The 123,059-nt window shown below is 32.3% G+C and overlaps 10 protein-coding genes and 1 long non-coding RNA gene across 17 annotated transcripts; 3 read left to right on the forward strand and 8 right to left on the reverse strand.

The window, feature by feature from the left end:
* Positions 1–1,160: 1,160 nt before the first annotated feature.
* Positions 1,161–1,977, reverse strand: LOC109788769 (transmembrane protein, putative (DUF1279)). The gene has a single exon (XM_083073009.1). The coding sequence runs from the start codon at positions 1,676–1,678 to the stop codon at positions 1,292–1,294; it is 387 nt and encodes a 128-aa protein (XP_082929135.1). The 5' UTR covers positions 1,679–1,977; the 3' UTR covers positions 1,161–1,291.
* A 16,365-nt stretch (positions 1,978–18,342) lies between these two features.
* Positions 18,343–20,261, reverse strand: LOC109788770 (cyclin-U4-1). The gene is made up of 2 exons (XM_020347589.3): positions 19,596–20,261; positions 18,343–18,716 (listed from the first exon to the last, which is right to left on the reverse strand). Exons 1-2 carry the CDS (start codon positions 19,931–19,933, stop codon positions 18,434–18,436), a joined length of 621 nt encoding a protein of 206 aa, XP_020203178.1. The 5' UTR covers positions 19,934–20,261; the 3' UTR covers positions 18,343–18,433.
* A 9,340-nt stretch (positions 20,262–29,601) lies between these two features.
* LOC109788773 (uncharacterized) lies at positions 29,602–31,056 on the reverse strand. Its single transcript, XM_020347596.3, has 3 exons — positions 30,890–31,056; positions 30,432–30,740; positions 29,602–30,321 (listed from the first exon to the last, which is right to left on the reverse strand). Exons 1-3 carry the CDS (start codon positions 31,054–31,056, stop codon positions 29,844–29,846), a joined length of 954 nt encoding a protein of 317 aa, XP_020203185.2. The 3' UTR covers positions 29,602–29,843.
* Positions 31,057–31,574: 518 nt separating this feature from the next.
* LOC145957510 (uncharacterized) lies at positions 31,575–32,324 on the forward strand. Its single transcript, XM_083073781.1, has one exon. The coding sequence runs from the start codon at positions 31,575–31,577 to the stop codon at positions 32,322–32,324; it is 750 nt and encodes a 249-aa protein (XP_082929907.1).
* Positions 32,325–34,671: 2,347 nt separating this feature from the next.
* On the forward strand, positions 34,672–37,732 carry LOC114915121 (uncharacterized). Its single transcript, XR_014433381.1, has 2 exons — positions 34,672–36,872; positions 36,948–37,732. It is a non-coding gene; the product is annotated as an uncharacterized LOC114915121 (long non-coding RNA).
* Positions 37,733–57,574: 19,842 nt separating this feature from the next.
* On the reverse strand, positions 57,575–59,318 carry LOC109788766 (uncharacterized). The gene has a single exon (XM_020347585.3). It carries the CDS (start codon positions 58,803–58,805, stop codon positions 57,798–57,800), a length of 1,008 nt encoding a protein of 335 aa, XP_020203174.2. The 5' UTR covers positions 58,806–59,318; the 3' UTR covers positions 57,575–57,797.
* A 1,451-nt stretch (positions 59,319–60,769) lies between these two features.
* On the reverse strand, positions 60,770–66,495 carry LOC109788774 (uncharacterized). Of its 4 annotated transcripts, XM_020347597.3 has the most exons (6): positions 65,865–66,491; positions 65,627–65,668; positions 64,752–64,850; positions 63,752–63,796; positions 62,599–62,736; positions 60,770–61,597 (listed from the first exon to the last, which is right to left on the reverse strand). In XM_020347597.3, the coding sequence occupies exons 1-6, from the start codon at positions 66,234–66,236 to the stop codon at positions 61,265–61,267; spliced, it is 1,029 nt and encodes a 342-aa protein (XP_020203186.1). In that variant the 5' UTR covers positions 66,237–66,491; the 3' UTR covers positions 60,770–61,264. The 4 variants fall into 4 exon arrangements, with proteins under 4 accessions (XP_020203186.1, XP_082929136.1, XP_020203187.1 ...); XM_083073010.1 differs by lacking the exon at positions 63,752–63,796 and having other exon boundaries at positions 65,865–66,495; XM_020347598.3 differs by lacking the exon at positions 65,627–65,668 and having other exon boundaries at positions 65,865–66,487.
* Positions 66,496–70,820: 4,325 nt separating this feature from the next.
* On the forward strand, positions 70,821–74,184 carry LOC109788762 (early nodulin-93). Its single transcript, XM_020347579.3, has 4 exons — positions 70,821–71,177; positions 71,747–71,808; positions 73,429–73,504; positions 73,857–74,184. Exons 1-4 carry the CDS (start codon positions 71,063–71,065, stop codon positions 73,952–73,954), a joined length of 351 nt encoding a protein of 116 aa, XP_020203168.1. The 5' UTR covers positions 70,821–71,062; the 3' UTR covers positions 73,955–74,184.
* Positions 74,185–75,969: 1,785 nt separating this feature from the next.
* Positions 75,970–82,443, reverse strand: LOC109788764 (uncharacterized). 2 transcript variants are annotated; one of them, XM_020347581.3, is made up of 13 exons: positions 82,287–82,443; positions 81,920–82,176; positions 80,547–81,109; positions 80,374–80,463; positions 80,004–80,243; positions 79,392–79,613; positions 79,008–79,314; positions 78,589–78,917; positions 78,339–78,445; positions 78,149–78,252; positions 77,983–78,056; positions 77,792–77,888; positions 75,970–77,612 (listed from the first exon to the last, which is right to left on the reverse strand). In XM_020347581.3, exons 2-12 carry the CDS (start codon positions 82,143–82,145, stop codon positions 77,793–77,795), a joined length of 2,358 nt encoding a protein of 785 aa, XP_020203170.2. In that variant the 5' UTR covers positions 82,146–82,176; positions 82,287–82,443; the 3' UTR covers positions 75,970–77,612; position 77,792. The 2 variants fall into 2 exon arrangements, with proteins under 2 accessions (XP_020203170.2, XP_020203172.2); XM_020347583.3 differs by having other exon boundaries at positions 75,970–77,668.
* Positions 82,444–85,353: 2,910 nt separating this feature from the next.
* Positions 85,354–92,510, reverse strand: LOC109788767 (2-dehydro-3-deoxyphosphooctonate aldolase). The gene is made up of 15 exons (XM_020347586.3): positions 92,359–92,510; positions 92,199–92,250; positions 91,974–92,071; positions 91,211–91,307; positions 90,433–90,498; positions 89,796–89,855; positions 89,634–89,708; positions 89,437–89,521; positions 88,905–88,963; positions 88,080–88,124; positions 87,150–87,248; positions 86,919–86,966; positions 86,723–86,770; positions 86,134–86,199; positions 85,354–85,540 (listed from the first exon to the last, which is right to left on the reverse strand). The coding sequence occupies exons 2-14, from the start codon at positions 92,232–92,234 to the stop codon at positions 86,143–86,145; spliced, it is 873 nt and encodes a 290-aa protein (XP_020203175.1). The 5' UTR covers positions 92,235–92,250; positions 92,359–92,510; the 3' UTR covers positions 85,354–85,540; positions 86,134–86,142.
* Positions 92,511–105,057: 12,547 nt separating this feature from the next.
* LOC109789710 (cysteine protease ATG4) lies at positions 105,058–110,337 on the reverse strand. 3 transcript variants are annotated; one of them, XM_020348739.3, is made up of 10 exons: positions 110,163–110,335; positions 109,152–109,330; positions 108,801–109,052; positions 108,630–108,715; positions 108,435–108,485; positions 107,905–108,284; positions 106,804–106,942; positions 105,875–105,933; positions 105,713–105,783; positions 105,058–105,612 (listed from the first exon to the last, which is right to left on the reverse strand). In XM_020348739.3, exons 2-10 carry the CDS (start codon positions 109,267–109,269, stop codon positions 105,398–105,400), a joined length of 1,371 nt encoding a protein of 456 aa, XP_020204328.1. In that variant the 5' UTR covers positions 109,270–109,330; positions 110,163–110,335; the 3' UTR covers positions 105,058–105,397. The 3 variants fall into 3 exon arrangements, with proteins under 3 accessions (XP_020204328.1, XP_020204327.1, XP_020204329.1); XM_020348738.3 differs by having other exon boundaries at positions 108,801–109,330; positions 110,163–110,337; XM_020348740.2 differs by lacking the exon at positions 110,163–110,335 and having other exon boundaries at positions 108,801–109,059.
* Between the last annotated feature and the right edge of the window lie 12,722 nt (positions 110,338–123,059).

Here is a 123,059-nt window from a genome sequence, read left to right on the forward strand (position 1 = left end):
GACAGGGTTTCCAAGAAACCAGGATCATCTCAAGGGATTGAGGAAGTAGGTTATTTGTTAGCTAAAAATAAGCTAAACCTCATGTAGAATCTTACTACTCTATTCAGGACAGGAAGAACATTCTTACTGTACACCCGCTCAATTTAAGGTAGTCCAATTTCAATCATCCGAAGGCTATACTGATAAACTCTGCATTCACTCAAGGGTTGGATAGATCTGTTAGGCAGTTTATGGCCGAATAATTCTTGTCAGGCACAGATAATTATACATCCTTTCAAATTTCATTACTTCAATAGAAAGGGCATAAGTTGAGTTAGTCAGCCATTCCTTGATCTCTCCAACTCCAATATACTAAGAGTGCAAGAACCACTCGATTCTAATTCTACTGTATCAATTGCCAGAAGAATTAGGATGTGCTCATTCCAAATCAAAGCAGGGCAAAAAATGACCTGATGATAGCTTGGAGCAAAAATAACCAACATAGAATGCCACGAATTAACTCAAATAACATTACTTTGGGGATTAACCAAGTAGGAATGAAATCATCAATCGTATCTACCTGTCCTCTAATCATGTCCAGTAAACTACCAAGTATCAACTAAGACCCTACTTAGATAAACTTCTCAGTAAATATTTAAAACAAAAGAAAATAAGATAAAATGAATTAAACTCCTCTCATAAGTTAAATTAGCTTATGCAGAAGCTAATTTATAGAACTTTTCTCATTTGGTCCCCTCCAAAAGCTGATATTAACTTATGCATGAACTTCTTTTAACATTCGGACGAAGTTTAATTCATTTTATCTTCTAATTTTCTTTTTCTATAAGTACTTAACAAGAAGTTTATCCAAAACTGACTACACATTTTTTGGGATCAATATTCAAGTATATCATTCTACCAAATATCCAACTCTCCTCACAAATAAATTTAGAATGCCTATACACTAAAACTTGTGAAGTCAAAGCAAATTCATTAATAGAAGCTTTTGTTCCTATTCCAAATTTATGTCTAAAGTAAACCATGACCTTAAAAACGAACAAGACACAAGTTACATGCCCCATCCTAGTAATTGTCACAAAATTTTATTTTATAAAACCCAACATTCCATTGAAATTCTAATTCTCACCCAATAATAACTCCAACCAGCAACAAAACGAAACTAAGCATATACCAGGACCTTTATTAAGCAGAAAAACTAGTTCTTGACAAATTAAAAAAACTCTCATTATTCCACTTTCAGGTCTAATCCACGAAGAAACAAGAACACAATACACACCCCGAAGCGAAGTAATCATACACCGGTCTTGATGATGTTCCTCCGCGCCAGGAACCTCGCGATGGGAGGGGTGAGGGCGAGGGTGATGGGAACACGGACGGGGAACAGCGCCTTGTTGCAGAGGATCGCGAGCGTGAAGGCGCCGCCGGCGGAGGCGGCGAGCTGAGCCGTCCGGTTCTTGGGCGGCGCGGCGGCATCTTGGACGGCGTCGGAAATAGGGTTAGGGTTTTGCTCGTCGGAGACGGTGCCCATGTGGAACTTCTCGAGGATGGCTTCGACGTCGACGTTGTTTCTGATGGCGACGTAGAGGCCCGTGATGGAGGCCGTGGAGACGCCGAGGTGAACGCCGAGTGCGACTTTTCCGTACTTCTTCATCAGCTCGCGGAATCGACCACCGGCCATTGTGCGTCTTTGTGTTTCTTTGAAGTTGAGAAACTGCGGTTAGTGCCGTGTTGGGGATTACTTTGCTTTGGTGAGAGAGAAGAAGGGTTTTGCTGAAAATGGATTGCGACGGTAGAGGAGGTGGCGGCGGCGGCGCTTCTCTTGTATCGGTGAGTGGCTTAGGGTTCTGATCGAGAAAGGAAGAGGAAAAGCAAGAGCATGGTGTTTTGTAGAAAAATAAATAAATTGGAATTATGTACTGTACTGAAGAATAAATCGAAGATCTTGGACAATACTAAATAAAACGGGTTATCTCTGTCCGGTCTAGTAATAAACTTGGATTAATCACACGAGATATCATGTTTAAATTTTAGAGAAATTCTACCGTCCCTTATATATTTAAAAGGATTTTGGAATTGTTTTTGGGTTTTAGAACTCTTTTTATTTTTGTTTTAATACATGAACATTAGAATTGTTTGGTTTTTAATAGGGGCGGGCAACGGGCACGTTCGATCAGGATTTGGGTGAAAAATGTTTAATCCGTTGTAAATCGATTTTGAAAAAATGTGACCCATATCTGATTGACTAAGTTTTCGGTTTGAGGTGGTTCGGGTTGAAACGAATTAGGATTTGAGCAGGTAGGTACAATTGGGTTTAAGATTTTCTATAGACCAAGTTATCTTAACGAATGTGAAGCTTAAAACAATAAAAAAAAATTAAAACAGTATACAAAAATAAAATGAAGGTGACAATAGATGGTATAAGTAGATTTGTAGATGAAACATTCACAAACTAAAGAAGCAAAAACAAAAGATAACAAAATTCATAGTAGTTACATGCAAAAGAAATCTAAAGTTAGATTACAAAACCCATAAGAAATCACAGTCGCATAAGTTGTACTCAAAATGAAGATAGGAAAATGGAAAAAAAAAAAAAAAAAAAAAAAAAGACAAAGAAAGAAACAAAAAGAAAACTCTAAGAATGAACCAGTGTGTTGAGAAGTTGAACGAGAAAGGAGAAGACAAATGAAACATTTAGGTTGTAAGAAAAAGGAAAAAAAATAAGTTACAAATTGATAACTATATTATACTTGAAATAAAGACTTTTGAGTTTGGACCATTATTATTTAGTTATACAAAAGTAATAAAAATCTAAGGGGATGTATTGGTTTAGGATTTCATAGGATTTTAAAAGACTTTTTTTGAGTAAAAAAGTCCATTGGTATTCAATCAGATTTTATGTCACTTAAAAACAATCCAGTGGTATTCAATCTGGATTTTCAAGATTTTTTAAAGAGTCCATTAAAATTCACTGGTATTCATTTGAGATTTTTTACAATTTAAAAACAATCTATTGGTATTCAAAAATATAAGGATTTTAAAGGATTGTTGTATGAGAGAGATTTTGAAGGACTTTCTAGTATTATCTATAAATATCAGATTCATAAAACAATCTCATCCAAACCCATCGGATTTTGAAGGATTGTTTGAAGTGATTTTTCAAGTGTTTCAAGAATTTTCAAGTGAGTTTTCATCTTTTTTTTTCTATGCTCCTGTCTTCTCCATTTTTTCTCTACTAATAATACTACACTATTGTTCATTGCTCATATATAATATTGTAGTATTGTTCTCATCTCATTCCCCTATTTTGTGAAACTCTGATATGTAAATGATAGTGTCATTGACTTGCTCTATTTTTCTGTTCGTTTTCTTTAATTGACTTGCTTTATTTTATTTTATGTTGTTGAATTTGTTCCTTTATATAACACAAAAAAATGCTTGAACTTTTAATTTTTAAATGGTAATTTTTTTTATAACTCACGTCAAGAAAAGAAAAAGGTGAAAGATGAAATTGATATCATAATCTCTACAATATATATATATATATATATATATATATATATATATAAGATGAATTTGTTAGGGTTTCTGTGAATAGAATAATATGAAAATGGATATTAGTTGGGGGGAAGAACCTTCTCAGCATAAAAACTACGAACTCTCTCCTTCCCTTGAATTTGTTACTCTTATCCCTTCTCCTTTTATGACTCAATAATTATTATTTTTTTACTATGAATTTTTCTTTTTATTTTTATATTGTGAAATTAAGATTTTTTTATATTTTAAAAAAAGAAAATTAACATAAGACATTGCAAAATCTTAAAAGTCATGAAAATCCTGCAAAGTCTTTTAAAATCCGCAGGATTTTTTTTAACTAAAAAAATTCTTTAAAATCCTAATCCAATACACTCCCATAAACTTATCTCATTTTCGGTTGGGTTCGGTTTTTAGCAGGTTTAAAAATTCAAAACCGAACCCAGCTAATATGACCTGTATAAAATCAAAATTTTAACCCGATTTATCCATAAAACCCGCCCGAACATACCCACCCAAAAATAATATTTTTAAACAGGTTTTTGGAATTCGGTTCGGGTCTCAATTTTATGTTCACCCTTAATTTTTAAGGTGTTGACCTTTTTCATTTCAATATATTTTCTTATAATTTTTAATATATATCAAAATATTTTGATTTAATAAATTATATATATATATATATAGTATAAACTATCATGAATTACTTTTATGTATATTACAAGGAGCAAGCTAAATAACAAATTTGTAAATTTCTTTACTTTAGTAAATAGAATCTTATTGTTTTTTCTCAAAGTCATTTTGATTTCTACAAAATGATTTAAAATATTTGGACTAATATTTAGTGAGAAGGAGAAAATTAATTCCTTGGATCATTTATCAAGAACACAACACTTAGTATAGAAGAAAACAAATTGAAAGTGAAAAAAAATCTATAATTTGTCATTTTTGTTAGTTTAAAAAATTGGTAGAATTAAAACATCCCAATAATACGGTGTATTTGGATGAAGAATATAAATAGAGTAATTTATTTTTTTAAAAGAATTTTAAATGCCTTATAATGAAATGCTTTGTTTAAATGAAGAATTCATAAAGAATTTAAAATTCAAATATTTGTACAAATTCATTAAAATAACATAATTTTATTTTTTTTTCAAAAAAGTAAAAGTTGGAATTCTTCATTTTCTCTCTCTCCTATTTTACCTATATATCTTTTATCTCTGTCATATCTCAATTTTATTCATGATGAAAATCAAATTATCATATTCAAAATAAAAAAAATTTAAAATTTAAGAAATTTAAATTAACTTATCCAAACAAAATATTTAAAGAATGATGTCATAGAACTTTACATAAGATTTTTGTTCATTTCACTCGTGTATATACAAAAGCTATCAAGGTGGTTGATGCCACTCTTACGAAGGATGTAAAATCATAGTTTTAAAAATCAGATTGATCATCAAACTAGTTAAGGTATTGAATCAGTGCGTCAAAGGTTAAACTGATGGATCACTAATTAAATCGCATGATCCGATTTCTATTAATTTTAAAAAAATATTCATGTTAAATATATTTTATACTTATAAATTTCAATAAATTCATATCATATCTTAAAATTTAATTTTCATCCTATTTAAAATTGTCTTTATTTTTATTTTGTATAAAGAAATACATGAACAAGTTGCATGTTAAACTGTATGTTAATACAAATTAAAAATATAAATAATATATATAATATACTTGTAATTGATATCACAAAATAATATATGTAATATATATATATATATATTATATTATTAAATATATAATTTAAAATTAATAATATACAATAAAAGTTATTTAATTGCATATATTACAAACAAATATATTAGAATAAGTGATCATTGTAATGTTTGATAAGGATCTTTAGTCTTCTATAAACAGGGTTGATTCTTATGTTGTGTTTTTCTTTGAATTTTTTTTAAGTGATGAAAAACATCTTTGTGGTTGAATTAGTTTGACCCTCCATATCATTGGCCGAATCGAAAAATTAATCGGTTCATTTCAGTTTGAAACGGTGGGGTGCCTAGCTCCTTTCAACCTTATTTGTCAATTTTAATTAATGAAACAAAATATTAAATAATTTTTAAATTTTTTTAAAAATTGTAAACTTGATTTATGTATTAAAAAATTTAAATTCAATGGTTACATTGTTGAAATTTGTTATAAAACATAATTTATTGAATAGAGTAAGTTTAGATAGACTTGCTCTTAAAATAAATGGATTCCTTTATATATATATATATATATATATATATATATATATATATATATATATATATATATATATAGGGGGTTATAATTACACTGGTGTAACTTTTATCAAGTGTTACACCACTCAATAACTTTATATTAAATATGAATTTTGTAAATCCAACCGTTAGATTGAAAGTTCATATCATTTTATATGTGTATATCAAATTTTGTTAAAATTGAACAACAATTTGAAGGTGATCAAAGTGTTCATATTTTAATATATTTTGAAATGAATATATTACGTCAATTTTGTTTTATAAAAATGAAGTATCAAATCATCTTGGATTGATATAAAATTTTGTATATATGATCTAAGAGATATGAACTTTTAATTTAACGGCTGGATTTACAAAATTCACATGTAATATAAAGTTATTAAGCGGTATAGTACTTAGTAAAAGTTATACAGATATTATTATAACTTCCCTCACTATATATATATATATATATATATATATATATATATTAATGAAACTAGGATAGGAACTTAACTATATACACTCATTAATTTGTGAATCTCCGAAAAATAATTTCAATTGAGTTACTTCTCTTTCAAGTTTGAATAAAACAATTTAATCAGTTATATATATACTGATGTTGCAGGTGATCTTATCCGAAGGAAACAAATATGTATATAAATATATAATAAAACTATTCGTACTAAGCGGAAGTCATTCGAAGTCTATAAATAGAGAAGGGTACAACACACACTCTTTCAGCACATTGCCTTTGCCTTTCTTAATTCACTTAAGTTCATTTTACTTGCTCAAAGAAAGATATAGAGTATATATAAAAGTATTGTATTAGTTAATAACGAAGATTTGATTTTAAATAAGTGATGATAGGAGAAGGAGAAATCTATCATGATTTAAAAGAATATATAACGTTATTTGATTTTAAATAAGTGATAGGAGAAGGAGAATCTATCATGATTTAAAAAAATATATAATTAAAAATTGATTGGTAGGATGGTTCTAACCTCATTTTATTTATTTGTTTTATGTTACTTAACTAATGTTAATATATTATTTAACCATTTTATTTCTTTTAATACTTTATATGTGTTATTTGTGTGTCACTTAATTCATTTTAACATGTTGATTTTTGTTTACAAATACTTTATTCAAAATCTTGTTTCTAATTATCTAAAATGATGTCAAGTTCTTTTAGATTATTATTTTTAAATAATATTATATTATAATTGGTTTCTTTTTGTTGTATTTTTTTTCTGTAACTTATACTGAAGTATAGGTTTTGATTAACAACAACAGTAATAATTAATATAGTAATAAATATTATTAATTTTTTAAAATTTATTATGATTAGTAAATTATTATAACGATATTTGATATTAATTAATATGATCATTAATAAAATTTAAATTTCTTTATAATCAAAGGTTTAATGTTGAAAATTTAAATAAATATATATATGATTAAGATGAGATATCATTATATTAGTAAAACTATGATATAACTTATTTATCTCGATTAATCACTATAAATTTATAATTAAAATGTTTCCATAAAATATAATTAAAATCCGTAATATATATATATATTTTTGTGTATTATTTTTATTTACTTGATTGATATGATGCATGTTCTCATTCCTTTTGTATTTCTTATTTTCTTTATTTTTTTTTTTTGAAAAAATATAATTATTAATCAATTAAATAGGTAAATTCATCCTATATATAATGACCCTTTCACCGCATTGATACATGAGGATTGTAGTGGACATGATAGATATATAAAACAACACCCCATCACTTGTAAAGGACAAGGTTTTTCAATAATAATACTTTCAAAAAATTCAACATTAATTATCTTCGGTCAAAAATTGAGTCACGCTAGATGAGAAATTAAATTATTCTGAGTCATTTTTTGAGTCACGCATCATTTTTTAACCGGTCTCAGTCAGTCAGTCAGAAATTGAGCCTCGCTCACAAAGATGCGGGATATTACAAAAGCGTATTTGGAAACATCTGTAAGAATGCAGTGGTCACTGTGCTCAGATATTTCAATGACTCCCAGCGCAAAGTCACAATAGACGCTGGTGCCATTGCTGGCCTTAATGTTATGCAGATAATCATTGAGCCCATTGCTGCAGCTATTGCATATGGCCTTGATAAGAGGACCGAACATTTTCATCTTTAACCTTGGCGGTGGTACTTTTGATGTGCCACTCCTCACAATTAAGGGGGTAAGGTCTTACAAGTTAAGGTCACTGCTGGAAACACTCACCTCGGAGGATAAGGTCATTTGCTTGTGACGGATTGTCCTTACTAGAAGACTTTTGGTAAATCATACCCATTAGTATTCTATTAGAATCTGTCTTTATTAGTGGATAGCTCCGGTTAAAGGTACGTAACGTCACCTAATTCTTCTTTTCTTATTATGCTTTTTATCCGATAAACAATAGCAAAGCAAGTGACATGTTGTTCTTAAACATCCTTGATAAGAGGACCGAACATTTTCATCTTTAACCTTGGCGGTGGTACTTTTGATGTGCCACTCCTCACAATTAAGGGGGTAAGGTCTTACAAGTTAAGGTCACTGCTGGAAACACTCACCTCGGAGGATAAGGTCATTTGCTTGTGACGGATTGTCCTTACTAGAAGACTTTTGGTAAATCATACCCATTAGTATTCTATTAGAATCTGTCTTTATTAGTGGATAGCTCCGGTTAAAGGTACGTAACGTCACCTAATTCTTCTTTTCTTATTATGCTTTTTATCCGATAAACAATAGCAAAGCAAGTGACATGTTGTTCTTAAACATCCTTGATAAGAGGACCGAACATTTTCATCTTTAACCTTGGCGGTGGTACTTTTGATGTGCCACTCCTCACAATTAAGGGGGTAAGGTCTTACAAGTTAAGGTCACTGCTGGAAACACTCACCTCGGAGGATAAGGTCATTTGCTTGTGACGGATTGTCCTTACTAGAAGACTTTTGGTAAATCATACCCATTAGTATTCTATTAGAATCTGTCTTTATTAGTGGATAGCTCCGGTTAAAGGTACGTAACGTCACCTAATTCTTCTTTTCTTATTATGCTTTTTATCCGATAAACAATAGCAAAGCAAGTGACATGTTGTTCTTAAACATCCTTGATAAGAGGACCGAACATTTTCATCTTTAACCTTGGCGGTGGTACTTTTGATGTGCCACTCCTCACAATTAAGGGGGTAAGGTCTTACAAGTTAAGGTCACTGCTGGAAACACTCACCTCGGAGGATAAGGTCATTTGCTTGTGACGGATTGTCCTTACTAGAAGACTTTTGGTAAATCATACCCATTAGTATTCTATTAGAATCTGTCTTTATTAGTGGATAGCTCCGGTTAAAGGTACGTAACGTCACCTAATTCTTCTTTTCTTATTATGCTTTTTATCCGATAAACAATAGCAAAGCAAGTGACATGTTGTTCTTAAACATCCTTCAAAAGCCGGCCCAAGAGGTTGGAGAACCTCCCGCCTTATAAGGCCTCCCTGGTAAGGAGACCTCCCCGATGTGGGACTTGTTACATTAACACCCCCTTCGAAAGCCAGCGTCCTCGATGGCTGCACTCCACGGTACTTCACTCATCGGCACTTCACTCGGCCCTTGCTGGTCAGAACCCTCCGTGGGTACCTCCCCGATGTGGGACTTGTTACATTAACACCCCCTTCGAAAGCCAGCGTCCTCGATGGCTGCACTCCACGGTACTTCACTCATCGGCACTTCACTCGGCCCTTGCTGGTCAGAACCCTCCGTGGGTAGCCCTTCTCGATTTGGCTGGCTCTCAATAAAAGCACCATTGTAACGAGCATAAGACTAAAGAGGGGAACCATCCCTCAAAAGCCGGCCCAAGAGGTTGGAGAACCTCCCGCCTTATAAGGCCTCCCTGGTAAGGAGACCTCCCCGATGTGGGACTTGTTACACTCTCCCAAGAAATCTATCAGTTTTCGATATGTTCTTATCACTGCTGCGGGGCCATTTGTTGTGAGGATTCTTGTTCTTATCTTCAACGTGTTCTTGAGGCAATATTTCGTTAAGAAACCCACCAATAACTCAACCTGAGCAGTTCGTGTTTAATTTGATCTTATGCAACTCTAGCCAGAACTTAGTTTTGGACAAATATGTCCTAAACTTACTAGCTCGTTCTAGGAAATTTATTTTGAAAATTATTACATTTGGAATTACTTTAGAGAGATATATTGATTCTAATTTGTAGCAAATTGCATTCGACTTGAATGAATTACTCTGGTCTTTGTTACTAGTACTTTTATATTTTGAGCTTACGCCATACTGCTAGTATAGTACTTATAAGAACCTGTGCAAATTGCAATTAGTTCACAATCTAAAACAGTTACTACGTAGCATAACAACCTTAATTGAAAAGTTATACATAAGAGTTGACTTGAAAAATTATACATCAAAATTTATGTCTCTCTCTTCTTATATATTAAATAACTGAGGCATATGTAACTTTTAATTATGAAAAGAAAGATAAAAATAAAATATAATTTTGTGATGTTAATTAAACTTAGAAAATTCATTCTTACTTGAGATTGAAATTTTGTTTTATCTATATATCTGAGGTTAAAAGAAAATTACTTTTACGAATTTTACGAATAATGACATTTTTCCGTTTTAAATAAAAATAGAATATATATATATATATAGGCATGACAATTTAACCCGCCTCCGTGGGTGTCCGTCCGAACCCGCCCCGATTTGGACGGAGAATTTATCGAGTTTGAATTCAGGTTTTTCCTGATTGATAAAATCGGGGACGGGGGCGGGGACGAGAATGTTAATACTCGCTCCACCCTTGCCCCCATACCTGACCCCGCCCCGTCCCGCTTAATAATATAAAAAAATTATTTATATATATATATATAAACTAAAATTAAAAATATTTATATGTAAAAAATTGTATTGTTTTATTTCTTTTATTTTTTTTTAAATTTGTTCATATATATATATATATATATATATATATATTTTTTAAAAAGGTAGAAGCGGGGCCGGGAGCGGGGACGAGGCGGGAAAACCCGAACCCCAGGAACAGGGATGAATACCCAGATTTTACCTCCGATGGGTATTGAGGGCGGGGGTGGGGGTGGAGACGGTTTAAATTTGTGGGGACGGGGACAGGGAATGTAAAACTTGCCCCGCCCAGCCCCGTTGCCATACCTATATATATATATATATATATATATATATATATATATATATATATATATATATATATATGCATATTTAAGTTTATATATATATAAACTTAAATATACTTTTAGTTTTTATAATTTTTTTTTATAAAACTTGTTATTTTGAAAACGTCTTTGAAGTTGAATATATATATTTTTTCATTAATTCTCATGTCGTTAAAAATTGATGATGATCGACATCAAGAAGTTTTTTGCGCTAAATTCTGATTTTATAATGTGTTACGTGATACGTATTTGGTAAGTATATTAATTGATATAATAATAAAGGAGAAAAATGTTTAAATTATCGAATCCACATAAATTTAAATTTATAGTTGTTTAATATAATAGTAGTACTAAACAAGTAAATTAAAGAATAATTGACTTTAATCACGTAAAGAAATACTTAAGCATAGAAATTAAAAGAAAGCAATAATTTGGATGAATTTAATATATAATTGAAGTACTCAGAAATTGATTCATTAACTTTTCCTATAAAATTTAATTAATTTCTTATTCAATTTTGTATTTAAACAGTTAATTTAATAGTTTGTATATGTATTTAAACCCAAATTCTTTAGGCAAGAAATTCTATATTATTTAAGAAAAATTTCAATTCCTTAGTAATTTTTGTTAGACAATCTTGTATTAAGGTTAGAGACTAAAAATCAATCAATGAGATTTATTCTAATTCCTTGATAATAAATGTCACCGGTGTTTATTTTGAATCATAATTTCAAAAGGATTTTTCAACCTCAATTAATTCTATTATATCATACATTATGTGGTCAAACCAAAACAAGCATTAACAATATGAGAAAATAATTAACTAAATAATAAATTTTGTTGAACGAAGAATAAGAAAAAATTACATAATTTTAATAGTTATCTCAATTTCTAACAACAAAGAACTGAGTCGTACATGATTAAAGATTACACAATAATCTTGCAGTGCTCCATGATTACAATGTTGCTTTCAGCGAACTATCTAATCTCTCTAAAATTATGTATCTAAAATTTTGATCCTCCCATGCATCTACAATTCCTAATTTTATAAAATTAATTCAATTGGGCTTGGGTATGATTAGCTTGCTCAAAGTGCTTGCTAGGCTCGCTTTGAGCCATCATGTGCATGCTCAAGAAGTCCTCTTTGCCTTCACTTGCTAAGAGTGAATAGTGAAAGTTCTAAGTGAATTTTACTTGCTTAGAGTGTCTAATAAACTCACTTTGAGTGACCACTTACATCCTTTTAGGGGTATCTTCCAACTTCAGTCTCTCATATCAAATTATGAATGCTTCCGGTTAATTCTTCTTATTCAAAGTACCATGTATCTCGTTCTGAGCAATCATGTTTGAGACTTCTAATTTCTAAATTATTTTCCTTTTCTTATTTTAATAACATAAAAAATCCATAAAAATACTTAATATTTAACGAATAATATTCTGATTTAAAATTGATTTTTGGCTAAATATTTTATAGTTAAAAACAAGATTTAAAAATATAATATATAATAATTACCTAAATTGAATTAAGTATGTATACATATTTAAAGTTATAATTACGTACGTCAATCATTTCATGTAAACATAAACAGAAACGAAAGAGCATTTAATTTACGGAACTAAAACGAATGATATATAGTTTAATTACAAGACTTAAAAGAAAAACATGACTTGTTGTTTACAAAGCCCAAATGAAAATACTTATTGTACCTGTCTGATGGTACACTCGTAATCTTCAAGTGGGTAGAGGGCCGAACGGGAGCTCTAGGTGGATGCTTCAGAGGGGGGAGGTACCTACAAAAGGCACTCCGACGCTCAAGTCAGGACAAACACGAATCTCTAGGGTAAATAATTGAACAGTGACATACCTCGTTACGTGTGACCTATTTATAATACCTGACATGGGCCTGAACATGATGGACCTTCTCTGACACTTACCAAATTAGGTAATGCGATGTTAATCGGCGGGTTATGCCTTAATTGTGCTTTGTCCTTTGTTAATCACGATCGTCATTCTAATTATTCTCTCTGTTGACCTTCAGCCGAGCCGATACGGACGGCCGAGACGTCATCTCTGGCCGAGCCGATAGGGGATGGATGCAGTTCTCAGTCCCTTACCGAGTCGGAGTGATATCTGAGCTGTGTCGATATATGATAGGATATGACGTGCCGATCCACGTGGCCGATCCTTGTAGCCGATTGCTGAGCCGAAGTGATCTGAGTTGCGTCAATATATGATAGGATATGACGTGCCGGTCCACGTGGCCGGTCCACGTGGCCGATAGGATCCTTCTGGTACACTTATAATCTTAAATTAAATACTAATATGAAATAAATGATTACATATTAAATAAAATTAATAAAATATTTAATATGAAACAAACATTTAAGGGGATGAAATTAACTACATTTTGATAAAGTTAAGCCTGCATGCAAAATTTGAACTTGATTTGTATAATAGTTACATGTTAATTTTTAACATCATGCAAAATCTCATTATTTATGTTTTGTGTGATAAAAATAAAAAAATAAAAAGAAGAGAAAGGAAGGGAAATAGATAAAAAAAACTTGAAATTAAAATTATTTGGTAGAAGAGAAATAAAAAAATAAAAAAAATAATTTCTATATTTAAAATTATTTATTTTAAAATATAAATATAAATTATATATAATCGATTGTGTATGTTAAAATTTAAAAGAAACAACATATTTTAAACAAACATAATCGATTATGATAAAAATATTCTATATATATATAAAGAGAGAAGAATTTTATAATAACACCGATGTAACTTTTATTAAGTATTATATTGCTCAATAACTTTATATTAAATGTGAATTTTGTAAATCTAACTGTTAGATTAAAAGTTCATATCACTTCATATGTTTATATTAAATTTTATTAAAATTGAACAATAACTTGAAAACAATTAAAATGTTCATATTTTAATATATTTTAAAATGAATATATTACGTTAATTTTATTTATAAAAAATATTAAATTATCTTAAATTAATATAAAATTATATATATATAATTTAAAAGTAAATAATTTTAAATTTAAAGATTAAATTTATAAAATTTATATTTAATATAAAATTATTAAATAGTATAATATTTAATAACCCTCTTCATGCTTGTATTCTATCAATTGTGGCAAACATTTAATACGACCCATGGCACTTATCAAGAGACATTATTTAGTCATCCTCATGCCTTGTACACACTTCTATGCAAGACAGCATGGTTGCAATTATATCAATTTATTGTTATAGTGAAATTTGACAGATATATTATCAATAACTAATATCAATATTAAACATACATTTTAACCTCTTTTTAATTTATTAAATCGTTGTACTTATTTTGTGCTGTATATGTAATAATTACTCACCATGATTATATTCTTTAATAACTTGCAGATCCAGCAAGTACCAACTATTCTGGAAGGAGGTAAGAAACTGATAAGTGATAATGTGCACTTTAATTTGGATCAGAGTGGTAGGCAGAAGCATAACCACTGTATAGGATTAGATTAGAAGGAAGGGGATAGAATTCATAACTTATATGTTAATTATCTCAAATAAAATACTATTTTAACACAAAAGCAAAGATTACAAAAGATTCTGTTACCCACTGGAGTTAGTACTAAGTGAAGTTGTAAGATTCTTTTGGAGTGATAATTTGGATAATTTTGTCCCTACTTATTTCAAAATTAAAAATAATCATTTTTTATACTTAAAAAAAAAAATCAAACATAGGAATGTGATTCAAATTAATTTAGATGCTCCTTTCAATCACTTTCATAGTTGTTTAGACACTTGCAAAACGAGAAATTTCATCATTTTTGCTAAAAATAAAATGAAATAAGTTATAATTATTAACTTCTCACTAAACATAAAATAAAAAAAAATGTTGCATACATGATACATGTGACCAAATACGCTAATCAACTTAAAACACATTGGTTTGTCTTGTCTGGCCCCTTTTTTAAACTTGGTAAACCCCACCGAGAGATCCATTTGACAAGTTTACTAAACGTAGTTTTTTTTAAGATATATTTTTATAAAAAAGAGTATTATATAGTATTGTTAATTATCGATTATTTACACTTATTTTTATATTAATATTGATATTATCCATTTTATCCAACTACTAAAATTTAAAAGAAATATATTTTTATCTAGAAAAATATTATATATTATTATTAATTATTACATCTCCACATTTATATTAATATTGTCCATTTTAAGTCTCGACATATCTCTATCCATGTCAATTAACTTTATACCATCTGTTACATATACGTTATTGTACCAAACGATTCTTCTTAGTTTTAGAATAAAAATATAATGAATAAATTATAAGACATGTCTCTCATTACTAGTGTTATTTAGGAAAAATATATCTATAAGTCTCTATACTTTTTGAGAAGTTTCTAAACTATACATTTTTTAATTAAATCCTTAATTTTTCCAAATTTTGTAATTAGGCCCCTGAAATTAAAAAAATCAAGACTTGACTCAGTTAAGAAATTTTATAGTATAGGGAATTATTTAAAAAAACTTTTTTTCTTCTTTCAAGTAACTACACATATATATACACCATTGTAAATAGAATTACTTCATTTAGTGTACACATTATTTTTCAACAATTTTAACTTTAGAATTATCTCTCAAATTATTCTTTCTTATTTTATCATTTTTCAAAAATCACTTTTACAATTACAACTATCCAAAAAACTATTCAAACTGTTTTATTATTAATAGTTCACTTTCATTTTATTTTTATTTTTTAAAAATACATGGAATGATATATATATATATATATATATATATATATATATATATATATATATATATATATATATATATATATATGAGGAAAGATAAAATAATTCTAAGAATAATTCTTGATAAATTTATTTTACTCAATAACTCATTGTGTATATTGATTTTTAACGATCTAATTCTTAAATTAAAAGTTTTTAATGTATAGATCAAGTCTATAAATTTTTTAAAAATTTAAAATTTATTTGATGCTTTATTTCATTAATTCAAATTGATCAATAATAATAAAATATTTTATACATTGATTTGAATTTACATAACAAAATATTATATGAATTTTAGTTTCTTAAAAAATTTATAAATTTGATCTATACATTAAAAATTTTTAATTTGACGGTTTGGTTGTTGAAATTCAACAGATACAATAAATTATAGAGTGGAGTAACTTTATCAAGAATTATTCTTTGAGTCATTTGATATTTCCTCTATATATACATATATACATACAGACATACATACATACTACATACTACATACATACACACATACATATATAAGAGAGATCCGTTTACTTCAAGAGTAAGTCTACCTAGACTTATTCCATTCAATAACTCATGTTCTATATCAAATTTCAATGCTTCAATCATTAAATTTAAAGTTCTTAATGTATATATTAAGTCTACAAATTTTTTAAAATTTGAAAAATATTTGAGATTTTTTTTTTATTAATTCATATTTAAAATATTTTTATAATTATTTATCAATTTGAATTAACAAAATAAAGTATTAAATAACATTCAATTATTTTAAATATTTACAAACTTAATCTATATATTAAGGATTCTTAATTTAATAATTAAATCGTTAAAATTTGATGTAAAATATAAATTATTAGATGAAATAAATTTAGGTAAACTTCTTTTTTATATATATATATATATATATATATATATATAATATATATATAATTCTTATACCAAGCAGTCAAGTTTTCTGTTTCGTGGGGGCACTACTTTATCATTCTATATAGATTTTTTTTTTTGGTGTACCTCTCTTTCTCTGTACATGCAATCAACTAATTCTGGTTGTCCATTATTGCACATGTTTCTTCACTTCCGAAGAATTAGCACAACCGTCAATTAGCACGCTCTGTAGTCCCTAGGAAAAATTAAAATTAAAAATAAGTAATAAAAGAAGTTTGATCTAGTCAAGTCTTCTTGGTCCAAAACTCACTAGATCTCTCTCTTTCAAGTTGAATGAAGGAATGTCGGTGATTAATCATGCTACTCTGTTTCAAGTTGAATGGAATGAATGCCTCCACATACATGATTAGAATTTAGACCCAAGTCAGTGTGTCTATTTGTATACCCCTATACCAGTAAATTACATAAATTACTCTAACTAATGATACATAGACCCTCTATTTAAGACACTGTAACAATCATGTTATCCGAGTATAATCATGAGGTGATCTTAAATAATAGAAAATAAATTCCTTATACTGTCTAGTGTATGTTTTGAGTGGGAAGTTAAATCTTAAATTGATCCCTGAACCCTAGAAGGGATGGGCCTATTCCCTGTAAACTTGTATTAGAATAGTACCTCCCTATTGAACTGTGCACATCATTCTCTTGTCTCCTTGTGACCAAAATGGTCATGTACCCACTACACAAATTTTGTTTAAAATGTTGTTAAAGTTTTTCTTAAAAGAAAATTAGTTCCAATCCTAATTCTTTATAAATCCAATTTATAAAGTGAAATTTTTTCAATAGTCGTAAGTTTTTTACTCATTTTCTTATATTTAAAATTGAACATTTTTAACATAAAATTTACAAGCATCTCAGAATTGACATCTACATGTGATTTAATATCCATTAGATAATTGACGAACTAATAAATCTAATAACACTTTTTATAATAACAAGAATTGATATTATTTTAAAAAAATAAATTTAAATTCGATTCAATCTTATAAAATTCAAATTAAAAAATAAAAAGTATTTTTTACTTATATATATATAGAGTTAATTATTCTTATACTGTCAGTGTAAAATTTTTTACACTGATAATCAATCATATCTTTTAAAATTACTTATTTTATTATTATTTTATTAAATAAGCAACTGATATGTCACTATTAAAAGATATAATTTGTTGTTAGTGTTAAAATTTTTTATATTGGCGGTGTATATGTGATTAACTTTTATATATATATATATATATATAATTTTTTATTTTTTATTTTCATACCGTGGATGTGAGATGTAAAACGGTTTTCTCATCATTTAAAGTGATATAATACAATTGCAAATCGCCGAGAGAATCCAAAGGTGGACAACACAAGAATCGGCCTCAACCATATAAGGGAAAACAATAAATTATTATATTAGTAGAACTAAAATACCATACTTATCTAGCCAGACTGTAAAGAAGAGACAATTATCTGTAGTTCTGTGCAATGCCAGATAATTTAACCAGATTCATAAACAGAAAAAAAAAATACTAATTAGAGACAGAAAGAAAAAAGAGTGCATATGTAAAATAATTTAATTTGCAAATCTATAATAGGTTCACTACATCTACAGCTAGATTACATGCATTGAGAAAATGCAAGAAACAATCAAACAGCTAATTGTTGTTGCTTTTGATGGGATGAAGAAGATTCATCCTCATTGTAGCATAAATGTGCCTTTAGTGATTTTCCCAAACTTAGGGAAGAATCTGCAGAATTCAGTGGTTGCATCAGCAACATTTCTCTTTGGAGATGGGAACAGTAGGCTTGGAATGTGCCAGGGGTTACATTCAAATGGAAACCCAAGCCAAATAGGAAGTCCACTTCAAGAAAGTTCATCTCTATTGTGGTGATTCCTCCAACTTTTGCATAGTAAGCATTGTTGTAGTACCTAAGGATTTCAAGAGAGACACAAAAGTGAAAGACTGAGGAATTTCTGAATAGCATGCAAAATAAATAAAATTTTCAGGTTGAAACAAGCAAGTCAATAATCATCAAGAGTTTTGGCATTTCCTTTTATGTCTCGTGCTAAATTCGATGTCAAATTTATGTGCACACAATGTTTCAGGAACTACATGATTGTGTTTAAAAGTTAGCTGCTGAGTACATGCAATAAAGTGGTGGGGTCACATGGGTGGGTTGTCTCTTTCCAATGTAAAGCCAGCCTGGACATGTAATATTCACAAGCAAAACTATATTCTTTTAAGAAGCATGGTCGTTTTCAATTTACAACTAAATACCAGATAATTATTATTATTATGGTTGGAAATAAAAACCAATAAATTTAACATGCAAGATCTGAGTTTATCAGAGACTTTAATGAAATACTTCACAATGAACAAGGAGAGAGAAACATCGATCTTCATACACAAGAATGGCAGAGCATTTTTCTTTGTATTTCTCTTATTTGATCTGCATTTATCTAATCACAGCAATTTCTCACTAAGAAATTCAAGAACCCCCCGAATGTCTTAATTAAATTTGCTCATCCAAGCCTATTAACTTCACATCGTCAAAGGAACATTTCAATTCACTAAGATCGGTCTGGTAGCACCGAAAATTGAGTAGCGCGATCAAATAAGATGTTAGATTCAAACATCATTCTCGTGGTTGTATAAAAAAAAAATCACAGTAATATTTTCACAGAAATTCTATAGAGGACTAAACTTAAAAATTTACGGTTCATCACCGATTATTATAGACTAAAGGGTATTAGATTTAAAAAAGAAAAGAAAACTTAGCAGTATCTTGATCACATTAAGATACTTACAAGTCATCCATGAATTTTGCAGCTACCATGACACTTGTAATGAGTAACCGGTGGACATTGAAGGAGTTGATAGGCAAGGTGGGTTGCCTTTGAGTGAAGCGATCAAGATAGACATATGCAACAATGAAGCATGATGGACTGCAGTTAGCATATTTGAAAATTCTCTCAAGGTAGCTTTGAATTGAGATTGTGGGGCGAGTCAAGCCATGAAAAACTGAGATCTTTTGGTGTAGGAGTTGTTGCTGGTTAAGATCATTAGATTCAGCTACCCTTTTGAGCATAGATGAGAGAAAAGATATAAGCTGAGGCATAACATTAGGACTCTCAAGCTCTGCCATGGGTGCTAAGTGGTAACCAATTCTAGGTGGTAGCAAAAGTGCTTGGAATTGATGTCATATAGTGTGGTATATATAATAAGGTTTATGTTGAAGTACTAGTGGAAGGGGTTGAAACTTGTTTGTTATTGGTAGGTACTTTTCTTTGCCAAAATGCCCCTTTGTGATTTAAATTATCTCGTGTTAAGTTGGCATTTGTGGTGTGGCTTGTGTCCTTTTCGGCTTAAAAAGTTCTGGGGTTTTGAGTCGGATAATAATGATTTTCGTTTTTCCTCTACTCAGTTTCAAAACTTGACTTGCAAAAGAGGGAAAGAGGGTCGTGTGTGTTGCGGATTCGTGTCTCTTTGTTGCAAGGGAACTGTGGTTTTATGGTGATTTGTTTGTGACAATATTCTGCATTCCATACCCATCATGTGATTACATGTGGGAAATTTGCGATGGTAATTTAAGGGTCCCACGTTTTAGGCGACCTCTGCATGTGTTTTGATTCTGAACAAGTGGGTGACATAACATGGATTTGCTATGTTGGTCCATGGCATCGGTATATGCTGTTTTTGTTTCTACTCCTTTGCTTATACCCATAAAACGAATGCAGAGAAAGGTGGTGCTTGGATTCAAGATTGCTTCATGTGACCCAAATCAATTTCAGATTTTTAACAATATAATAGGAAACAGTCACTAATTTGTAAGGATTTTAAAGGGATCCAACTTTAAGTAAATTTGGCATCTTAAAGGGTTAGGTCTATTAATTTTAAGTATAATTAGGATAGAATATGAAATTTAAGTATAATTAAACTTCATATTTTATTAATGTGGAGTGCCTAATTTAATTGTTAGAACTTAAATACATGGTAAAAGTTTAATTCAAAAGATTAACTCATTACGTGAAAAAATTTTAAGGTTTATTTATCACATTAAATTTTATATTTTATCCAATAAAAAACTCTTAATAAATATAAAAACTTATTTCCTTCAAAAGTTTGATAAATATTAAATAAATAAACATCTTTTTTAACTTAAGTTATTTTCTTACTTGATAGTTAGAATTTGAACCCAAATTAATATTTGTAAATGAATATATGTATTTGTTTTGGACACTCTATGAAGGATCATTACATTTTTAAATTTAAGGGTTTAATTGCGTTTTTGATCCCTCAAGTATTGTAATTGTGTAATTTTGATTCTCAAAGTTTTAATTGAGTAATTTTAGTTCCTAAAAGATTGCAATTGTGTGATTTTAGTCCTTTAATTTTTAATGAATAATTTTAATCCCTTAAATATCATAATTGTACGATTTTAGTCTCTCCCATTAAAAATTTAATAATTTTAATATATATATATATATATATATACAATGTTTTAAAATTATACAATTATTTATCTATTCAAGTTAACATATATTATAATTTTTGTTAATATATCAAATGATATTATTACTAAATAAATAAAATATATATTATTAGTATTTTAATATTATTGATAAATTAATATCAATAATATTTTTAGTATATTTATAGATAAACTAATAATTTGATAAATATGACTTAGTATATATTAATATATTCTTACAAAAATATAAATATATAAGAAAAGATATGTATATTTCTAATTAATATACTTATATTTTTGTAAAAGTATATTAATATATAATAAATTATATTTATCAAATTATTAGTTTATCTATAAATATACTAATAATATTATTGATATTAATTTATCAGTAATATTATAAAATTAATAATATATAAATTTTATTTATTTATTAAAAATAAATATATATCATTTGATACATTGAAGAAAATTATAATATGCGTTAACTTGGTTAGACAAATAATTGTATAATTTTAAAACATTATATATATATGTATATTAAAATTATTAAATTTTTAATGAGAAAGACTAAAATCGTAAAATTATGATATTTGAGAGACTAAAATTGCTCAATTAAAAATTAAAGGACCAAAATCACACAATTACAACCCTTTAAGGACTAAAATTATCCAATTAAAACTTTAAGGATTAAAATCGCATAATTACAAATAGATAAAAATGTAATTAGGCCTAAATTTAATGATTACACGCCATTAGTATAAAAATTTTTATACAACCAACTAATTAGAAACTATAATTAATATGATTTTAAAGTATTTATTATAAAACATAGCGAGTTATAACATACATTATAATTTATACGATCGGATGATTATAAGTAAATAACCTATTTCTTAAAAAAATTTGTTGAATGACTAGAATTTGATTGTTGAATTATCACACTCCAAGGTTACTAAAAAAATTGATCCAATATTGAATGTAAGCAGTTTAATTTGAATCCGTGTTTGTTACTTAAGGAATGAGTCACCTTACATTCCATGAGTTGAAGATGCAATTACATAGCAACAACTGGGTATCTTAAAATTACAGCTAGCATGAGGTGGATTTTGCCTACTAAGCTTGAACAATTGGCTGTAATTGGAAATAGAAAATGGAGACATGAACTTTTATGGGTATCTATCGTGCTAGAAAACACTAAACAGAGAGATAGTATAATATATTCTGACCCATATCCTTATATGCTTGTTGTCCAGTTCAGTACAACTATTTCTATCTTGCTACTGTTCTCAGCCTGCTCAGGAAACTATTGTTTCGGACATTTGCTATTAAAGAAATTAAATAATCCAAAGTCCAAACATAACGACAAAGCTTGACTTTGTATAATAGCTACCATGTATAATCTTTTTGTAAATTACAACTATTAAATATGATTATTGTGGGATCTTCTGCATATATCTTTAACTTAGCAACTGTTGAGTTGCATAGAGACATTAATCTGAACAGCTACATAATTCATAATTTATGTCTAACTAAAAAAAACATGCTTAAACCTAACAAACACATGTTATTAATTATTATATTTATCACATAATTTATTTATTAAATTTAATTAAATGAAATAAATATCTACAAAATTTGAATGAAAATCACTTACTATTAGGATTAACACTTTAATCCGTTATATCAATCCCTTCTGTTAATATTTTTATCTAATCAATTTAGTATAATATTTTTTGGTTATCTTCTTAATCGTTTTCTGTTTTTAAGCTTATACTAGCTTTTGTATTTAAACAATAAAGATTGTAAATTGAAAGTGGATTGATGAATAATAAGATGAAAATTTTCTCTTCATGATTTCTGTGAATTCAAAATGTTGATATTAAAATTTTCCTCTTCATGATTTCTGTTGATATGCTGATACTTACTAATATATGTCTACAATACTTATGAATGAAAATCGCTTATTGATGTGTGTTATTGAGTTACTAAGAATTATTTTTGAAGTAAGTGATTCTCTTCTTATATACATTAAAATTAAAAATAAATGTGCTCTTTAAAATCACTAGTGTAACATTTATATAAATATACCGATAAAAATAGTTTTTCCTTAGATTGTATTAACTAATAAATGTGGCCACGCTATACATGGATTTGTATGTGATAATAATAATATAATTAAAGTCTAAATATGCTTTTAGTTTTTATAAAATGAATGAATTTTAATTTTAGTTTATGAATCTTTTTTTCCAAGTTCTTAATGAATATATCAAATTTTTAAATTTTTAAAAAATTAAAAAACCAATCAATGTATAAAATAGTTTTATGATTATTCGTCAATTTGAATTAATCACTACAAGAAAAACTCAAATCCGTCGGAAAAAAAAATTTCGACGGAAAATTTTCGACAGATAAAAATCCGTCGGAAAATGTATATTTCCGACGGAAAATTTCTGACGGATATAAATTTATAGATTAAAAACTTTAAATTCAACGGTTGAATTATTAAAATTTAATGTAAAACATGAATTATTGAACGGAGTAAGTCGTCTAAGTAGACTTACTCCGGAATAAACGAATCCCTAGGGATGGCAATGGGGCCCCATGGGGGCGGGTAGTAGTAAACCAGCCCCGCCCCCGCCCCGCTGGATGAAAATTGGCTCCATATCCACCCCATATTCGCGCGGGTATTCATTAAGCGGGTATCCATGAATTTCTTAAATACCCACGGATATCCATGAATATTTATAATTTTTTTAAGAAATTAAAAAAATCATATTATAAATATTTATAATTTTTTTAAGTTTATATTTAATATCATTGAAATATTAAAAATAAAAATTTAGTGTTAATTTTGAATGTGTATTTAACATTAATTTTGTTGAAATAATAATAAAAATGCAAGATAATCAATAACTTAAAATACATTAATCTCACAAGTAAGTTAAAGTTTCATCATAAAACTACAATAATTTAATCTCATAATTCCAAACAAAATTAAACGACTTAAAATACATAAATCTTATTGGTCCAATTAAAGCTAGAAAATTAGTCAAATTACATCTAACATAATTCTATAACATGCTTAACACATGTTGGTAACTTCATCAACCTCACTTTTGTAGGAAAATAAGATGAGAAAGTGTAGTTTTAGGGTTATGTGGTACAAGGATAATTAGGATATTTAAGAAATATTATTAAACAGGTATCCGCAGGTATGGATATCATCATACCCGCCCCCGCCCCATTTATAAACGGGTAAAAAATTATCTGTTCTCATTATCCGCGGGTACCTAATTAGGCTATTCATTTATTATTCGTAACGAATTTTACCCGCAGATACCCGCGAGTGCGGATATTTTTGCCATCTCATTCCCTCCTCATATATATATATATATATATATAGAAAATGCTTGCATATAATTCTAATATGTTTTTGTTGTTATTTTAGTTACTTAGCTGTAAAGTATTCAGATCTATTAGATCATTATAAAAATTTATTTTTCAAAAATTAAATATTAAATATATTTTTTAAAAAACATTTCATGCTGGCATAAAAATAAATCATAATTTAATTTCATAATATTATAATAAATAAAAGAGTTTTCAGATGGCCTAAATTTTTAAATATAAATCACGTTGAATTAATTAATTAATTTCATTAAACTATAGTTAATTTTTTCCCCATAGAATGAAGAAATTAAAATTTATAGATGATAAAAAATACACGTTTGGATTTTTATTTATTCTTAAAATTCTGATTTTGAACAAAATATTATACGTCAATTATTGCTATTATATTTTTTTAGATAATAGTGTTTAATTGTAATAGAAGTGAAATCACGACTTCATTACTTGATTGTTATCTCTACATCAAAAGTTAATATCGATTCACATGAGTAATAATAATTTATATTTTTTAATTAAATTATTTGAAATTGAACTTAAATATGAAATAAATTATGTTGATATAAAAAAAATATTTAATTTATCATTATTTTTTAAAAATATTTTATACCAATATCATTATGAAAAAACAAAAATCTGAATTGATATATATATATATATATATATATATATATATATATATATATATATATATATATATATTGTAGAGATATATTTTGTTCAATGAATGAAGAATTTACGAGTATTTTATATGATGTTTTTAAATAAATAATTGAAAAACATTTTACATCAATAACATATCTAACAAAATAATTTTTAAAATATTAATAAATAGAATTTTTGGAAAGATATTTTTAAATATAAAATCAAAATATTATATATTCAGAACTTCTAATTTAACTGATGGATATATTTCTTACTTCACAAGTGGATAAAGAATCGTGTAATTTTTGAAGATATCATCCATAAGGATTTGTCGATATTTATATTTTTTTTCTTCTAGTTCAACTTGTAATAATAACTATACACATATTTATATACTTCAAGGATCATGTAATTAAAATAAATGGTTAATGATAAAATTGATTTAAGAGAATATGTTGTAGATTCAAGTTAACAAGCTCAATACAAGATAGTTTGGGATTAAAATGTACTTGCACACAACTTATGCTTTTCAATGATTTTTACATATAAATTTAGTTCCTCATAGTCCCACATCCATTATAATTACTCAAGTTGATTCCTCAAACTTGATTGTCTAAGAATTTAACTTTGATCTATGATTCCTTAATGATCAAGGTCAGATTCTTGCATTAAGCATGAGAATGTAAATAGCTAACAACTCCAAATTTATTCGTAACACTTGGAGTTGCTAGGTGAGTTGATTCAAACAAGGTTTAGAAAATGTTTTCCAGTTAGATTCATGGTCATAAATCATAAGACGAGTGATCAAATTGACTTAAGCATTAAGGTAGAACCAAAACACAATATGAAAAATTGAATTACATGGATGAGATTTGGTAGAAAAAACTTGTAGGAGTGATTGTAGTGCTCTTCCAAGTTCCATCTTCATGTCCACATATTTCTTGAGGTTGAAGGTTGATTAGTAAACACGGTTCCAAGCTTCAAAAGCTTAGAGAAGAAATAATGGAGGTGCGGTCTTTTTCTTGAAGGAAAAGAAGAAATAGTGAACCAAGGCACAAATGAAGAATTCCTTTATGAAGGTTCTTAAGGAGAGAACTTTCTCCATGGTTTTGGACTCTTGATTAGAGAGAATTTTCTGAAAAATTTTGATCTCATTAATGCTAAAAGTGAGTATAATGGTAAGAGAAAGGTTTATATAGAGTAGAGAAAACTTGTGGAGCAAGCTAGGCTAACCATGGTTCAAAGGAACCCTGATTGGCTTAACTTGACCGTCCACCATGATTTGGGAGGCTTGTGTAGCAAGCTTCTAACTTAGTAGCTTGGAAAGCAAGCTAAGTTAGAAGCTTGTAGCACAAGTTTCCCAAGTGTACAAGGTAAGCTAAGGAATCCGACCAAAGAATGGGATGGGCGGCCAAGGTGCCTTGTTCCATATTTAATCTGAACCAAGAAAATTGGAATTGGTTTAGTTAGGTTCACCAAATGGTGGTGAGACCTAGTTAAATCAATTCCTTGGAAAATATGGAGCAAAACAAGCCTAATATGTAAAATTTGACCTAGGCCTAACTATGGCTCAATTACTAGTTGCACCTACACACTTTGCTAATTGTCACCCCACTTCTACTACTGAAAATACAAAAATGAATGACCCTTAATACAAGGTCAAATAGAGCAAAAGTCTTCAAGTAACATACCCTAAATACACAAAGGATTATCTATAAAGAAAGAAATAAAGTGCCTCACAAATACAAAGGCAAAAATGACCCCATACAAGAACTACTATGTACAAGTGAGCTAGACTATCTCTTCAAGATATGATGGCCCATATGAAGAGTAGCTTGGACTTAGAAATCCCAATAACCTTCAAGCTAGCCAATCCTTCCTGTATGCTCTTGGCCATAGCTTTGGTGATTGGGCCCTTGGCCCATGGTCTATCAAGATCCAAAGGATTACATAAGTGTTTGACAATTACATTTAATCCCAACCCAATAGAAATCATCTATGCATGATGAGAGCTTTAGTTGATCTAATAAGAACTTACAAGATGGGGAAAAAAGGAATGAATAAGGTGAAGACCCTTGTTCCCAAAGGATCTTTGTCTCCCAAAGCCTCCTTGGATGCTCTATTTTTCTCCCAGGTATCTCTCTCTCCTTCATTCTAAAGTCCTCATTGCTTTCTTTACAATCCCTTATTTATATGTTCTGTGTGGAATAAGAGAAAAAAATCATAATTTTTAACTTCACCGTTGCAGCTCCAAATCACTGCCATAATGTTGGGGGGTTCTTCAAGTTGAAGAAACCTTTTACTATTCGGGTGGTAGGCTGCTGCTAGGGCACTAGTTTATCCTTTGCTCCTCTATCTTATAGAGATTTGGTGCTACAACTCCAACATCACTACTACAACACTAGATCTCTAAAATTCTCTTCCAGCTACCAAATCTTAGTGCTAAAGCACCAGGATAAGCGTTGAAGCGCTAGGTCTTGAACACTTTATGCTCCCATTAATCCTTCACTACTGGAGTGTTGAACAAGCGTTTGAGTGTTGAGTCTTAATTTTTTTTTCTTTTCTTCCTCTAACTATTTCAAAACTCAACCTAGGTTCTCTTGGGTTCTTTTTGCCAAAATTGAGAGAATTTACTTCCTAATTCACCTAACATCTTTTAACATTACTCCTTTGAATTTCTAAGAAAATTTGAAGAGAATTCCACATTAAATATGCTAATTATAAGATGAAATCACATACTCCATGCACTCATCATTAATGGAGTACTAAATAGTTTTCAAAATGTTAAAAAATTTGCATACTTGACTATACATTAAGAACTTTTAATTTAATGGTTGAATCGTTAAAACTTGATATAAAACATGAATTATTAAATGAAAAAATTAAGTAAATTTACTCTTAAAATAAGTGGATATCTTTATATATATATATATATATGTGTGTGTGTGTGTGTGTGTGTATGTATATATTCATAAAAAAAGGTACAAGTAAAATCTTCGTCAATAAAGAGGACAAATCAACAACTAATTAGCCCTTCCATCCCAAGTAAAAGTTTTATAACTCATCATGATATCATAAATATCTAATTAGGAGTGAGCATGATCCAACTTGTGATCACGAATCCAAAGCAATATTTTGTTTCATTGGATATGTTCAAATCTTAAAATTAGACTTAATATATTTTTTTACGATGAATTTATATTATATTTTGACTCGTCCTAACTCATCTTTCATTATTTTTAAACATATAAATTCTTAGAAGAATTATATTTTAATAATAACACTTTTTGTAATAGATATAATATTATATTTATAATGATGTTATTTATTTTTAAATGTATATGGTAAAATATAAATTTATTTAAGTTTTGCATATTTTTTACTTCATAATATATATATATATATTAATATCAATATATTGAATTAAAAGTGACGATTTCAGATTTTAGTTAGGATGGATTCAAATTTAACTAAATAATCTAGTTAATTTTTGAAGCTGAATAAAGACAAAAATAAGGTCATCTCAGCCGTGTTTCTAATAACTAAACTAAAAGACCCCTCCAAGGTCTTTTATACACAAAAGACTCCCTCCAAAAAGATTTATACACAAAAGAGCATCCAAAAAGACTCCCTCCAAGTTAGTGCCCCTAGGCCCTAAATGCTTTGATCCGATTAAAACATAAAAAGCATGTTTATCTGCCACCATATCATGTACATATATGGTGCGGGACTGTGGGAGTGTCATATCCTAAAGTCTCATACTGTTCTTGACTGACGCTCAACTGCATCAAATTGGATAAGTCTCATAGCCCAACGCCTTCACGCATGTGGCCCAGCTCTTCAAGGCCCAACTCTTCAACGCCTGGATTCGATTTTTTTTATTTAAATATTGATAAAATAAAAAACAAAGGAATTATTCTCCCCTCTTCTTACTTAAACATGCTAATTTATCACTCGATAAATTAGACTTAGAAATTATATTTTTCAATGATGATTAATAATAAATATTTCTCATAGTTTTTTTTTTCTCTTTATTATAATATTTTTTGTTGTGAATTATGATACCTTTTAATAATTTATTTTTGAAGTTTAACAAATTATTGTTATATCAGCATATAATTTTTTTGTTATGTTATTTCATATATATATATATATATATATTAATTTTATCGTATCCATACCATATTTGTCTCCGAATCCGTGATATAGCTGCCACCTAAACCATATTGTATAACTCGAACCACATACTTCACAACCTCCAGGCTCACTATAGTGTTTTAATCATTCACTTATTATAAATAAAAATGATTTTATTCAATATTATGGATGCCAATTTAGTAAATATTACCCAATGGCCAATACAATACTGGTTGAAGCAGCACTACCACTACACCGAACGTATTGTGTGGCATAGGAGAAATTACAAACACAAACTAGAAAAGAAAACTCAGGGATTCTAATTTCATATTAATGTTGTAGATAACACAGTGGTTTAAGAAGCCTGTAAAGCTTCTTCTTTGTGCATTAGTCATTACCCTTCATGTGATGGTTCCTTTTTCACCAGCATATAGCACATGGTGAAAAGGATTCCGAATATTGGAACGTAGACTTGAGTGATTGATTTAGCAGATCTGAGAAGCATCAGAATGGCCCAAAACATAAACATAGCACACTGCACGCGAGAGAATGGTGCACCAACAGCGATCATTGCAGCAATACCCCAAACGAACATCATAAAACCCAACATCTCGACTAAAGAGAACCAAATGAAAACATGGCCTTGTTGTTTGTGGAATGGCTGAAGCTGCATGATTGATGAGTGGGTGTATATGTCGAAGATAATCAAAAGAAACACAATTTTTGTAGTCATAAAAGATGAAACACGTTCCACAGTTTTCTTATTTTTTTCCGGACTGAAGGGTTCCCCTACTTCCTCATACTTGTTTAGATTACAACCAGTGGACTTGTCTTGCAGTTGTGAAGTCATTTTGCCTTCATAGGGTTTCAACCTGTGAAGAAGAAGAAGAAGAAAAAGTGAACAACAGATGAACATAAGATAAGAATAATTAGTTAAAGGGGGAAATTAACTGTTAGAATGGATGTGAATAACGTAACATACCTTCCTCCCAAGTCGAGGATCATACCACCAGGATCAAGTAAGAATTTCTTAGATGAACTAACTAAAAGCTTTTTGAATGAAGCCATCAAATTAAAATGTAAGAAATGGAAGTGCTCATTGGGGGCACCACACTTGAAGCAGCTTGAGATCAACAAAACACAAGGTATGTTGTGAGCGAACACAACACGAGCATAGTTTAGTTCTAGTCTTTCCACACGAATAGAAATGTGAAACCGAGAGTTTAGCAAAATGACAGTACCTTCCTGTGGCCCCGGCAATGATGAATGCAGAGTAAGAAAACTCGTTAACCTGCACTTTAGGGAAACTTCAAGGAAAGATGAGCATTGGCAAACAAAGAATTTTACTAAAGAAAAGACAAGACACTCGTTAAATTCTCGAGATTGAAAGTGACACTCTGCGAGTGAACAATAATAGACAATAATCTTACTACTTTTTACATTTCAATATCTATGGTTTTGCTAGGAATTTGCTGAAAAGTGTGTAACTTTATTGCAGAAGATTTTAAGTATTGACTAAAACTAAGAGAAACACTAGCGTGATCAATGGGTGAAGATTCCGTGACACTGACCCCAGACACACAAACGCGTTTGTATTTTGAATTCATGTTGTCCTTTGTAACTTATTTAGTATCAGTGTTTAATTAATTTTGTTAGGGCTTTCACTTTCCATCATTAGTATAGTATAACGTGAACATCCAAATGGAGATTTCTCCTGAATATCAGAACAACACAAGTGAAATAAGCAATGTAACAAGTCATGTTCTCCTGTTGGTTAATTGTTTGTACTTTCCTTGCTGATGTTTGTTATGAAACTTAAATTAGGAGTTATGTTTTTGCTTTAATAATATTAATGGTGTTAATTATGAGAGGCATTTAAAATTGTAAACGTTATTTTATCTTTCTGCTATAAATAAGTGTAATATTTCTTTTGGAATATGAATGAGAACATAGAGAGTTTGTTTTGCTCCCAAATTTATGCCTTTTATCATTAACAAATTGGCATCAGAGCTTGTGTGCGTGAGGTGAGAGTGAGCCGACCTGAGCCGACCTGGTGTACCCAGCCCGAGAGAAGAGAAAAAAATTCTTGTGAGGTGTGTGAGTGGAGCGTATACACTCAAGAGAGATGGCAGGTTTAACTAATGGCATTCCATTACCCAAATTGACTAAAGATGTCAATTACGACAACTGGAAGCTGCAGATGAAGGCCCTTCTCGGCTCCCAAGACAACTGGGATGTGGTTGAGAATGGGTACGAGGAACCGGTGACCACTGAGGGGTATACAAATGTCCAGATGAATGCATTGAAGGTTGTTCGAGCAAAGGACAAGGCAGCACTGTATTTACTGTACCGAGCTGTTGACGAGTCGGGCTTTGAGAAGATAGCTAATGCTAAATCTTCAAAAGAAGCATGGGACATACTCGAGAAAGCAAAAAAGGGAGATGAACGCGTGAAGCAAGTTCGGCTTCAAACCCTTAGGGGCGAACTGGAGAACATGAGGATGAAGGAGTCAGAAGGTGTATCCGAGTTCATTACTCGGGTGGAGACTGTGGCGAACAAACTAAACAGGAATGGAGAGAATCTTCCCTCAAGCCGAGTTGTGGAGAAGATCTTAAGGTCATTGACAGATGACTTTGAGAATATAGTGTGTGCAATAGAAGAGTCCAAGGATTTGTCAACGCTCACTGTTGAAGAGCTTACTGGGTCCCTGGAGGCGTACCAGCAGAGGAAAAAGAATAAGAAGGAGAAGGGGGAGTCCCTTGAACAAGCTCTCCAGGAAAAGGCGACAATAAAGGAGGAGAAGGTGCTCTATGCTCAGAATAATAGAGGACGAGGAAGAGGTAGAGGCCTAGGTGGTCGAGGAAGAGGAGGATGAGGTAATGAGTATGCCGGCCAACAGAACTGGCGTGGCCGAGGTCAAACTCAGGGTGGCCGAGGTCAAGCGCGGGGAGGCCGAGGTCAGACCTGGGGTGGCCGATCAAACACAAATAACATTATTGAATGTTATAACTGTGGGAAGTATGGACATGTGGCCAAGGAGTGTTACTCGATAAAATGCTACAATTGTGGAAATCTGGGTCATATTTCCAAAGATTGTAGGTCCGAGAAGAAAAAGGAGGAACCAACCAACTTCCTTGCCGAGGAAGAAGATGAAGGATTGTTGCTGGTGACAACTATTCCAGAAACCGAGATCAAACCGAGCTGTTCTTCCGAGATCAAACCGAGTTGTACTGATAACTCTGTTTGGTACTTGGACACCGGCGCAAGCAATCACATGTGTGGTGACGAGCACTTGTTCAAAATGCTTTCAAAGGAGGAGTTCGGATCTGTTTCTTTCGAAGATGCTTCAAAAGTAGCCGTCAAAGGCCGAGGAACGATCCGATATCAACAGAGAAATGGGAAAATCGGAGAGATCAGAGATGTATACTACGTACATGATCTCAAAAGCAACATATTGAGCATGGGACAGTTAATGGAGAAAGGGTACTCGATTCTGATGAAGGACCGAGAACTACAACTGAAGGATAAACTCGGGAGACTAGTTGCCCAAGTAGAAATGAAGAAAAATCGCATGTACAAACTTGAGCTGAAAATAGTTCGAGATGAATGCATGCAACTTGATTTGAAGGATGAGGCCATGAAGTGGCATCTGAGGTTTGGTCATCTTCACTTTAGGGGTTTGACCGAGCTGGTGAAAAAGGAGATGGTATTTGGACTTCCTAAAATGGAATTTGAAAAGAAATTTTGTGAAGAATGTGTGATCGGGAAGCACGCGAGGACTTCTTTCCCAAGGAGTTCTGAGTACCGAGCAAAGGAGCAACTCGGACTGATCCATACCGATCTATGTGGGCCGATAACTCCAGAATCATTCAGTGGTAAGAAATATTTCGTCTCTTTCATTGATGATTTCTCAAGAAAGACATGGGTTTATTTTTTGAAGGAAAAGTTAGAAGTATTTGAAACCTTCAAGAAATTCAAAGTGATGGTGGAGAAAGAGATGAGTACATTTGTCAAAGCAGTCCAATCTGACCGGGGAGGCGAGTTCACTTCTGTTGAGTTCAACAAATACTGCGAGGAACATGGGATTAAGCGTTTCTTGACTGCCCCATATTCTCCGCAGCAAAATGGTGTAGCGGAACGGAAGAACCGAACTATTCTTGATATGGTTCGATCTATGTTGAAAGGGAAGAATATGCCGAAGAAGTTTTGGGCAGAGGCAGTGCAGTGTGCAGTCTATGTGCAAAATAGATGTCCACATGCAAAGCTAGGAGAGAAGACGCCTCAGGAGATCTGGAGTGGCATGAAGCCAAGTGTTTCTCATCTTAGGGTGTTCGGTAGCTTGGCCTATGGGCAAGTACCAAGACAGCAGAGGACAAAGTTAGAAGATCGAAGCAAGAAGTATATATTTATTGGATATGATGAAAAATCCAAAGCATACAAGTTATTTGATCCTGATAACAAAAAGGTGGTGGTGAGCCGAGATGTTCACGTGGAGGAAACAAAGCAATGGTGTTGGAGTAACTCGGCCGAAGAAGAAACCAGCTCGAACATTGTTGTACCTTCAACAATAACTACGACCGAGCTCTCAGATGAAGAATCCGAGCTACAAAAGCTAAGGATGAGAAGCCTGAGGGAAATTTACGACACTACAAGTGAAGTCCATGCTGTATGTCTTCTTGCCGACTCTGAAGACTTGAGTTTTGAGAAAGTTGTCCAAGATGAGAAGTGGAGAACAGCTATGGATGAGGAGTTTGAAGCGATTGAATGTAATAAAACTTGAGAATTGACCAACCTTCCTGAAGGAGCTCGGCCCATTGGAGTAAAATGGGTGTACAAAAAGAAGTTGAATGTTGAGGGAGAGGTTGAGCGTTATAAAGCTCGGCTTGTTGTGAAGGGCTATAAACAAAAGGAAGGAGTTGACTATGATGAGGTTTTTGCTCCTGTCACGAGAATGGAGTCAATCCGACTTCTGATCTTGTTAGCTGCTCAGAGACAATGGAACATTCTACAGATGGATGTGAAGTCAGCCTTTCTAAATGGAGTGCTGAAGGAGGAGGTGTATGTTGAGCAACCACTCGGGTACATGAAGAGAGGAGAAGAAAAGAAGGTGCTGAGATTGAGAAAAGCCCTCTACGGGTTGAAGCAACGTGCTTGGAATGAAAGAATTGATGGGTATTTCAAGAAAAACGGGTATGAGCAATGTCCGTACGAGCATGCCTTATACATAAAGAACTCAGGAAAAGATATGATGGTAGTTGCTCTCTATGTCGACGACCTCATATTCACTGGAAGTAATGCTAAACTGATTAAGGAGTTCAAGGAGATAATGGAAAAGGAGTTCGAGATGACAGACTTAGGCCTGATGAAATATTTCTTGGCCTAGAAGTGAAGCAATCGGATGAAGGGATTTTTATATCCCAAGAAAGGTATGCACTTGAAATCCTAAAGAAGTTTAAAATGGAGGATTGCAATCCGGTTTCTACTCCAATGGAACCAGGCACAAAACTTTCAAAGTTTGATGGAGGAGATCGAGCTGATTCTGGGAGATATCGGAGCTTAGTCGGAAGTCTGAGGTACCTTACAAGCACGAGACCCGACTTAATGTTGAGTGTTGGGATAACGAGCAGATTCATGGAGGATCCGAGCTACACACATTGGAAGGCCTTGAAGAGAATTTTGAGATATGTACGAGGAAGCCTATCACTTGGTCTTTTCTATTCAAAATCGGACGACTACCGATTAGTGGGTTACTCGGACAGTGATTGGTGTGGAGATGTTGATGATCGGAAAAGTACCTCGGGTTATGTATTTCTACTCGGGAATACAACTTTTACTTGGCTGTCAAAGAAGCAGCCTATTGTAACTCTGTCGACCTGCGAGGCCGAGTACGTGGCGGCATCTTGGAGTGTATGTCATGCAGTTTGGCTTTCAAATTTACGGAGGCATATGGGAGTGATCCGAGATGAAGCGATTGTAATCCGAGTTGATAACAAGTCGGCAATCGAGTTGGCAAAGAACCCGGTTAATCATGGAAGGAGCAAGCACATTGACGTCCGATTTCATTTCATCCGAGAGCAGATCAGACAATAGGAAAAGTCGAGTTGGAGCATGTCGGAAGCCGAGTTCAAGCAGCAGATATATTTACCAAGCCACTGCCAACTACATTGCTGGAGAATTGCAAAAAGCTGATTGGAATGAGAGATGGGAAAAGCATTTAAGTTTAAGGGGGAGATTTGTTATGAAACTTAAATTAGGAGTTATGTTTTTGCTTTAATAATATTAATGGTGTTAATTATGAGAGACATTTAAAATTGTAAACGTTGTTTTATCTTTCTGCTATAAATAAGTGTAATATTTCTTTTGGAATATGAATGAGAACATAGAGAGTTTGTTTTGCTCCCAAATTTATGCCTTTTATCATTAACAATGTTGATGTTAGATAACTAACACATACTATATTTGTTAATGCTTGCAGATACAGCACGACCACGCATCCAATCAGGTAAGTAAATAAAAACCAATTTCTTGATATGTGCACTTTACTTGTTTGATCATGATGTCTATGTTATTTAATATTAACTGTCGTAATTGTTTTTCTAAAATCAGATTGTCCATCATTGTGCTGTCATACGAATTCAGAAAAATGTTAAATCAAACCTCATATGAATTGAATGCGGTGCACTGCATGTGAATATTAGACTCCAAAGCCATATTCCTCTACCTTCATGGTAGACCCCAAAACAATTTATGATATTGAATATACGAGAAGCATAAGTAGACAACTGTCAATTAGGGTAGTATCTATAAAATTGCATCCTTCTTTTCTTATGAGCATGCATATCTTAACCTTGCGTAAATGCACTTCCAGGTTTCCATCTTCATCTATGCATTCTTGTCTTCGGATGAAATGACTTATTTGAAGACTTTGAAACCTGATCTCTTCAAAATATTTTTTCTTTAAATTTAGAGAACAATCTATAAACCATTTGAGCATAAATTCCAAAATCAGGTGCATAGGCAATCGATCAGCCAGATCTCTCAGCTTAATTAAGTTTTTTTCTCTTCAAAGCTAATGAAAAGCGATCAATTTTGCTTTGACTTGCTTCTGTGTATGTATCTGATAATTAATAACATTAACTGTTGCAAGAAACTATAATAGATTAATAATAGTTGTTTGATTCAAAGTAGAAGAAATTTTTTAAGTTCGGGTGGTGCTCCACTCTTCTGGAGCTTAATTACACATTTGGGTTTTCAAACAGCTATTTGGATACAGTCAGACGAATTGCCTCGAGATGATATATAAGTAGAAGATATTGATGCTGAATCACCCGAGGAAGAAATCCTTACATGTAAGGGGGACTTGTGGCTTATGCTTTCTAACATACAACATCAAGAAATACTTCGACGAAGGAATAGAGCAAGGGTGAGTCATTTTCATTTTATGTATTTATAATAGGATAAATATACTAACTGATTGTATTTTTTTTGCTTTTGTCAGGTAAACCCCAAATGTCTACCCACTTCTTCTAAGGATTTGATCATAACCAAGAGAGCTTTGGGATTTATGGAATATTTACGTTCCATGTTCTACAGTGTATTTCTCATTTCTCCCAGATTTCTCGTGGCATTGCACATATTGTGTTCAAGTATCCTAAGAAATCGAGGAGAAAAATTGATACTCCAATTTGATTCAAAATTTGTAAACTCTCATGAGGCAGCAACACAGTTAATACAACTGGGCTTTGGGGAAGCCTTTAGGGAATTCTTCCCACTAATAGTAGATACAATGATGATAATATTGTGTTATCTGCTGATTTTGTGGCTTGTTTGTCCACTTCATCCAGTATTGCAGATTTTTATCGTCCTAACATTAATAGTGGCACCATGCTATTATGTTCCGGATCTTGTGGGCATGGCATCAAGAGTTGGTGTGACTTGCGGTTTCTTCAAGCTGCCTCTCATATGGTTTACAGTCCCAGGAGCTCTTGCTTTGACTCTGGTATGTGTTTTGAGGTCACTGCTAGAGATTTACCTTATTCGGAGATATATGCATCCAAGGGGACAAGTAAGAGAAGTTAGTTTGGATGGCTTCTACTCATTTTGAATGAGGTGAACTAATGTTTTTGCATGTTGTCACTGCTTTGGACAAGTTCCTAGGACGTTGTATTGAACTTATAATAACTGATTCTTTACATGATGTTAATATCATTGTATATATGTTCATGAATTGTGTCGACTCCCTTAGATAGTCAATGAATACTTGTTGAATTGTATGGTTTCAAATTGTACACCACAACACCTTTTACCGCCGCTACAATATTTGTTGCCATGCAAATTAATTTCACTGACACTTAAATTTTTTTTATATAATAACATATTTTATACTAACAAAATAATTATTATTAAAATTATTTTTATTTACACTATATATATAATATAGTTCATATATTATTAAAAAAATATAGATATAAATTATAATAATACATAATATATATTATTAAATTTTATTTAAAATCAATAATAAAATTATGTGTAGTTAATTATATATTAAATGAATTTATCCATATATATTTTGTACTTATATATAAAAACATTTTTGTATTTCACTATATGTAATATTTTTTGCAATGAAAAAAATTTACAACACATTATTTTACCTGTTTAAATTGAATTATCATAAGATTTTTTAATGAAAAAAAAAGAAGATAAAATAATGGTTTATACTTTATATTGTTCGTGTCTATAAGAGAAGTTAATTCAAATATTGAAACAATCAAGAATTAAAGATGTAAGATTATCTGATATTATAAATTGTTAAAATTGTTGTCTTTAAGTCAATTCAGGATATTTGTAGACATTATTCAAATTAAAGAACTCATTCAAAACTGATATATAGTAATTTGCCAAGCAAGACGAAACAAGTATTATTTTATACTGACATCAGTGACATGAGTCTATAATTAGATTCAAAAGGGCATAGACTTTGGACAATTTCGACGAGAAAAATATACTTAAATAATAGATAGAGTTAATATAAATATAGACCATACTCGTGATATATTAAACGAAACAAATATTTAATTTGTTTTTCAAAAAAAGATTATTTATATTTAAATAGATTTTTCATTTGTATTTTTGTATTATATATGAATATGTATATACGTGTATTAATATAAACTATAAATAAATAAATTTGATAATATTAATTAATGAGTAAAACTAAAATAAAAAAGTAATAAAATAAGGTCAAATGTCAAAATCATTATTTATTTGAACTTATCCAATTCAAAACCTTTAAAATAAAAGGAAAATGAATATTTTTTTCCATACAATATCTTAATTGAATTTTCTATGCAATCATATTAATAATAATTAGTAAATTTAGTTTTATTTAACATCAACATATATAAAAAAATCCTAACTACAATTTATTTTGTATATATTTATTCTGTTAAAAACATAATTGGAATTGGAGAACCAATATCAGTAATACTGCTTATTAATGTCTATCAAATTGAAAATAGGGCACGACCAAGTGCTATAAGGCAACACAATTTGGTCTTAATATCTTATGTTTGAATCCTTTTTGTTCATTATAAAGAGAATCAGGTATGATAAACTTGCTTTGATTAACATTTGCTCGATACATACAGTGTCATGTTTTGATTGGATTGAATTGAATTTAATCTCAACACTAGAAAAATTTGGCCCAAATTTATTGGATTGGTTTGGGTTCACTAGTACAAAAATGACTTTTAAAATCGGGATTTTAAAATTGGTTATAAGGTAACCGATTTTAAAAGTGACGCGGTGGTAATTTCGTAAATAATGACATTACTTTTAAAATCGGTTACGTTATAACCGATTTTAAAAGTTTCTGACGTTACTTTTAAAATCGGTTCTTGAAGACCGATTTTAAAAGTTTCACTTTTAAAATCAGCTATTGAAGACCGATTTTATAAGTCCACTTTTAAAATCGGTTTCCAGTAGCCGATTTTAAAAGTATCACTTTTTAAAATCGGTTATTGAACAACCGATTTTAAAAGTATTATCACAGAGTTAAATTTCTATCTGGCTCCCATTCTCCCCCAAACTCCATATTCTCTACTCTTTGCCTTCAATAAGTTCATATATTCCTCTCTTTACTCTATCGGAATCTCATCTAAAGTGTGCAGCTTCTCATTTCCTCAGAATAATACAAGATTAAGGTAACATTTTCTTCTATTGTCTCTTATTTCGTTGTTGTTGGGCGAAATTTGTGTCTGGAACGGCCCCAGAACATCCCGTTCTGCTTGCAGTACGGGCCGTTCTACAAGCAGTACGGGCCGTTATGGGGCCGTTCCAGACTAAACATGTAGGCATTTTTTGAATTCCGGAACAGGCTGTTCCTGTTTAGGTACCTAACTTAGAAAATTAGACCCCTTGTATGTATGAGTTATATATTTGTAGTTTATTAATAATTTGTGATATAATTAATGTCTACCTAGTAATTTAGTGTTTAGAAAAAATAGTTGCTTTATTTGATTTTTATAAATTATTATGATGATGTTATATTTATGCACATATTGAGTGAACTTTAGTTTCCCATTTGAAATTTAATACAAATGATTAAAATAGTGAGATTAACATTCATGGTCTATGTTTATTTTTTTTTATATGAAGAATAGAAGTTATGGATAAAAGTTGGTTATTGAATCGAAGTTGGATACATGCATCACGTATAAGTGATGAGTATGAGACTGGAGTAGAATATGGATAGTGCTCCTACTGCATTAACTGGTGAAATCTAACTCCGATGAAAAAGCTATGGAGATTGGTTGCAGATATGGAAGATAACAATCGACCCAAACAGGTCCCTTGGGCTCCTAAAGTGTTTGGCTTCTGTAGTAATGTCCCCTTGTATATAAGCCAGAGCGACATATCAGAGATTACAAACGGGCACTGCATGCTGAACATATCAATTTTGCAATTGTGGTTATTGTAAGTATTTGAAATAATTTTAATTATGTTTTGTTGTTTTTTTCTAACTTTATTTCTAACCTTGTAGATTTATCCATAAATTGAGTGTGGATAAAGGGAATGATCACATTTATGGATTTTTGGAACCCGAGTTAATTCAAAAAATTGGGAACAAGACAGAAGAAATTCAAGTTTACATCCAAAATTGGATGTCTGAATCAAATAAAAAAGTTTACTTAGTTCCTTACTTTTCTAAGTAAGTATATTTGTATATAATTGATTATAAATTTTTTAAAAATGTATTGTCTATTACTGATAGTTTCTCAATGCAGTGCTCATTGGCAACTTCTGATTATTTGTCCAATGGACAATATATCTGTATGCATTTGTTCGATGCACAAACCTCCTCCTGCAGATTTTAAACAATTATTAGATAAGTAAGTTGTTTTAAAAAAACTACTTTATTTTGTTTATCATTACATTTTATTTTAAAATATAATAATGATGTCCTTTTATCATTATAGGGCTATGGAAGGATACCATATGCTTAAAGGTTCAAAGTTGAAGAAAAAAATGCTTTGGGTCTCTCTTAAAGTAAGTTATTTTAGTAATGGTATTTTTTCTAAGGTATTTTCTTTTGAATTATCATTACTACTAAAATTGGTTTTTATATTCTTTTTGTAGTCTCATAAGCAAAAAGGAAACTATGAGTGCAGATACTATGTAATGAAGGCAATGCATACTATTGTTGATTCACAAATAATATCTGGGTGGACTGAAGTACGTTTTAGAATTTTAGAATTTTTTATTTTAAGTTTGCATTTTATCATGTTTTAAGAGTTACTTCTAATTGTTCTAAATTTTCTTAACAGATATTTATAAATCGATCACCATTGTCGCTAGAAGATATAAACACCATTAGGGAGCAATGGGCTACATTTTTCATTGAAACATTGGCTAGCTACGAGTCATGTTTATAGTTTTACTCATTTTGTAATTTAGGATGCATCATAATTTGTAAGTTACTTTGATTAAATATATGGTTGACATTTATCAACTCTTATCATTTGTATGTAATTTGGTTTATTAAAAACATATGAATTGTCTGGTATTTTATTAATTTGCAGGTTTTGTTCAGGGATCCTCCTAAAATAAGTCAAATATTTAAAAAAAAATTAACCACTTTTAACATCGGTCATGCATTGACTGATTTTAAAAGTCTCACTTTTAACATCGGTCACTGTTGACCGATTTTAAAAGTGAGACTTTTAAAATCGGTCATTGTTAACCGATTTTAAAAGTCTCGCTTTTAAAATCGGTCAGCACCGATGTTAAAAGTTCCACTTTTTAAAATTGGCTCTTTTAAAATCGGTTCGAGAACCGATTTTAAAAGTAAAAAATGACCGATTTTAAAAGTGTTTTTTCCACTAATGGTTAGTTTAGATTCACAGGTTATCCGTATCCATTTACATCCTTAGGTTTGACCCATTTTAAAACTTCTACACCTCATCAATTCATGTTAGCCATCACTTTATCATTAAAGTGACACATAATAGTCTAGGTTAACATTGACATCACATCATCTTTCATAAACTAAAATTGGATTAAAAGAAGGACGAAAATTAGGTATTAAAGATTATAAGAAGACCAAAAGTACAATTTAGCTTGTAGTTTTAATTCTATTGTTCTCATATCTCGTTGTACTAAACTTTGACATGTCTTATGCGAAATTTGATAATTTAGTTAAATATTTTGATTTAATTAATTTATTGAAAACAGATAAAAAAATTTAAGAACATACAATACAATTTACCCTAAATATTATTAAATATTAATTATCATCATGTTATCTATTTATGTTAAATCACAATCAATATAAATTGTGTCGTGATATAAATTTTTTGTCTTAAATTTAAAAAATATTTTATATATTTAAAAATATGTATTTATACACATTTTGTGTTTGATATAAACTAGTATTTTATCTTGTGCAATGTAAATATTAAATATATATTATATATAACTAAAATTTAATAAATATTATGTTTAATATATGAATTATATTTAAAATTTATATAAATATATAACTTTAAAAATATATAAATTATATTTTAATTTATGATAACTAATTTATATGGTAGTATAATATTATTATTTATTAATAATTTATTTAAAAATATAATTCATAAATAATTATGATAAATAAAAATCAAATTAAATAAGAAATTAAAATTTTCTATAAATTCTCTTATCGAGAAAAAGTCCTTAAAAATGTTTTAATGCAAGATAGAAGTTCGTATTTAATATATAAAAATTATTTATTTATCTTAAGTTTAAAATATATTTGATATGATTAAAAATATCTATATATATATAATTTTCTTTTGTAAATTTTAACTATACATAATAAATATTGAACATGTGAGATGCACATACTAAAATAGTTTAAACTTAAAAATCATATACAATTAATATTTTCATATTAATAATTATGAGTACAATATTATTAATAAATAATATAAAATATAATAATATAAAAGTGTCTTGTATTTTAAAAGTTTTAAAATTTACGTTTAAAAATTATTATATATAGTTGCATAATTACGGTATATTTTTATCAAAATTTATTTGTTATTTTATAGTTTTTAAATGAAGTTAAAATTAACTTATTAAAAAATATTTACTTCACATTATTGTACGTCTGATTTATGAATGTGTACTTTTTTTTTTACAAAACAAATACTGCTACAACCATAAAAGTACAATTTTAAAAGTTCATTAACTTAAAAATTAATGAATCCAGAAGAGCGTGGTCCTTGTACTCACATTATTGTACGTCTGATTTATGAATATTTGCTCTCCTGCAGAGTGTGACAAAGATGGTAGTGATGAATCCAGAAGAGCGTGGTCCTTGTACTTCTACAGCTTATTTCAATGTCCTTTATTTTGATAAATGTGTTAGTTGGCACTTGGCAACCAAATCTAACGCCGACTGCAGAAGCCAACATACATTTTCAAAAAATGAAGCCAGGCCCAGGAAAAGAATGAAGATTCATCTTTGGACATTCATGGCTTCTTCTTTCTTTTCTTTCTTATTCATCCACTCTCAGGATTTAGGTTAGGATGAACCTTAGTTTGAATATTTTTAATCCCATGTCTTTTCATGTGAATTAAGTTTCTCATGCTCGTTTTCCCATCCTCCCTGAGCCATTGAATCTTCTAGTACCATCATCTACAATTTCTATTTTATTTTGAAATTGTTCATAAATAAATGTTATATCATTATCTGTTTTTTCATTTTTTTAAACTTTTTTTTTACTTACTAGTTACAATTAGTTGGAAAGTTCATGCCTCCATGCATTTACTTGAAAAAAATTAGACATCTATAGTCTTTACAAGAAGAAAGAGAAGAAATAACCGTCTTTTCTGATACAAGTAGTGCAATTAAATTAAAGAATGGCAGTAATTAGTGATTGATTTAAAAGAAGATAAGAGTTAAAAAGTAAATATATATAGAGAAAAGGAAGTCAGTAACAACATGTGTTGTATTTATAATAGATAATAGATATGCATGACAAGAAGTGTAGGAGAAATTGTTAACCCGTTACTAATCTTGAATTTCTCCCGTACCTTCTGATCTTCTTGATTACTAATACAACAGTATAAATGGTGATCCCAACAGCAACACATGATAACAACGCACTGAAAACCCAACTAGAAAAGGAAACATGACATGATTCAAACAACAAACTACCCTGCTTTTTTTACCATGGAAAGCTGACAGCAAGTGCTACCCTTGTGTGGACTGCTTTTCCATGACCACATACCACCCCATGAAAAGGATGCCCAATATTGGAATGCACACTTGGGTTATGGATTCAGCACATACCACCGCATTATATTTTATTGTTATAGTCGTTTTGTTTTGGTAGGAATCTGATTTAGAGGTGATAAAATATTTACCTTGTAGTTTCAAAGAATTTAACTAAACAAAAAATAGGCGTAAATTCCTTGTCACTGGCAATGTCACCAAACACGCATACGCGTTGGTGTTTTGAATTCGTATTTGATCAAAGAAAAACGGGAAAGCCGTGTTTAGTGATGTCACGGATAAGAAGAAAAATGAGCTTGGAAAGGACACAGAAAAAATAGTGAATATATGTTAAAAATATTGTACGTATGCTTCTTTCAAATCTGCAACTGTTAGTTGCTTTTTTCTGCAGTTTGTCTGTGCTTCCCATCTCTATCCACTATCCAGTGTTTAAGTGTATCAGTGAGAATCTTTGCATGGCGGAAATGAAGAAGACTCTCCCTGTAGAACAAAACAACACAAGTGTAGTAAACAGTGTAACGAGCCCTATTCTCCTATTCATTAATTGTTCTTTCATATTTCTGCTCAATAACTACCACATGTTCACTTGTTTTTCATCATGATGTCGCTGCCATATAATATTAACTGTCATCGATCTTCTTTAAACATATTGTCTACCGAATGAATTCATAAAATTTCTCAATCAAATCCATATGAATTGAATGTGGTGCACTGCCTGTGAATATTTGATTCCAAAACTATATGTTCCTCTAAAATCATGGTAAACACCGAATCAAAACCAATAAACCATAAGCATACATAGACAATATAAAGTCAATACTTCTTTGTGTAATATATTGCATATTCTATAGATTATTTCCTCATTATGTCCACCTTTCCATCTTTATGTGTGTTCTTATATTTGGATGAGATGACTTATTTTAAGATTTTGTAGCCCGAGTGTTTCAAAATATTTATTCCCTAATATTAAAGATGAATCTATAAATCATCTGAGCATAAATTCCAAATTCAGTTTGACGAAGACTTAACGAAACAACTTTTTTCTGGGCTATTGAAAATTGATAAATTTTGTTTTGGCTTGCTTCTACTTTCTGTATCTGATAATTAATAATCAATAACAATAACTGAAACTATGATAATAGTTCAAACTAGAAGAAAATTTTTAAGATCAGGGTTGTTGCTGCTAACTGTTAAAGCAGTAAAACTTTTTCTTTATTTTTTTACTGCTATAATTAATTATGGTTGCTTGTATTAGTGAGTAAAGTTTTGTTGTAATTATGTTTGCTTAGTTCAGTAGATAATATCTTGTTAGGTTTCTGATTTTAGACAAATCTACACACTTAATGATGGTGGGAACATATGTTTTACTGACAGCATTTATGGGCTCTATGTATGATTGTCATTTTTCATGTATTTGCCTTATATATGAATGAAAAACAAGCAGAATGGTATGGTTTTTCAGCAAATACGAAATTGCTCTGTTCCCTAACCTTTCCTCTTCTCTGTTTTATGATTTGTATGGTTTTTTATGTTTTATGCTTCCGCTGCCCATTGCTTGTCTTAACACTAGTATCGAGAGCATTGTTCTTATAGGTTGTGGGTCTGAAAAAAATTGAGAGGAGAGATTAAACACTTGTGAGTGAGTGATAAAATGGCTTCGGGGAATAATGGTGTATTTGTTGTTCCTCAATTTTCTGGGGAAAACTATCACATATAGATTGTCAAAATGAGATCATGTTTGAAGTCTTTTGGCTTATGGGAGTATGTAGATCAAGATAAGGAAGTTCCACCATTGAGGGCTAATCCTACCATAGCTCAAATGAAGCAACATGAGGAGGAGACTTTGAAGAGGGAAAAAGTTGTCTCATGTTTACATTCAGATTTGACAGATGATGTTTTTACAAGAATTATGCATTTGGAAACAGCAAAACAAATATGGGACGAGTTGAACGAAAGGTATGCCGGTGATGAACGGGTGAGATCCATCAAACTATTGACTATTAAAAGAGAGTTTGAAATGCTGAAAATGAAGGAAAGTGAATCAGTCAAGGAGTACACTTCAAAGTTGTCTCACCTGGTGAACCAAATGAGATTGTATGGAGAGGTGGTCCATGACCACAAGGTAGTCGAAAAAATGCTGATCAGTCTACCCGTAAAATTTGAAGCTAAAGTTGCTGCCATTGAAGAGTCATGTAATCTTAAGAAACTAACCATTTTCGAAATGGTCAGTAAATTGCAAGCCCATGAGCAAAGATTCTCCATGAGAATAGATGATGTAACTGAAGGTGCATTTCAAACAAGACACAAGGGAAAGCAAGCTGGTCAGAAAAATCAAAAGAAGCAAAATTATAAAACAGCTGGTGACCAAAAGGGGAAAACCAAGATGGATGGGAGTAGTGAATCTGCAGAAAATAATCATTTTCCTCCTTGTTCTACATGCAAAAGAACAAATCACTTGTCGAAAGATTGTTGGTATAAGGGGAAGCCTCAAATCCAATGTAACATTTGCAAGAAGTGGGGACATAGTACGTACTGCAGATCCAGGCAGAACGAATCTCAACCACAACATGCACATCAAGTTAACTTCACCGATCAACAATTCCGAAATGAAGAACACTTGTTTATGGCTACTCAAACAAGTAGTTCAGGTTCAAATGATGTATGGTATGTTGATAGTGGGTGCAAAAACCACATGGCGAGGAACTCAAGTCTCTTTACTTCTTTGGATAAGGCTGTCCAAACCAAAGTTAAGCTTGGAAATGGAGATATCGTACAGGCTGAAGGAAGAGGTACTATTTCTATTCACACTAGCAAAGGTCCTAAATTTATTCATGATGTTTTATTTATTCCTGATTTGGATCAGAATTTGCTAAGTGTTGCCCAACTAATGAAGAGAGGATATTCTCTTTCATTTAAAAACAATGGCTATATCATATTGGATTCAAATGATTATGAAGTTATTAAGGTTGAAATGTGTGATAATAACTTTCCAATCAGTTTGAATCAAGTGAATGAATCAGCTCTTGTTTCCAAACATGATGATTCTGTTTTATGGCACAAAAGATATGGTCACTTTAATATGGGTGCATTGAAATTTTTGCAAACTCATGATATGGTGAGAGACATGCCTATGATGGGTAATATTGATGATTTATGTGATGCTTGTCAATTGGGAAAAATGCATAGAAAGTTTTTTTCATCAACAAATGTCACACGAGCAAAGGAAAAATTGGAGCTTATTCACACTAATTTGTGTGGTCCAATGAGTGTTCCTTCTCTTAGCCAAAGCAAATATTTTCTTCTGTTTATTGATGATTTGACAAGAATGACATGGGTGTATTTTTTATCAAGCAAAGCTCAAACTTTTGATGTCTTTAAAAAGTTTAGAGCCATGGTGGAGTCTCAAAGTGGCTGCAAAATTAAAATGTTGAGATTCGACAATGGGAAGGAGTATACATCTAATGAGTTTAATGCATTTTGTGAAGATATGGGCATTGTTCATCAATTGACAGTAAGTTATACTCCTGAACAAAATGGAGTTTCTGAGAGAAAAAATAGAACAGTTATGGAGATGACAAGATGTTTAATTACTGAAAAGAAATTGCCAAAATATTTTTGGGCTGAAGCTGTTTATACAGCCATGTATCTTTTGAATAGGCTGCCAACAAGAGTTGTTCAAGAGAAAACATCAATTGAAGCTTGGAATGGAGTGAAGCCCACTGCCAAACACCTGAAGATTTTTGGATCTATTTGTTATACTCATGTTGCAGCAGCAAAAAGATCCAAAGATGACAAAGCTGAAAAGAGGATTTTCTTAGGCTATGCTGCAAACTCCAAAGGTTACCGGGTGTACAATATGAAGTCAAAACAGATTCTGATCAGCAGGGATATTCAAATTGATGAGAATGCATACTGGAATTGGGAAAATAATGAAGTTCAAAGGAGCACAAAAACAGAACAGTTGACAACCAATTTCGACCAGGAGCAAGCTGCAAATGAGAATAAAAATCAGATTGCTGAATCTGATTCTCCTGTGCTAAAATCCAAGTCTTTGGCTGAAATTTATGAAAAATTCAATTTTGTTGTAAGTGAGCCTTCTTGTTTTGAAGAGGCTTCAATGCATGAAGAATGGAAAGATGCAATGAAGGAGGAGCTGGCCATGATTAACAAAAATGACACTTGGGAACTTACTTCAAAGCCCAAGGACAAACATGTGATTGGCGTCAAATGGGTTTATAGAACAAAATTAAATCCAGATGGTTCCATCCACAAGCACAAAGCAAGGCTTGTTGTGAAGGGGTATTCTCAAATGGCTGGAGTTGATTATGGTGATACATTTGCGCCGGTTGCTAGGCATGAAACAATTAGATTAATTATTGCATTAGGGACTCAATATGGATGGAAAATCTTTCGCTTGGATGTTAAATCTGCTTTTTTAAATGGAGTATTGCAAGAAGAAATATATGTTGAACAGCCTGATGGTTTTATTATTGCAGGTCATGAAGAAAAAGTTTATAGGCTTCATAAAGCCTTGTATGGGCTGAAACAAGCTCCAAGAGCTTGGTACAACATAATTGATTCTCATTTTCTGCAAAATAATTTCAGGAGGAACCAAAATGAGCCTACTCTTTATGTGAAAGATTGTGGCAATGGAAAGAAAATTGTGGTTTCTCTTTATGTTGATGATTTGTTGATTACAGGTGATGATGTTGATGAAATTGAAGAGTTTAAAAATAACATGTTGCAGGTTTTTGAAATGACAGATCTTGGACTGATGAGGCATTTTTTGGGGATGGAAGTGTATCAGATTAATGATGGAATTTTTCTCTCATAGAAAAAGTATGCAAATGACTTGTTGAAAAAATTCAAATTAGAAAATTGTAATCCTGTTTCAACTCCACTTGCTGTCAACGAAAAGCTCTCCAAGGCTGATGGTGATGCAAAGGCAGATGTGACTCAATATAGAAGTTTGGTTGGTAGTCTTCTTTATTTGACTGCAACCAGACCAGATTTGATGTTCTGCAGTAGTTTACTTTCAAGGTTCATGCATTCACCAAGTTTAACACACTTTGGTGTAGGCAAAAAAGTGTTGAGATACTTGAAAGGTACTGCTGACTTTGGCATTTGGTATAGCAAAAGTGATGGAAAGGTTGAAGGTTTTGTTGATAGTGATTAGGCTAGATCTATTGATGACTCTAAGAGCACAACAGGATATGTTTTTTCACTTGGTAGTGGAGTATTTTCATGAAACTCTAAGAAGCAAGATGTGGTTGCTCAATCCTCTGTCGAGGCTGAATATGTAGCTGCAACAGCAGCCTCAAATCAAGCTATATGGGTCAGGAAAGTCTTGACAGATTTGAGTCATGTGCAAATAGAACCTACTGTGCTATGGTGTGATAACAAGTCAGCCATTTCAATTGCTAAAAATCCAATTCAACATGGGAGAACCAAGCATATCAATGTCAAATTTCATGCTATAAGGGAAGCTGAGAAGAATGGAGATGTTCAGTTGATGTATTGCAGGTCCGAGGAGCAATTGGTAGACATACTCACTAAGGCCCTTCCAAGTGCTAAGTTTAATGAGCTAAGAAGCAAGTTGGGAGTCCTTAAGAAAAGTTTTAGTGTTAAAGCAATAAAACTTTTCCTTTATTTTTTTACTGCTATAATTAATTATGGTTGCTTGCATTAGTGAGTAAAGTTCTGTTGTAATTATGTTTGCTTAGTTCAGTAGATAATATCTTGTTAGGTTTCTAATTTTAGACAAATCTACACACTTAATGATGATGAGAATATGTGTTTTACTGACAGCATTTATGGGCTCTATGTATGGCTGTCATTTTTCATGTATTTGCCTTATATATGAATGAAAAACAAGCAGAATGGTATGGTTGTTCAGCAAATACGAAATTGCTCTGTTCTCTAACCTTTCATCTTCTCTGTTTTATGATTTGTATAGTTTTTTATGTTTTATACTTCCGCTACCCATTACTTGTCTTATCACTAACATTGAGGTTTTCATAAAGGTGTTTTGACGAACAGAAGTGCCTCGTAATGATACAGTGATAGAGTTCGTATCTCAAATTCATTTTACAGCTAGCGTTGAGGTATCACTCATTTTATTATTAGTTTAAAATTATAAATTTTATAGGTCTTATGATTATCTCTCTTGATTTAATGATAATACCTACCAAAATTTATAATTCTTAATCAATAATAAAGAAATATTAAAAAGAAAGTGTTACATTCTCAACTTGCTTCTTGCTTATCATCACTTTCCAACCTGGGTTGTCTTTTATTTTATAGACGTTGATGTATGTTAAACCTTTTTATTTTAATTTTTGGATGAACAATTGAACCAATAAGGTTGTTTAAACTCAGTACCTCCTTTATATTACCTCAATATCCCACCATTTGAACTTATTTTAGTTGCTGCTTGTTACATGATGTTATATATGAATTGTTTCTTCTTGTTTATCGTCACCTGCCAACCTAGCTGTCTCTTCACTCCATCTATTGAAATCGGTATTACTTTTTCGTAAAATATATCATTTAATTTTGAATAGATTTTTTTTTTCTTTTATGAGTGTTTCATGAATGAATTAATGTATGATTATATATATAAAAATATATATTTTGCTAAAACATGTTGACAACATTTCTAATTATGGATGTATTGTTTCTGAAATATCATTGACAGAAGTTGCGCCTACACTATTGTTTCTTATAAATGGATTATCATCTCCTGCAATTACTTTTCAAACTGCATGCATCATAGACCTTGAAATAATTTTGGGATTGAAATAATATTTTTGTTTCATAAAAGTATTAAAAATAAATATAGATTGCTAGCAAGAGAGCGATTGAACCTAAACTGCACAGGCTTCACTACTAGATTTTAATCCTTTAGCAACATTTTCTTGTTTATATTTGTTAAAATGTTGCTATATATTATATGAATATGTTATTTTGTAACATTTTTTTGAAAAATGTCATTATAGATAGAGTAATATTTTGTATTTTAATATTATTTTTTCAATTGTTTTCAAAATCAGTTTCATATCGAGTAAAAAAAAATTACATAAGTTATTTTGCAACATTTTTTTTTGAAAAATATTATTATAATTGCTTCTAAAATCAAAGTCTCACATCGAGTAAAAAAAATATTTCTCTTATATCTAATTGTAACCCATAATTAAAGTTCCACATCGAATAGATTAATGACTCATAAAGAGTATATATACTCATATAGTTATATTTAAGATAAATAAAATTTGATATTCTATATACAATTAGTGGTGATTAACTAAAAATGTTGTTCCCTAAAAACTTAAGGAATTCCTAGAAATTTAGGAGACATAGAAATATAATAATTGATAATAATATTTAAATTAAAATTAATTATTATTTTATAAGATTAAAAAAATCTTGGCAACATCATTAAAATGTTACAAAAAATTATTAAAATATTACAAAAATACTACTTTGATAACATTTAAAAAATGTTACCTAATTATGCAAAAATGTTACTAAAAGTCTTTAGCAACATGGACTATATACAACATTTGATAATATGTTACTAAAATAAATTAGTAACATTTATACATAATTAAGTAATATTTTTTAAATGTTACTAAATACCAGTTGTGTTGTATTGCTTGTGCAGTTCATTTTTCAACTTCATATTAACGTGCACATGATCTTATCATTAGTTGTTGTATTCATATTACTATTAATTTGTTAAAAAAATTTGAAGTTATTATATTCTGTGTTATATTAGTATTCATATTACTATTAATTTGTTAAAAAAATTTGAAGTTATTATATTCTGTGTTATATTAGTTTGTTAAGATAAGATTCTATTATTATGTAGTTGTTTCACTTTATAGGCTCCTCATGCATGTATCTGTTTATATAGTCACTGTATGTATACATAATCAATGCTTATACATATTTTTTTATGAATAAAAATCATCAATCTCACTTTTCTTATGCATAGTATCATATTAAAAATAGATTTTTATTTGAAATTAGTCCATTCTTATATTAAGATTACCTGTCAAATAATAGACTGAATGATATTTGTGATTTTATACATTAAATTAAGATTTAATAATTTTTTTAATCCTCCAAATATAAAAAAAAAAATTAGTATTTTGATCTTTCAAAATTAAAATTTATCTTTCGAGTCTCCGTGATTTCAAAATATATATATATATATGGTGTTACTAATATTATAATTGAAAGTAACAAAATGAAAGGAACTAAAATAGTAATTTTTTTTATATTTTGGGAATTAAAAGCACAAATCTTAAATTTGAGGAAAAAATTAATATTTTTGAAATTATAATAGCTAAAAATACAAGTTTTAAATTTAAGAGACTAAATATATATATTTCAAATTTAATAAATTAAAAACATATTTAAACCTTGAATTAAAAGGTAAAATGTTAGAAATATTTTATTATCAATCTTTGATAAATAACTTTGTAGTCAATAAAAAAATAAAAATAACAACGGGTGAATTATATTAAAATAAAATAAATTTTGAAATATATATATATATATAAAGAGGTTCAAACAATATCGATATAATTTTTACTAACTATTACACTATTTAATAGTTTTATATTAAAGGTAAATTTAATATAAAATATTTATAGGAGCATTAAAAGGACAATAATATTATAACAATACAAAAATATGTGTGTAAACCCTAATTAAGTACCCAACATAATATATGTTAAACAAATTCATACCTACTTGACTATGCAATGAAAATATTGTGGACTTGTCTCACTAGCTTAACATTTTAAATTGGGTATAGAACACAAATCGATAGAATCTTGAACATTATCAATCACCATCTTACTTTAAATTTGTAAAAAAATAATTTATATTGTGATGTAAAATTATTTTTAATTATTATTTTTTATATTCGATAATTGTAACTCTGGGGAATTATGCTTGGAATTAATTATATTTGTTTAGATCATAAATGTTTTGAAAAATCTTTATAAATGTTAATTGACAATCAAAATATTTTTTTGCATTAACTATACAAATTAAGATAACATAATATTTTAATTATAATAAAACATTCTTTTTAACTCAAGAATGTTAATTTACCTATTCATGGAAAAAAATTTGGTGGAAAACATATATAAAAAAAATCATATGAAGCCAAGTTTCCTAAATGTTATCTTTAAAAGATAAATCAAATGTAAAAAATTAACATATTCAACTTCAAATTTTTTAGAAAGTAAAAGTTTTTTTTTTTTTGATAAGCAAAAGAAATTTAAATTAAAGGGAGTACAAGGGGTACTCCAACCCGTTACAAGAGACACATAGACATAATTAAAATCAAAGCTAGAAAGAAACTATGAGAAATACAAACTCGGGTTATAATACCAACTTGTGTAACTAAAAGAACAACCAGGGACAGAACTATTAATCCATTTCCATGAACGCAATTTAATATTATCCAACACTTCCTTGCAATCTGTAGTACCTTGCTGAAAGATAATGACATTTCGATGAAACCATAGTGACCAGATAATAGAAACCCAAACCACCCGCAAAAAGTGAGAATGTTTTTTATATATACCAAGATTCGTCCAATATAAATAAAGAGAAATTAAAGAATTGGGAAAGACCACCGCAACCTCCAACCAATTAGCAACAGCTAACCAAGTATTAAATGCCATCGGGCACTTTAGAAAAAGATGAAGCGGGTCTTCAACAAACAAAGAGCAAAAAGAACAAAAATTGTTATCCAACTCCACACCCACGTACTTGTAACAATGATTTGCACGGGAACGCATTCAATAACACCTGCCAACAAAACACCAAGCACTTGATCAGAGCCTTACATTTCCAAAGACTTTTTATAACTAGTTGAAAATCCGAAGAATATCTGAGTTCTCCACCTACCGAGCGTTGTAGCCAAATGTACGCACTTTTCACCGAGAATACACCGTCCTTATCATAAATCCATCTCCAATAGTCTTTCCTTGAAGAGATAACTTGCAAGCCCTGAAGCATATCCAACAAGGTATTCACACTCCTACCTTCATGAACAAAAGGTTCTCTTCTCCAATTAACATGTCACACCCACGTAGATCCCTCCCAAATTCCATTATCTACCACCACTGACAACGGGTCCAAGGCAAAGGAGTACAAACGAGGAAAGACATCCAACAAGCGCACACCACCTATCCACTTATCCTCCCAAAATCGGGTCATAGTGTCATCACCAATACAACGTTCAGTCTTTTCGTCCAACCAAAAATTCCCTTGTTGTAGCACCCCCACTATATCCTTCCACCACCAAGAGGCCCTCCTATCCACATTTGAGCAATTTGAAAAGGACTCAATACGATCATACCTATCATGAAGAACTTTAGCCCACAACATACCCGGAGAGAGCATGCACCTCCACACCCATTTCCCTAGTAGTGCCCAATTGAACAATTTGACATCTTTGATTCCCAGTCCACCCTCAACCTTTGACTTACACACCGTTTCCCATTTTACCCAAGGAATTTGCGAGCCATCCTTGACACCTCTCCACAAGAAATCACGTTGGATGGCCACAATTTCCTTAATCACCGAGTTTGGAGCTTTAAAAAATGAAAGGAAATGGATGGGCATAGCATTCAAAACCGAATTAATTAAGGTCACTGATAAATACTTATGCTTCCAAGAGGATAGACGCTTTCGTAAGCCATCAAGCATTGGTTTCCAAGTAGACAACTTCCTAGGATTAGCACCAAGAGGTAAGCCCAAATGCTTAAACGGTAGTTGACCCACCTTGCAATGTACAAAAGCAGCCGCCAAGTTAGTGAAATCTTCCCCAGAATGAATACTGACCACGCAACTCTTGTGGAAATTAATTTTCATGCCTGAAATTAACTCGAAACAGCGCAAGATGGCCTTTAAGCACCACAGATTCTGCATAGTAGCTTTTCCAATAATTAGAGTATCATCCGCGAACTGTAAAAGAGAAATCGGTGGACCTTCACCGCCTAAGTGTAATCCCTTAAACAGATTCATCTCTAAAGCCCTACTCATCAACAGTCTAAGGCCTTCCGCAGCAATTAAGAACATAGATGGTGCCAACGGATCACCTTGCTTTAATCCCCTACCCATAGATACTTCTGCCATAAGACTCCCATTCACAAGGGTTGATAGGCTTCCCCCACATACACAAGCTTCCATCCATCGGACCCATCTCTCATGAAAACCACACCCTCGGAGCATGAACAACAGGTAGTCCCATCCCACAGAGTCATATGCCTTCTCATAATCAATCTTCATAACAAAAATTGGCTTCTTATATTTCTGAGCGTAATCAATAGCCTGAGAAGCAACTAGAACATTGTCCAACATATGTCTACCAGGAATAAAAGCAGACTGATTCTCTGAGATGATTGATGGAAGAATATCATGCAATCTATTCGCCAATACCTTAGAGATAATTTTATACAAGCACCCCAGCAACGAGATAGGACGAAAGTCAATCATACCTTGAGGGCAAGAAACCTTGGGGACCAAAGCCACAAAATAAGATAGAAGAGCCTTTGGAATCTTCAAGTTAGTATGAAACTCAACAAGTAAATTCATCACATCCACCTTCATAAGAGGCCAAAATCTCTTCAAAAAAGCAAAGGGATTTTAAATTAAAAATGGTAAAAAAGAGTTTCAAATAAATTAATGATGATAGAAAAAGGAAAAAAAAAAAAAAAGAAAGAGAAAAAACTACGAAAACTACTTTAATTAACTTATGAAAATATTTAAAAATTCTTAAAATAAAATCGCATTTCAAATAAGCTTATCATAATTTAAATGAGTATATCAACAAATCAAAAGAGCTTACAAGTTAATAAAAGTTTGTCTCGATAAACTTCTATAAGAACATTTCTAATAAAGAAAAATAAAATTAAAATAAATTTTTATATAAATTAAAATTAGTTTATACATAAAATAATTTGTAGAAACTCTCTTATTTTAATTTATCCAAAAATTTGTATTTAACTTGAACTAATTTTAGTTTATAAAATTTTATTTATTTTTTGAAGTGTTTCTATAAACATTTATCTAAACATACTCTAAAGTGTATTCAATTGCATATCCAGTTAAATTGTACTAGCGTTCATTTTTATTAATATCTAGTGTTTAGGTAGGAATATACAAAAAAAATTAATCTATTTTGAAGAAAAAAAATTAAACTAATCAAAACTAGTTTGATTAGATTGTTTTTTAAAGAAAAAAAGAGACTCATATTAGGTATAATTAAAAGGAATAACCACATCACTCCGTTCCAAACTAATTTCAAATAAATTGACCCATATTTTTAAAAAATTGAAACAATTTACTTTTTTAAAATAAATTAATTCTATTTAAATTTTTAAAAATTCAATCCATAAACATCTTAGTCCCTACATTTAGGAAGCAAGTTTGAGCCTCTCTTTTAAGTGTTAACAAAAAAAAAACCTAAACATCTATCACTATTATAAAGAAAAACAAACTTTAGTAAACATGAATATTTAATCAAATGATATTTTGAGTGAAAAAAAAAATATAAGATTGTTTTTTTCTAGGTGAAAAAATATATAGAAATGTTATTGGTAATAAATAATTATAATTCATTTATTCAAAATTAATATTTATATTAATTTAGGAGAAAAAAAAACACAAATGTTTAATTTAGAAAAAGAACGAAAATTAAAAATAAAAGTTAGGCAGCTTTTATGTTTGATGCTTCATATAAAATAAAAGTTTAGCAAAATTCCAAAGTATTTTCGCGAGCTTCATATAAAAGTTTTCTATTATAAAAATAATCTAAAAATATGTTATAAACTTATGACTTAAATATTATAATGTAAGATAAATGTAATTAAAGAAAAAGATGAGCAAAGAAAGTTGAATTTAAGAGAGGTGGAGGCGGAGTGAAAACATGGACATTTTCAAGAGCAATAGCCATTAGCCAGTGAATTTAACATGGAACACAGCAAACATCAGTAGAGATTAAGAAAAATTCACTTGAGCATGAGCAGATACTCATTTTTCATGAACAAATCCTCACCACACAACAACGATCTCAGTAAAACACAACTTTTGGTCAGCGTTGAATGGAGTAAAACAAAAAACCAAAATATGATAAAGAAACACGGTGAATAATTTTGTAAAAATACAAGGCAAGAACATAATTGATACTTGCAGAAAAATGAAGAAGCTGAAATGCACTTGTGGTTACTAAATTCAGTCTTATTCTAACATTTCATCCTATAATTAAGAATAATATAATAATGGATTAGTAAATGTGAATAAAAAGCTATAAAAAGGAAATGAGATGAATTAAAAGTGAGTAAGAAACAATGGAGGAAAATTACAAGTCTACAATGCTACAGAGAAGAAGTTCGAGTATGGAACACAAGGAAAGAGTTGGGAAAAAGAAAAGAAGAGTATAGCAATAGGCAATAGGCAATAGGCAATAGGCAATAGGCAATAGGAAGGAAGGTAAATGGGTAAATGGGTAAATGGGTAAATGGGTAAATGCTAGTGGTGGGAAGGGGAAGGCGTGGATTTGGGCTTACTCCTCTTGTGGGAAACGGCTCTAGCGAAAGCCTCCACGATCCTCTGCTGCGAGTCCAGGATCATCTCGGTGCGCTTCATCTCCATCTCCATCCGCATGCTTTCGATCTCCCTAGCCATCTCCATCTTCATCTGCTCCATCCGAACGAACCCGTCGCGGAGGACCCTGATCGCGCCCACCATCTCCGCCACCACGTCCTCCCTCTCCCTCTTCGCCACCCTGGGGCCGTTTCCGTTTCCGTTTCCGTTTCCGCTCCCGCCACGCGCCGCGTTGAAGAATTTGGAGGACGCGCCGCCGCTCACCCCGGCGGGGATCCGGATCCGGAAGCCGGGGCCCGAAACGGGGCCGTTTTTGTAGAGCTTGTTGAGGCTCCGCGTGTTGGTGTTGGATCCCGCCGCGTTCTTGAATTCCTCGTACAGATCGTCGTCGTCGTCGTCATTGCCGCCATCGTTGTCGTTGTCGAGGAAGACGAGGTTGTTGTTGTTGCTGTTGTTGGTGTTGGTGTTGGTGTTGGTGTTGGTGTCGGGTTTGGAGGGGCCTTTCTCCATGGAGTCCATGGATTTGAAGTGGACCCAGGAGGAGGGGGAGGCGGTGGCGGCGTTGAAGCGGGGGAGGGGGAGGTTGCGGAGGCGCTGGACCTCGGTGCGGTAGCGTTTGCGGAGTTTCTCCATCTTGTGGCGGCACTGGACGGCGGTTTTGGCGGCGGGGGAGGCGTTGGGGCAGTGGGCGGTGACGGCGTCGGCGACCTCCTGCCAGTGGGTGGCTTTGAGGTTGGTGCGGCCGAGGGAGTACCATTTGTCGCGGTAGGCGTCGATGAGGGCGGCGGTTTCCTCCGGGGTCCAGCAGGGGGGAGGGAGGCGGCGGGAGGAGGAGGAGGAGGCGGGAGGGGCTGGGAGGGGGAGGGGGAGGGGGAGAGGGAGGGGGAGGGCGGAGGGGGGGTTGGAGTCGGTGGGGGAAGAGGGGGAGGCCATGGTGGAAAAAGAGAATAGAATTTTAGGTATAGGGTGAAGGATAAGGAGGAGGGCGCAGGATAGGAGAGAGAGAATGGTGGTGAAGGGTTGTTAAAGTGGGGAGGGATGTGCGGCTGAAAATGTGACGTGGGTGGATGGGGAGGGGAGCACCGCTTGGGAGAGGGGCTAACGTGCGCCGCGGGGGAGAGAGGTCCACCTCTGACTTTGCCCATGACCATTTCATCTAAATTACCTCTTTGTGGGGTGTAATTAAACTTACTCTTACCCTTACCCTTACCCTTACCCTTACCCTTACCCTTACCCTTACCCACCGCCAAGGCTCTCTTTGCTTTTCCTTGGCCTTTGAGGCCGTGGTGCTATTATTAGTGGTGGGGTGGGGGGAGAGAGAGAGTGAGAGAGTGAGAGAGAGTGAGAGAGATACACCCAATGAAAGCTGCCCACTGCTCATCACGTGCCCTCCCTTCACAAATACTCCTCACTTTCATATCAACTCACCCCCCACTCAACTTCCAACGCTTCTACCTAAATATGGGACTAATCATTACTTTTTTACTTTTCTTTTTTTTTTTCTTTCACTCAAGATAGATTTTTAACTTTGAATTCATCCACACCACACAATTCAGAGGAATACTTTCAGCCCAAAATAAATTTTTTAATATCAAACATTTCATGTTTCAAACAAAACTAAAAGTCAAGACATACTTTAAAAAATACAACATATAATTATTTATTAATCAAAAATTAAAGTTATATAGTATATTTAACAAGTTGTGAAGTTACTTTTCAAATTTTAATTAATAATATAATTCTAAATTTTACTTTTCTAAAATATGTCTCATATTTATATTATTAATAAAAAGGATTGTTTCATCATTTGTGTTTATATATTTTTGAACAATTTTAATCTTTATCATAACTATCTTTTATAAATTACAAACCTTTTATTTTTATTTTTTTTGTAAATTTCACTCTATAATTGTTTGTACTTTTAATATTTACTCACTATTATATAATTTTTATTATATTATTTTTTAAAATAATTTACAAAAATACGGAGTGTTGTTTTTTACACTAATCTTAAATAAATGTGTTAGAATGAACTGTTTGGAAACTTAATATGTGCGTCTAGGAAAGCAAATAATAGTGTTTTCTCTTTCACTTTTACGTCACAAGTGATGTGAGTTTAAAAAAAATGCAGTTCCAAACGTTCTATAAGTAGAACTATTAGAATCGGTCTTTTGAAAATAACACGTCCTAAATTCAAATTTTGTTAGGGAGATCCAAACTTATAAGAGAAAAATCGAGTTCTCAATAATCACATGTACTTTTAGTGACAATTGCGTCTTATTGTTACAGTAAAATTCCAACTTGGGTGGGTTAAACCTAAAATCTTGTTAAATATCAAGTTTCATTATTACTCTGACAATAAGTATAGGTGAAAGAGAGTTTATCTATAATCCTACTAACTGCCAAGAAGAAAAGCACCAAAATTCACTGTAGTTTAAAGTTACTACAAGACCTTATAGTCATGATCTAATGATTAAGTTTTTTGAATTGTATTTTCTTTAATTACTTTACGAATAATACTTGAATTTTGTGATCAGAAATTCATGCAGTAACTTGCCACGATACCATGTTAATTGCAAAGTTTTGGGCTAGATTAGAAGCTACCATGTAGGATAAATGTTTCATAATTTAAGCCCATATTTTCTTACGTAACTTTGCCACGGTACACGTCGAAAATTGAAGTTCCTTCCAGAAACACAAAACATTACCACTGTTAAAAACTACTAAAAGCTTCTCCACGAAATTATATTTACGACGTGAATTTTAAGACTAAAGGTGTATTTGTATTACCGTTATGTTGCGCAACACCATACTTACTTTAGCTTTTTTGTATTGAAATGTGAAAAAAGTTCTGTTTAACAAATATTAAACGGTTTTCTAAACAAACACCAGAAGGCTGAAGAAACACACCACACAACTTCCATAGAATCGGTCAATCAATTCTATTCTATACCTCCACCTTACGTACACCTCAACAGGTGAATCAAGAAATGTCCACTAATTTCGTATCACATAATGCTTGCAAATGGGAGTCATCAGCTTGCATCTCGGGGTCTAATCCCATCACTGATCACTCTATGATGATGAGATTGGTGCTGTTCTTTCTTTTAACACTAATATAAGTTTCCGTACAAGGAAAAAGAGAAATAACAAAATCATGAAATATCCACAGTCACATACCTATCAAACTTCTTGTAGTATACTCAACTGTATTTGATTTGCAATCAGCTATAATTTGGTGCCGAAATACCTAAAATTATTTAAACCACCTCAAGCATTAAAGAAGTAACTTGAGCCCTAGATCCATTCCTGTATTGCCTTGATAGATTGAAACCTTGATTACTTAACAAAGGTGGAAAAAATTGAGAGAACAAACGAATGAAACTGAGGATTCAAGACTTTTTGTCCATTCTCCGAAACCTCAATGAAACTGGGTTCTCCAAGATAGAGACTTTAATATTATTCCAAATTTCTGATTTAGTTGGAAGCTGAGTAATTTTCTCTAAAATTTCCATATCTTCAGATAGAACAGAGCCAAACACGGTGTATGAATTTCTCCATTCCTTGTGGTCCGCGAGACTAATGAAGAATTCTGGACCAGAACCAACCCATGCAACAGATCCTCTACTTATGGTAGGACAGTATTCTTTTGGAATATTCTTGAACATAGACCCATAGGATTCCAATGTTCCTTGAACAAGTGCAAAAGGAGGGCCATATTTAGTCTACATCAACATTCAAATTCAAAAACACACCACAAGGGGATCAATAAAACAACAATCTGGAGGAAAGATGTACAAAAATGAAAGTTAAGAACAAGGCAGCTAGCACTGGACATGTTTCCACCATCCATAAACAGACTTCAAAGAAAGATTATAACAGTGACAATGAGGATTAAACTTAAATCCTCGTGCATCTACTTCAAGAAGAGACTTCAACTATTTTAAAACAAGAAAGCTAGAATAGAAATGAAGCAGAAGTAGGTATATAAAACAGTACCAAGCAACCACTAGTTGATTTTCTCTTTTCCCTCCTTTTTCTCATTTTAATGGCCGGTACAGGAAAAGGGCCACAAAAGGTTGATAGTTAAAACCATCAAATGCAGTAAAACAGATAGTGACAAGAAATATTGGTAAGAGAGGCAGGAAAACAAAGGAAATTATTTAAATTGAAAATATGCTAGCAGGAATTCAGCATGGAGAGTACAACTTTGAAACCTTTGATTCAAAAGACTTAATTATTCTTATTCTTTTGGTAATTGGTAGTAAGTATTAAATTAAAACGATAGGGATATTTGAACTGAACAAACTCTAATAATCTCTTAAACAAACTCATTAGAAGTCTAAAGGGGAGCAGAAAATAAGTATGAACACTTCCAAACATTTTCATGTTCTTTACAATGGCTAGTCCAGTCATAAAGAAAACATGGTGAAGTAATATTGGCAGTCAGTATAGAAGTACAACAGTCAGGCATGTGCTGAGCACGTGTCTGTCTCGGTATGTTATACACACAAGACAGGAACTGTTAGTCAAAGTTAATTCATTTACAAAGAAATTGAAAGAGAGACGTTCCTATGGAAAAAAAAATGAAATTCAAATTAATTCATTACATAGAAATTGATGGGAAAAATAATAAGAAAAAAAAATAATTAAAGAAGAAAATCAACACAGTATCAGCAATATTACACGCACAAATTTGTATGCTTATTTACATAATGAACCTTACCCTTTTAATGTGGTTTCCTTCTGAATCCCAAAAGCTTCCTCGGCTTTCGGCACGATGAATCTGGCAACCAACACAATGAGGCATCGCCAACAGCTCAAGAATGTAGGCAACAGAATGTGGAGCACATTCAGGCAAAAGCTGTAGTAATGAAGGATTAAAACACATTTTCAGTTTTCTCCTATCAATCTATCTAATGAACAACTAGAAGAACATTACGACCTACATATCTAGATATTGTCCATGATATAACATTAAGACTTACAAGGCTTTGTATCTAGATATTATTCATGATATGACATTGCAAGTTACAATAACAGCATGACTAATGCAATAAGGATACATACAGTATCTTTAATGATTATCGTGTGAAAAACATGTAATCTGACATTGCATTAGATAAAAAATAAAATAAAATGGGTGCAATTAAGGGAAATTTCAAACAAAGTTTAAAAATCTTTCTTCTCTTTATCTCCAGGCAAATAACTAGCTTTTCAACAAGCTTCTGCTACAGATACTCAAAATTCCCAGTCCGTTTGTAAAATGACTGAACAATATCACCTATTGAAAACAAAACCAATCAACCAAACTGTTAAGAGTTGCTAGTTTGTTAGAATAATTGGTTAATTGTTATTAGTTTGTTAAGAGTTAATTTTTAGTTCTAATTAGCTTTATATATGGAGCATATACACACTCTATTGTATTTTTTATCAATCAATTATATAATGATTTTCTATGGTATGTATGCTTACAGTATGTGTATGTTACTTGTATTTTCCCTCAAGCCTCTTCATCTCATATTTCTGCTACAAACATACATATTGTCCAAAGTTCGGCAAAGCCCATTATTATCAAGGCATGTATGGAATATATTGGTCCTCCTTTAAAGTTTCCACACATAAATACAGAAAATATATGTAGAAGCAAATTAGCAATCTACTTTTACAAACAGTTATAAATAATATGCTTTTTAATGAGTTTTTCAAACACATTGGACATGCCTCATTTGCTAGATTAAACAATTAGGAATACATGATAGAAATAGGATAAAGTAAAAAACATGTCCAGCATAATACTGCATATAAAATAACCAAGGTAAAAAGTCCAATGAATGTAAATGATATATAGTAAATTGAGCATGCAGGGAAATACTAACTTTTATGCGCAGAATTCCATGGTCTGTTTCCATGCCAACAATTCCCTAAAAATACGTGTATTAGGGAAAGTTAATCTATAGCTCAAAGATATAGAGAAAAAAAAATATGTACAACAATCACATAGCTTAAGGATGAGCAAAAAAAAAACATAAATATATTTTGAGCAAATTATAATATTGCTTACACAAATACATTTATGGACAGAAAGATGTGATAAATGATAAATCTTAATAATATAAAGACTTTAACTATAGGAAAATGAAAGAATAAAAAATTAATTAATACATTAGAATGAAGCGATTCTAACATAAAGTAGCATTCTCAAAATACGTACAGAAAGTAATGTGGCTTAGTGTCAGAAAATCCACCAAAAGTATTTAGAATATGCAAAAACATGAATGCCAAAACATTAACAATTAACTGGTAGGGAATATAAAACTTGGGCGTTATTATTTGTACAGCAAAAGTTTCTGCCCCTTTTTACAATTCAAAGGGGGAAAACCTTCTGCAGTTCTTTCTACTTTTTTCTCATCAATAATATAAATTTTAGTATAGAGAACTTTATATTTTATAATATAAAACTTTTACAATTTGGTGCATTTGGTTGGAGCGCAACTCTAGTATACTTGAGGAGGTTTCAATGAAACAGCACTAGTTTTAGGATAAATTACGCATTTGATTTCCATTTGGTGTTTAGCACATGGCACATATAACGGAATTTTCCTAGTCAATATTTTGAGAGACTGGACGGCTTTGTCTCATAGATGTTCTCTTTTTTCTTTGTTGATTTTTGCTTGTAGTTTTGCTGAAGAGGATTCCTTATCCTCCCTTTTCATTCTAGTTTTTTTCCCCTTTTTCATAATGAATTTATTTTTTATATTAAAAAATAAAATACTTTTAGAACACAGAAAATAATTTGATACAGATAGTACATATCTCAAAATTGTATATGAAGTATATGCCAATGCGAGAACTAAATACAATAAATAATATTCCTACCTCTTCCTTATCGAAGACAAATCCAGAAGTCCACATAACTAGATCTCCAGAGTCTCGTCGATCAGGATTTAAAGCATCCTTTTGTCTTTTCAACCAACACTGAAACGAAAGCAGGAAACAATATTAGGATCATCTACTACGCATAAAAAACGGGGATATTCCATTATTATATAATTGTATGTTTGAAGCAAAAGCAATAATAAACTATAAACTATACCAACCAAAAAAGAATATCTTTACAATGACGGTACTATTATGCCCAACCAAATTTACGAATCAAGATTTAGATCATAGCCCATTCATGATAGTCATTAAGCCAACTAGATTCACATATGTATGTATATGTATATATATATATATATATATATATATATATATATATATATATATATAAATAGAGATTTATGAAAATCTCTACACAGAATGTCATGAGACTGATCTAATTCACTTACACAGAATGCAGCTTTTGGAAATAAACAAATCTATAGGCAAACTTTGAGTACTAGGTGTGTCTATTTATGTTTCCAAACCTAAGTGAACATTAAAAAAATTGTTGATCCAACTGGGCTAGAATTGACAAGAGAATGGCAAGTGGCAAACATAATTTAATAAAGTGATAGAACATGTTTAGCTACAAGTTTAAAAAGAACTTTTGAAAGTTTCTCTACTTAAAATAAGGAGTTTTTTTTTCCACAAAAAATTCTCAAAAACACTTTGAGCTTGTATCCAAACAAACTCGTAACAAGACAGACAAGGACACGATGGGAGTAAAAAAAATAGCATACACCTCATTCTAGTTAACTGGAGCCTACAGAACACTGGCTAGCCCCCCCTTCTTAAAATCTCACCCATCAAATGGGATTTGAAAATCGGACCTTCGAGATGGAGTGTCCAATGCACAACCATTGGGGTCTCCCCTGTAGAACAAATAGCATAAAAATTGAACCTTAAGCTAGATCTCACAATGGGGAGTTGCATAACCAATAAAAACTGCCTAATAGTGACAAATAAACATTGAATGAGCCAATCAACACTGCTTAAAGTCCTAAATCACAAGTCACATATGACAAAATCAAATCTAGCAATGGCAAAATATAAGAAATGCAGCAATACCTCACCAAATCTAGGTCCACAAGCTTCCCTATCACCACAATACACCCACGAATTACACAAACAAGCCCCTCCCTCGCCGCTACACGTTCTCTTACAAGCCATGCAACATTCCTCAGAGGAATTCAACCTAAATTCAGAACCCCATTTCACAGCATCGCCCCAAAGCTCCAAATGCTCGACCCCTCTGCAACATTGCTCCTCTTGTGCACCCCTCAAACCCAAATCATGATCCGTTGAAGGCAAAGACTCGGTGCTGGGCTTGAAGACCACGGTAAGGAAAAGGTAGACCGCGGAGCAGGAGATCGCGCCTATCAAGAAGAGAAGGAGAAGCGCGAATCTGCCGAAATCTGAGCCGTTTTGGCGACGACCCATTTTTCAGATTGCGGAAATGAGGTGCCTTTCTTCTTGGTTCTTGGTTCTTCTTTCTTCTTTTCTACGTTTGAGGTATGGAGAAGAGAGGGAAATGGAACGACAACGACAACGACAAGAACAACAACTTAGGCGGATTTTCATTATGAAGTTGCAACAAACGCAAAGGTGATGCTTCCACCGCAAAAAATAACGACACGTTATTTCCCATCTTTGCTTCTTTCCTTCTTTTAAGTCTTTTTTCCTTTGCCTTTGTGTTTTTATGTTTTGTAGACTCAGCTTTGTCTGCTCACTATTTTCATCTCACATTGTGCGCGCATACTAGTTAGTCTGTGCATGCATAATTATTACTTCATTATCTCATAATACGTGTTGCAATAAACTATTCTATACAAAATAAATAAAACATAATTGTAATTTTATAAAATTAATAATTAATTTTCTTTATTAAAAATTATGTAACATAAACATTATTTATTACATAATATTATTATAGATACAAATAAAAAATAATAATTAATACGATTTTGAAAGATTAATATTATACTTATTTTAAAACTTTTTTTTAATATAACACTTATTATGCAATAAAAATGACTTTTTTCAATGATAAAATGATGATATTCGATAGTTGTAATTTTTAAATAATATATGATGGAATCATGACTATGAGAGTAAGAGGTGACACATTGAAAGATCTAAGAGGAATGAGTTAAACATAAAGATTTGGGCTAACTTAAAGCTTAATGGGTTCGGTGGGCTTGGTGGGCCCAAATTGCTCCTCACATGGGGCCCTACCCTGAGATTTCCATTGTCTTGTATTTATATATAATATTAATATAGGTTTCATATATTTTTGTCTTGTATTTTGGATTATTTAGACAAGGTTTTTAGGCCTTAGGCTTAGTGGGCCTATTTTTGGGTTTTATGGGTCTTTGGTATTTTGGTACCCAATATTGGATTCATTTTATTCCTTTTATTATTTCCTATTGTTTGCATTTGATTGGTCATTATATTTAAGTCTTTAGAGTAGGAAATGGGAAGGAATGCTAAAATAGGTAAGTGATGCCAAAACTAAGTTTCATTTGGAAGCCATTTGAGTTGAATTTGGGTCACATGTTTTGAGCCATGGGTGGCTGAACATGTATACGCTCAAATCAAGCTCAAATGCTTGATAAATGAAACTTAGATGCATCTTGGAGCCTTAATTCACGGCCATGCACATGAGGCTGAAAATTTGAATTCAAATTTTGGGCGCCAATTGCATGTTATTTGAATTGGCGCCAAGAGCCTTGGTTCCGGTCATATTTAAGTAACTCTCCTTCACTCTTGTATTCACTTTGAACCATTTTGAGAAATCTGACCATTTGCTTCAGCAAAGTTTCTATCCTTCAAAGTCATTCACGCCTAGTTTCTAGGTTCCTAGAAAGCTTATAGGATTAGGCACCTTGTGAGCAATCCATTGTTCCTTTGGCTTTGATGCTTCCCTCTAGTTCTAATTCCGCAAATCTCATCTTCATCTCTAGAATTTGAAGTCTAGAATTGCCTTAAGGAAAAGATCAAGTGACCGGAGCAAAATCAAGAGAAGATCATCCATCTTCTTCACCTAGTTTTGCCATCAATATATAAATATAATATTTAGTGTTATTGGCATTTTTTACTATAATCTTGATAAAATAATTTATTTATTACTTTTTTAACTAGGGTTTTAAAAAACAATTGTTATTTTGTTTATACTTAATTTTAAATACAATACTTCATTAGCTACTTGATGAAGTAGTTGATTAGTGTAATTTAATTGATTATGAACATTCTAAATATTTTTAGTTACTATTTGATCATTTGGATCTGTTCTTTCACCTATCATTTTGAAAGGAGAAGCCACTGCTACTTCTTTATTTTGTATATTAGGAAACTTAACCTCTTCTAGAGGAGGTATTATTCCTATTTTTTCTCCACTAAAAGTTTTTCAAATTTTTTTTGTTGATTCTAAAATATTTATTTGTAAATTTTTTATACAATTTTCTTCAAACCATGTAAATATATGAAATGTTTTCTTGTATTCTTTCTAATTTTGAATAATACTCTTCTCTATAATTTTTTAAGTTCTTCTCGACTAAAAGTTTTTTAAAAAAAATATCTTTTTCTTTATTTTTAGTATCTAAAAATTCTTGCCTTAGTAATCCTTTATTTGTTTCAAACTTTTTTTATAACATTTATTACACTTTCATCTTGATGTAAATCAAATTGTGTGGGTGAATTATGGGGTATTAGCAAATTTATATTCATATTCAAGTATTGGGATTGTAAGGTCTTTTTAATACCTTTTAAATGAATATTTCGAGGTATTATAATACTAGATTAACCTTAAGACCTTCTAGCCATACTAAAAGTTGATAAAGATAAGGCAAGAGTTCTAAAAGACATAGATCTCCTTAGTGGAGTACATGGTACTTCCATTGTTCCTTATTTATATTCAATTATGCCACCTATTATGACAAATTCAACTATTAAAAGATTTTCAAGTATCAATTTTAAACCTCTGATTATTTCATTGTATCTTAAAATTTTAAGTGTCGCTGCATTTACTTTTTCTGGATTTACCAAAAGTAAAGTAGTTTCATCTTTTGGAGACATTAACAATGCTCCAGGGGTTAATTGAGTTTTCATTACCTTATAATATATTCCATATGCTATAGTAATTGGAAATGAATTTTGATTCCATTCATCTTCCAATATTTTTATGTCTAACATAATATTGTTAGAAAAAGTGTTATAGAAACTTTTAAAGGCTATTGAATAATTCGAGTAATTATTTATGTAAACTAAACCTTGATGTAAATTAGATTCAAACATAGCCAAGATTTGATTTTCAAGTTTTATAGGTCAATTATTTCATAAGGCTACAAGATTTGATTTCCTAGTATGAACAAAGATTTTATGGCTACTTAGATAAATCTTATATGGAGCTATCTATAAGTTTTAGTATGTTTTGCAATTAGTTTAGAAATTAAGAGTATAGTTTCATGACTAAATTTTAATTCAACTTCCTTTTCTATGATTTTAATCACATTCAATTTTAAACATATCATTCCATGAAGTGTTATACATGGATGACATTTCTAATTTAGGAAGAGTTAATTTAGAGATTTGATGTTCTATTTCTGGAATTATTAGCTCATGTTGAATTATACTTGAATTAGTTTCTTCTTCTTGTTCAAACATTAAGTTTTCACTTAACTTTTCTTTTTCTTTAGACAATATTTTTTTATTAATCTTGACATCTTAAGGCCAAGGACTTAGATCTAATGAGATCATCACAAGGTTTACTACCACTTCTCAGGACCTACAACCTATACTAACTGACCAAATGCTAAACTAACCTTTCCTTTAGGACGAGTTTGATTAACAAAAAACATTTTCTTAAAAAAAGATTAATTTTTAAAAAACTTAATTAATTTACAAGTAGAAAAACTCAATTTAATTTTATGCAAATTAAAAGTTTTTAAAATAACTTTTTCACTTTCAAATTTCTTTTGTGATGTTATAAATATTTAAATTAAGTTGAATATCATTATAGTTTTGATTATTAAAATTATAACGATTTTGTTCTATATTTTATTAAGTTGGCGATAATCCTTGATAAACTTTTACAATAATTAGTTAACCTCTTAATATATTTGTTTATCTTTCTAAAATCTTGTCTAAACTCTTCAAAATAAGTAGAAAAATACATGCATATTACAAGTAAAATAAAAATTCAAGTTTGGATCTTATACCAAATGACATTATATGTGCAATAATTAAAGTTGAAGTAAAAGTAATTAAAATAAAAATAAAAAAATATGCTTTTATTTTAATTACTTAAAATTATCGATTGTTCTAAACTTAAAAGTATGAAAGTGTTGACATCCACAAATTGGAATCAACATTCTTTCACAAAAAAAGGTTTGTTGAGACCTTTCATTCCCTAAACCCTCCTCCTATAATTACTTTGATTACCAAGAAACTTGGTATAAGATTCTTCAAGGAAAGAACCCTGGACGTTTATGGTATATCAATTTTAAAAATAAATTACCAGCTGATTTATTAAAGCGGAAGTAAAAATAATTAAAATAAAATATTATATATTTAAGAGATGATTGATGTAACAAATTGCAATAAATGGGTCATGTAAAAATGAATAATCCAAGTAATAATATTTATTCCAAAACAATCATTCCATAATTGAATAAGTGTTTCGAAACAATGATTAAAAAATGGTACATAATATGATGAATTCATAGTAATATATGTGCCTCAGAACAATTATTTTAGAATGATTATTTTCTAAAACAATCATTCTAGATTGATACATTATATTTTAGAACATTCATTTTAAACCAACATTGATTGATATAAATAGTACTGACTTATGTTTCAGACATTATTAGAAGAGGAATACTCATCTTGTATATGCTTAAATATTCTATTAAGACATTGTTTTTGATTGTATAAAAAAATCATTTCAAAATATGCAAAAATAAATAAATGATCCAAAACAGCCATTTTAAGTGTGGTTTGGAGAATAAAAAAGAATTGAGTGCAGATGGTGAAATGAGAGGTGCAAGAAGCAAAAGGCCTTAATAGAGAGGTGGCGGTCCAATGCCAAGAAAAAGTCGCCATGACCAGGAACAATGAATGAATCCTGAAATCAAATAGGGAATAAAGAAAGAGCGTTAGTTCAATTTTGTTTTGTCCATCGAGGCACCTACTTATACATATGATAGTAAGGCATATATTCAGATTTCAGAAGCATTTGTTGAATTGAAGTGAACCACAATAGCACAATGGGTATTCCGTCGGAACTGGGGGACAAAATGTTGGTGTCCAACAAAAGGGGTTTCCTCATTGCTTCTCCCGCAGAGGATAGGAAGATTTTGAGGACCAAGCAATGTACCAGTGGTATTCCTTGTTTTCCTTTTTGCTATTCATTTCTCAAAATTTTGTTTTTTATTTTTAAAACATCATTAAATGGAACATGCATGATGTTGATTATCGTTTTTGGTTGCCCCCCTCCCATGTTAGGACTATCTGATTTAAAGTTAGGATTGTTGATTTGATCCTTGTTTTATTCGGTAAAATCTATTTACCCAGGAGGGTTAAGAATCAGTTCAGCTTGTTAATTTTGTTTGTGGATCTTCTCTGTCTCAAAAACTAAAGATTTGGAATAAATAAATAAATAAGGGGGTATTGAGGAGGGGTGCTAATAATTTATTAGTTGTTAAAAGGAAAATAGGCATTGAGTGGTGATATAGAATTATTACATGCTTCAATATTTCTGCTGATTGGGAGAATTCAAGTAATTTTGGTTTTCTGCTGATTAATAATGCATGTACATGAGATTTTCTTCAACAAAGCATGGTGTGTATATGCTACATATTTTCTAATATTATTATGATATCTTGTTAAAGAGTACCATAGATGTAGAGAAATATGAATTATATACCTTTTGGCTTTTTCTTAATATGTAGAAGGAGTGCGTGCTGGATTCAAGGCAGCTTCCATTGCTTTTGTCGCTAGTGCTGTGCCTACAGTATGTAACTTTTTTCATTTTGAGATACAGTGCTACATTTTTTTTTTTCATTTGTAGTTATAAACAATTTCAGTGAAACAATGGTTATGTTGCCTTTTGGGTGCATGTGCACCTTTCGCTTGTACTAATGTGATGTATTTTGCTGAAGATTGTAATGATGATGTGTGATGTTGGGCGAGACTTAGTTTTTTGTTTGATGATGTGCTATTATTGCTATGGTTTTGCACTGATGATGTCCTCAGAGCTGTTTTGTTTAGTGAGGTGCTCACAAGGTGTTTGTGAAAAATCCTCATTGACAACATATTCGGATTGCTGTGGTTATGCAGTTTTACTTTGATAAAGGCTTCTATCCATAGTTGTTAAGCATTGTTTTAGCTTCTTCCATTGATGCTTAAGCTTTAAAACAATTTTTTGCTTCTATCTTGAGTGGTTAAGTCTTATGTGTAGCTTCAGCTTTGATGGTTAAGTGTTGATTTAGCTTCTGCCTTATGATGGTTAAGCATTCTCATTGATTTGTGTATCTGCTAAGTGGTTAAACTTTGAGGTATAGTTTTTGCTTGGTGATCAAGTTTTTGCCTTGTGGCTTAGATGATTTCAGCTTCTGCCTTGAATGGTGTTAAGCTTTGTACATATCACTTTTAGCCGTTGTATTTCCATCATATTCATTGTATTCACTTTGATTAGATGTGCACTTTTAGTGTTCATCCCAAGTTGGAAGTGTTGTGAACACCTTCCAGCTTGTGAGAGCTATTAGAAATGTAATTTGTATTTAGAACATGACCTATATAAAGGCTCACACAATCATGTCGTAAGCACACTTGCTGATTCAATCAAATAGCATTTTCATTTTGTTTCAATTTCTCTCATTTTTTCACTTATCTGAACCATGGATTCTAACACACCTTTCTCTTTTACTAGTGCCCTATATTTTATCGGCTTGTTGGTATTTATGTCTGCATGAATTGGTGAAAATGAAGAAAGTAAAATATTGTCAAAGGATAAGACTCCACCATCATTTCATACAGGAAACAATCTTACCCCACCAGTTGGCATTAAGTAGCAATCTACCACTTGATTTTAAGGTTTTCCATGACTCAAGTTTAATATAGCTGTAAGCCCTTGTGTTCTGTGCACTTGAGTTATGACATCATCAACTCAAAGATGCTCTTTGTCCATAAAAAATCTTTGTAACTTAAGGCTGTAAATGAAGTATTGAACAGTTTGGATTTAAGGGCCTTTCTCTAATATATATTCCTCTGGCTGCTAGTATAATGTAAGAATGAAGAATGTTATTGTCCCTCACCCTAATACTAGCTGTAATGTATAAAATAATGTTGATTGCTTGAACTTCTATACAACTGATTTGAGTTGAAGACCAAGCTACCTTTTGAAAACTTTTTCTTTTTTAGTTATCAAATAATTGAAAGTTTGATTAAGAAATCTAGCAAACAAACTGTATTTGTTGATGATAATAAATATTGTTGGAAGAAAACACTAAATATTGTTTGATTTCACTATTATATATATATATATATATATATATATATATATATATATATATATATATATATCAATCATTTTATGCCTCTTTATTTAATGTTGCATTTTTCTAATTTGCAGTTAGCCGCAGTTCGCATGGTTCCATGGGCAAAGGCAAACCTCAATTATACTGCTCAAGCACTTATCATATCTGCTGGTATGTTCTCAACTTATAAGAACGAAATAATTAATTTGAGATGATGCTATTAGGTTTTGTATATACAAAAACAAATCTTCTCAGTAAGTTCTGCACGGTTATCTGAAATTGGCTTCAAAGCAAGAAGCAATTGATCTTGGTGACATCGTATTAGCAAATCCACACATTCATGATGTATGCACTTAATAAAAAAGGCTTGCCTCATTTTCAAAATTCAATGAAACTGGAACTTGGCTCATCTTTTTTCTGCTGATCCACTTGTATACGAAATTCTTTTTCCTTTAGTTTAACTATATATGTGGAGTGTTTGAACACATATCAAGTTTAACATTGGACTGTGGTTGGTGAACAGCGTCCATTGCTTCATATTTCATCACTGCTGATAAAACTATCTTGGAGTGTGCAAGGAAAAATGCTCAGCTTGAAGATGCTTTGAGACACAATCAATAATGCAGTTATGCCTTAGAAATGCAATATAAGTGTCCATTGTTTGTCTTGGTGCACGATGGTGCTACTTGTTGTAATACAATCAGCTGGCCTGTTGCAAAGTTTTTCTTTTTGGGTCTGTATCAGATGGATTTCAAGGTGTATATTTTTAAATAAAATGTTTATCTTGTGGAGTTGTCACTCCCTGCGGCTTCAGAAGTTGTAAATCTAAGCTATGCAATTGTTGACTTTAATGGTTCTGTTAGCTTGAGTTTCCTCTATATTTGTCATCAACTCATCATAAAAATACAAAATTCTAAGAGTACTTTCACAATTAAGTCTGACTCTAGTTGCATTTTATTTCACTCTCAGTCTCCTATGACCCGATTTTAACTGGCTACCCAAGGATGTTATGAAATGCGTTATTGATAAATTATTTCAGTTCTATTTGTTAAGTTTTCAAATCATTGCATATCTAAACAAGTTTTAAGCTTGAATTTAATCTCAATTATATTAATATGTTGGAAACGATTATCTTTGGACATAATTACTCCTCTCCCTGCAAAAATGGTTTCTCTTACGGAATTAATAAAAATAATTTATTAATTTTAAAAATAAATTTGCAAATTGCGTGCATTTGCTTTTGTTTGCACAAATTGTCTGTATGCACGCGCGACTGTACGGGGGACAAAGAATAAATTAGGTGAGTTTTTGTGATATGATTGATAGATAATTGCCATTTAAATATGTAGTGACTAGTGAAGGATTGGATCTCGTGTGTATGAAAAAAATGTTCGACAAGGTCAACCTTTTAAATTAATGTAACTTTTAACTTTTTGGTTTGGAAATATCTTGGGTTCAATTTTTTTTTTAAAAAAAAAAAAGAAAGAGAGAGAGAGAGAGAATAAATTAGGTCAGTATTATTTTAATAGGATGATAAAAAAAAAGTTTTTTACCATTCTATATCACATAAATAAAGATTTACATAACTTTAGCTAGGCCTTTACATTTAAAATTGAACTATTTATATTGAAGGTTAAATTGAACTTTAATGTTGATTACTATTATTGATTTAATAAATGATTTAAAGAATTTGAAATACAAGGAATTTGAATTTATTCAATCCAATTCATTTAATTTACAAAGAACAGTTTATAAAAATTTGAGAAGTTGAGAATTGCCCAATAACTGTACTAAACGAGGAAAATGAGACAAAGACAAGGGAATGGAAGGAAATAGCAACGGCATGCCTTTAGAAAGATACAAAATTACTTTATAAAAATAATTTTACGTAGTAGTTATATTTTAATTCATTGGAGGAACTACTTTCCGTAATATAAACATAAAACATTACAAAACTTACTTTCCATGATGTACTAAAATTATATTATGGAATAGCATGAGCCTTTGCACGATATGACAAATAGTTTTAACGAATTTAATTCTTTCCAGAGACCTAATTTTTTTTATATTATTATACCATTTTCTTCTTACCCTTGCCAACGACAAATTTATATACCAACCTTATTTTGGGGAGTGAAAATAGTACATCATATATTTTTTCATTCACATAGATGTTTAACTTGTATTTAACTTTTTTCAGTTCCGACAACTTGTTCACCTGTATTTTTTTTCTTCCTATTATGTACGTAAACTCCAATTCTAACCTCAAAACAATAACTGTAAAAGTGTTGTCCTCAGTTTCCAATGCACTTATCATCCCACTGTTAAGAGTAATCATACTCGGCGAAAGACATTAGACATAATTCATCTTTCTAGATTTCTATTAGATAAATTAAAATGATGTGTATAATTCACCCATTAAAGAATTGCTGTCTAAGTAACATCAACTACAAAATGTCAAGTTAATCAATTGCCCACCACGAGTTTTATGTCATCAAAGCAAATTGATCCAAATTAAGTCTTGTAAACGCATGTGACAGGAAATCAGTTCGAAAAACGTCATCCCCTAATGGCAGAATCCATTCGGAAGAAAAAGAAGCTCGATGAGTGCATTAGCATGCAACCACACTACAAGATTAGTAAATTGGAAGCTTAACATTATTTGGCACTTTACCCAGAATTACAATGTCATGAATGGAACAATTTACAAAATTTTTAGAACTAAATCATTGTCAAAAATGCAACTAAAATCTAGAGCAATGCATTGCAGAAACCAATTTAACCAAAGAACTTGATGAGGGGCAACACCCTGCAGTGTACAAAAAGAACACAGTGGAAACTAAGACTTCAACAAGTCAGAAAGGATCCCTCATACCATGAAGGGTAATGAAATGGAATCCTATCCCAAAAAACTAAGAGCCATGAAAATCCTGATTGCCACCAATTATTCACAAGCAGCACAATGATGTGAAAAACAAAGCATGTAGAGAACTCGGATATGCATGAACTAAAAGAAAAAGAAAATATCATCTATGTAGCAAACCTCTGATATTGGTCAGAACCACTTTTGAAATGCAGATATATGACTAAAAAAACCCTAACAAGCTTTGAATAAAAAGTCATGAATCTAATATTCTTATTTCTCAGGCATCAGCTTCCAGTGCTTTTCTAGACTCCAAAAATCAGTACTTTCTGCTTAAGGCTGATAATATGGGGTGAGAGTTGGAAAGCAACTACCCAACTGGAGATTAAAAAGATCATGAGAAGACCAAGTCCATTAACGCATAGACTTCCTAGTGTAATATTTTGGTTAGTTCATGTTTGCCATTGGGGCATGAATTCTCCTAAATCAAGCTGAGTTCTCAACCTGGTGCATAAAGTGCCGAGTCCCATGATTTCTTGAAATTCAAAATCTGTCGGTAACAGATGATATTGAATCCATTTCAGCTACTTTACAATCTCGTAAAGTTGCATGTTCCAATGATATAGCACAGACACAGAGCAAATGGTCTTCCAATATTATGCAATTTGGAGGGTAACAAAGTGCGCAAAAAAATAATTGCATCACAAAAGGAAAAATTCTGAAGGGAGCAAGTAAACAATCTTAAGGAAAATATGCGAAGCGATGCTCCATTTGCACCTCGTACTCCCCCTCAGTACAAAATATCATGTTACAAACACTCCAGCAACACATTATCAGTGCATCATGCTTTCTAGGATGTTACTATATCATAATCTTTCCTTTATATTTATTGCCCACGTAGCGCTCATATTACTACTACCAATGGTAGTTCCACAAAATGCTCGGTAGTTTACTCTTGTTCATGATCATAGCACTGGCAAAAATATAATTAATCCAAAGAGCAATAATATATCTCTGTTGTGAGGAAAAAAACCAACTTTTTGACAGCAGGAAAAAAATCCAATAATCCTTAACCAAAAAGTAATATCCAGGGCCTTGTTTCCCAAATGAACAGGATATGGGGTGATCTTTCACATTACCCACCCATATGGAAGCCTTATAATACGAAGTTTAATTTTACATCACATGCTCAGCACTTCTCTTTCCGTTTTAATCAACTTCAGTACTTACAGCATAAATTCAAGAACTCAAAATATGTCCATTGAGAGAAGACTTGAATTGACATAACCCCTGATTTGTGACAAACTCCCAAACCAGGCAATTACTTGGTAATGTTCAGCTCCATACGGTAGGCATCATAATGACCATAAGCTTCAAATTCCACATCCTACAGCAGCCTCTTTATTGTATTTGGATCTGTTCATAGACAAATTCACTAGTGACCAGGTGTTCCACCTTTGCCAGTCATCCCCCTTACGAAATATAATATGGAGATGCCATTCAGGGGTACAGCTCTTGGAGAAAATGAGATTTACATATTCTGGTTCTTCCCATGTACTTCACAAAAGGCAATGGCAAAGAGTTAGAAGACTTACCTCAATAATAAGACCCAGATCCACCTCCACCCATATAACTGCTGCTACCACCCACACCTCTACCAGAATACATGGATGAATATGAACGGCCACCAACCTACAGCATTAACAATGCCATGAAATATAAGAATGTTATAGATAGATAGCCATAAATCACACTACTTCCATTTGAGAAAGACCAAAAACATTACATCACTTCCACGAGATACGTAATCACCACCATAACTTGATGAGTACATACCACTATCACTACCACCAAAAGAACCTGACATGCAATACAATAAATATGTAAGCAGTAAGCAAATAACATTTGATGTTTAAGATAACATTTCAGATTATATGTAAAACAATATCCACCTCCACCATAACTCATGCCTTGCCGACTACCATATGTCCCATGTAAGTCTTGATTAGATATAGAACTTCTGCTGCCACTGTATCCAAGACTAGATCTTCCAAGTCTTCCAACCAAAATACGAGGAATAAGTTACTAAAGAACAGGATTGGAGCGAAAAGAATGCAAGAACCTTGTTTAAAGCAAACTAACCTATCACCATAAGCATCTCCATACTGTGAAGCACTACCTCCATAATCATAGTCTAAACGAGATCTTGATTGGCGAGTACCAGTATCATATCGTGGAGGAACATCATCCTGATGATAAACAAACAAACAACACCACCTTATCCAACTAGATTCTGATGAGAAATTAAAGTAAAAAAATAATTTATCGAAAGGAGAACTAAAATGAGATTTAAAACAATAGCATTAAAAAAGTGTTTACAAATAATACTTACAATAGCAGTATAAGGACGTTTTGAACCAGATAGAGTGTCATAATCACGGGGGCGTCCTTCACGGTAACTTAGATGCGGAGGAGGAGGAGGAGGCCTCTCAAATCTCTGGCCATAGCCATCATCAACATAACCTCTCTTTGGTGCAACACGAGATGTACTTCTATGTAGCTCAGGGTAGTCAGAGCCACGGGTAGGATAATCCCTATAAGACGTGTGCCTCTGAGAGGCTACCCTAGAGCCATAATCTGCAGCAACTCTACTTCTTGGAGGTGGTAGATCCTCACGTCGACTGTAATCTCTTTTTATGCCACTTTTAGGATATGCAGGAGCTAACAAGTAACAAGACATCATAGTATATTATTTATAAAGATGGATTAACAAGAGGAAGTCATATAAATATAAATATATAAAATTCATACCAGTCAATCTCCTGTCATAGGTTCTAGCTGGAGGAGCCACTGGCCTGGCTCTTTCTACCATGGATGTGACAGGACGTCTACTTCTCACACTAACAGGTCTAACTGGTGGACCACGACTTCCAACTCCTCTCACCACACCTCTCACCACACGTGCGGGGAGACTACGTGGTGCAGGTCGACTCCGTGAAGGCCTAACCAATCTTCCAGAATTGCGTCCGGAACGGAAGTCCCCATGATTAACATGTTTTCCACGACCTCTCTGGAGAGGTTTTGAAAGAGGCCGTGACAATCTAGCCCTAACTTTTGCCTGAAACAAGCAAGAAGCATTATAAAATGCCACATTTAGCTGTTGCATATATACAGTATATTTAATGCCAAACAGACCTTTTTGTCACCTTCACCTAACCCTGCACCGGTAATGCTTTCAGCACATTCCACAGCAGCAGCATGCGAACTAAATGTAACAAATCCATAGTTCTTCCTCCGAGCAGCTGGCATGTTCCTAGCAAGCTCAATTTTTTCAATCTCCCCATATTTCTTAAGAAGATCCCGGACATAATCTTCATCCCATGAAGGAGGTAGTGAATCAATAAATACAGTTTTAACCTGCACTCAGATACACCAAAAACGAATAATGATTTATCTGCAAATATAATTTGTATTAATTTTTAACAGCTACATGGAAGGGATAGAATGTATGCTTGTCCATGTACAAAATAATAAAACTTTCAGCCTGCCCACTCTAATGATCTGGAGTTAAGTGGGTTATAAATTTGTAAAAATTCATTAATCCAAAGCAAAAATAAACCCAGTGTTCTTTTATATAAATCGGTAGAAAACCAATACCAAAAACAAATGAACAACTAACTGATGTTTGAAGCCAACATAGTCATTTACAAGCAGCCCAAATGCTTCAATAAGACTGAAGAACCAAACTTGGTAGTTTCTATATAATGACCATTGGAAAAAGCAAGGAAATCAGATTCAGAAAAATACCTGTGCCATAATTTCATCACCCAAATCAATAAATGAGTCAGCAAAGGAAACCTTTGCAGGCTTATCAACTCCAAAAACAACATCTCTCTTTTGCAATCGCCTATAGGCTTCCTTAGCATCTGAACGAGAAGAAAACTCCAAAAATGCAAATCCTCGGTTCATTCCCTCATTGGTATCATCTTCTACTAAAGTCAATTCCTCTATATTTTCTACTCCATAATGTTTCAATTTCTCCTTTAACTGGCACAAGATGTTGCATTAACAGTTAAAATCTCAGGCCTTGAAGGTGGTGAGAAATAACACTAATAAGTCTAATATGCATAACTAGGGCCTTGAAGGTAGTAAGAAATAGACCAAGAGAAAAACTTACAGCTTCCTTTTTCCAAGTCTTGCATATGTTCCCTAAGTAGAGAGTATCACTGTCCTGACTTGGAGTAACACCACATTGTTTTCCATTAATCTGAAATTGTTGTAACAAAAACATATGATTTAATATACTAGCAAATTTAAACCCGATCTAACTATGATAAGATCAAAGATTACCACTGGATTTTTTAGCTCTGTCACAGCTCTTTTTGCCTGCTCAACAGTTTCAAAACGCAAGAATGCAAATCCCTTGTTCCTTTTGGTCTGGGGATTTATCATCAGCCTGACTTCAGTAACTACCCCAACTTTACTGAAAACCTTCCTCAGGTCATGCTCAGTAGCATTCTTATCTAAGCCCCCAACAAATACTTCAAATTCCTTCCGCTTTTGCCTCTCCTTTACAACTTCACGGTGTTCCTCATCTTCCACATCAGGCATTTGTGCATGCTCATCATGAGTATGCTCCTCACCAGCATGCTCATCATCATCATCCTCAACTTCTTCATAAACATATTCAACTTCTTCATCACCTGTATCAGCCTCTTCTTCACCTACATTCTCTTCTAGATCTTCCTCCACTTCATCTCCCTCCTCCTGACCATCATCTTGTTCAATTTCCTTTTCATCATAGTCAACACCACCATATTCCTCCTGTTCATACTCGGGATAATTATCCTCCAAATCTAAATGTTCATCTTTTTCATATTCATCTATAGACTCCTTAACCTCATCTTCATTATCTGCCAAAAAATAAATATTTAAAATCATCCCAATCAAAACGCACTTCACTTTTCTGGTTTTCTATCATAGTAATAATTATTAAATTATGGAAGTCCATGCTCCACAATCAATCCTCATCATTCTTGGTCCAAATTATTTCCAAAATTGCATAACACAACAGAAAAGGAATGAGAGACAAAATAAATCTGACCCCACATAGCATATCCGATCTGTACAACAGCCTTCCATCTCAAATTATCAAAAAGTACAAAAAAAAAATCAATAATAGGTAGCATCATCTAATCATAATCTATCATAAAAATGCATTCTACGAATAGTTCAATAACTTCACCAAAATTGTTAGGAGGGCTATAATAATTTCCAAATTCCTCTTACTACATAATCAAGCTATACTTTCATCTGTGATTTCCTAATCAAATTAATATATTCATGATGAACCAATACACAAGTGCAGAACTCAAGGTTTTTTAAAAGAAACCATCTGCCACCACAATTTCAGCCACAAAATCGACATGCTTGTGTCGCATCACGATCACAATTGTAGCTGCATCTATTTGCAACTTCCCGATGAAACCACGACTGTCACTGCAACCGCAATTTGAAAGCGTGGCAGGACCCAAATTCACATGATACCCATCTTAAAGTCCAAGTAAAATTTTTAACTTTTGACAAACCCCGTCTCAGATAACATCCACAGCATACAACAAAAGTTCAATCACAGATAACACTGCCCATATTTCACCTTTCTAAGATCCAAATAATAAAATTAAAAATATATATATATATATCTTAAAAAATAAAGGACTTACTTTCCACCTTAGCCGACCCATTTGGAACTTCCTCAGGTTCTTGCTCCATGTCAAGGGGCTTCTCTTCCACCGCAGCATCAACAACTGAATTTTCTTCATTGTTTTTCGCAACCACTTCCGCAGTTTCAGGCTCTGGTTGGTTCTCAGGTGCAGCCTTTGGGGATCCCCTCGCTGCCCTGTTGGCCGCAGAGCGTCTCTTCACTATTCTTCGAGACACTGTTCGCATATTTAATGGCCCAAATCAAAGAAACGAGATTCTGAAACAATGAAAAAAAATTTGACCCAATTTGAAATAAAACCCTAATTTGCAGAAGATGGAAGGAAGGATTCGGAAGGTGGAATGCGAAATGAAAAATTGGAAGTTTACCCGATTGGCGAAAATGAAAAAAGAGAGGAAATTTGGCGAAGACAGAGACAAAGGTAAAACACGGAAAGAGAGCGTGAGAATCAAATAGAGGCAAAGGGAAAAGCAAAACCCTTGAAAATGAACCAAGCCGCGACGTTAGTTATTAGTGTTTGGAATAAGTCCGTGGGAGATTATTTTATTTTAATTTAATGTAATTTATTAAATTTTGTATTTTATTCTAATAATTTTTAATATAAAAATAGTAACATTACTGATATATATATATATAGTATTCTTTTTAATATTATATTATATTATATATATATATATATACACCCACACACAAAATTTGCTTATTTAGTCTTCCTTAATCTTTAGTTGGAATATATTAACATTTTACACAAAAAAAAATATTAGATAAAAAAACCAATCATCTCTTCTATTTTAATTGTTTCATTATTAGAATATTATAGTAATTTTTATTTATCTTTTTAAATCAACAAAAAAAAAATTCACATTGATATTCATCTTTCTTCTTTAATTCCATAGAAAGTTATGATGAACCATTGTCATTTTTTCATAAAACATTTATAGATTCTCCTCTTCACTACCATGACAAAACCACTATGTCCCTTGTGAACCTCGAACCACCATCATCTCCGAACAGTGTCTTCTCAATATCGATGACATTCCTTCATTGGTGACACCCCTCATCAATAACATTGATGACACCTATCTTGGAAAGTATATACGTGTTCATCGTCATTTTGCTTATTGCATCAAACATAAATCTATTCCAATCTATTAAAATTTTAATTAAAATTTATGTCTTAAAAATATTTAAAAAAATTCTTAAAAATCATAATATTCCTTTAAAGTCTTTTAAGTTCATTAAATTCTACAAAACTTTTCATGTTAAAATAATTTTTCAAAATCTCAATCCAATATAATATAACTCTTTTAATCTTTTCTTTAATGATCTAATTAAAGGAAGGAAAAAATCAATAAAAGGATAAAAGAAGAGAATACATATTTATAAATAAAATAACAAAACTTCCCTTTTTTATTATGCAAGAAAATTAGAAAAGAGTTAAAAATACATTCAATTATTTTTCTTTCATTCTTAAACTAAACAAAGCACAACAGAACTTTTCCATAAACAAAATAAATAAGTTTGAGCATTTCCTTATTTTGTTCGTTAATTAAAATAAATCTTTACACAATATCATTTAAGACGTGCCATGACTGATTTTTTTCTTAAATTTAATTATTATCTGATAAAAAAAATATTCATCAACGTAACAATGTGACACATGCTTAATATTTGGGTTTAATAAAAATTTTAAAATTCTAATAATCGTTATTTTATGGCACTGTAAATTCTGTAATATAATCACAATATTAAACAGTTAGGATCAAATTAATGATAAGAAACTTAAGTGGTCTCAATATATAATAAAATTCTCAAAATATTGGACAGGTGTTGATGTGTATGGAAACTATTTTTTGGCCTGATTTCTTTTACCTTAAAACTATCACTAATTGGTTGGTTTTAATTTCGTCCTTCCAACAAAACATGGAAATAATATTTTAGTTTATACAAAACTAAGTTTAAATCTCAATGTGTGGTCATTGTGTGTCAACTTTGTTTAGTATAAACAAGTGAGTAGGGACAAAGTCAGGGTAGAACACCATTCATTCAAAATAGGAAGCTAGCAACACTTCTTTTTAACATTTTTTTTATTATTAATTAAAAGTTATAAGAGATCATAAATTTAGTAGATTCTCTAACTCATTAAATAAGTTTCTCTTCTAGTATAGAGATGAGACACAAAATTTATAATTTATAGTAAAATTCAATCAATAATGGATCATCAAGAACTATTTCATAACTATCATCAACATGTCAGGCGTACCATATACTACATTAAAGGCATACCTGTCTCTCAAGGGTTAGTTTTATAATTTGGAGGAATATAAATTAAAGAAATTTAATAAAGAAAAAATAAAGTCAGAAGAAGAGTTGATGACCACGTATTTAGTACTATCATCCAATAAAAATTTGGGAGAGGCTTATTTTTCGTTGCTTGGTTTGATGAAGCAAAGGAATGCAAATACATGTAAATGAATGAACGCTTATAAATATATCATTGGACTGTTTTCTTTTTTCCCCCTTACTTCGTATCCACAAAGAAAATGATGAAAACCTACTTTGAGTAAATTTTTTCATTGAAATTTATAGGCAAAGAAAATAAGAACAAGTGAAATAAACTTATTTAAAAAATTATAATTAGCTCATAATAAACTAATTTATATAAGTATAAACTTATATTTAAAAAAGTGTTTGCAAAAAAAGTAATTTTAAAAAATATATATTTTTTACAGAACAGATAGGAATTGTTTTTTTAAAAGAAAATAAAAAAATATATATATATATTTATTTTTAAACAAAAAAGTTTAGACAAACACATCAAACAAATTAAAAAAAAAACTTATTTATTTAAAAAAAAAACATTTTTTTAGAAGAAAAAAAAATTAAAGATCACACCAGACATAAGATCGGCGTTTATTATGCTAAGATGTTGTCTATTATCAGTTCAAATATCACTGAAAACAACCAACAATTAGTATACCCACTAATACTGTTTGATTTTTAAATGAGTCACTAATGCAATTCACCAAATACATCATGCACTGATGATTAAATCACATATCCTTATACACCATTTTCTGAAAGTTCTCCTAAATCGTAAAGCTTGAGGAAGTCGATACAACAAACTAAAAGATCGAGCCTAACCAGAACCAAAGCACCATGATTAGTTGGAGACTTGGGATTATTTCCTTAAACATGGCCAAAATTTTGAACACTAGAGGCCCGATTTACTTTGAGATGTTTTAGAAATGGCTTGAAAATGTTCTAGAAAGTACTTGGTAAAAATGACACAAACTGTTGTCTTGTAAAGAAGCTTTTCATTTTAATTCATATATTAATTAATCAAGTAATAAATTAATTTACCTAGTGATACCTATATTTTGATATTCAATTAATTGCCAACTTTAATAACTGACATGATTAAGGCTAGACAGGTTATGTGACAAACATTAGTTGGTAAATTACCAATTCAGAGTAACAAGCAAGGATCATCAAATAATATTTAATGATAAATTCTACTTATAAGGTTCTTGTGAGAGGAGACAGTTTAGCATTCAACCTTGAACAATCGTAAAAGACCAATGCTCACTGCATTATATTCAGAATAACTGAAAATCATCACCTGCAAAAAAGTTCAGATTAAAAAAATGAGTATGCATTATGCTTAAAAATAGGTAAAGCAGTTTTGATTTCACTCAAATCACAGTAGGATAAAAGCCAGCGGTGTGGTTCTTTTAACTAGCTCTAAATTTATCATTAATTTGTTGCATTCCTGGTCGTGTTTTGCATTAATAGTTTCTGGTTATTTAAACTTTGCTTCGATGCTTACATCAAGTTTAATTTCAATTAATGATTGGTAAATGTTTAATTGAAGTGTAAGGATTGCTTATATGAATTTTTAAGCAATTTGTAAGTAAGATCATAACTGATTGACTTCAAAGCTCAAATTTGATATTAAGTCTTTATTAATTGATGTGTATCAATTACACGTTCTTTGAATGATATTTCATGAAGTACGAAAAATATTTTCCTTTAGACCCTCTCAATGGTTTTAAGAACACGCTTTCACAATAAGGTGTAAGACTGAGATGCTTCATTAAAGTACACTGGCTATATTTTTGGTCAAAATTGAACAAAGAAAAAGGAACCTTAACTAGCTGGAGAAACAAAAGCATATATGAATACAGAATATAAAATGGAAAACAAAGCACTTACCATTTCTTTTTATTCACGAAATGGCGTGAGATCAATGTTGAACCGTTGCTTCCCTTTGCTTACCCTCTACAATATATCAAATTGGAGTTAATCAAATATATATGTTCCAAACTACAAAACAATTCAAATTGTTTTTAATTTTCTGCAGAAAAGTAAATGTATCCTCACTTTAACAATCTACTACATTAAAAAACATTTTGATATAATACTCAATATATAAAACAAAAAAAAACTTAGTGAATGGGCTTCATATAATAATTCTGACTTATGAGATAGGATATCAATTTTCTTTCAATTTTTACGATTTCTGTTTTTTCCCCTATAAAATATTCCACTACAAGGCATGTTACCATTCTAGGTGATATTGCTAACTTAATCATCAAAAACAGATATTAACTTAATCAACTTTATTTATCATAAAGGGTATCTATTAACATCTTTCTTGACAAGATATTTAATAGCAAATACGATTTTTTTAATTATAATAAGAGAAATTAATATACCATAGGCCCTAGAGGTATGAAGATTAGTTTTTATTTAATGATTATAATATGCAACTTAGAATCATATATTTCAAGCAAAAACTTACAGCAATTGCTACAAGCTCTTCAAGTAGCTCCTTCAAGTGGCGCAGAGGCTGTCAAATAAGAGGATTTAGTACATAGTTCATTAAATGACCTATCCTATTTGAAAAAAAAAAATTATCGGGAACATCCAAAGGAAAAAAAAAATGTTGGGGAAATAGTATTTATAAATCTGATTGACTGTGATTAGCAACAACTCACCCACTGTGTCGGACCATCCACAGGTGCATTCAGCGGATCATCATGCACCTGGAAACCCAAAAAAGGTTTTAGAAGCTCGGTGATAGAGAAACTAAATAGACAAAGATACTCTTTGAATTGCAGATCTTGGAATTACAAGTATGATAACTATACACCTAAGATTTTACTCTGAACTACTTCCTTTTATGATAATACTAGAAAACTATAACTGGCATCAGCTATTCTTTGTACCTCCATGAAGATACCATCCACTCCAACGGCAACTGCTGTCCTTGCAATGCAAGGTATTAGTTCTCGAAGACCTCCACTTGCAACACCACCCCCATCCAACTATACATGAAAGAAGAATTTTAATCTAACCAAAACAGGTGTAACATTTGAAAAGGTCATTTCAGAAAGTTATTTAATAGCTAGAACTACTGAAGTCAGATGTGATAGTTAGGTTCGAAAGTATATATACTTAAATATCATGTGAGACTCCTATATTCTTAAAGATTTTAATGGAGATGGCATGGAGGTTTACATAACAAACACACGCAGGGAAAAAACACAATACTGCCAAATTTCTAAAAAAAATCCTCACGAATTAGCAAAAAATAGAAGCCACACATGAGCTTTAAACTTTTGACGTTGCAATTCTGAAAAGAAAACTATGATGTAATTTTCCCAGTAAAATTAAACGAGTGCATTTTGGCCTATGCTGTATTCATATACTATGACATGCCCAATGCAAATACAAACAAGAGACTGTTGAAATAAATTAAGAGAAATTATGTGAAAGAGAAAGGGAGAAAAAGAATTGTCAATGGTTGATATAAGATTGATGTGCTGTGCTGTGCTGTAAAATACAAACCACAAACGACCCTACTTGTACAGTTGTACAATGAATCTAGGTCATGTTCTAGAGTAGCACAACTAATAGAAGGCAAGCCCAACAAGCCTGCTAACATAATAAGATCAAAAAACACTAACAATTCAAACGTTCTAACAGTTATTGTCAACAGCAATACTTCAGCAACAAAAGTTTATTCCATTATTTTGTGATGTTTAAAAGCATTGCAGGCTAAGACAGTGTCGCATGAAATATACAGTTCAAAATGCAGAAAGGTTGCAAATCCATGTCAACATCAAAACAAATATGGGAATAAATACAAAAGGCACCTTCTTTCCAGCAGGTTGTTGTAGTGAGTGTGTTATATCCGCTACCTGAGGCAAACATCAAAATCAGATATTTGAGTTTTCTAGAAAATAAACAATTTACAGAGATACTGGAAAGAAACTTCACCATGAGAAAATTTAAATCAAAGCCAAAAAGATGCTTGAAAGAAAAGTTCTTTATAATAAGGGAATAGTAAAGAATTAAGTTCAATCTCACACTTACAAAAATAGTCAAATAAATACATGCACTCTGGTTTACTTCTTGATCGATTCATCAATTGAGTAAATAAATATTATACTAATTAGGGATTGCAAGAAAAGGAAATGTTATATGTACCCTTTAACTAAAAGATCAACAAAAATGAAAACCACTCAAGAATCAATTCTTTGCATAATAAATTCAAAATAAAATACACTTCTTCTATCCTTTTAGGGATACTACCAAAGATTATTTATAAGAGTCATCTGTACATTAAAACTTGGGAAATATATCTGGCCCAAGAAAATTTTTTTCAGGCAAAACGGAATCAACTTTCTCCCAAGTCACTCACAGAGAAAGGAGATATGTGAGCATTTATGAGAAAGTGCCCCATAGAGTAAGCAACTTTTACCATATCAAAAGGTGTATCAGGTTATTGTGTTCATGGGATTCATCTCATTTAATCAACTATAATCAATAATAATTACATTAAATAAATGATTAGGACATTGCCATCAAGAAAAGCTGCAGGAAGAAAGTGTCTGTTTCCACTTTCATTCAATAAGGCAGGATATAAATATTCAAATAGTTTTTACTTAAAGCATACAATAAAAGAAAGATTTACTTACAATGGGACAATTGGCTTCTCTCATCCACTCCAAGTTACGTGGATCAACAATCAAATCATCTGTATGAAAAAGAAGATTTTAATCAATTATGGGTTTCAAAAACAAAAGCACAAAGGGCAACTGATTTCAATGCTCACTTTTTCAAGGCAGTAGTAAACCTCAGACACACATTAAAAGTTTTGATTAAAAGGAGAGGCCAAGAAGGTGGTAACACATTAATAAAAATAAATTATAGGTTTTAATTTTGAATTAGATAAGAGAAAATAACACAAGACTACAATGAAATTACAACAGGTGGGCATGTAGAAATAACAAGCATCACTTGATATGGCCTTTTTTTGGGTAAACACTTAAACCACATCTTGCAGTACAGCAAAATGATCTAGAAAATGAAGCATTACATAGTGAAAGGAAAGGCAATAATTTACTCCACATAAAAGCAATTACTGATATCATTTATTGAATGGTTCCTACAAGACTCTCATCATTCAGAAACATACAGAAAATCTCAAAATAATTGCCTTTAACTCACTGTATCCAAACATTGTTCCCCTCTCACAAACCATTACATTAGGATTTCCAGCTAATCGAACCTTTTCAGCTGAATTCGACATGACCTATAGACATGAAACATATGAATAATGGTAAAAATCAGGAGATACTAATTTGAGGCTCAAGTCATTGCTAACTACTGAAATTGTAACTCAGTAAGTTAAATAGTATACTAACAGAAGGAGCGCAGAACTGGCCCTTCTTAATGTTGATAATTTTCCCAGTTTTGGCTGCTGCAACTAGAAGATCTGTCTGTCATTAGAAGAAAAATGAATGAAACAATTGAAGTTGGCAATAAATTGTAGCTTCCAATTATAATGGATATCAAAAAATATTTACTTGGCGACACAAGAATGCTGGAATCTGAATGATATCTGCAACTCTGCCAACTGCTTCACACTGGCAAAGAAGATAATGTGTCAAAGACAGATCAATTTAATAATTCAATATGATAATATATAACAAAAATTATCACTAATAAAGCTGTGCTAACCATATTAATTTTCAAATTTAGATGGGTACAGGCAATTGTTAAGGAAAGTATCAGTGTTAATAAGAGAGCCAAGCTAGGATTTACAAGATATAGTTTCATACCAATGAATGAACTAATAATGTTTTTCAAGTTACCGTTTCTATATAAACTGACTACATGAGGGGAAAGAACATATAAGAATTCTAACTATTTCATGATGTTAATGTTATATAAATAGCATTTGCATTTATCAGAGCATCACTTAAAGAAAACTTTGTGCTATTTTCTTCTTTCAGCACTAACAAACATGTAATGATATCCCTTCAAAACAACATATAATTAAGATCAGCCTAGTCTGATTGGTATGCCAAATAATGCTAGTACTGTATAGGAGCCTTGACCCATCAAGAAGGCCAAGAAATATGATTTCTATACAACATAGACAAACAGACAAAAGTAAATATGAAACAACAATCTTATATATAGGAAAACTAAACATTTTACCTGGATGGTCTCATGAACATCTGTCACTATAGGGATGTCATAGGCTATTTTAACCTTCTCTAGTATCTGAGAATAAAACAGCAACATAAAAGAAGAAAAACATTCAACTAAGATAAAAATAGCTTTATCCAGTACAAAATTCTGTAATTTTGACATAGTTAAACATTGTTATAAAGCAATTTACATGCGGAACAAACACACTAAATGTATATTACTGTACCAATGCTTGTGGCAATGGCTCTTAAAGGTCATAATTCCTACCTATTTAAGACTTCTGTTGTAATTTCCACATACTACAAAGATGGCTTGAAATTTTACAAGTATCAGTATAGTATCTTTTTTTTTACATTGGGGCTGCAAGAGGTAACATTTGAGTATTTGACCCATAGAAGCACTACTAATTCAGAACCTTGCATGTCCTAACAAGGAACCTAGATAGATGAGATTTCTCAATGCAATGTTAAAGGTGTACAGATGTTACCTCCAAACATTTAACTCCAAAATCTCTAGGGATAGATGGAACCAGACACAATATAATGGACATGTTAAAATCTTACATTAGTGGGATATATGAACAAAGTACTCCCTATAACGATTTGGATACTACCCCTACCCCTCTCCAGCTAGCTTTTTGGGGTTGGTTAGCAAAGGACAATTTTATATTACTCATTTAAAACTGAAGCCATTAAAAATTTACACAGAGCTAATACAGTCACATGTTATTGGACAATGACAACACCAAGAGATGTTATCACGCAAAAGTAGCAAAACTACTAACCTTCAATCCCTCGGCCATCCCTGGGCCACGAAATGATTTTGATGATGTTCGGTTAGCTTTGTCAAAGCTTGACTTGAAAACCAACGGTATTCCAACTCTGAAAGATGCGTATACATTCAAAATCATGTTAGCTATCGACAACGGTAAAATTAATATCAGGTCTACTAACCATTTCATTTACAAATTTAACTTTGACATTTAAGCGTAAGTTTCAACACCATCACACATGTGTTTGTCATGTTACTAAAAGAGTTTCACTTTCTTAGGAGTCTCACACTGAGTAGAGTAAAAAACTCAATGTAGTACTTAAACTATGAGACTCTCCCACTTAATGGACTAGTCTTTTGGATTGGACTTTCTTCGTGTGTTTAAGTCCTAACTCCTAACACACAATTCAAGTGATTATCATCATAGTCATACTTTCTGAATAACCTCCACACAAGCAATGGGTCAAAATTAAAACCTTTATTTTAAACACTAGGAAGGGAAAAAAAATATATTTAACTTTATACAGAAGAGAAGACTACGGAGAAGTTGGCTAAAAACCAATGAGTATTACTCCAATACCTATCTTTTTCTCCTGAGTATCAAACACCTAAGATAAGGTGTGAAACATCCATTTTATGGTAAATTCAACAACTAATAAATGTTTCACAACTCATAATGCTACAGTAGAAGTTCCCTAATGGATTTCCATTAAATCACATTGAATTTCTCATTGATAAAAAAAAAGCATTAATCATGAATAGAGACAATTACATACTCAGATGCAATACTCTTTATGTTCTTAGCCATCCTCATAATGTGCTCCTCTGATTCAATCACATTGGGACCCGCGAGCAGGAAGAACGGTTCTGCACCCTGGTGAGATTGAAAGAAACACAACCCACCAAAGAAATTAAAAAAAAAAAAAATAAAAAAGGAATTTTAGCCATGGCCCAGAAAAATTAAAAGTCTAGAAACTCATAATCAGAGAAAAATCGCGAACCTTGAGGTGGCTAAACAACAATGGCGACGGATCCATTTTGCAGAAAATGAAGCTGGAGATAAGAAAAGTAGATGCAGTGACATTGTATGTGAAACAACAAAAGTGAGAGTGAAAGAGAGATCTGAGGATGAAAGTGAGGTTGCGTTGGGTTAACGTGTACCTTCTTCTCCTTGATGATGATGGTACAATGAATCAGAAATGCTCTCCAAAACACAGTCAAGTCAGTAGCTAAATAACTCCCCAGTTTCAGTTACTCAGATCGAGCCAGAGTGGAAAAAAATGCACTCCGGCCTCTCTGTTTTTTAAATAAATTAATATTAAAAAAAATCATGTATTGGATATTTATGTGATTAGCTATTTAATGAGGATAAAAAAATTGAGATGAAATTGAGAAAGAAAAAAAAGTGATTTAAATTCATAAATAAAATAAAAGAGAGTAAAGTAATTTATATTAAAATAGAGATTACACAGTTATAGAAAGGAATATTATTTTTATATAATGAGATAGATTTGAGCATTTATTTTAAGAGTTAATCATTTATATATTGTTAATGTAAAGTTTTTTATACTGACAACTAATGATATCTTTTAAAGTTGTTTATTTTATTATTATTTTATTAAATAAGTGTGAGACCCGTGGTTTTTTTTCTCATTTCTCCCTCTCAACTCTCACTCACTCTCACTCTCATTTCCTTTTCTCTCAATTTCTTGTGGTGATCTTGGCTGTAGGTGCGAGTGGTGAGTGAGCTGATTTCCTTTCCCGAGTGTTGATTCCTCAAGCTTGTTCTCTTCTCCGTTCAAGCATTTTCTTCCTTTCTTCTTTGTTCTCCACTGTCCCGAAGCTCGACATTCTTCACCGAGGTAAGGGAAGCTGGGTTTTTGGCCGATTTTTGTTGGAAATGAGTTCTTAAACTCATGGTGTGGTTGATTCCGAGAGGATTGATGGTTGTGTGTGATGAAAAAGGGGTTTTCGGGGTTCCCGGGGTTTGATGAAAATTTGGGTTTTTTCTTGTTTGATGGTTGCATGTGTAAAAAGAGGAGATTTTTGAGCTGTTGTTTGAAAATGTGACAATTTGGCTGGTTTGCATGTGTTGGAAATGTTGATCTTTGCAGGTTTTTGAAGAAACTTTCAAACTTGGTGAGTTACTGCTGGGTATCACGCTGGGCGCAGTTCTTGGCGTCGGGCGCGTGACCATCAGAGGGCTCCATTTGGGCAAGCCTGCGGGGTGCAAGGGTGTGTGCGCCGGGCGAGCTTGAGAATGTGAGCCTCTAGATGGCACACGCCGGGCATGGTTGGACCGCGCTGGGCGCGATATCGGTATGTAACATGTGTTTTGGGATTTCTGGTGCTGCGCCGGGCGTGACTACTTCTCGCCGGGCGTGGAGACTCCTTGGGAGTCTCTGCCAGAGGTGGCGCCGGGCGCAATTGGTATTGCGTCGGGCGTGAGACCTTGGGGAGGTCTCTATCTACCCTGCACTGAGCGCGGGTTTGGCACGCCGGGCGTGTGAGGCTCTTTGGAGTATCTACCTCCTAGCACGCCATGCGTAATAGGAATTGCGCCGGGCGCGTTTGAGCCCTGGTGCTCTCTGGTTGGGCCACGCCGGGCGCAACCACGAGTGCGCCGGGCGCGGATGTGTACTTGCTGAATATGCTGATATATGTTGAACAATGCTGATAGATGTTATTATATGCTGAGCTGAGCTGTAATTGATAAATATTGTCATGCTATTAGATGATAATGCTGAATTATAATCTTGTTGTGTTGTGAGTAGTTTAAGCTGTGTTGTATGCTGTTAATGATGATATTGCTGATTTGTTGTGCTGTGCTGCATGCTGATATAAACTGTTTTAGGCCGTAAGGCTGAGCTATTGTAAGTCGTAAGGTTGAGCTGTTGTAGGCCGTAAGGCTGAGCTATTGTAGGTCGTAAGGTTGAGCTGTTGATCACTAAGACTAGAGGAGATGTTTTCTAAATTTCTCATCTCATGGTGTGGATTGAGGTAGCTGTGGTACTCTTAGAGCCCAATTTGTTGAAAACCCTCCCTGGGAAGCTGACCCTTCGAGTGGTCACTATGTTGTTCTCCTCTAAGTACGTAGTTGGTCCCGTGTGTGAGCAAGGTCGAGGCACACGTGTATAAAGTGACCACAGTATAGGGGCAAGGTCGAGTTATACCGCTTACAAGCGACCAAATCTAGCTGATATGCGTGACGACGCATTGAGTGTTTACTACTGTTTATGCTGTATATGTGATAAGTTGTATGCTGATGATGTGCTGATAACTGTAGCTTTTTACCATTCATGTATTTATATATATGTATGTTGATTCTTTTCACTAGCTTACCCTTTGTTGTTTCCATATGGTTTGGACTGTAATGATCATACTATATATGAGAGCAGATCATCAAAAGAATACTGATTGAGTTGGTCGTTGTATGTTGAGTTGTATGTTGAGGTAGGTCTACAGCTGGCAGATGGAGTTGATTCTTTTGCTTGAAGTTGAGATAAGGAAAGTTATAAGTAGAATACTGATTGAGTTGGTCCTTGTATGTTGTTGAATTATATCAAAATTGTTAATTTTGGGTGTGTTGTTGAATTGAAGAATTCGATTCTTGTATGTGGGATATTTTGGGTCTTTTGAACATGTTGGAAGATTTAGATGATTGTAAATTAAATCTTTGTTGCATGTTGTTGTTTTTGTTGGAAATGTGTTAAGAATGTTGAGTATATACAAAATCTTGTGTTACATGTGGATTTTCCTAAATTTTAGGTGTGGTGAGCTAATTGGAGTATTTGGTGTAGAACTCGTTGTTGTGCTTGGCGTAGTTTGATCAAGGGCACTTTGTCTTGATGGCATCAAGTGTGAGGAGAGAGAATTATTTCGAGTTGAACTGATATCGAGTGTGAGTCAAATGACATTGAACGTGAGGTGAGAGGATTGACTTGGTTTAAATTAGTGTTAGACACCAAAGGAGTGACATCAAACATGAGGGGAGAGAATAGTCTTAGGTTAAATTTAGGTCAAGCATGAGACTTTGTCATGCCAAAAGTGAAGGTTTAGGAGGACTCTACCTAATCCACATCGAATATGGGTTGTATGACGTCAGGCGTGGACAAAGCAGAGGGCTTTTTGCCTTAGTGGCATTGGGTGCGAGTTTTTATTGTTTTAACTTGTTTATGATGAAATTGGTGAATGTGTTGTATGATGTCTTAGTTGTACTATATGTGATATCTTGATGTATGATGTTGAATCTCTATACATTGATCTAGGATAGTATATAGTTGATTTTGTTATACTAAGTTGCATGTTGTTTAGTTGAATGCTTAAAAGATGAGTTGAGTTGTATGATGTTGTTAAGTAGCTATATTAAGAATGTTTTGGCATTAAAGTTGTACTATGTTGATCAACCTAGGTCTAGAAGAGAAGTTGTTTTAAAATTATATATCCTATCGTAAGGATATTGTGTTGTGGTACTCCAAGAACTCAATTTGTTAAAAAAAAACCTTTTGAGAGGTTGACCCTTGAAGAAGATAGTTGAGTCTCTTCTAAGGCATTAGTTGATGTGGTATATGAGTCAAGTCAAGGCATATTGATTATAAGAGACCAACTATTGATCCGTATGTGGACAAAATTGAGACATATGTGTATAAAGCGACCATTTTAGAGTAAGTTACAAGGTCACGAGCCAAAATCCTTAACTAAGTACTTGAAGCACATAGTATTTAAATGGTACTTAGTGGACTAATCCCATAAGTGGCTTGGTTATGTTAACTAATGTCATGGTAGATTCATACCTGTAGACACCCAATTTCGTCCGGGGGGCACACAAACGAAGAAATTGACCTCCGTTATAAAGGGAAGGAGCTTCCGAAGCAAGCAAACAACAAGATAGAACATCAGAAGGCCTAAAGGAAAAAAAAGGTGGCTTTTAGTGGCCCGGAACGGGCCGTTCCAAAATCAGAACGGGCTGTCCCCAAGTCCCGAACGGGCCGTTCTGGAATTGGAACGGGCCGTTTCAAGACTCCTAAAAAGGCATAAAATGGTAGGTTGGAACGGCCGTTCCAAACCAGAACGGGCCGTTCCAAACCCCATCAAAGTCCTAAATCTTGTACCCAGAATGGCTGTTATGATTTCAGAACGGGCCGTTCTGGTCCCCGGAACGAGCCGTTCCGTTTCCAGAACAGGCCGTTCTGGTCCCCGGAACGGGCCGTTCCGTTTTTAGAACGGGCCGTTCCAGGGTACGAAATTTGCCCATAATGATTGGGCCAGAACGGGCCGTTCCGAATCTGGAACAGGCCGTTCTGGCCCTTTTTGATTCCTATAAATTGAAGCTTCGGGCACAGTTCTGGTGGCGGCCAGAGAAATTTCGAATAAGACTCCTTTGAGCACGAAAATTCTCTATCTCTCTCCCTTCTATTATATTTTTTTGAGATTTGTGTCGCATTTCTATATTCTCTCTCCCTCCTATTGTATTTCTTGAGATTTGTGGGGCATACTGTAGTGTGAAAGGTCGTCACAAAGCACCTTTTCCATATTTGAAGATTCAATAAAGCTTGTTCAAGAGGTATTTCATTCAATCTTCTTTTCTTCTTTTTATTCCTCATTTTTTATTTCCTTTTTATTATAATAAACGTCATAATGTAGATATTTTAGAGAAATTGCTTAATTTATATTTTAAGTATGTAAATAAATATTATTAAAGCGGATTTAATATTTCATCTATTAATTCTTATTATGTTATCTTCATCATAGGGTACCGATTTAGGGTGTTGTAGGGGTGTTTAATACCTTCCCTATACGTAATCGACCCCCGAACCCAATTTTGGTTATCAAGGCCATTATTGGATCTTTAAAAACCTTTTCTTTTTCCAATATTTTGAGTAAAATATTGGTGGTGACTCCATGAACCTATTTTCAAAACCATTAATTAAGGATTAGTCTGGTGTCCGGGCATTCCTTAATTAATGAGACTTTTAAAAGGATGTCTAAATCATAGGTCGCAAGATCGGAAATTTTCGGGTTGCGACAGATGGCGACTCCACTGGGGACGTTTTAAGAGGGTCAGGCCCAAATAAATGATGAAGTTAATAAAATAAGAATTATAATTTAAATATTTTTCCCCTTTACCTTGTTTGTTTTCTTTGTTTGGCTTTGATATATGTTTGCTTATTTAAATTCCGCACTTGTTTGAAATAAAATTGTACACAAACCTATGCACACAACAGTTCGCCCTACACCCGGGGGCATGAGGGTATTAAACATAGGGAGTGGTTGACGTACGATCGGCCCAAGTTTGGCCTTGGAGCCTGCGAGCCTTGTCGGAAATCACACTCAAGGTGATAACCAGTTACTCTAGCTCGAAATACTGCGACAGACCTTAGAGTTTGCCAGGTGACGGCGACAGAGATACTGGGTCCCTATAATGGGAGCACCTTGGGGGCCTTAAAGACCAGTGAGATTAGAACCGTCCTATACAACGCACTTTTCTTGACAGGGACCACAGACCAAGGATTTGATCATGACTGTTCGTGGGTGTACGTTGATTGAACATATGTGTGTGCATTTGTTTGTATTATTTTGTTCTAATAAGATGGATTGGAATTTTAAAATAAACAAACAAATAATAAAAATAATAATAAAAATTTTATACCCTTTTGTACATTCTTAAGTCAGCATTCCATTAACATCATATAGGTAGTTTCCTTTCTGTGAAAAAAAAAATCAATAAAAGAAATCTCATCTTTACCATGCATCATTCCCCTTTAGATAATAGAAACATGATAAAGATTAGGCAAAAAAAAATGACATGCATTCTAGATTAGCTCATTAATTTCATTCATTTTATTTTATTAGCTAAGGAGGATTAGGTTGCAATACGTATAGAAAGTTAAGAAAAATGAATGCTCTAATGTACGGCAGTATCTGTGCTATAAAGAAAAACCAAATCAATTTAAAAAAAAAAAAATACTATGGTTGGGCCCTTGCTTCGATATGTTTGTTGAAGTAAGTCTTCTTAGAATCTAATATAGATTCTCACTTAATACTGCCGAAATCTATTTGAGCATTCACAAATAAACAAATCAATGAGACTGATATTTATTATTCTCAACTTTCTTTACATTCTGCATTACATTCATCCCTCCTTGTAAAAGAATAAATGAGAATAAAAAAGGAAATTAACCTATGTGCGTTAATCGAAAGTAATGGAGAGTAAGCCATGCATAAAGACTTTAGGGTAAAGTCGTGTCGTGCAACCGTGAAATCCAAGCGAAATAGGAGAAATGACCATGAATGGATGGATCCACACTCCTAACGAGATGCCAGCTAATAAAAGGAACCTGAGGAGGACGAATCCCTCAAACACTAAGGCAAAGTGAATAGAGCTTTCTCAAAAGGTGATTTCAACAAGAGATAAGCATTGCTTGTTAAGAAGCTACTAGAATGAAAACCCGCAAAGGGCGTTCTAGGCACAAAAAAAAACAAAAAAAAACAAAACAAAAAAAGGGGCAATGTTTGTTCGAGTTGAAAATCAAGAGACAGCTTAAGTGTTCCTCTTGAGAAGCAAGACTCCATGAAAAGCTCTATCATCACTTCTACTCAGGAAAGTCTCAGGATATGGGTTGACAACACCTTCACGAGAGAAGAAGCCAAAGGACCTCCCTCTACACAAAGTGCCACATCCAAGCAAGTGGAGGACTAGCTCTACAGTCAGATGACCTAGGCCTCTCTAAGGGGCAACCTCCTTCTACTTCTCTGTGTATGAATCACGAACTCGGGGCATGCCCGGGCCTTCGAGCTATATTAAATGGGCACGTGTAGATTAAAAATTCTATTTTAATGCCATACATTTTTCTACTTCGTTTCTCTTCTCCCTCTTATCTACTCTAAGCCTCGTCAACAAACCTTAAATGAACAAGTACATTTGAAATAAGGACGTCATCAGAGACAATAGCTTAATACACAATAAAAAAAAATACATAAAGATCAATCAAATTGGGCATGACTTGTGGATAAAAGTCCAAATGAAATCAGTGCAAGGGGCATCCCCCTTTAATGAAGGAATGAAAGATGATCACAAATGCTGCAAAAGCCTGGCAGGAAACCCACCAAGGGGGCTGCACAAAAATTAGGGCAAGGTCCGCTAGGAGACCCACAAACAAAAAGGGTAGCCTAGGCAAAAGTAAGGATCAAAAGAAAATGTTCGCTAGGGAACGCATCTCAAGTAACCTAGGCAAAAGTTAGGACAAAGTAGCATCCCGAGCCGAAAACCGAAAGGCGGCTCGATAAGATCATTTAATCAATATGCAATCCCAAGTCATCGCTTAACTTTGAAGGAAATAATAAGCTAACGCGAAAAATGATTTCCTCACTTTGAATGTGTTTGTTCATCAGCCTAAACCACTAGCCTACCTCGGCCAGCCATTATTCTATAAACCATTTTTGAAAAAAATCCTTTCTACCAAAACTTTTACAAAAAAAAAAAAAAAAATATATATATATATATATATATATATATATATATATATATATATCCTCTTCCTCTCTTTCCTCTTGACCTATATGACATTAAGATAAATTTGAGAGATACACGGAGTATGCACAGTGAACACTCACAAGGAGAAGATGGAGGTGTCCTAGAACAGAGTCTAGGTACACCTAATCTAAGGGCTAATATATCATATCCGGTACGAGCGAGAGGGCTGAACTACACAAATCTCAGGTTCAAAAAAAGCAACACTAAATTCGTCACGGCTAAAAGGCTAACAATCCATGTCATTGATCAATGCGCATAGATTAATTTCTTGAAAGAAAAATCAATATGCATTTAAGCATTAGCATAGAGGCATCATTGCATAGCATGCATAGGGCATAAGTGTGCACAAAAGGGTATAACTTCACTTTGCAAAAAAATAAAAATAAAATAATATAATAAAAAATCCAATCCATTCCTGTCTTGCATTTTCATGTGCATCCATGCATCCATACTCACCATGGGGCATCCACAACCATCCATCAACAATCAACAATTAATCATCCATGAATCAAAAGGACTCCTCAACAAGCGCCTGGAGAGGCATCACAATACTCATGTAGCAGGGGCAACACTGGAATCCCTGCTAGCCATCCACTTCTCTGCCCACCAACACAGGGGCAAATCAAACATCTCCTGCCCATCCACCTAGGGGCAGTCTTTCATCCCACAACACTAACAAGAAAAGCCAAGAAAGGGAAACACAAATTCCAATTGACAGCATCTGAACAAACGACAAAAGCAGCCCAAATTAGAGGCATCACGACACACCTCCTGCCCAACATCCTTGGGGCAATATCTACCAAAATTCAAGCAAGCCAATGAGGGCACCGACAGTTTCCTCAAAATACAACAAAGGTCTGGAGAGACTGTAATCGCATCCCAATACGGTATACGACAAAGCCGTGAGGGAAAGGTCTGGAGAGACTGTACTCGCATCCCAATCCGGTATACGACAAAGCCGTGAGGGAAAGGTTTGGAGAGATTGTACTCGCCTCCCAATTCGGTATACGACAAAGCCGTGAGGGAAAGGTTTGGAGAGATTGTACTCGCCTCCCAATTCGGTATACGACAAAGCCGTGAGGGAAAGGTCTGGAGAGACTGTACTCGCATCCCAATCCGGTATACGACAAAGCCGTGAGGGAAAGGTCGGGAGAGACTGTACTCACCTCCTAATTCGGTATACGACAAAGCCGTGAAGGAAAGGTCTGGAGAGACTGTACTCGCATCCCAATCCGGTATACGACAAAGCCGTGAGGGAAAGGTCTGGAGAGACTGTACTCGCATCCCAATCCGGTATACGACAAAGCCGTGAGGAAAAGGTCTGAAGAGACTGTACTCGCATCCCAATCTGGTATACGACAAAGCCGTGAGGGAAAGGTCTAGAGAGACTGTAGCCATCTCCTGATCCGGTATACGACAAAGCCGTGAGAGAAGCTGAGCTACGAAAATACTCCCTCTTCAACAAGCTACAAATAAAAGAACGCACTATCACAAGAGAAACAATGAAGCATCTACTTGAAGATCAAAGATCAAGTGTACAGTTTGTCAGCCTTGTTACCCAATAGAGTATGCAACCAACACTCAACTACTCTAAAGGGTGAGGACACGAGCAAATACACCTATCCAAGAGAAGGAACGTAGAAGCACCAATACCAGAGAGACGAGGAGGATACCCGGACGAAATGTCTACGTCTTTACTTGCCTTTGGAAAAGCAACACATAGCTACTCCAAAGGACAAGTAAAGAAGGGCAGCTGTAGACACCCAATTTCGTCCGGGGGCACACAAACGAAGAAATGGACCTCCGTTATAAAGGGAAGGAGCTTCCGAAGCAAGCAAACAACAAGACAGCACATCAGAAGGCCTAAAGGAAAAAAAAGGTGGCTTTTAGTGGCCCGGAACGGGCCGTTCCAAAATCAGAACGGGCTGTCCCCAAGTCCGGAACGGGCCGTTCTGAAATTGGAACGGGCCGTTCTAAGACTCCTAAAAAGGCATAAAATGGTAGGTTGGAACGGCTGTTCCAAACCAGAACGGGCCGTTCCAAACCACATCAAAGGCCTAAATCTTGTACCCAGAATGACTGTTATGATTTCAGAACGAGCCGTTCAGGTCCCCGAAACGGGCCGTTACGTTTCTAGAACAGGTCGTTCTGGTCCCCGGAACAGGCCGTTCCATTTTCAGAACGGGTCGTTCCAGGGTACGAAATTTGCCCATAATGATTGGGCCAGAACGGGCCGTTCCGAATCTGGAACAGGCCGTTCTGGCCCTTTTTGATTCCTACAAATTGAAGCTTCAGGCACAGTTTTGGTGGCGGCCAGAGAAATTTCGAATAAGACTCATTTGAGCACGAAAATTCTCTATCTCTCTCCCTTCTATTATATTTTTTTGAGATTTGTGTCGCATTTCTATATTCTCTCTCCCTCCTATTGTATTTCTTGAGATTTGTGGGGCATACTGTAGTGTGAAAGGTCGCCACAAAGCACTTTTTCCATATTTGAAGATTCAATAAAGCTTGTTCAAGAGGTATTTCATTCAATCTTCTTTTCTTCTTTTTATTCCTCATTTTTTATTTCCTTTTTATTATAATAAACGTCATAATGTAGATATTTTAGAGAAATTGCTTAATTTATATTTTAAGTATGTAAATAAACATTATTAAAGGGGATTTAATATTTAATCTATTAATTCTTATTACGTTATCTTCATCATAGGGTACCGATTTAGGGTGTTGTAGGGGTGTTTAATACCTTCCCTATACGTAATCGACCCCCGAACCCAATTTTGGTTATCAAGGCCATTATTGGATCTTTAAAAACCTTTTCTTTTTCCAATATTTTGAGTAAAATATTGGTGGCGACTCCATGAACCTATTTTCAAAACCATTAATTAAGGATTAGTCTGGTGTCCGGGCATTCCTTAATTAATGAGACTTTTAAAAGGATGTCTAAATCATAGGTCGCAAGATCGGAAATTTTCGGGTTGCGACAATACCTAAGTTGTTCTACCACATAGTAATATTAGATTTCCTAATTTAAGTGATGGCATCTGAGAAACCATGTTGTTAGGAATTGGTATCCTAATTGGTTGTTGATCTAGCTGGATTGAAAAGATCAAGATATCGATTTAATAGAGAGAAACCACTTAGATTGCTTACTTTTGTTGTAAGAGATAGTTTAGTTGAAATGTGTGACGATCCATATAGTTATTTTGTGTATATGATGTGTTGATTGAGTTGTGTTATGTTGTTCATATGCAATGTTGGTTTATCACAAGATGTATTACTATGTTGCAAATTTAGGAGTGATATGGTGTTGTTCAAGTTGAAATCATGTTAAATTGTGTTAAAAGTTGTAAGTTGATATTGTATTGTAGTAAGTTGGGTTGTTATGTTGATAGTATAGTTATTTTTACTTTTATACTGATTATGTTGATTTTTTGAACTCTAATTCACCCTTACATGTTTTCATGTAGTTGAATTACGATAATTATACATTATAGAGGAGCATAATAAGAATAGGTTATTGATGGAGCTTATTTTGAGACCATGTTGATAGATGACGACGTAGTTAAAAGATTACTTTTGTTGTAATTGTTTGACCGACAACCTAAATTACAATATAGTCATTTCTTTAGATTACTCTATGTGTATGTATATGTTTAACATGTTTAAATGTTAGTGTAAAATTTCTGTACATCAAAGAACTAATTGCACAATAACCTTAAATTATAATTATTTTCGTTTCTAATTATAGATTTAGTAAAGTATAAAGACGATGATGAATTGTTACATCATTAATTAATATGTTTAGTCACCATAAATATGTCCTTAATTTATTAAAATAGTTAACGTTGATTGTTAAAAAATTATTAAAAAAATTAACATCCATAAAAATGTCATTATGTTTTATGTATGCAAGTCATTAATATGTTTATTTTTCATAAATATGTCATTAATTGTTTAAAATAATTAATGTTGATTGTAAAAAAATTATTTATTAAAATTTAACATCCGTAAATTACTGTAAATAAAATTGTTCAATCAATAGAGAGAAAAAAACATTTTTAAGTTAAATGAAATTTTGTGTAAAAGAAATATAAAATAAAACTCTCTAAAGTCTAAAACTAAGTTAAAATTTAAATTAAATTTTATTATTTGATAAAAATTAATAAATATCCTGTGTGTGTTTGTGTTGATAAGGGCCTGAAAGCCCGACAGGTCAAATCATATGCCAGAAATGGTACCAGGTGTTTGTTTCTGAAGCCCAGCCATCTCTCACATAAGATCCACGTGGTAATTATCAATATCCACACTCATATGTATGTCAGAGGTTTTTTGTAACAATTATTGACGGAAAATATCAAAATGATATGATAGGTACACAGATGTTACATAAAAAAAATATTTAAAACTTCACGTTCAGACAACAAATCTCGTTCCACAATCAATAATGGTCTTTTATTTTTTATTTTACAGATCATAGATTTTTTTTCTTTCAAATATTTAATGTAATTTAATATTCAGAGTTTAAACCCAAGAGGCCAAGACTATTTACGTGCGTTCTCGGTGGTGAATAATGACCTTTTCCCCAATACAAAGGTGGTACCGTATTTTTTTTTTCTTCCTTTTTATTTGTCACCGCACAATGTCTACACATTATATTGTCATTGACCGTTAACTCGCTATATCATAAAAGACGTGTATCATTTCCAATTTGCTAAATATATATCATTAAAACTCAAATTCTAATTTGCTAAGATCAAACTGAACGAATCCACCATCGATATAACAAAGAGGTATACATTCGATTCTACTTGATCTCCATATGCATGACAAGAAGTGCTGACAGTATATATTCGTTTATGCAGATTTTCAGCCACTGCCAAAAAGCATTTCAAAAGAAAACTTTAACTTTACTTGCAACTTCGATTTTTCCTGATCAAATTCTTCAGATTTTTCTACCATGGTAAAGTTCAGATAGGGAATGCAATATGTTATCGGTTGAATTTCAAATTGTTATCCTGACTGTTGGAAACATTTTGCCTGTCCCCAAAATAATATCGACTTAGGTGTCAAAGATCATTCATCATGGTTTAATATTAACAGATTACTCACGGAAGTGATCTCTAATCTGCCAATTAACATCGGTTTTGGTATAGAAAGTAGAACACATGAACAAAATAGCAGTATTGTCATGTCATGCACATTCGTTCACCTGACTAGCCAATGCAATAGAACTGCATGAAATTAATGAACATTACCCATATTTTATATTAAGGGACTCAAGTGATTGGTTTACATTATATTCTATTTTAAGCAAACATTCCATCTCAACATTATGAACTACTTTCTACCATTTATTTGATAGTCCCACAGTATTATCCACTACATTTTTGTAGCCAATAAAAGGGTACAGGCAACAAATACGATCAAACTAGCCATTGTAATGTACAACAAATACCTGGTTAGCTATATGAACAAATGAGCAAATGATTTTTAAAAAAGAATCATAATGAGTTTAAATTACTTTCTACAGGACTATTAAACAGTGTATGAAGAGTGGGAATCTCATGCCAGGGATCAACCAAACTGGTGGTGGCAATTAGGCCCTTGAGAATCAAGCAACAAATTTTTGACCCTTTACTTTGAATCCGTTGCATAGTCTGGAAATTATAAGAGTTGCCAATCATCCTCATGGTTTACGGAATCATTGGCGTGGGCCGTGCCAAGGAAATCATCCTCTTGGAATCCAGTGTTGTCACCTGACACATCATTACTAGTGACTTGCTTTGAGAAACTCCGAGACTCAGCTACAGTGAATAATGGTGCACCATTTGATTCTTCTGCAAGCTTGGAAGCTTGGGAACAGAAATCATCAAAATCATCTGCCAGCCACAATTGATCGAGTGATGAAGGTTAATAGAAAGCATAGATATTAGCCATAATTATTGAACTATAGAATTTAAGCAAAAGCCACAAGCAAACCTTTGTTTCGGCAGTAAAATCCAATAGCCAATGATGGATCAATTGAATCTAGGGGTATGTGCCTCATAACACTGGTAAGAGATTTAAAAAACTTGGACAATCAAGAATGATCGAGTTGTGGTTAACACAATAAAATAAAATCAATACTATCAGAAAGCCTACCTGCAATGGTATGATGAAGTACTATTAGGCTCCTGAGTTTCCCCATTGATATTAACAACCTGAAACCATTTAAGATGTACTTAGCAATCTATTAATGCTTCACCAACCCAATAACAGCCTAAATATTGTATGATTGAAGTCATGCAAAAACAGCAGGGAAACCAAATGGGATGTCATTCCCTCCCAAGTCCCAACTACTAGGATATCATGGATCCATTCATTTTGTCCATCTTTTAGCTGTTCCGTTTTGCACTTTGTCTTTTCTTTCCTTTTAGCTATTAGCAGTTATTTTTAATTATTTCTCAAGATTGATAAAGATAGCCTGAAAACGTAATGTTCTCCTCTAAACAACAAAAACCACCTCAAGCTCCACCAATCTCCAAATATTTACATACCTACATCATTAACCGAATTCTATTAGCCAGTTCCTGCATTATAGTCAACAATTTGTAATCTCAAATTCAAGACCCCATTGTTGGCTACCCATTTACAATTTCAAAATCATGATTTCAAAATAACTAACAAACCATGCATGATTGTAATCTGGAAAAACATTTCAGAAAGGCCATTGCATTCTAAATTTATATACACGTGTTTGCATACATGAAGGTAATTGTATTATACGTTAAGAGCCAATTGATGCTTTGTGGTGGTCAATGTTGAGAATGAAGTGCCAACAACCATTAAAAGAAGACAAATCCTAATAAGTTGGAATATTTTTAATTGGAAAAGAAAACACTTATATTGAAAACATTTTTTTTATAGCTTTTTTTAAGTAAATAACAGCAGGTTTGAAATCAAGATAAAAGCATACTGTGCCTATAAATTATACATTGAACAAGTTAAATCATATATAACAAATATGATACAAGTTTCACAATCTCATAAGTGTTTGAGGTAAGTAATAATAATTTTGTATACTCTCATACCGGTTGAACATCATGTGGATCAAGGTAGAATGCCTTTTCATTCTGAACACCAATAATGTATGTTGAAGCACCAGGTTTGCCACCCATGACGCCAAGGCTTTGGGGAAATTTAAAAGTTGAGTGCAACAATGGAATATACCTGACAACAGTTTATATATGCATCCAATCAGTGATTGCACTACAGTAAAAATTGAACAAAAATTTTCAACTTATATTTTAAAAACATGTGTCAATCATTTAGCACATAGGCAAATTACCTATGATTTGAATACATGCATCTACTACACCTAATTATTATCTCTATTAAGCACTAACTCCTTAGATAGAGAGATTAATCATTGTGTTACATCACTATGCAGAACTGCTTGAAGTTTGAACCAACAGTGGTATTTTACAAGGCTGGTGATGAATAATAACAACATACAAGTTTTACCCCATTGGTAAGTCTCTGTCCGTGGGATTCAGCATTCATAACAAATGAAATTGAAAGTATAGCAAAAGCATAAGTAAAAGAAACATACTAGCTTTGGAAATTTTCAACACATACTCAACAGTAAATGTCATGCAAATTTCTAGCTTATCAGATTTATGATTGACATTGAAAAATTTAAGAGATGGGATAAGAAGACTGAGACTTGGTAAGCTGTGCAATATTTGTGTCTTTAGGTAGTTATGGATCTGAATTATTGTTTGTAGTTATTTAGGCAGTTATAGAATGGTGTCACAGTTTGTGATGATTTGTGTATGGGGCTTGGGGGTGGTCATTCATTGGGTAGTTTTACTAATTGCTAAATGAAAAAGGATGAGACTCCTCGGGGGCAAACTGTGTTTTGTCTGTCCTGTCCTGTAATTCTAGCCTAAAAACCAGATTGTTTCTAGTGATAAATACATAATTCAGTTGTCTGCTCACTCTGGAGTTTTAACAAATTAAGAATTAAAATAGAGGAAACCTTTTTATGGATTGTCACTCCTATTATTTGTAAAAGAATCCAGATAGGCAGAGAATGTTTCTGTTTAACAAATATAATGATTCTACTAGGCTCAACTGTCAATCAATTACAAAGTAGTATAGCACCAAAGAACCTTGAAAATGTTACACACCTTGGATTTACTTTATCAAGTCCAAGAACCAAAGGAACCAATAAAAGTAGAGGTGTCCAAGCAGCCTGGCCCCTTGAAAACTCAGAACAACGTTTGGAGGCATCTTCAATGCAAACAACTGGTGCTCCACCACGCTCCCCATCTTCATCTCCAGAAACAACATAAATTGCCATTGGAAGTGGCGGTTCTCCAAGGTCATTTTTCTCCCTCAGGTTACGGGCTAGAACTTCCCATGTGCGACACATGGCATATGGTCCCACCCATGACCCAACAGCAAGGCCATAACCTTTACCAGCTTGAAGAAGATTGTGGATAGAAAAGGCAGAAGCCTCCGAATCACCAAAAAGTTGCAAGATGTCAATATATTCCTTATCCAGTGGCTGTAAGTTATAGAAATACAACGAGTCAACCCAGTGGCATTATATCTCAAGACTTACAAAGATGTGAAGACAAAAAGTAGAACAAAAAGAAATGTACGGAAAATAACAGTGTAATTACTGAAGCAACATATTGCATATCAATCACCTGACCTTGTCAACAGTTTTTCTCCATGATCTACCTAATCTATGAAAAAGTAATGCCTGTACACAAGGAAGCCACATTAGTAGCTTTATTTTGAAAGACAACAAAAACAGTTTGAAAAAAATACACAGATTATAATAAGGTACCATATGACAAATTCATTGTCAAAAGCAAGCAATAAGTGAAGCCAGAAGGAATCACACCTGAGCAACGAGCATCTGACTGCTTCGAAGCATACAACCCCAATTAACATCACTAGTATACTTTGAATCTCCAATAGCATCAAAGCCTGTACAGTATGCATATTAAAATTAGTTAGTCTAATATCTATCAACTTAATACATCTCTGAAGAGCTAGTATACATTCAACAGACCTTTCCGATACGTAACTAGGATTTTTGAGGAGAAATCTTGTTCAAATGCTGCCAGTCCATTAATAGTATCTACACCTCCAGTTGATTCGTTCTGTGAAATTTTATGACAGACTCCTAGAAGCCATATGTCACCATCAGAGCTTGAAATGTCCGTCCTGCTTGACCCTAGTACACGCTCATGAAATCTCCTCATTGAGCCACCACTAACAACTTTCCTCACAGCAGCTGCCCACCCACTACTTCGAGAATTAACTGTTTTCTTTTCAGAAGTCGATGATTCACTATATGTTTCAACCACTGAAAAACCAGATGTAAAGATGCTTGACCATAAGGAAGCCTTGGGAAACTTACTGTCACTAGACCCTGCTTTTGAATAAGCAGGCACCTGAGTATTATCTACAGTCTCTGTTGAGCTTTTAGAAGAGCATTTTGAAGCAACAATTCTCTCACAGAAACCCTTCAATACCATTATGAAGCTGAAGAAAACACAAGATTTGGCTCATAGAAGCAAACCGAGTTTGAGCCAATATCTGCCAGTAAAAAGGTATATAATGAAATAAAGAGCTGAAAAGCCTTCAAAAACACTTGATCATTATTATTCACTCGCAATCTAAAGTTGAAAGATACATCTAAGAACAAAAAAGAAAATGCTTTTCTTAAGCTAACACATTCTACAGCTAGCCTAAAACGACGTGATAATCTCTGCATTTTAGACTTCTACCTATACATAAAAGAGATAATTGAGGAAACTACCAACATAGGTCGGGTCAATGAATAAAGAAAGAAAACAATCAAGAGAGAGAGAAAAAAAGCATGAAAGAAAAATCTAGAATGAAAGAAAGCAAGCAATAATTAGAAAAATAACCTATGATATCCTCCACCAAGAACCCCAATATAACCATGACTTCTTAAATCCCGTAATCAAAATAATAAGAAGAAAAATTGATGTAAAATCAAGTGCCCCAAATCCACATAACCATCTTAAACACAAGAGAGAAACATCATACAAACAAAAAACTGATGCAAAGAACTAATGATATCATCAGTACACATGCTGAAATTTCGTCAGAGCTTTGAATAATCGGTTCGAAACTATGCATCAGCCACGTAAATTCCAAAGAAGAAAATGAGAAAAATGTATAAAGCCAACACGAAACAAAACCCAGAAGGGAATTTTGCAGAGAGACCCAAATTGAATGGGTTTGAAGGCAGAGAATCCAAGGCTGAGGAAAGAAGCTAAAGCAATTGTGCGAAGGAAACAACGAATATTAGGATAAAAAAAAAGATTTTTTTAAATTTTTTTTCAAATGGGAATCGAAACAAAATAAGATTACAGAAGGAGAGGGAAAGGTAACAACGTACGAGGTTTTTATTGTAGGTGAGAGAGGATGGTGAGATGATGAAGAAGGGTGGCAGAATTCTGATCATAAACTCTCAGCTATGAGACTTGGTTCGGACTCTACTTCATCTCTTTTTCTCACACAACCTCTCTTAGGTATGTTCCTAACTCTCTCTCTCTCTTTCTTTTTTAATTAAGATAAATATTTATGTTCCTAACTCAATAATATAAATAAAGATTTCACTATAAATTTTATAATGCAGCTCAAGCCTCAAATTATACCAAACAACATTTATAAATAATGGTAAGCTTTTGCGAGAGCTGTTCCCGGATACATACCGTCTACTTAGTAGATGCATTTTTTTTGTTGTTAATCTTAAATTAATATTTGATTAACATATATATTATATTTTATAAAGATAAATAAGTTTTTGATGGTTAATTTTAAAATATAATGCAAAATATGTTCATAAACAAAACAGAATTAAGTTTGTTTTTTATGGAAAGATAAATAAGGATTTTATGTATATTTTTCTGTTTGAGGAATGAATTCTCTTTTATTTTTCTTTTAAGAAGAATATTAATTTTTATATATTAGATATGAATTTTTATTTTTTTAGAGATTTTTCTTTAATGATAGAGTTTATAAGATTTTTTTTATAATTTTTTATCTAATTTTATTTTTATTTATTATAATTTTTTATTAATTAAATCTTAATATTTTAAAATAGATTATTAATAAATAAATAGTTAATTATAATATAAATTATTTATTAAAATTCTAAAAATATAAAACTTAAGAATTGAATATAAATGATTAATGTGTTGAATTCAAAGTTGAATTGTTGATAATTTATGTATATGTGTTTTAAATATAATTAATATATTCAAATATAATATTTTATATATATAATTTATTATAAAATTTAATTTTATTATATATAATAAACGTGCATATACATTACATATATTAAAATACTAATTTTAATGAAAAGTTGGAGATTGATTTATTTTTTTGCTAAATTATATTTTTTTTCTTTGTCTTATTTTTCATATTTATTTTAATCTTTTATCTTTTAAATAACTATTTTGGTAATTTATTTTTTAAATTTAAGTTAATTTAATTTTTTTCAATCTTTTTTAACGAATTCAAGACTTGAAACTTATATCATAAGATTTATTTGTATGAAAGTTATTGAATGTAAGTTTAAACAAAATATTTTATAAACATGATAAAAATAGAAAAATTCAATAATATATTTTATATTATATTTTAGTTATTTATGAGATATATTTTTTACACAATTTTCACTATAGTTATTTTGGATTCAAACATTTATTATATTTTATAATTTTCATATAAGTGAATTTAATGTTACAAGTTAAGTCTTAAATCAATCAAAAATAAATTCAAAATCATATAAAAAAAATGAAAATAATTATTGTATTAAAGGGACCAAAATTATTCAAATATAAAAGATGAAAAATCAAAATAAATATTTTAAGATAAAAAACTAAAATAAATAAAAATTAAAATTAAAATAAAATAAAATTGTAGTTTACCGTTTATTTTTATTTTTATGCTTACCAAAATTTCGGAAGTTAATACCTTTTGGAAAAAAAATGGTGGAAATGAGTATATCCTATCTCATTTTTAAAATTTTTTTCCTTAAGATGTTGATATTATTGAAATACATTTTACCTCTTTTAGTAAAATAAAATATTTATGTAAGTACAATAAAAATTTATTTTCACATGTGAATGAACGACACAAATCGCTTTAGATTAACGAGTGATGTCAAATTTTTTTCTATTTATTTATTGGAGCAAAACTTTATATTATCTGGCTCAATGAATCATCATATCATATGTATTTGTATTAAATATTTAGAGGAGGTGAATTTTATTATTCTCGTAGATGATACATGAGATTTCTTAAATAAAAAAATCCAACCACGATTCATATATTTAAGCTTCAAAAGATTTAATTATTTATTAATTCTGTCCTTTATTTTAATGATTTTTGTCCTACTTTGTTAACAGAGATGTCGTATACATTTTTATTTAATCTTAGAAAATAAAAAACTGTTGTAGTTGAATTAAGCTATCATTTATTGAAATTCTTCTGTACTACTCCTGTGGGAAGAAGATGCTAAATCATCATTCAGAAGAAGAAACATTTTTTTTAATGTGATAACTTGTACAACAATTGTGTAAGATGGTTCTAAAACTAATGCGTGTAAGTTTTATCATTCTTAAATTTAAAAAGGAATGAAAACGTTTCAAATTTGTACACAGATTAAAAATGTCTACCAAAATGAAGAAAGGTTAAAAAAAATTGTATCCAGAATGAAATTATAACTTACTAACATTTTTTTCTTCTTTTTTGATCAGTAAGAAGAAAAATAACAATTCAAATAATTGAATATAAATGATTAATGTGTTAAATTTAAGAATGAATTATTTAAATAATGTTCAAATTTAATTTTTAACAAAAATAATTTTTAAGATTAATCTAAAACAAAATTTTATAACACTAAAAACAAAAAAATAATAATAACATTTGTCCACCTTGGCAAAAGGAGCATGGGTCTGAGATCTTAAGAAAAGTGGAGGTCAATGGACTTTAATAATTTGATGCACATGGTGTTTCACTCTGTATATGTTCCATACAATAATAAACTATCACATTTGCTTAATAATAAGGTAAAATCACATGTGTATAAATGTCGTCCATTAATGAAATTTAAGCATAAATATGTTATAAATATTTTTTTACTTTTTCATAGTCTTTATTATTAACTATAGTTAGTTTATACCTAACAAATAAAAAAATATTAATTAAAATAATAGATAAAATGAATATTTTAAATAAAGATAATTAAATTATTTTAAGAGGTATAATTTAATTAAGTAATGTATTTATTTTTTACATAAATGAGATAATCAAATATAACTAGTATTTTAATCAGTGAAATTTATAATAAATAAAATTTTGATATATAAATTATATTTTAAATTTATAATGTATTTTGTTACAAGATTAGAAATAAAAAAAATTAAGAAAGTGATCAAAAATTCCTTGTCAACGAAAAATAATTAAAAATTATATATATATATATATATATATATATATATATATATATATTGTGTGTATATATGCATGTATGACTGGATATAAAAGAATTATTTTATAAATTATATTTAGTTTTTAATATATTATGAATAATTTTTTTATAAACTTTTTTACTTTGCAATTCACTAATTTGCTTTTAATATATTATTAGTATTTTAGCATGTGTATTTTACATGTTATATGTTTATATATAAATAAAATTTAAAATAAATCTTAGATATGTAAATATGTATTTTTAGACATATAAATTACATTTCCAATTGTAAATAAGTAATTTATACTGAGTGCAAGATTATTATTAACGTTGATAATTTATTTTTAAAAATATTTAATTTTATTTCATAAATAAATATGATAAAGAAAAAATAAATAAATAATTAAAATAATTTTTAAAAATATTCCTAGTAATATAGTTATTTATATATAATATATACAGGTTATTTTTTTTAGAGATAAAAACATTATTTATTATATATATATAAAAATCATATTATAATCAATTAAGATTAATGAATTGAAAAGGATAAATAATAAGCAAATCATTAAAAGTACATAATTTATTTTATTTTATTTTACTTACAAGTGGTTGTTCCATTCATTGAAGTTGAATCCTTTAAATAGTGTTTTAAAATGGAGTATTACAGAAAAGAAAATGTGGTTATAAATGGAAAAAAAAAGGATTAAAAGAGAGGAAAAAAAACGACTAACAATGATCGATTAGATTTTTCGAAGAAAATTATTTATTACTCGTGCAAAGTGAATGAATATTCCACGAAAAGAAGCAAAAAGTAAATTGTAATATTTAAAATACAATGTTAAAGGTATAACGTTAAAAGTATATTGATGTCTTGAAAAATAAAAATAATATTAAAAATAATAAAATCATTATTCATAATATATTAAAAATAAATTAAATATAACTACCTTATTTATATAAAATAATAAAAATATTATTTAATTAAATTATATGTATAAAATAATTTAATCATGTTAATTTAAAATATTGTTTATTATGTTATTGATATTTTTTATTTTATTTGTCATCAAGGAATAACACAATCTTTCCAGTAATTAATTAAAGGTTGTAATCTTCAATTTCACACTTTAACTCCAATTGACTAAGGACCTAGAGGAAAGTTAACAAAATTCTTTATAAGAGTTTCACATTTACTCAATGAGGATTTTCAACGACTGACCTCTTAAAGCACCACCACAAGATTCCCTCCATGGGATTTTCAAATTTAAAGAATAATATCTTTTCTCTAGTCCTGAGTTAGTCAAAATGCTCTCAACATTTTTAGCATCAACACCTCAACATACATCATTTATATATATTATCCCATGTTAATGCATATAGAGATCAAACCACACCATTCCAAAATAGCATACCAATGCTTAACGTCTCAATCAAGTATAACATATCAATGTCTATTCAACACTCCAACCATACAACTATAACATATGCTTATCACCAGTTTCAATTATACAATTATAGCATACCAATGCTTATTGTTAAGTGATTTTGGCAAGCATACCAGTCGCAGAAGTAGCTAATAGAAAGTATTTTATCATTTTTTTCCAAGGACTTGTGTAATACAAGACAATCATTACAATTTATAGCTAATTTAAACAAAAGAATGTTACTTTAATTTAAGTGTTGGTTTGTAAAAGTAGTAAAATTATGTAGGAGAAGTTAAAACTCTTTTTGATATTTTATTGAATAGTTAGAAGGTGGATTAGTTTAGAAAATGGTATGAAATGTTAATGTTGGGATTAGATTTTACTGAACCTCATTCTCATGCATGTAATCTCACAATCTTCTTTTACATTTAATGTGAATATTAACCCACTAGTTTACTCAAACCTTAATTCCTTAGAAGAGAAAGTTTAAGTTTCCTTATTGAACATCAATCCCTTGACTACTTAATAAACAAACCTGTATTTATAACAAGGGTTTAAGACAACTAATGAGTCAAGTTCTATCCCTAGATACAAGCTTTATTAGATATTTTGTTTTAGTTCAAGATTACAAAAGATATTTTTTAATACCTAATAAATCAAATATTAAATCATGGTTGATCATTCCACAATAGTGTTCTCTCCAAGAATGTCCCTCATCCTTTGAAGAGAGGGAAAAAGTGGGTCAAAATAGTCGCATCATAAAAAATGTTGTCTGAAGCAGGTTAAGTAACATCAAGGCATGAGCATCAGGACACAAAATAAAGGTTCTTTGCCAAAGTAGTGTTGGGCGTGAGTAGGTCAACGCCTGACTTTGAAGTCCGAGTGACTCTTTGCCAAGACCACACTTGACAAAAGTATAGTGGCGCCTGGCATTGAAGAGTATAGTGTTTTTTGTTTGGATAGCACCAGGCGTAGGTTGAGTGACGTTCGGTGCTAGAAGCCTTCACTTGCTCTTCAACTTCTCTTCTTTCTTACTTCCAAGAACTTTTTCTCACTTGGCACTTCTTTAGCTTCCTGATCATACCTCAGACAAAAAAATTAGGAATTAGTGGTATAATTAAATGATAGTAACCAATATCTAATTAGTTACAATTTTTTTTAAATGAGGACTAAACTTGCTAAAAGTTAGAGAAGAGTTAATTTTTATTAATACAAATGGTTAATAATTATAGGTGAAAATTAACATTATCACTCATCAACATCATGCATCACACAACATGCAATAGACTCACATATTCTATTCATGTTCATCCAATCATTCATAAAGAAATATACAAATCATAACAAAATATGTGCCCAATGTGTTTGCACCCGATGTTATTAAGACAAAGAGTTTTCTATCTTACTCACCCCAATACCATTCAACCCCATGCCTGATGTGACTAAGATAAATAACCCCTAATACGTCGCGCTTGGTGCGGCAAAATCTCATGTTTGGTGTCATTCCAACCATGCCCAACTCTACTTCAACTCGAAACAATTCTCTCTCCTCATGTCAAATCCCACCCATCATGTGCCCAACGTGAGTAGAATATAGACCCTTATTTGAAGGCACGCCTGACACCATGAAGGCCCACTTAGTGGGGTTGGGGCATCAAAAATCTGTAACGGTAAGAACTAAAATTTTTTCCTTATTCACCTAAAAATTAGTTTAACCAAACATTCATAAACATTTCATACAACTTATTTATAAGTCAAATAACAACATGCAACATCAATCATTCAAAATCACCTTCATAGTTCAAAACACCAAAATCCACCCATTTTCATCCAAGCGTCCGAAAATCTCAATCGTACAACCACGTTAGATGAAAGTAATAACAACATGCATTCAACAAATGAAACACCAAAAACCAATCCTAACTTCCCTACCTCGACTTCGAGCCACAAAAATGAAGAAGAGGAAGGAAGAAGAAAATAGAATTCGAGCTTCATGAAGACATACACACAACATAAAACTACTAAGAGAAATGTTGACTCAAAGTATGATGTTACAATGAAAGCCTGTACCAAATATTAAACCATCTATGCCAACCCACGATGACTAATAATTCAATACTAAATTAACTAGAATTAATAATAAGATCAAAATTTTAAAAAAATTTCAATTTTTTAAGTAAAGAACTAAAACGAGTTAAGATCATATAAAAATTTAAATTATGAATATAATATTATTTTAATTATTTCTATTTTTTTTAAAATATTACTAAATTAAATTTAAAGATCAAAATAAAAGTGATAAATGAAGGAGATAAATGATTAAATATCATATATATAATAAAATTTAAATTATTTAAAATGATTGATAAATAATATTTTAATTGTATAAATAATGCGTAAAATGCACTCTTAAAATGAGAAAATAAAAATAGGCTTGAATATAATTTTAGTCTCTTAAATTTAAGAAAATTTAGCTTTTGGTACCTTAAATTAAAATTGTTTTTAGTCTCTATAATTTAAAAAAATCTTGTTTTAATTTCTCAATCACCAATAACATATCTGAAAAGTAACTGATTGAGAGAATTATATATTATTAACTAACTTTTTTGTTACAATGAGTGAAAAAAGGAAAAAAAAAAACAAAAAAAAAACAACCACAAGGCACAACAAGGAAAAAAGACAATATGCATGACATCAACATGCAATAGTAAAGCCAAACAAAAAGGAGAAGTTTGCAAGAACACCAAATCTTAAGATGACGCAACCCCCTAAAAAGGATATTCTCTAGTTATCTCTACCCTTCTCCGTTTGTATATAAATACTCCTGTATTATGTCACTCTCAATAGAGATATTCACATTCAGTCTTACATCCAGATTCAATACAATTTCCTTCTCCCAATTGCTCCTCTACATGGTATCAAGAGCTCCTGTTTTTTTTTCTTTCCCGGGAAAACTTCCATGGCTTCCGCAACTACCAAGCAGTTCATCCCACAAGCTTTTTCAAATCCCATCTCGTCCAAACTCAGTGAGGACAATTTTCTCACATGGAGGCAACAAGCCGAATCTACCATAAGAGGGTATCGTCTAAAGAAACACATTCTTGGAGCCATGCATGTTCCAGCCCAACACAAGACAGACGAGGATAAAGCCAAAGGAGTTCTCAGTCCAGAATATGAAGATTACGATCAACAAGATAATCTCCTCAAATCTTGGTTACTGGAGAGTATGGAACCGCAATTTAAGGTAAGGATGGTTGGATATGAGTGGTGCCACCAGATTTGGAATAACCTAGAAATATACTTTGCCTCGCAAACCAAAGCCCGTGTGAAACAACTCAAGATTCAATTAAGAGGAATCAAGAAAACCACAGCCATAAATCAGTACCTTCTTGAAATCAAGAAGATTGTCAACAATCTTGCAGCAATTGGGTCACCTCTGAATACGGCTGAACACATAGATGCTATCTTTGATGGGTTATCAGAAGAGTATGACCCCTTTATCACCTCTGTTCTTACAAGAACCGAAGAATACTCTGTTGAGCAAATAGAATCTTTACTGATGGCGCAAGAAGAACGACTGGAAAAACACAAAGCAAGTGAAAGTGTTCCTCTTCAAGCCAATTTGGCTCAAGGCAGTTTCAACTCAAGAAAACAATTTACCAATCAAGGAAGAGGTTCCAATAATAATGGCACTCATGGAAGAGGTCCTCACAGGGGCAGGGGTCGTGGCAGATCAGCCCAGCATTTCGGCAGAGGAAATAAGCAACCGTGTCAAGTCTGTGGCAAGATTGGCCATATAGCCTTTCACTGCTGGCACAGGTATGATCAACAATATACTGAACCCAATTTAAATCATAATACTAATGTCTACAACCCAGGAAACCAGCAACAGATGCAAGCCATGATTGCGGGTTCACAAAATATGGTATATGATGATCAGTGGTATCCAGATTCAGGTGCCACAAATCATCTTACATCAGATTTGAATAATCTTGGTTCCAAAACTGATTACACGGGACAAGACAAGATTCACATGGGAAATGGTCAAGCCATCGGAATAAATCATACAGGTACATCATTCTTTCATACTCCTATGTCTTCTAAAATATTTACTTTAAAAGAACTCCTACATGTTCCTCACATTACCAAAAATCTGCTAAGTGTATCAAAATTTTGCAAAGATAATAACGTATATGTTGAATTCCACACCAATTATTGTCTTGTTAAATCTCAGGACTCGAAGGAAACTCTTCTACGAGGGAATCTTAAAAATGGCCTATATGTCTTTGATGAAGTGCAAATTCTGAAACCTGATGTATATGAACATACTGTTGACTCTGTTCCCACTAACCGTACCACTCTATATGTACAAAGGACTAGGAAATCCTATGATGTATGGCACAATAGACTTGCTCACGCCTCTAGGAAAATAGTACAAGCTGTTATGAAAACCTGTAATGTTCCAATGCCTATTAATCATCAAGACTCTATTGTTTGTAAATCCTGTTGTATTGGGAAATCACATACACTTCCGTTTTCTGATTCATATACTGTGTATAATTCTCCTCTTGAACTTGTCTACAGTGATGTTTGGGGACCTTCTCATTATGCATCTAGAGAGGGGTTTCAATATTATGTTCATTTTACTGATGCATTTTCAAAGTATACCTGGATTTATTTTATGCATAATAAATCTGAAACTGCACATCATTTCATTCATTTTAAATCTATGGTTGAAAACCAATTTGGACACAAGATTAAAATGTTCCAATCTGATGGAGGAAAAGAGTTTACCTGTCTAACAAAGCTTTTCAATGAAAATGGCATAACACATCGTCTCAGTTGTCCTCATAGTCACCAACAAAATGGGACAGCAGAAAGGAAACACAGACATATCACAGAGGTTGGCTTAACTTTGCTATCTTCCTCTGGTCTTCCACATATTTTTTTGGTCTGATGCTTTTAGCACGGCTATTCATGTTATAAATAGACTTCCAACACCTATTCTTGGACACAAATCTCCATATGAAGTGTTGTTTAATAAAATACCAGACTATCTTCTCTTAAGACCTTTTGGTTGTGCGTGTTATCCCCACTTAAGACCTTTCAACAGTCATAAAATGGATTTTAGATCATCTCAATGTGTTTTTATTGGGTATAGCATGCAACACAAAGGTTATAAATGTTTTACAACAAATGGCAAAATCATCATTTCCAGGAATGTGGTTTTTGATGAAGACACATTTCCTGGTCCATCCTATTTCAACACTAACAATGTTGCAGGTCTGTCATCGTCTCACTCACCACAACCTGTGCCAAGTATACACGTTTTGCCATCTCAGTCTCTAGCACCCAATTCAGCTACCACTGTTCCATTAGTCTCTTCCATTGATGAGTCTCTTCAAGATTCTCAACTCACTTCCACCACTGATACCTTCCAAGATAATCTGATCACATCTTCCTCTCAGCCGAACCCACAACCAATTATTACAACCGTCCCAGATCCAGCATCACCTGCAACACGCACAACAAATCAACATCCTATGATCACTAGAGCCAAAATTGGTGTTTTCAAACCTAAGGCTTTTCTTGCTACATCTGAACCAATTAGTGTTGCACAAGCTCTTGACAACAAGCACTGGAAACAAGCCATGCAAGATGAGTACAATGCCTTACTCAAAAACCATACATGGGATTTAGTCTCCTTACCACCAGGACGAACAGCAATAACTTGCAAATGGATATTCAAAAATAAGTACAAACAAGACGGTTCGATCCTTCGACACAAAGCTCGACTAGTAGCTCGAGGTTTCAGCCAACAACAAGGACTCGATTACACAGACACCTTTAGTCCTGTCGTCAAACCTGTCAGCATTAGAATTGTTCTTGCTCTAGCAGTTTCAAAAGGCTGGCCAATTCATCAAATAGATGTGGACAATGCGTTTTTAAATGGTGATCTCAAAGAAGACATCTACATGCTTCAGCCACAGGGGTTTCATAATGGCGCTCCAAACACAGTTTGCAAACTACGGAAAGCTCTATACGGCCTCAAACAAGCTCCAAGAGCTTGGTTTCAAAAACTCACTCTAATTCTCCTTCAACTCGGTTTTAAACAGGCCAGATCAGATTCTTCTCTTTTCACTTTTACATCTAAAGTTACCTCTATATACATTCTCATATATGTTGATGATATTATTATAACTAGCAACTCCCCTGCAGCTATACAAACTCTGATTTCTACTCTTCATAGATTCTTTCCTCTCAAAGATCTTGGCAGTCTTCATTATTTTCTTGGAATCGAAGTCAATTCTGATGGTGCAGGTGGCATTCACCTCTCTCAAACCAAGTATCTTAAAGATATTCTTGACAAACTCAACATGTCAAATGCGAAGCCTGTCAAAACTCCCATGGCACCTTCCCTCAAGCTCACAAATGATGGGACAGCAGTGTGCCCGGATCCAAGTCTCTATAGGTCAGTCATTGGTGCCCTGCAATACCTAACCATCACCAGACCTGACATAGCTTATACAGTAAATAAGCTGTGTCAGTTTATGCATCACCCCCTTGAAAGCCACTGGAAAGCAGTAAAGCGACTACTCAGATATCTCCAAGGCACTCTACAACATGGATTACACTACAAGAAGTCAACCGATACTGGAATACATGCATACTGTGACTCAGATTGGGCGAGTGACCATGAAGACATGCGATCAACATCAGGGAACTGTGTGTATCTAGGGCCTAATATAGTGTCTTGGATGGCAAAGAAACAAAGGGTTGTCTCTAGGTCCAGCACCGAGGCAGAATTTAGGAGTCTCGCAAGTCTGGTCACAGAGGTTCAATACATTCAGAATCTGCTTTCAGAACTTCACATTAGCAGCACCCAGCCACCTCTCATATGGTGCGACAATCAAGGAGCAGTTCTCTTATCTGCCAATCCAGTATTACATACTAAAACAAAACATTTTGAGTTGGATTTATGGTTTGTTAGAGAAAGAGTGGCTCGGGGACAAATTCAAGTCAAGCATATCCCAGCACGGTTTCAAGTCGCAGATTTATTGACTAAGGCTCCAAGTTCATCTATCTTCTTAGCCTTAAGACACAAACTCACTGTAGATAAACAATCCACACTAAGTTTGAAGGGGGATAAAAAGGATATTCTCTAGTTATCTCTACCCTTCTCCGTTTGTATATAAATACTCCTGTATTATGTCACTCTCAATAGAGATATTCACATTCAGTCTTACATCCAGATTCAATACAATTTCCTTCTCCCAATTGCTCCTCTACACCCCCATTTTGGCAAGTGCATCAGCACAATTGTTTCCTCTGTGCAACAAATGGTGGATCGAGTATGACCAATCCTAGTTGAGTAGCCTTCTTATAAGTATGACCTCATTCACATAAAAGGTGATAAGAGGTAAGACCTAAGCACACCAAACCAACCACAAATAGAGAATTCGAGTAACAAATCAAAGTACGATAACTAAATTGCCAGCATAATTGAAGACCTTTCAACAAAAAAAGAATCTTTGCTTGAAGAATGGAGGTGTGGCCTGCATTACCATAAAAGCACATGAGAAAATAACCACAATAGCCTCTACTAGAGCTGTCAAAGTGGGTTCAGCCTGGTGAGTCAACTTGGCTCACCACGAGTTCAAGCCGGGTTGGGTTGAAAAAGAAATTGAAAATTTTAGTATGAGCCAATTTTGAACTTGACTCACTAACAACCCGGCTCACCCGGGTTGAACCCGTGGTGAGTCGGGCTCACTCATCAACTCGTAATAAAAAAAAAGCAATAGTTATTAGGCCAATGTGTACGTGTAGATGCAACCCAATAGGGTTTCAATTTCAAGTTTTCAACTTCGGAAATCAGAATAATTAATTTCAATGCCTCCGCATCATACTGCATAATTGCCACCGCATTACACCATAGCTGCCACCGCACCACAACTACCAAGCACCACCGCGCACGCATTGTGAGCCACCGCACGCATCACGAGCCACCACACGCACAACGAGCAACTATTAAAAAAAAAAGAAAATAAAAAATTACATTTTTTTTAATTAGGCGAGCCAACCCGTTTAACCCACCAACCTGTGGTGGGCTAGGCCGGCCAGGTTACTCGTTTTGACAGTTCTAGCCTTTACAAACACCATCAAATCCAACGTGTCCAGCACCATCAAGGTTGACATCTACATTTAAGGCGATATTCCAAAGATGCAATCCAATTCACTAAACGGGAGCTTGTACGAGAATTTGTCAAATTCTTAAAAGCTATAAGTACATAATGCGTTTGAGGAGATATCTTTTCACACAACACATGGGTGGGAGTAATATGTTGGGTGAACACCATAACATTTTTATCACACCAGATAGCTC

This window comes from Cajanus cajan, chromosome 4 (genome assembly GCF_000230855.2).
Source record: "Cajanus cajan strain Asha chromosome 4, NIPB_CcT2T_4, whole genome shotgun sequence".
NCBI classification, from domain to species: domain Eukaryota; kingdom Viridiplantae; phylum Streptophyta; class Magnoliopsida; order Fabales; family Fabaceae; genus Cajanus; species Cajanus cajan.

Bases quoted from the DNA above. Each gene is read 5' to 3' on its own strand.
- LOC109788769 (XM_083073009.1), bottom strand. From the start codon at position 1,678: ATGGCCGGTGGTCGATTCCGCGAGCTGATGAAGAAGTACGGAAAAGTC.
- LOC109788770 (XM_020347589.3), bottom strand. From the start codon at position 19,933: ATGGCAGAGCTTGAGAGTCCTAATGTTATGCCTCAGCTTATATCTTTT. The intron at 18,717-19,595 runs GTAAGTATCTTA...TGAAATCCTTAG, and splicing joins GCAAAATTCATGGATGACTT to GTACTACAACAATGCTTACT.
- LOC109788773 (XM_020347596.3), bottom strand. From the start codon at position 31,056: ATGAATTCAAAATACAAACGCGTTTGTGTGTCTGGGGTCAGTGTCACG. The intron at 30,741-30,889 runs GTAAAAAGTAGT...CCTAAAGTGCAG, and splicing joins AAAACCATAGATATTGAAAT to GTTAACGAGTTTTCTTACTC. The intron at 30,322-30,431 runs GTATGTTACGTT...TCTTCTTCACAG, and splicing joins ATCCTCGACTTGGGAGGAAG to GTTGAAACCCTATGAAGGCA.
- LOC145957510 (XM_083073781.1), top strand. From the start codon at position 31,575: ATGGCAGGTTTAACTAATGGCATTCCATTACCCAAATTGACTAAAGAT.
- LOC109788766 (XM_020347585.3), bottom strand. From the start codon at position 58,805: ATGGCCTCCCCCTCTTCCCCCACCGACTCCAACCCCCCCTCCGCCCTC.
- LOC109788774 (XM_020347597.3), bottom strand. From the start codon at position 66,236: ATGGGTCGTCGCCAAAACGGCTCAGATTTCGGCAGATTCGCGCTTCTC. The intron at 63,797-64,751 runs GTAGGAATATTA...ACGTATTTTTAG, and splicing joins TTGTCTTCGATAAGGAAGAG to GGAATTGTTGGCATGGAAAC. The intron at 62,737-63,751 runs GTTAGTATTTCC...TCATTACTACAG, and splicing joins ATGGAATTCTGCGCATAAAA to CTTTTGCCTGAATGTGCTCC.
- LOC109788762 (XM_020347579.3), top strand. From the start codon at position 71,063: ATGGGTATTCCGTCGGAACTGGGGGACAAAATGTTGGTGTCCAACAAA. The intron at 71,178-71,746 runs GTATTCCTTGTT...CTTAATATGTAG, and splicing joins GACCAAGCAATGTACCAGTG to AAGGAGTGCGTGCTGGATTC. The intron at 73,505-73,856 runs GTATGTTCTCAA...GTTGGTGAACAG, and splicing joins AGCACTTATCATATCTGCTG to CGTCCATTGCTTCATATTTC.
- LOC109788764 (XM_020347581.3), bottom strand. From the start codon at position 82,145: ATGCGAACAGTGTCTCGAAGAATAGTGAAGAGACGCTCTGCGGCCAAC. The intron at 80,244-80,373 runs GTAAGTTTTTCT...ATCTTGTGCCAG, and splicing joins AGACTTGGAAAAAGGAAGCT to TTAAAGGAGAAATTGAAACA. The intron at 78,446-78,588 runs GTAAGTATTATT...GTTTATCATCAG, and splicing joins AACGTCCTTATACTGCTATT to GATGATGTTCCTCCACGATA.
- LOC109788767 (XM_020347586.3), bottom strand. From the start codon at position 92,234: ATGGATCCGTCGCCATTGTTGTTTAGCCACCTCAAG. The intron at 89,709-89,795 runs GTAAATATTTTT...TTCTAATGACAG, and splicing joins CAGCATTCTTGTGTCGCCAA to ACAGATCTTCTAGTTGCAGC. The intron at 89,522-89,633 runs GTTAGTATACTA...TCATGTCTATAG, and splicing joins GCCAGTTCTGCGCTCCTTCT to GTCATGTCGAATTCAGCTGA.
- LOC109789710 (XM_020348738.3), bottom strand. From the start codon at position 109,269: ATGGTATTGAAGGGTTTCTGTGAGAGAATTGTTGCTTCAAAATGCTCT. The intron at 108,285-108,434 runs GTCAGGTGATTG...TATAACTTACAG, and splicing joins GGAGAAAAACTGTTGACAAG to CCACTGGATAAGGAATATAT. The intron at 105,613-105,712 runs GTTTGCTTGTGG...TGTGGCTGGCAG, and splicing joins ATTTTACTGCCGAAACAAAG to ATGATTTTGATGATTTCTGT.